General features: G+C 33.2%; 1 protein-coding gene and 1 long non-coding RNA gene across 7 annotated transcripts; one reads left to right on the top strand and one right to left on the bottom strand.

The window, feature by feature from the left end:
• Window positions 1-39,396: 39,396 nt before the first annotated feature.
• On the top strand, window positions 39,397-96,757 carry LOC123544948 (homeobox protein six1-like). Of its 6 annotated transcripts, none has more exons than XM_045331122.2 (3): window positions 39,397-39,596; window positions 89,656-90,316; window positions 95,021-96,757. In XM_045331122.2, the coding sequence occupies exons 1-3, from the start codon at window positions 39,575-39,577 to the stop codon at window positions 95,334-95,336; spliced, it is 999 nt and encodes a 332-aa protein (XP_045187057.1). In that variant the 5' UTR covers window positions 39,397-39,574; the 3' UTR covers window positions 95,337-96,757. The 6 variants fall into 6 exon arrangements, with proteins under 6 accessions (XP_045187057.1, XP_045187056.1, XP_045187055.1 ...); XM_045331121.2 differs by lacking the exon at window positions 39,397-39,596 and adding an exon at window positions 39,683-39,836; XM_045331120.2 differs by lacking the exon at window positions 39,397-39,596 and adding an exon at window positions 67,922-67,991.
• Window positions 83,797-88,937, bottom strand: LOC123544949 (uncharacterized). The gene is made up of 3 exons (XR_006685213.2): window positions 88,825-88,937; window positions 84,945-85,040; window positions 83,797-84,314 (listed from the first exon to the last, which is right to left on the bottom strand). It is a non-coding gene; the product is annotated as an uncharacterized LOC123544949 (long non-coding RNA).
• Window positions 96,758-108,237: the final 11,480 nt, after the last annotated feature.

Raw genomic sequence — 108,237 nt, 5'->3', positions numbered from 1 at the left:
GTTCAAGCAAATGGCTTCATATACTCCCTTTTGTATTAAGACATAACTTCAGAACTTATAAGCAGATTTTACTTTCTTATCAAAGACGCATGATTACAATAATATATCGACAACGTACCACAAACAAATCATTGTACCCCAAGTAAAACTATAGATGATACAAGACTTGAGCAAGGGTTCATTTCCGTTGACATTCTTTGAGTATAAAAAAGGACATGCACAGGTACGAATTAATGTATACACACGCACACAGGCTGAGCAAATGTGCATTAACTCAAATAAATGATTAAAACATAGAAGTGACATACAAACACAAACAAACATTAAATAAGAACAAAGCAAGGCACCGCCTTGGAACGGTCAATAGCCATCCAACGACTTTAGAGTTTAAACTTCACAGTTAGTTTACACTTAGCCTGGCCTGGTCCTGCATCGTCTGATCTGAACTGGCCAGATGAGCCCAATTTTCGACCGGGCCTGGGAACTTGCACCTTTGATCTTGAAAATTGTAAGGCCAGCTAATACTTATTAATAATTGAAATACTTTTAAAAACGACATAAACACACACGCACACACGCACGCACGCACACACACAAATAAAAATATCATTAATCGATTGATTTCATATTAGCCTTATAACGTATCCTCTGAACGTCATACTGGTCCTCGAGTTTCGTCACTGGGACAATACGACCACCCTCAGAGAAATAACAACGCCAGTACGAATCATTTCATTTATAACGATATGACATGTCTTACCAGATACAAAGAAAACTAAACAGAAAGTAAACTTGAAAAAGAGGCTCACATAGCGAGATTTTTGTACCCTGGGGACGGCTCACGTTGCCAAAACTTCAGTAGTAAATAAGAGTCACTTGTTATATTATGTACTTATGACCACTTTGAATACTTATATTATCTCGACTTTATTATAAAAATACTAATACAATATAACAACTTTACTGAAAGTAAATATCGTAATTGCTAATATGATCAAAGAAACTAAACCCATATAATACAAGCATTATAAAATTCAATCAGTATTATGTCTAAAAGATTGTAAAATGAAAAATGAAATGATTTAATTTATTGTATTTTTAACAAACTGTTCCTTACTGGCATTAACATAGTGTGTAAACGGTGTTATATTTTGACAATCACTTGCATCGACATCTTGTCCATGTTTTCTTTATTTTTTAGAGATGAAACCTGTATAAGTGTACATATAATCAAATTTTCAACCATCTGTCAATGTCTGAGAGCTTGTAAGAGGGTATGAACTACATACAAGAATAAACAATTTACGTTACACTTAATGGTGGTTGATGATGACCAGAAAACATATACACAAGATGGTATAAAATGGCAAAAAACTAAAAAAATGTAATGTTTTTCTCTCTCTCTTTACTTCTTGATGAATTTTATTTTCACGGATAATACAGTCCATGCTGCAATGTTTGTCACTTCTATCCAAGTGCTATAAACATTCATCTGAAAATAGAAAAATACGCCAAGAAGCTCTATCCAACTGACAGTAATCGTCTTAATTGCGGTGAGGACCAGGGTCTGTATTCATCCATTTTGTAAGAACGCAAATATTCAAGTAGCCGTTAGTTGGTTTATAGAATGTGTATATTGATAGAGTTCTTACGTTAGGTCTGTAGCTGCAAAAATGCATATTCATGCAGTTTATTAAAATTTGTGATAATTTAGCAATGATAGAGCAAAAACAAATTATTTTTTAAAGTGTTAGTCTAAGTTTCATACTTTAAAACACGGACCAAAGAGACTAAAAGAACTAAGAGAAAAATATTCTAATGGAAATTAAACAACATAAAGGTTCTAAGTAGAAATATTAATGACGACATTGTAGTAGGTACAGACGTTGTATCTGTACAAAGAATATCATTTTGCCATGCCACATATTTGCAGAGCATACAAATTTGTAACATAATGACATAGAACTGAGATGTTTCTTCAATGATGTCGGGGCGTTCGTTCACCCATAATATTGGTTCTTTGATACTTTATTCCCTTTTCTCACTAAGAACTCGTATCTCCTGTCTCGTCCCTACGTGACATAACGACTGAAATCGCTGAAATACCTTTCTACAAAATATGCGACCCTGTTCTTTTTTCATTAACTACAATCAAACAAATAATTCTTATGAATCAAATACCTAGACCGTGTGGCACGAGAAATATCTTATATTGATATCATATGATCAAAATATAAAGGTTCTTTTTTACATTTTGCAAAAATATTTCAGATAAAGATAATTAGAAATTCATTAACCAGTAAAATAGTATCTTATCCTTTTGTATGCACTTCTAGATATTAAATTGACATAATATTTCTACAAATTATTCACAGACGGTCATTAAGGTTCACTTAAATTTCTACCCATGGTTTATGAATTCTATCTGTTAGCTTCTAACAAGATAGGTAAGTGCAGCGTGTCACAGTTTATTGTCTTTCATTTGTAGATTCGCGCCTGATATTGAAAATCTAGCGTTTTTATATTCTTATCTACTTATACATACATTCATACGGTGTGCCTAATGTATTTTACGGGATATTTTATCATTATAATGACTTTTACTAGACTGATTGATTGCTCCCTTTGAATTTTCAACAAAGACATTTGCTTTAAATAAGAGTTCATGTTTTCATTGAGATCATAAAATGTCCAACATGCATTGCCCGACAATGACTAGAAAGGCGTACATGGAATTAATGTTACACTTATTCACGCCAATAAACGAAACCCTGACATTCGTAACAAGTTAAATAAAAAATCGTAGAGATTATTTATTGCGGAATATTAACGTTCACTATATGTTTTATATACAAAGGGGAAAACACGTTTATATTCTTATAAACAACATTGGTGAAGTAATATTATAGACACCCCGAGAGATTTTTTAAATAATCAATTTTAGTACTGAAAACATGCAATTATTTATTCACAACTGTTGCAAACACATCTTCTGTTACATAAAGGAAAAAAACACATAAATATAATACAGATTGCCAAACTATTATTTAACATAATGTTTCCTAAAACACACATTTTTGTAAACTTTTGAGAAACATGGAACATAGAACTGACGGCTGTGAGTAAACCAAAAAGAGTTAGGTTATGTTTTTAAACGACCCAGTGACTATCGTTTATCGATTGATAATACTGTCTCGATTTTTGAATTGATAATGAATCAATCGAACATAGCACATACAAACTCAATTTTCTTCCGTTCATTTTCATCCTGCAGTTCGTAGTCAGGGCGATTGGCGCACAAAATGCCAGCGTGTAGCACAAAGCTTGCATTTCACCCAGCGTGATGAGTGTTGATCATATTTGTTACAGGCCGGACAACTATCGAATTCCTCTTCAAAGTTATGACTATCCACATCGTGCACCAACGCGCTTTAATAAGTTTCATTTTCACTCTCTGAATCACTTTCTTCGTGTTTCCTTTTTCTCAGCATTTTCTTTTTATTTGGATCATTTGCTTGTTTCTGTTTTCTTGTTTTCTTTTTTTGCGATTCCTTTCGCTTCCTTGTCGGCCTCTTTTTGCATTTTCTTCTGTATATGGTCCATCAAAGGTTGCTATTTTCCCCCCAAGGTTTATTCAGAAGTTCAGGAAAATTATTCTTTCCTAGAGCCTCATCAAAATGCTCTGTCTGTCACGCTTTTACAGCCTGTTTCAACCCGTTTTCATAGGACTGAAAAATTCAACATCAAGAGGTTGCATAAGATGCGTTGCAGTACAGAACAAGTTGGTTATCACGACGAAACTCTGCTGCGGGAAGGCCCATATGGGTTTAGTGGCCGTCTACAAATAGAATTACAGGGAAATATATTCCCTTCGCAGTGGCAAATTCTACCAACTCAATCCAGTAAGCGAGAAATGAGTCGGTGTCCATCCATTCGCTTTTGCTTGTACGGTAAACGGCATCCTCGGACCCATTCAATCCTAATTTGTCAGCCCTTCGCCTGGAAAAAGAATCACAGATGATACAAAATCACCCACTGCATTGCACGCTGCCATACCTGTTATTTGTAACTTTGTTACAACCCGATAGACGTTTTACCTCTTTTTGAGGTATTTTACAGATAATGGGAACCCCGATTCATCTCCATTAGATACTCGTCACTGGTTTTAGGTCATAATGCCGTAAGCTGGGACCTCTTTCTCAAGAAAAGTTAGAAGACAGTTATACCAGCTTTGAATCAGTTCCGTTGTCACGTTTGCACTTTCCAATGTTGGGATGACGTTTAGCAAAGTTTGCAAACCATTTTTCTCCCGGCATATTGTCTTTAAAAGTGGTCTTACGCTCATCAGTGTCCAAAGTCCTTTTCACTTCGAGTAAGAGCTCAGGTTTGGTAAGCAGATATGCAATTTCTTGCATTAAGTTAGCATAATTGACCAAGGTTTTCTCTCTTCAGCACCATTAATAACTTGCTTAGGCCCACTCGATACAACTTCTGGTACCCTCCCAGCTAGCTTATCAAGCAATGTTGTGCGAGGTACATTGTATGTCTTGGCGGCCATATTCTGTTCTTCTTGCTGGACCTTATAGAGGCTATCGCCATAGCCATTTTCTCCTGTGCATATTGTAAGCGTTTCTTCACATTCACCTGCGATGACATGATCTGCAAGAGAAATGTATGTTTGACAAATAAGACATATACAGTACGATGTTGTCATTTATGCTGGGTGTCGATAACAATCGGTTTAAAGCAAGGGTGTTTATTATCTACAACTTTATTTAATCTGTACTTGAATGACCTGAGTGATATGCTAAGACAATCTGGCAAAGGAGTTCAGTTTGACAATGATTTTATAAACCACTTATTGTACGCAGACGATCTTGTCCTTCTGGCAGAATGGCAGAAAGCGAAAGTGACTTGCAGTTCTTGTTAGATCGGTTAACGGATTGGTGCACACAGAATAAAATGAACATAAACGTTAACAAAACAAAGACCATGCATTTTATAAATCAAGCTACTCCAAGAACAAACTTTGAATTCAAATGTGGCGAAGCAACCTTAGAGTGTGTTGATCAATACAGATACCTAGGGATGGTTTTAAACAAGACTCTTAACTATGCAGTGACAACCAAACATGTAGCACAATCAGCCACCCGTGCTCTAGGACTTTTGATTTCGAAATTTAAGGCTATTGGAGGAATGCATTATGACGTTTTACAAAACTCTACGATACAATGGTCTGGCCTATCATCAGTTATGGCTCGGCAATATGGGGATCCAAGGAATTCTCGTCGATAAATGCTGTTCATAATCGTGCTTGCCGATTCTTTCTTGGTGTCGGAAAATACACGCCTAATGCTGCGGTTAATGGCGACATGGGCTGGACCCCTCTAATTGATCGCCAATGGAAGAGTGTATTAAACCACTGGTTTCGATTGAATCAAATGGATGAGAAAAGACTGAATCACCGTGTATTTGAAGTAGCTGAAAAATTGAAATTTAGATATAAAAGCCATTACTATATCGTCTTTACAAAATTGAGAAATGATGTATCAACTGTGTATGATAAAAGTACTCAAAAGCAGATTATCGGAAATGTCCAAGGAAAGATTTTCTGTAATAACGTTACACATTGGAAAGAGACTATTACCTCAGTACATGGAACCAGGAGAACAATGGAAACAAATTTAAAACATATAAAAAATTCAAGCATGATTATGAGACTGACACATACGTTAAATGTAAAAGTATAAACAGATCTTGTCGAAGCGCCTTAGCTAAACTTCGAAGCGGTGTAGCTCCATTTAAGATAGAAACAGGTCGTTATCGGGGACTAGCTGTTAATTAACGTGTATGTTTCAATTGCCGAGAGAATGTTGAAGATGAATTCCATGTTTTGATGAATTGCCCTTTATATGATGACATAAGAAAAAAATTATTTGAAAAGGCTTAGCATATTGACTATCAATTTAGTACGTATAATGATGATGTAAAATTTGTGTTTTAACTTTCGAATGCTGAATCTGTTAAACATTGTGCCAAAGCTTGTCATGATATCTTAATTCATAGGCGAAATATTTCGTACAAATGATTTTAATATACTATTTAGTGTAAATATACTTTAAGATTATTAATTGAAATTTACTAGTCTTGTATGTTTAATATGTCTTAATTTTGAATATCTTATAGTCTTAATGCTAACAGTTGTTTTAAAAAGATTTATACTTGTCTCTCATAACTCAATGTTGAGTGGTTTTATGCATTTTATATCATATACTTCATATTGTTGTAAATTATATTATTATGTATGAAAGTGAGACGTTAATAAAATATCTGTCTGTCTGTCTGTCTGTCTGTCAGTAATAGGAATATTGTGTAAAGAACCTTTCCTGTTATCGACAAACCGAAGGCCGTTTACAGGGACAGTTGGAGATTTATAAACACATATGAAATGGCTAAAGTAGGTTAAAGCAGCCTGTAAAATAGATGTCAAATATTTTATTTTAATCATAATTATGTTTTCAAAATGCTGTTTACTACTGTTTGGCACTGAAATAATTCGTTTCTAATAAACAGAAGTAGAATTACTAATGTAACAATCGTAGGGGGTAAAATCCCGCTTAGCTTAGTAGGGAGAGTGTTGGTCTACGGATCGCGGGGTCGTGAGTTCGATCCCCGGGCGGGGCTATGTTCTCCGTGACGATTTGAAAAAAGACATTGTGTCGTGTCTGAAATCATTCGTCCTGCACCTCTGTTTCATGTGGGGAAGTTGGCAGTTACTTGCGGAGAACAGGTTTGTACTGATACAGAATCCAGGAACACTGGTTAGGTTAACTGCCCGCCGTTACATGACTGAAATACTGTTGAAAAACGGCGTTAAACCCAAAACAAACAAACAAATAAAAATTTTCAGTCAATCATATTTTATCGCAGATTCATATATAGGCTGTTTTCTATATGTTCAAAAAGCAATTAATGATGATCGTATTAGAATCATAATTCAAACGCCTAAAAGACCCATCTTTGTAACACCATACGGACTTCTTCAAAGTTTTATTGTTTGTAGTGAAATTTCTATTGATATTATAATCTTACATTAATGTCGTTTTATATGGTATCGTAAAGGTCATGTTGTTAACTGATATGCAGCGTCCGGAGGTTACATGATCCTTGCCACATGATCACAGTTAGTTTCTTCATATGTAATTACCTTCAATATAATTAATATTTGTTAGTGTTAAATATCCTCTCATTAATTACACTCATAGTTATTATGTATAAACATATGTGTGATTCATATCTAATTGTCTAATCAATGTGTTGTTTGTATAAGATATATAAATACACTTTTAGATTTTAGACTTATTGTCTATTGATGTCTTATCAGTATAGATAAATATATTGCAGTTAAAAGCAACCTTTGATAATATATACAAAATTACATTGCCTTTCCGTGAAGAGTTATAAGAGACAAAATGATAAGATAATATACTTAACATCATATAATAGACATAGAGCAGCAAAGACAAGTATGTTAAAAATATAACACCCCTGTTAGATTTCTAAGTTGGACTAAATAAATCTGATTAATGAAAGTGTTTCAAAGGCGAATTAAACGGACTTGCAGATAAATTGCAGATAAATTGGCAATAAATTACAGGATTATAAAAGCCTTTAAAGTGGGGAATGTTCTATTTAAGAATGACAGAAGAACTTCCACTTGCCAAAAGCATGATTATCACATGATTATATTGCATAGAACATCATTATTCAATAACCAACACAATGTACTTACAAATAAAAGTCATTGCAAATTATTTAACATTCTGTGACCAAAAACAAAGGATTGTTATATATCGCATCATGATTTCAACAACGACAATTCTTCAACCAACTCTGATAAAACTACACAAATACATGTACTAGTTTATTTGTACATCAAATTATTCGTAGCTTTTAAAGCTCATAAAGCAGGTTTTGGCAGTAATATTCAACATTATACTTGTTTGAAAGCAGAAAATTAAATTTCTTCTGGTTAAAATATGTATTTGAGCCGTGCCATGAGAAAACCAACATAGTGGGTGTGAGACCAGCATGGATCCAGACCAGCCTGCGCATCCGCGCAGTCTGGTCAGGATCCATGCTGTTTGCTTTCAAAGCCTATAGCAATTAGAGAAACTGTTAGCGAACAGCATGGATCCTGATCAGACTGCGCGGATGCGCAGGCTGGTCTGGATCCATGCTGGTCGCAAAGCCACTATGTTGGTTTTCTCATGGCGCGGCTCATTTCATTTTCAACTGACATTTTACATATTAGGCTGCTTTTCTTGAATATTTTCATACATTACAGTTTCTAACCTAAGGGAACGTAATCTGATTAATAATTGTCATGTTTGTAAAATCAATTCGGAGCTTCTTAGAAATTATCGTTGACTGTCGCAACGCAAAAAAATATTTAAAAATTCATTTTCAATAACGAAAGTATACAATTTCATACACAAAACTTTAAACATTAACCAGAAGCGAATAAATCAGAGGAATTATATTTAGTATCATTTCATGGATACAATCAAATTCAACTCTCTTGGAAGATAGTCAATACTTTCTGCCGCCCATTTGTAAAACCCATTATTGTTAGTCGAAATCTTATACTTAATTTCATTGTAAAATAATTATATCATTTCGAATTTGGATGAGCTATAGAATCATCGTAAATCAGGCGTAATTTTAATGTGTCGAACAGGGGCGGCCGAACGTTCCGGTTTCAAATTGATACTCGATTTTACATTTTCTAATGGCCTATAATCGGTTATTGTATCATTTGTGTAACGTATAGCCTTGTAATGGAGAGGACAATGTTTGCAAAGCCGTTTGAATTATTTATACACAGAGCTGATAGTGTCTGGCAGATACCGCTGGTTGACAATGTAAACACATTGTTGCAAGTTCCATAACTATTTCTGCTTAGAGGTAAAGTAGATATAAAATGTATGTAATGTCTATTTGAATATATATTTATTTCTTTTGTAAATAAATATAAAAATAACGGTTACACTTGTCTTGTACAACTCTTTTATTGTTTGACGCTATGCTTTTCTCTTTGTGTCTGATGGAACAGGTGGAGGACTTTGTGATAGCAGATCTTGCATCCTATCGGGGCTGAGCCGTTTTGATGTCTTTGGGCCCTTACTGGTGTTTCCCATATATAAATGCATTGAATACATGCATTTTGGTTCTTATGGTTTGCTTTTATGTACATTTACAAAAAAAATGTGTTTTACATGCTATGCCTTCTGCTGCCTTTTCTCGCAAATGTGTTTGTGTGTGTGCGTGTGCGTGTGCGTGTGCGTGTTTGTTGGTCATGTGAGCGTCCAAGAGTGCATTGCTGTGGATTGCAATTTGAGCAGGCTGTGTTCTTGGAACATGATATTTCCTGATAGATATCTTTCCTTGTTTAATACAATACTTTGTACAGGCATTGTCATGATTAAGGTCGTTCTGCACATTTGATAAACTGGAAGTTATGGCGTAACGTTATTTATCCGGATAACGTAGACTCGGTATACGGAAATGAAAACCGCTTATAAATTAAGGACAGTTCACGAGTCAATTTTAATTGCATCCCATGAGAAAATTTATTAAAACGGCAACGTTACTATCTTTCCAATGATAAAATATGATATTAAAACATTTAGCACATTCAATAATTCCAGATAATGTCTTAAAACCAGCGCGGAATACGTGGATCTCTTTAATCATGGCCAATTATCTCAAAAATAAGCACATCGGATTATACACGGGTGTGTATGGGGGGGGGGGGGGGGGGGGGGGGTGGAGGAGACAATCCAGTTCCCGCAAATGGGTTGCGCGACTTCAGATACTGGTGTTGCGCATCAGGATATACAATATTGAGGTAGGCGAGTTCTTGTTTTTGTTATTAGTGACACATTTACGAATGTTTCAGAAAAAAAGCAAAATGCTATTCGGCATGAATAAAGATCATATGTGTGACATATCTGTTTTGTACATAAAAATTGGCTCTGTTATCACAAAAACTTGGCTTGCATGAAACGTCATCATGAGAAATGCCTATTTCCTAACACGTGTGATTACTTTCTGGAATTGTAATACAGTCAAATTGGCAAACAAAATAATCGGGAAGGGGTTGAGCCCCGGGAATGAAGCTGCTTGTATATTATATAGTCAAATTGTCCTTTTTCAATCCAATTTTTCATTTTGGGCAAGAAAATTCATTTGTAGCCAGTGTCTTTAGCAGGTTAGGGCCAACGCTAGGATGGTGACGAAAAACAAGTTCCCTATGCCATGTTTATAACAAGATATAATCAACGGAGACACTACTTTGCTGTTGAAAGTACATGTAAGAGTTGCCTCTATGAATTTAACTTCAAATGGTTTTAATCGACATAAGACCAGGAAACATGTTGGCTTTTGGGGTTTAGCGCTGTTTTCAACGGTATTCCAGTTATGTTTGGTGGGCAGCTAGCCTAACAACAGATTCGGTACCCGTAGTAACCTGTTTTCCGTAAATGCCAACTTCTCCATATAAATCAGGGGTGAAAGACAAATGATCTTAGACACGGTGTCTTTCATCACAGCGGAGACAGTACGCCTCGCCCAAGGATCGAACTCACGACCCTGCGAGACGAAGATCTGAGCTCTCTGTCTCTCTCTCCCTCTCTCTCTCTCTCTCTCTCTCTCTCATAATTGCTTTTAAGTATACGCGCAACCTGTGTAGTAAATGTTCATCAAGAAGACATCTTGATTCTTGCAGCAACAATACTCCGACAAAGAGTGTTTTGAAATGCATAGAAACTTCACTAGCAGCACTCTGTAACCATGAAATATTCTAGAATTGCTAACGTTTTCACGTTTGTTTGTCTGCTAATTGTCTTATAATTACGCAAATGATAAGAGTCCACTTTAAAATGTAGGAATTATGCATATTTTCCTCGCGGCTGTTTTTGCACTATAATTACTATAACATTTCTGAGGTCCACTGTACCATTTGGTACGGGCAATGATACAATACATTTCAAATCATGGTCCCATTCTTCTCGAAATAATTTCGGTAATTATATCCATTGAAATAATACCTATGTATGCACAATTTGGTTTTGAAGTGACATAGAGACAGAAAAGTTTGACATTATAATATACACGAGCAACTCCATTCCGGGTGCGCAACCCCATTCCCGATGATGTTTAAGCAATTTTGTTCGGGCCCCATAAAGTATCACTACCATTTTAGGTTACATCCGGACTCGATGAAAAAGGATTTCAATTGCGGAGAAGTCGAGAGTGACAGGAAGGACAAGAGATACAAACAAGAGGGTCATGATGACCCTATATCGCTCACCTGTTAAACTTGGCATTGGAATCATCAAGATACATATTCTGACCAAGTTTCATGACGATATGGTCATAAATGTAGCCTCTACAGTATTAACAAAAATTTTTTTGATTTGAGTTGTGACCATGTTTTTTGACCCCAAATGACCCAGTTTCGAACTTGGCCTAGAAATCATTACGATAAACATTCCTACCAAGTTTCATGCAGATAGGGTCATAAATATGGCTTCTAGAGTGTTAACACGCCTTTCCTTTGATTTGAGCGGGAGACCTAGTTTTTGATTCCACATGACCTACTTTCGAAATTGACCTAAGAATCATCAAGATTAACATTCTGTGCAAGTTTATATCAAATCAAAGCATAAATGAAACCTCTATATGACTGAAAGAGCCAAAATAGAAAATTTTACCCCTTTCAGGGGCAGTAACTCTAGAACCCGTGATGGAATCTAGCCGGATTTCGAAAGGAACCGAGATCGTATTTTGGCTTAAGATGTTTGTTAGTGTGATTAAAATCGAATGTAAATGTCACTTCTATCGTGTTCACAAGGTAAAAATTAACAAATTTTGGCTCATTTAGTGGTCAATCAGGGGCCGTAACTCCGGAACCTATGATTGGATCTGACGGATTCATCATGGAATCCAAGATCTATTGTTGATAACGATGTTTTGCAAGTTTGTGTCAAATCAATGTATAAATGAAGTTGATGTGGCTGCAAAAGTAAAAATAGCAATGTTTACACTTTAAGGGTCATAACTCTCGAACCCATGATCGGATCTGGCCAGTTTCCGGAAGTAACCGAGATATTATGCCAATTCAAGTTGTGTGCAACTATGATTAGGCAACATCGATTGCAAAATGTGGTCTCTATCTTGTTCACGAGAAATGTGAACGGACGGCGGACGAAGGGCTTTCACTACCTGACATGTGAGCTAGAAAATGAAATGAAAGAATGTAAGCTCTTAAGTGGTGACTGTCCTAGTGAAAAATGTTGGACTGAAACGGCGGAAGCGGGCTAACATATCAGAAGAGTCCCCTTATATCAACAAGGAGATGCCAATTTACACTGTACACAGGCAACGATCCAGGTGTAAAAGCTATGACAAAAGTCCAATTCAAAAAAAGAACGCCAGTACAGAAAACAACAGGGCCGTGATTGCCCTATATCGCTCACCTGAGTACCATTGTTCAAAATGATATGATCAAGTTTTGACATAGAGCACATAGGCATACACATTAAATATCATCAGGATAAAAAATTTCTTGTAACAGTCCCTTTTGACCTAGTCAGGGCCAATTTCCATACCAAGTTTGAAGGCCCTAGGCTCAAATGCTGCATTTTTGTACTAACATGGCTATTCCTTACCCTGGAAGACTTAGATAACATTTAAAACCAATCTCATTAGATGCTGCTTATATATATTCGTTTACATAAAATAAGGGGATGTCATAAATTCAGTCAAAAGTTATCTACCCTGATTGTCCGAGTCCATCTGATGGCACAAATGACATTTTAAATCAGTATCTTCATTGGTTACTGAGATACGCCCATTTTAATTTGAAACAAGAGGGCCAAGATGGCCCTAGGTCGCCCACCTGAGAAACACACCATAACACACCATAACAGTGTAAATATGGTTGACCTAGTGATTTCATTAAAGATAAATATTCTGACCAATTATTATTAAAATTGGAGCAAAAATCTTGAGTATAAACAAGTATTTTCTTTGATTTGACCTAATGACCTAGTTTTTAACCCCAGATGACCCATATTCGAATTTGACCTAAATTTCATCAAGGCTATCATTCTTACCAAATTTCAGGGAGATCAATTGAAAAATACAGCCTCTATCGCATACACAAGGTTTTTCTTTGATTTGACCTAGTGACCTAGCTTTTTACCTCAGACTACCCATATTCGAACTTCCGCTAGATTTCATCAAGGCAACCAATCTGACCATATTTTATGAAAATCCAGTGTAAAATGCAGCCCTTATTGCATACACAAGGCTTTTCCTTGATTTGACCTATTGACCTTGTTTTGAACTCAGATGACCCATATTCAATCTTGACTTAGATTTCATCAAGGCTATCATTCTGACAAAATGTCATGAAGATCAATTGAAAAATACACCCTCTATCGCATACACGAGGTTTTTCTTTGATTTAACCTAGTGACCTACTTTTAGACCCTAGATGACCCATATTCCAATTCTATCTAGATTTCAGGTTTTTCTTTTATTTGACCTAGTGACCTACTTTTTGACCCTAGATGACCCATATCCCAATTCTATCTAGATTTCATCAAGGCGATCATTCAGACTTAATTTCATGATGATCAATTGAAAAATACAGTCTCTATCATGTACACAAGGTTTTTCTTTGATTTGACCTAGTGACCTATTTTTTTACCTCAGATAACCCATTTTCAAACTCGGCCTAGATTTCATCAAAGTTATCATTCTGATTTAATTTCATGAAGATCAATTGAAAAATACAGTCTCTATCGCATACACAAGGTTTTCCTTTGATTTGACTTAGTGACCTACTTTTTGACCCCAGATGACCATTATTCGAACTTAACCTAAAGTTCATCAAGGCAATCATTCTGACCAAAATTCATAAGGATTAATTGAAAAATAAACCCTCTATCACATACACAAGGTTTTTCTTTGGTTTGACCTAGTGACCTAATTTTTGACCAACGATGACCCATTTTCGAACTCGACCTAGATTTCATCAAGGTAAGCATTCTGACCAAATTTCATGAAGATTAATTGAAAAAATACAGCCTCTATCGCATACACAATGTTTTTCTTTGATTTGACCTAGTTTTTGACCCCAGATGATCCATTTTCGAACTCGGCCTAGATTTTATCAAGGTAATCATTCTGACCAAAATTCATGAAAACTAATTGAAAAATACAGCCTCTATGCATACACAAGGTTTTTCTTTGATCTGACCTAGTTTTTGACCCCATATGGCCCATTTTCAAACTCGGCCTAGATTTCATCAAGATAACCATTCTGACCAAATTTCATAAAGATTAGTTGAAAAATACAGCCTCTATCGCATACACAAGCTAAATGTTGACAGACGACAGACAGACAGATGACAGACAGACGCCGGACATCGAGCGATCACAAAAACTCACCTGAGCATTGCTCAGGTGAGCTAAAAAAAAACCTTATACAGAGGCAAACTACTACCTTTCATGTGTTTAAAACCTACGACATTACAAAGAACAGCGAAATATCAACACACTAAACTTTACACAATAACACATGAAGCGATACAGACAACCCCTATATGTAACATGCGGTTTGCCATAGCATCTAATGAACGTAATCACTATAGCACAAATAAATTTATTATGAATTGTGTTAATAAATTGCTAAATTTTACTACAGTATTTTAAATTTGTTATGAATAATTAACATTTATGATACGCATTGTTGCACGAATGTTTTCCTAATGGTCATATCCTTTTCCGCATATGGTACAGTAGTAACTTCTTGATAGGAAGGATGGCATACTGGTAATAGTTGGGTTTGACTCCATTTTTCAACAGTATTTCAGTTATATAACGGTGGACAGTTAACCTAACCAGTATTCCTGGATTCTGTAACAGTACAAACCTGTTCTCCGTAAGTAACTGCCAACTTCCCCACATGAATCAGAGGTGGAGGACGAATGATTTCAAACACAATGTCTTTCATCAAATCGTCACGGAGAACATACGCCCCGCCTGGGGATCGAACTCATGGCCCCGAGATCCGTAGATCTGCGCTCTCCCTATTGAGCTAAGCGGGCGGGCTGGCATATTTGTAATAATATCGTAATGGTCGTTATGATAGCAGAGATATATTTTCTAATCTGCCTCCGGCCCTGTGTAGATGATACCGTTGAAATGGTCAGTCGACACGACATGTATCTGGTATCGACAAAGAGCCCCTTGAAACTTCTTGATTTCCTCAATATCACAAGGTTCTGGGCACACAGGCTTTTTTGATGTAACTTTTCTGCCATTTACTTTTGTATGTCACGCCCAACACAAATACTATTCCATTTTTCGTGTTTATCTAACTTAGTTTTGACCGTTACAATGGCCCTCGCATAGCACAACTCATCATTGTTCTGGATACGTATGAAACAATGTTTTTCTTTCAGTGTATTTTTTAAGTTCACATAAGGTTGTCTTTTTCGGATTTCTCTATTTGACTTATCAACATGTATGACTTCAAACATTAAGGATTCATCGATGGTGAAATCTTCATTTCACTGTAATACCCTCTCCACTTCTCCCATAAAACGCTCATTCTGGCAGCCAGATCCGGATTTCATGGGGTGTTGTTTTCAAACTTCGTGGGTATTTTAGTCATTGTAAAAAAACGTACCTGGTTAAGTTATAAAACGTTTAAGACCCGACTGTTCTGAGACACATGACATGTTTGGTGTTCAACGCTTTTACAGGTAGATGTTACGCTTTCTACCTTGATTGTGTCTGAGAAACAGATGACGTACACCAGGATAGGCCCTGCCTCAGCTGCTTTGATCTCTGTCTTCTGGCTTGTTTCTAAAAAAGTGTTTTTATGCCTCTTTAGGTTAGTTTTTTACTTTTTTTCGGGTGGGGGTGGGGAGGTTAACTTCGCACCGACACAATTATAGGTTATATGGCGACTTTCCAGCATTGATGGTGGAGGAAGACCCCAGGTGCCTCTCCGTGCATTATTTCATCACGAGCGGGCACCTGGGTAGAACCACCGACCTTCCGTAAGCCAACGGGATGGCTTCCTCACATGAATTCAACACCCCGAGTGAGGCTCGAACCCACATCGATGAGGGGCAAGTTATTTGAAGTCAGCGACCTTAACCACTCGGCCATGAATGCCCCAGGTTTGTTTTTATATAAATCGAAAAGAACAAATTAGTCTTTTTCATACAATGCACTCTGTACCAACCCACTTAGGGAGAACGCAAATCTACGGATAGCGGGGACATGAATTCAATCCCCGGGAGAGGCGTATGTTCCCCATGACCATTTGATTAAAGGCATTGTGTCTGAAATCATTCGTCATCCGCCTCTGATTCATTTGGAGAAGCTGACAGTGACTTGCGGAGAACAGGTTTGTACTGGTACATAATACAGGAACACTGGTTAGGTTAACTGCCCGTCGTTACATAACTGAATTACTGTTGAAAACTGCATTAAACCCCCCCAAAAAAACATACCCTCTTTTATCATTTGTATTTATAAGGGTATAAGAGAATAACCTGGCTGATATTGTTTTATATACTGTTCTGTAACTTTGGAATATGATGAGGTTGGTACACCAAGGTAGTGCCGCATTGTGGTCCAATATTATTTCGTTTTGTCCTCGTTGTGTCGTACTTATTATTTTACTTGATTTATTTGGTACATATATTAATTATGCTTTCTGCTGTATGACTCTGTATTAAGGAAGCAGCATTCTTGGTACTTGGTTTTTCCTATTGTATCATTATCATTGGTTCTTACTTAAATATCATTACTCTATAATTTTTCATCAAGGAAAAGATTAACATGATGTAAATTTCGATAAAGGAGTGAATGGGCTAGTGGTTAATGGGCTAGACTGCTGCACCAGCAATCCAGGTTCGGTTTTTGGTCGTGGCCTGCAGCTGATATCCTAACTAGTGCTGGGTACTGGGTACTGTTTCCAGCAGTACCGTCCTAGACTGGATGCTGGAGAGGTAAATATGACACCGTTTTCCGTGAACTCGACTACCAATAAGTCCCATCAAGTTTACCTATAGTGTCACTTTATACATATACGCATATTGACAAAATATAAACACGAATTTGAAAATTTTAGAATCGTCATACGAAGATTTAGACAGCCTCTGTAGGAACAAGGATAATGTGTTCTTGTGGTAATTATGCTACTGGCTGCCACCATCCGACCTTCGACACGGTAACATTGGTATCCTACAGGTAAGCACATTGTCGCATTATGTCTGCGCATTTGTAATTACTACATTATCTTTTCAAAAGGTATTGCATTACATTTTAAAGAGCTTTTAATTATTACAAACATCCATAATAAGACATAAAAGAGGAAAATCTCATACATGAACAATTAAACATTTTAGAAATTATCTAACACACAACTTTGAGTGTAACTATAAAGCACCAGTAATTACGAAAGATCGAAGTCAATTAGTGTCTGTTATTTAATTGAGTGTAGAAAATTATGTCAAACACCGATTTCCTATAAACAAAGTCTAACAGGAGCAATGGACATAAAAATAAACTTCTTTATTTGTACAAAACAGCGTGCAATGATTTATCCCCTAAAAGAACATTTTTAAACAAAAATTGAAAATTGCATGATTATATTACGTGTACAAATGCGTGAATGTATTTTGTGTCTATTTAGTTATGAAAGACATTAAAGGGTGACAGGCTAATTGCGGCAATGGCATTATGGTTTCAGTTGTAAAAGCGATTGATGGTGTCAAGTTCTGCGATGAACATTTAATATCTCTATGTTTAATAGCGTCCAACACGAAATGAACCCATAAACGTATTGAATAACATATCGTATAGAGATACGATTTCATTAAAGCGTTACATAGAACTGGATCATTTGGTTTTGGTAACTTATTCTTTGATTTATTCCCGCCATTTTACAAATAGCTTTTAAAAGGGTGTCCTCTCTGTTGTATCATTAAGTTATCGTACACACTTGATCGCTGGCTCATGGAACATGAACTTAATATAAAAATTAACAGAACGGAAAAAGCAAATTTTATACAGCTATTAAATCGTATTTCAATAATTTCAACGTAATAACATATTTTGTTACTGAAATTATGAATTTGTACAATTGAAACAACGTTTGCTCGACCACATGTTTCGAAAATACTGCCTAAATGCATGTATATATACGCATGATGACATGCAAGTATTGCAAATTATAAAGTTTTTAGGTAAAAAAAAAGTTATCTAAACAACCAGTAAATTACATAGAACAAAATAAAAATGAATGTTTGAATCATATCAAAATGTCATAATCCCTGTTTATAGATGTATGAAAAACACCTAAAGTGCTCCTGTTTTAGTATGAACACATTAGATATATTTCTAGATTCAGTTTTTTCATAACTGAATTTATTCTGTACAGCATAACAATACTTTTAGATGAGGATTTTATCCGGGTTTGAATATTGAGATCTTTTAAGTCCTTTGGGTTAATAAAACTTATTGAAAAAGTTGTCGTAGCGAAGTTTTGGATACATGCAATACATTTCTAATTTAATTTGTACAGAAAACTCTTACCTCTTTTCTTGAGATCAGGAAAGGCTGAATAACTTTAAAGCAATGTACAAAGAAATAAAGGGGATTTTTGAGTGTTTTGAGTACATAATGATCTTTCTAAATTGAAATGGAAAACCCATATGTCTTTTATCTTGTCATAACCTTTCTAAAATTAGTCAGTTATCTGTTAATCTCCGTAAACCGTCCACTATCTTTTGAAACTAGATCCCCAATTGAAGTTCAAAGCACACAAAAATGTCTTGTTTGATTCTGTCATCTCTGTAAGGTAGTGCATTGAAACCTACTCCTAGCCCTTTACGGTGTTGAAATATTATTAATGATCAAACGTCATAAACTCTCATTAAGTCGCTGCCTGTGGAAAGGAACGCAGAGTACTGACTTTTCTTTTCTGTCTTGGGGCATGATATACCATTCTCTTTAAAGGTTTAAATGAATAATTAGGCGTAATTTTGCAAAAAGAGTCATGGCGTTGAAATTCTAAACTGTTTGGATAGAAAATACATTTAATGTTTTAGAAATTATAATTTTATAATGCATTACATTTATCACCTTTTGGATTTTTATACACGCAAAGTTGTAATATATTACAAGTAAAGTCTTACTTATATTTCTGTTTAGCAATTCTATCTTGTTGTACATATTAAGACATGATTTAAAAACATTGAAGATAAAAAGTGTAATGATATTCTGGCGTGTTATTAAACGTTTAATATAACTGTGAGATTTGCATTTCAAAAAAAAAAATAAGAACACCACTGCGGTAAGCAATATTTTCAAAAATTTACAGGGGTATTTTAATTACGAATAGTAGCTGTATCTATACACAGTTACAGTTATACACAAAGTTCGAATGTTTGAAAATATATATAAGATCGTACATATTAAAAAGTTTTATGACAGACTCAATCGTGCACCGTTTATGAAACAATCAACTACCCATATACGCTGTACAGGCGCTTTAGGTCATTTGTTTATCTAATAATCATTCTTTATACATATTTGAAAACGCATATATGTGTATGTCTGCCTTTAGATATAAAAGATAAAAGGTAAAGGTAAATAATATCATTTGTCACTATGATTCAGTCACATGTCTATATACATGTTTACTAGTACAAAATTGAGAACTCTACATTAAACAAGAGCTGTCGGAGGACAGCAACGCTCGACTATTTAACAGCCTTGTCGCTTGAATGAATAAGAAAGTCGAAAAAGGGGCATAATTTAGTAAAAAAGTAAAATAGGGTTATGGAACCTGCATAGTGCTTATCAGCTCATGACAGTGGACAAGTGTATGAAGTTTCAATCCATTCCCATTAGTGGGTACTGAGATACCAGCTTACATATAAGAATTTAACCCAAAAACTCCTAAGTTGAAAAAGGGGCATAATTTTGTAAAATGCAAAGTTGAGTTATTGACCCTTTGCACTGCACGTCATATCATGAAAGTGAACTAGTGTGTGAAGTTTCAATCCTTTCCCATTAGTGGATACTGAGATACCAGCTTACATACAAAAACTTAACCAAAAATTTCTATGTTGAAAAAGGGGCATAATTTTGTAAAAAATCAAAATAAAGTTATGGGACCTGCTTTGTGCATGTCAGATCATGACAGTGAACAAGTGTGTGAAGTTTCAATCCATTCCCATTAGTGAGTACTGAGATACCAGCTTACATACAAAACCTTAACCAAAAAATTCTAAGTCGAAAAAGGGGCATAATTTTGTAAAAAAGCAAAATAGAGTTATGGAACCTGTGCAGTGTAAGTCAGTTTATCACAGTAAATAAGTGTGTGAAGTTTCAATCCATTCCCACAAGTGGTTACTGAGATACAAGCTTACATACAAAACCTTAACCAAAAATTTCTAAGTCAAAAAAGGGGCATAATTTTGTAAAAAAGCAAAACAGAGTTATGGAACCTGTGCAATGTAAGTCAGTTTATCACAGTGAATAAGTGTGTGAAGTTTCAATCCATTCCCACAAGTGGTTGCTGAGATACCAGCTTACATACAAAAACTTAACCAAATCGGGACGCGGACGCGGACGCCGACGCCAACGCCGACGCGGACGCCGACGCATGGGCGAGTCCAATAGCTCTACTATTCTATGAATAGTCGAGCTAAAAATCTTAACAGTTGTTTATACTCATACATATAAAAGTCAGTTAATCGATGTCTATGTTTCATTTTGTCTATGTTTTTGGCTACGTGTTGTTCTTATGCTCGCCCATGGGTGCACTGATGTGTGTTGCGAGTTCGAGAAGCTGCGTCCTTGGAACACGTTGATATTTATCCCTGTCTACGATGTACTACTCAACTGTAATGTCAAAATCTTATTATTGTCCGTTAACATGACAGTTCGAAGGTGAAATAAATCTCATAAAGACAGAAAACATATACGAAAGGGTTCCTTGCTTTTTCTACATGAAGCTTTAAGCGTCATTTGACGTTTTGCTAGAAGAAATTGCAAAATCATATTGGATCATTCCTATTTACATCATCTTGTTTCAATGTAAGTAAAGGAATAGCAAGAAAGCACTGTTAAGACAGCCCAGGACAGTCAAAAACTTTTTAACAATTAAGTAAAAACGCAGTCTGTCCGGTATACTTTCGGTAACTGCACCGTTCCGAAGTTGTTGTTTGTATTTTTTTTTGTCGTATTTCTTCAGAAATTCTTGAAAAACGTCTATTTTCACAAATAAAAGTCAGTGACGATTTTCATAAATATTTGTTAATTTTAGAAAAGTTGTGCAATGTTGAAGAAAGGGTAATTCATGAATTTGCAATCGTCTTCAGCAGTTAGTTATATTTGTAAATACATATTACAGATTCTGTTTTTGCATGTACCGGGTATTACAGCACGTGTTCCACGTTCGAAGTGACAAAGGATATGCTTTGAATACCATATAACCACTATATAGATCAGATTTAATGAAACACAATAACTATCAAATTGAATGAAATATCTCCAAAAATGAATGTTGCGTTCTTACTGATATTGAGTGTATGCGCCCTCTTGTGAATTGGAAATATGTAAAGAATTCTTTGCAAGTATATTTATTTCTAAAAAATATAGTCAACCACATTTATTGTGTAATATTCATTGAATGTCGCTTACATTTGTCAACAGTTCTATTTACACCATAGCTGCTAGTTCGAACATGTATCGAATGAGATGATACTCTTATTTTAGTAAGAATTATTCTTAGATTACTTGGCAGTATATCAAGGTAACTTTCATATACAAATGGGTCTTTAACATGATTACTAGTATGTAAATTCAATACAGCACTGTTCTCCTATCATTATGCCATTTTTGTATGAAACAGGTTATAACTCTTTCCTTAAATATGTGTACAAAACTTTATTGTTCACAGATTCGGGATATTCCCACACATAATTAAAGCCGTAGTTACAAAGTAAACTTTTAATATTTGACAACCAGTATTTCTTTCCAAGACTACAATCAGCAAATGCAATTTTATAAACTACTTTTAAAATAACATCATCAGTCTCTTATAATTTGAACCAGTATTTAATGAATTTTACATAATCTTGATACATACAAAGGGTAAGGTGCAAGTTCCCAATATACAGCAGCACTATATGTTTTTTGTTTAACATTAAGTATCTTTTTGCAAAATTTGAGATGGACTTCCTATTTCTTTTATTACCCCATATTTCAACAGCATAGTTTAATATTGATCCAATAAACGAATCAAAAAGTTGATATGAGAGTTTTGACTTAAGTTGATATCTGTTGCAATTAACTAATAACACATTGAGAGCTTTGGTCACCTTTCAAATTAGTTATTTTTGATTTAAGGTGAAACGTACAGTATAAGTAAAACAAGGTATTTCAAATCTTTCACAACCTCGAGATTACCATCACATACGAATTGTTTATTTTTCTTCAAACCACTTCTTTTTCTAAACACAACAACTTTGGTTTTATTTACATTTACATCAAAACTCCACTTCTTACAATGTAAAACTCTTCATTCTTGCATAAAAAATCTTCTTTTTCATTGGATCCGCCCATGTATAAACGGGAGAAAAATCGTGTGCAAACAAGGCAGTTCACGTACAGTTAATGCACGATTTTTATTTTTGAAATGCTTTTCCAGTAACGGACATAATTACATCCCTACGCAGACGGAATCTAGTATCTGTGTCTTGTTTCTTCCACAATAACTTAGCATAAAAATTGCATTCTAATCCATAGCAAGTTTTGCCATTATCAGTTACCAACCCAAAACGCACTGCTTACAACAATATACGTACTCGCTTCTACCTCTGTTTACCCACTTTTTTTAACACTAGGTCTTTCAATTTTTGTCGATAACCGTGAATATATTGAATTGCGAGTAACTTGTGCGATTATTTGTCTTTAGGAATCATTTTCATGTTTTCGGGAAGGATCAGTCTGTATGTTTTTATCTAATTTCTCGCAGAATTCATATAAATCTTGAAAGCTATTCACTACGTTCGCACTGAAAATGTGTTCGTACTCAATATTACTCGAATGTAAAGTTATTATTCTTGAAATTGTGTTCATGTTTACCGAATTTTAAAGTAATATGCAAAATTATTGGTAATGTCATGTTTGTAATAACGGGAAATACAGAAAATCGTTTAAAAAACTTCAGTACATGCTTTTGGTTGCGTTGTTGATTTCTGGGCCCCGGTTATGGATATTTAAAACATGTTTACAGTTTCCAAGATCGACAGAATGGGAATTAAAAAAAGTTACGGAATCGTAGTCATCACATATGAAACACAATACATTTAGTCGCCTTGTCATTTTTTATGCAAGAGTAGTGACAATACACGTTTGTTTGTTTTTTGTATTAACGTCTGCAGAATCCCGCGAAAATGTTTGTGACCGAGACCGAAGGACGAGGTCCCGGGCGTTAATACACAAAAAAAAAACGTGTATTATCCCTCCATTAATTTCTGCTGGCGATTTCCTCAAAATTACCATATCATCAGCAAATAACAGATGTATAAGTACAATGTCATTTATAGTCAGACCACAATTAACCTTTTGTTGCGAAAACAGCTCAAAGTCATCAATAAAAAGAGAAAATAAGATTTGAGAAATTACCTCCCCTTGACATAGGCCCACAGCATATTCAAAGAAATCAGAATAGCTATTACATAATTTTCCACATGCTTTAAATTTGTTGTACATATCTTTCACAATACGGAGCAATTTGCATTTAATACCACACTTAAATAACTTGAGCCAGAGTGCATTTCTATATATATACAATCAAATGCTTCTTTAAAATCGACACAAGAACACAATATAAATGTTTATTATCATATTTGTTTAATATGAAAAATTTTATTTTACATCGAAATTATTTAATTCGGAATCTTAACTTCGCTCACATATGGGTTTATTTTAAAATGCATGTCTTACATAGATTATGTACTTACAAATCACGAATAAAACTTACATCGTTTTAATTACAGAGACAAAACAATATTATAGATGCTTCACCACTAACAGTTATTTTTCCAAAAATTTTACATAACTATATATTCGTACACATGCATTTTCTGTTTTATATTTTGTTTTACTGAATATTCTATTGGTCCTAAACCAATTAAAGCCAAATTACGAGTCATTAAAGATGTGAACCTCAATGCGACTTATCCTCAAACGATCTTAAAATATTCTCAAAAAGTTGTTCCCCTTTAAAATGAATACCATTTGTAAAGTAATAGAAATAAGCAATTGCTGAAAACTACGTCCACCCAGTTATGTGGAAGTTCAGAACTGGGACATTATTGCAAATGAATCAAAACGAACATATGTAACAGTTCTTTGGAAATGGTGAGTTTTTAAGGCGCTGAACTGTCCGAACGTGTGTCTTCTTTATCCAGTCCTTTTCCAGAATTCAAAGCATAAGTCAGTAAACTGACAACAACTGTTTTATAGAGTTAAATACTTTTTTATATGCTGTTCAATTTTCATGTAAAGCAAGCCTTTCTGTCTATGAGTTGGTGTTGTTTGAATGTTTTCTAAAAATGTAAGGCTGAGCATTAAATCGATTTGATTAAGAAGATATCTTTATTTTTTCTTCTGGTTCTCCTACATCTTGTTAAAGGGGTTTATTCAGTTTTCTTAAATGTTGAACAATCCTTGGTCAATTTTGCTAGAATTACCCAAAGGAAAGGATTTCCAAAACATGTGTCCACAAAAATCTTCACAATCATTTCTAGCCTTTATGACATTAAATTTTGGCACGTAATACCTTTTTCTGGATTTTTTGTGCAAGTATCCGCTACCGGCTGCATGTTTATGGGTTATTTCTGTATGAATTCTTTATCTATTACAAAGAATCCACACACAATAAAGAATCATCAGAAGATTTTATGTTCAAAAATACATTGCTTTGTAATTCATTCATACACGAGTCCAAAACCATGATTTTAATCTTGTAATGATAACAAACAAACGAGTGGTCGTTCCTGCTGGTTCTGCACAATAAGATGAACCCTTCAGGTGATTGACTGATTTTCCCGCAATTTCAAATGCAATGCAGTAACTATATTATGTGAATTTCCCGTTGGGAAGATGTGTCTCCTTTTAGAGAAGCTTCGGATTTCATATCTACAAACGTTGAATAACTTGACAAAAACTGAATATCAGAAATTTAAAAAAATTGTTAATATTTTAACATAGCTTACTAGTATTTCATTTAAAGACACTGGATCATTCTTATGCATCCCATCTTTTTGAATGAAACAAGAAAACAACGACAATTGTCCGTTATAAGACGGTGCCCTACAGTGTTCGTGGCTGCATTTGTTTTATCCATGTGGTCTAGTTGTTTATTTTGCTGTATATTTTATGTAGATGATTGATTCATTTTTGTTCTATTTTCTTGTCCGTTGTGATCATGGAGTCCATTCAATGTATATGTATAACAGAATGGTGTTACGGTAGGGGATCTGACTACACATTTCCCTCTGGCATAGGCTCAGTCAGAGCAAGTCTGGTACCAGTTAGCTTGATTTGCATCCTATACTTCCAAATGATCTTCTTTTAGCATTTTAACGATAAAGGCCTAATTATAGTAAAGGAACCAGCGTGTGAGCCATCTAGTCTAGTCGCGTAATGGCGGGCAGGTTTTTGAACACTAATTTTTCACTTGGCATGGCCGCAGAGGTCTAAATTAAAGCTGTTTTCTGTTTAAATTTCATTGTGCACAGAACTACAATATTGAATAAGCGCAATAGAAAATAGATAACATATCCTTGTACAACTTTATAACATGCTTAAAAGCCAGTGGACTAACACAAAAAATAGTGGTTTTCCGTGTAAAAATGGCAGGAGTGGCGCCTAAATTGTTTTGATTTTGTCGCCGAAAAGAATATTTAACCACTGATTGGAAATCAGTATTTCCCGCTACAGGAATCAAAGACTAGTAGTAAGATTTTACCTATTTTGCACATGAATCAGTAATTGATAGTCAATAGTTCCCGCTACTGGAATCATTGATTAGTAGACAGTTTTTACCGCTAAAGGATGCAAATACTGGTAGCCAGAATTTGTCCATTCTGTATGAAAATCATTCATTTGGTAGTCAGTATTTACCCATTTTGACCAAACTTACACTTACATTAATCATATAATTAGTAAGAATTGACTATAAACACGTTTCTGTCAGGAGCAATTATCAGTTTTGTCCACACATCTATCAAGTACAATATTTAACTAGTACCAGCTTGGCTACAAAAGCAATTATTTCTTCAGCAATCTAATATGCATCATCTTTCAATATTTAATTAAAGTAACATTAATAACGTATTTATTTAGTGTTAATATATGCATAATCTCAATAATTGCATTAATTTATAAACATATGCGCAGCTTGCAACTGAATAACCTGTTGTTTTGTTGTCTTTTTGAATTGCCAACTTTTTGCATTTTGTCTAAACAAAACACCTCTTCCATATTTACAAACGTCTTTGTCTTACCCTTTTGCTCGATTCTTGCTGTACAGACTCGCAATCCGAGCTGCAGATGCTAAAATCTGATTCACTCATAAAAATTATCATTAACCATAAAATTCAAACAGTATTTCAATCAGCGGAGTGATAGCAGCGGTCAGAGTTAACAAGAAATATACATCATCGGCTTCAACTTTTAACCTCTTATTTATAAATCAATGTTCGTTGATTGTCGTTTGATAGCTTGTTAAACCGTTTCAAGATAGGAAATAATGGTTGCACCAATTAATTCACCCTCTAAGTATCTTCTACCAGTTGTCGACGTGCTGGGCATCTTGCAGCGGTACCATTTTATGCACATATCACGTGACCTGTAAAGTAAATAGCAAAGAGTAACAGCCGATAAGTGGAAGGATTGGGGTTTTGTGTCTCAAATAAATAATTTAGTTTTAGTAAATATTCAAGCGCCGGTGCTTTTAGTATAGTTACTTTATCTGCTTGCTTTTACGTCGTACAAAAATACAAAATGTAAACGAAATGTAAATGAAAACGAAAACAAAATATATCCGGTGCAAAACTGTCGTCTGTATTTATTTCAAAACAATGGTAGATGCGTATATCTGGTCGATGTCCAATCATCAAAATAAAATGATTCCAACACCATGGCACAGGCTGTTCCTGTGTTTCAGAACAAAAACAAAGTTGTCATAAGGTTACACGGGACATTGTGTTGAATCAAGACAGACTGCAATTTTTACACCCAGACAACGGTTACAACATTCCAAAGCTGCAAATATGTGTTAACTTAAGATTGGCTATATCGATTAAGAAGATATTTTAGTCTTTATATTTAATATTTACCAGCCCGTTATAACTGTTTGGTTTCTAAGAGAGCGTCCTCCTCTGCCACGATAGAAGCATCCTGCTGATGTAATAATTTGCACTGATTATAAAGGCTGACTAAATGTTTTGATCATTTTGGGTGGTCTGCTCGAGGGGCGTGCTCGGAATAACGTTCATGGTCTACATGGAATTTTTGTTATGCAATCCGATGGAAGCTGTGTATCTTGCGGTTAATTGGAGGATATTATTCTCTCCAAGAAAATAATGATATTTCAGCTAAAGGTATTCTACACTGACACGTTCGGGTAATTGTGTGGCGCTAGACGCCTGGAATCATATTTAGATACCGTCTTTTAAGACATAATTGCATAAATGAACATTTAGATAAACTGAATACAAACTGATTGAAGTTAAATCCAACGACAATTAATTTGATAAGTACTGCATCAAAATTTAAATTGAATTGAAGTCAATCATTTAATCAGATTAATGTTATCAAATTAATTTTCTTTCTTTTTTTAAAATAAAATCTAGCAGTAGTTTCTGCCACAGTCTTGTCGTTGAATATTCTTAGATTCGAAACATATTTGAAGCATATTTCAGTTTCAGGTCTTATGCTTTCATCTGCATTGACTGAGCCCAGAACAAATAAGCAGTACAGTGAAGGTTGTATTTCTATTTAACACAAAAATGTAATATTATCATTTTTTCTTTGATTCCATTCCTTTTATTCAGGTTAGATCAAAGCTGAATGACATCATATAGAAGCCTGCTCTCAATCAATGTCAAATACGGTCTTTCTCACTTTTGTAATAAAATAGATTAAGACCGATCTCACTGGTAGTTTGAGAAAAAGGATTTTGAACAATTGGCTGCAAAATGTAGTAATTCAATACAACATAAACAAAGTATTAAAACCCCTTAATATAATCAGAGAATACCCTTAACCGGTATCGTATGTTAGTTTCTTTATACATATAATTTCTTGTAACAAAAACTTTGAAATTAAACCCGCAAATTTACGTTGATTATATATCTGTCAATTCTAAAATAAACTGTAGAATGTTGGCCTTAAATGCCCTTTGACAGATTTAAACACCAACGTCTCGCTGGGTTATACTTTGTAAATATGAAACTGACACCGGGGCGAATTTCTGACCTGAAACTGACATTTGAAAATATGTACTTTTCTACCTATAAAGCTCTTTGAAATGAAAATTTATTTTCAGCTATTTTTTGCTTTTCTCTTGATGTTACGCAAATTTCATTTTATGTAAAATGTACTTTAAATTTCCTGTTAAAATATGTTTGCATGCAAATTTTTAAATTTTCTTCAGTGATTTCACAACATCTTGCTTATCACTATTTCTATTTAATCGTACAGTCGCAATTGTTATTGTTTTTTGGGGGGTTTTTTTGGGTTTTTTTTTTTTGTTATTTTTTGTATGATAATGGTATCGATACAAATACACTAACAAGTCTTTTTTTTTGGCTAAAGTTGTAAATTGAATACTAAATCATTGTGTATTTATACATGGGTATCAAATGACTACATTCTACAGCAGTTTGATCTATGTTCTATCAAATCATCAATACATGCTTTTTCTAACACCTTCCGCTCACTTATTGACTTAAATTGCAATGATTGCTAAAACATTACTTTGACCACAGTGTGGTTTGTCAAAAATATGTTAAATAATGAATGTAACTTTGGCGTCGGATTATATAATATATATGCTGTCTAAGAGAATGATGTTGTGTTTTCTATATTTCCACAGAATGGTCATTTACTATGTAACATTAATTTTCATGGATGAGACTTCAGTACATGATATAATCTATCATAATTGTTTATAATGCTTGGAATGTTTTTGGGACAGAATGTATGTGAACTGTACAATTTTTGTTTTCGTAGCAAACAGTAATTGCAGCTTTCAGAGATATAAATTTAAATGTTCTGTTCAAAAAGGCTGATAAGCAGGGAAAATATTGCGTAATTAAATTGCAACAAAACATTTATTCTTTCCAATCCTTTGATTCTTTTCCAATTCTGTTTTAACATTTCTATCTATCTTAATTTATTCATGTATTCGCTTATTTATTATTTCGTTATGCAGATTTCATTGAAATTTGATAAAAACATTTTTTAAGTTTTGTTTTGTAGTTGTCAGGCAACAGCCTTTATCTATTGACAAACTAGTATGAAGTTATGTCATATAACTTGGTAAAATTTTGCTAATAAAATTTTGATACTAGAAATATTTCAAATTCCTAGTTATACGAGTATTACTTTTGCGGATACTGCTACTTAAATTTCACCTAAAATAAAAACATATTCGGACACACCACTCGAATCTAAACGAACCACCTGTTAGCTACTCCCCGTTGTGAGTTATTAGCCTTTAAAACTTTTGGTTAAATTAAGGACCGTTTAATGTTAACTAGGGAGCCACCGGATAGCCAGCTACTAGCTCTCCTGTGTCGGACCATTATCGTTTTACAACTTTTGGTGGTCACTGTTTGAAATAGCCTGCTGGGGACATTTATTACATGGTATCGTATGGTCAGTTCCCTTTAATTTAAAACTGTGTGGTCTCCTGTAAAACGCTGGCATACAGTCACGCTATATTGCTGGTTTGTATGTTGACTCTAGACTCGTACGTTAAATACGTTTTGTTGCATGTTTGTTTATGTTGATAATTAATAATTTTGTATATGTAAGAGGACATTATATCCTGTGCAGAATATTTTTTTATTTTTTCGAGTAAATAAATTCAGAAATTTAGTTCATAAATATTGCCGTTTTGTCTGATTTTAGTATTGTGTTTTATAGTATTTCAGTTAAATAACGACGGGCATGCAGTTATCCTAAACAGTGTTCATAGCTTCTGTACCTTGGCCACAAGTAATTGCCAACTTCTCCACATGAATCATAGGACAGATGATTTCAGACGTAATGTCAACTCAAAAACATCGTAACAAAGATTTGGCGAGCCTCATTTTCTCCTTGAAACAGTATGTGTGCATTTGATTCAAATTATATTTTATTTACATATTTGCATTTATTAACAGTAAAAACCTGAAACATGTAGAAATGTATATGTATAAAAATGTTTTTAAATAAGGATTTCAAAAATTGCTTACTTATTTGCTGGTGAGATGTGAACATTATCTGACCAGATAGAAATACCTTTGGTTTATTTCTCTTAAAGCAACATTTTTCAGGAATTCATTGGTATCAAAAATGATTTTTAAAAGTCGTTGGTTTTATTTATTTTTCGTTTTGATATTCTAATTTGTCTAGCAGGCAGCAGCCTAAATGTACATGAGAATTGCCCCCATCGCATATCTATCGTCATGATTTTTATTTGATTTCACGCACCTACAAGCACGTATCTAACACGGTTCCGGTAGAGCTAATATGCAGACGTATCGATATAATGATTTTAACAGTCACTCAGTCACGCCCTCCCACGTTTAAATTCACCAGTAAAACTTGAGTGATTTTTTGTGATCAATGAGTGTAACAGACGTTATTTATAGATTTATGTAAATATAACGCTGTCTGAAACTTTCCTGCAACATAATTATGTAAACCTAAGCACGAATATTTGTAAGAAAATGCACTACTAAATGCACGAAATACACAGCTAGAGATCTCTCTCCGCCTAATTTATGATAGAAGTTGCGGTTAAGTTGTCTGTGTTCAAATTTACCGTCTACAGTTTTTTTCCATATAAATATGCATTTTTCTGGGTATCTATAATGGTTTACAGTAATAATGTAATGTTTGAAATCTGAGTAGAAACGCTTTTTACTATTGTTTAAATCTGAGATCAAAATCACCCGGAAAATGACATAAAATGGGTGAAAACGTGCATGACTGGTCGTGTGACAGCTTTTTGAATTAATTTAATTATTTTGTAATAAGTCTTAATGTTCACTGTTTTTAATTTACTTACAAAACAAACATTTAGTTATGTTTATTTATCAAAACCATTTGTCTAAAAACAAACTCTAGTTACAAAATTTAAATTAATTTATATATGCCAAACAGATTTTGGGTGGCATATCATACCATCATTAGGTAATTGAGGTATTTTACTCGTTACATTATTTTGTTACTCTAGAGAATATTTCTGTAATACAATTCATATATTTGATTTCAATATTAAAACATTATACCCAAATCTTAACTGAACTCTTTTGCCTAATAACACCATTTTGTTCAAATTGTATTCTTATCGCAAGTTTCATCTTACTTTTGAGAAACAATATAGTAAGTTATGGGTTTAGCTGGGTAGAAAATCTGGGTTTACGTTTCAATTCTAATTGATCATTATCTTGTAAATGTACGTTCCGAGATCGCGTGCATAACGTTTCCTAATAGAGATCAATACAAAGCTATTTGAACAGCGAAATTGTATACTTATTTAGACTAAAGGAATAAATATCAAATGCAGAAGGCGTAACTGCCCATTGTCAAAATATATAAAAACAATTGCGGCATTTGTTTTGTAATACAATAGGCACTTGTAAGAATAAATGGACTAATGTTTGTAGAAAATACGTTTTTGTTTTAAGATAAGAATTCTCATGATTCCAATGACATAGGGAAGCTTTTTGTTTGTTTTCTAAAGTCAATAGTTGGGGTTAATTGGTATTTTATAAATAACAAGTTCTGTCTGTCGTACTCTATACTGTGCTCACTTTAAACCCTATATTCCTAACACGAAGATTTAACTAAATATTTTCTGTTTATATTATATCAGTTCATATATAGTTATATGGTTATGTGTCTTAATATTGCTTGCACTTCACTTATCACAGATTTCTGCTATTTCATGGTGTCCGGGCTTTAAAGTAAGACAAGAAATAGTTTTCTTACCAAATTTGAATAAGTTTAATCCTTTAAATATGTTTGGTAAGGAAACCTTCGGTAGAATAAAATGAATGTGTAAATTGATTTCATTTATATGTAAACGGTTGTAAAAGGCAAAGACATAGTAGCAATAGATATATTTCGAAAAACGCAACATCATACAGCAGTATATATATATATGGATGTGTAAGTGTTTGACAGTTACACAAAAGTACGTACACAGAGAAAATCAGCTAAATAACAAGGACAATTTACGTAGACAGAGTAAAACAAGTAAACAACAAGGACATTTTACGTAGACAGAGAAAAACAAGTAAACAACAAGGACATTTTACGTAGACAGAGTAAAACAAGTAAACACCAAGGACAACTTGCGTAGACAGAGTAAAACAAGTAAACAACAAGAACATTTTACGTAGACAGAGTAAAACAAGTAAACATCAAGGACAACTTGCGTAGACGGAGTATAACAAGTAAACAACAAGGACAATTTACGTAGACAGAGTAAAACAAGTTAACCACAAGGACAATTTACGTAGACAGAGAAAAACAAGTAAACAACAAGAACATTTTACGTAGACAGAGTAAAACAAGTAAACAACAAGGACATTTTACGTAGACAGAGTAAAACAAGTAAACAACAAGGACAACTTGCGTAGACAGAGTAAAACAAGTAATCAACAAGAACAACTTGCGTAGACAGAGTAAAACAAGTAAACAACAAGGACAATTTACGTAGACAGAGAAAAACAAGTAAACAACAAGAACAAGTTACGTAGACAAAGAAAAACAAATAAACAACAAGAACAATTTGCGTAGACAGAGTAAAACAAGTAAACACCAAGGACATTTTACGTAGACAGAGTAAAACAAGTAAACAACAAGGACAATTTGCGTAGACAGAGTAAAACAAGTAAACTCCAAGGACAATTTGCGTAGACAGAGTACAACCAGTAAACACCAAGGACATTTTACGTAGACAGAGTACAACAAGTAAACACCAAGAACAATTTACGTAGACAGAGTACAGCAAGTAAACACCAAGGACAATTTACATAGACAGAGTAAAACAAGTAAACACCAAGGACATTTTACGTAGACAGAGTAAAACAAGTAGACACCAAGGACAATTTACGTAGACAGAGTTAAACAAGTAAACACCAAGGACACTTTATTTTTTGTCATTGCTGTCTTACTGTTTTACTTGTCTAGCATTAGATCAGTTATCAAAGTCTCATCCATTTACATTTTATGCACATATACAAACATAAAATAGCACATAGCATACCAGTAAATGATCATTCTATGTTTTTGTATAAATGTCAATTATATTTACACATCCCTTCAAGCCCTGGATTTTGTTTTTGAGAGGCTATAGCTTATCCTGTTCGATCTTTGTCCTTGACCTTCGGCCACAAGCTCTGACAGCAAAGGCAAATGACACTGTTACAGCCAAACAAAAATACCTTCATACCTAGTAGATTCAAAACTTACATCACTGACTAGAAATGAAATATTTAAATTATATTCCCTGGTAAATGATAGCCTTAAGTAAATTACAGGCATTACAAGTCGCAATTACAAGAAAATTTATGTTTCTGATTTAAAAACGCAAAAATAAGACCCAAACCGTCGCGGAATGAAGAGAATGTTGAACAATTATTTTTATTTCAAGCATCGAATTTTGTCGAAATCTAATTATAATCCTCAAAAATTCCTTTTCTTAGACTCAGCGCAGACACAAAAATATATCATAACCAATAAAATGAAATTAGTTAAGATTTGGCGTCATATACCTAACAATGTAAACGAAGCTGGTATTTACACAATTCTAAGCAGACTCTTTAAGTATGGTGAATTAGTCTCTGGTTTGGTGTAAAATTGCTGCAGGGACGACAAAGGAATGGCTTATGCCAATAGAGCGAATGGTAAACCCCAAGCATTGATATCAAAAGTGACAGAGAAGAGTCCTAAATGAAACGTAGTCACTTCTGGGTATATGATTACTGTTGAAGAGAACCAGAACTGGTTGTTTCAGACAGAAAACACAATAAATATCGCAAGTTTTATGCTCCATAAATGCGCGATTACATGTTATTTCCAGCGTTTTCGATATTGGCAATTCAGACAATTAGACGATAAAATCCCCGCGGTCTATTAACAAACTCTTCATAAACAGACGATCAAACCTATCTTATGGTGTTTGCAAATGAATGGTGATTTTATATCTACTATCATATTTAGGAGCGACTCTTGTACATTTTAATGCATAATGAAAATAAATCGTAAATTATATTTGTAATATGCCATTTACATGTTCATTCTTAATGATAATATATATATTTATATATGGGTAAATTATTACATATTACTTGATATATAGTTAACATCTTTTGATACTTTCGCAACTAGTAGCAACAGCAAAGCAACTGATTCTATTCTGAGCTGTTTGGACAATTCACATGGTGTATTTTTTGCCCAGCCGCCGCGAAGAAATGTTGATAGATGTGATATCCTGTAAGTCTGTTAGCCACTTATTTACAAACGGACCGTAAAAGAAAAAATCCATTGGAATTCCTTCTGTCTCATTTTACTTTTGATATTAGAATTGATATCTATGTGGATTCAGACGGACCTTTCTTTTCTGGGTTCAATTTCTAACTCTGAAAGCAGGAAAATATACACTGATGATAGCTATACAGTTTGCTGAAACATGTTTTAGTAAGGAATGGAAAATAGATCAAATAGCTCGTTATTATACATTAAGAACATCAAAATCATAAAAACAGCGTTCAAATCGTGTTATAATGGTTCTAATATTTGTTTACTGCGGTAGAGCCAGTAAAGAATATGGAGGGAAAAATTCTTCAAAAACGTGAAATTTAGATTCTCTGACAAACGTGATAGCTCTTACATATGTCTAGGAAGTTATCTAGTGCATACAAAATACAAGTTCATTAGCGGAATAAGAGCGTTCTTGCCTGGAACTTTTGCAAGATTGCTGTATGCATCTCTTGGGTGTTAGCGGCGAGGTCTAGATAACATATCAAAACACACAGAAGGCTGCCTCTGACTCTTGGAACTGAATACAGGGCGATGAGATACGGCACGCTTCACAAAATCGTGTGGGGTTTCAATTTTTTCTCAAAGTTTTGCTTCGGGATAGTCTTTGATGCTTGGAAATAGATTGCAACTATTGATGAAAACGAAAACTGTATAATACATGCAAATTTTATTTCTCTGGAGTACCATTAAATGTTTCAACTGCACAATAAAACAGAACAAAACAAAAAATAAAAATTCATAACCTGATTTAGATGGCAAAATATACAGATCTCAAAATGCGTTGCATGTAACTAAGTACTGCAATGTTCACAGTATGTGAGAATACAAAACTGAACGTATCAGACTGTGATATATTAAACGTTGTCACATGTTTTCCGAAACATTTTGCAACTGCACAAGAGATTTACTACATATTTAGAGAAACTATTAATAATTAAATAAGATCAAACAATATACACATTAGATCTATATTTTCCAAACCTGAAATTAATATATATAGTTCGTAGTGATTTTATACTGACCATGTTACCATCTAACTCTGGTGAGGCACATAACACTGGTTAATTACATAACCGCATAATCTTAGGAAAAAGTGCTGTATAAAACAGAGGCAGTACACAACATTTACAATACACAATTTCGGACATTAAATTACAATTCAAATTTCAGTCATACATAATTTCAGAATGAAACAGGAACAATGTAAAACCGCAGAAATTATTTCTGCATTTAATATTTTGGAAAACTACTTGTTTTAAAGAAAACAAATCTAGAAATGTATCTTAGTGATTGATGTATTTTCATTTACATATACATGTTTCTTTTCACAAAGGGAAATGATAAATAAACAAAAATGGACATTCACATAAGAATCAATCTGTGGTAGAAAATTTATGTATATACTAACAATAATATTCTAAACTCAAATAGTAATCAAAATAAACAACATTGCCCATTTAAATACCATGACTATATCTAATTCATTGCATTTAAGATCGTTTATGCCATAGCCATTTTCATACAAATAAAATACATTTCCCCAAACTGTCGACTTCGAATACAATATTGAGTGACTTTAATCTTTGAACAGATAAGATAATAACATAGCATTATATTCTAATGCTTGATCTACCCGAATATCGCTGTTTGATCTAAGATGGCAGTACTGGTTATTCTCAGGAACGACGGTCCTACACATCGCACCAGACTTCTATTCACAAAGAGCTGTTCTCAGTTAGCCACATGCCTGTATCTAAAAGATTTCCCTCTCTCTTAGTTCTGGCGGCTTTCTCTGCCCCTACAGGTAAGTGTTTTTATGTATGATATACTTGCTAAGTGATCATGTGTATGCGTACATCATGCTAATTGTTATATGGGAACAATTTCCGAATTACCATACCTATGTAAAGATATCCTAGGGATGAAGTTAGGTTCTGATTAAAGAATTGTAACTGGTTGTTCAATCATGTTACATTTCGTGTATCGAAACGTTTAAGTTTTATCTACAGTCACCGATGTTTTCTCTCTAATAAAATATGTAAAGAGATCCTTTGGAAGCCTAGAATGCAACCAAGCAAAATGGTAGCAGGCTCGGTTTGACCGAATCTGTTCATGAGAGGTAATGGAAAGTGCAGCACCCCTCACGCCCCCTAGCACCGGCTTAAGCGGGATATTGAATGGACTCCATGATCCCAAAGCACCAGAAAATATAACGACACTGAATCTAAGTACTGTGAGGCTTTTCACGGCTACCGCACGACACTTAAAGACTGCTGTTGTGAGAGTTAATGACCTATCAAAACAATAGCAGACTCGGTATGATTGAGTCTGTTCATGAGAGGAAATGGAAAGTACAACACCCCTCACGCCCCTTTAGCACCAGCTTAAGCGGAATTCTATTGCAAAGATATTGAATGGACTCCATGATCCCTAAGGACAAGAAAATATAACAACACTGAGGAATCAAAGGAATATGTGTGCAACCGGTCAGTACAATAATGCTTGCAGCTTATTCAAGGTAAGATGGCTTCAACAAAGTCAACAGAATCTGTTCATAAATTGCAATTCCAACGATAACTCTTTGTTCCACGACACTGCAGTCCATTTCCAGATGAAAAACATTGAACTTGAGCCTGATTTTTTATCTTTACTGTTGCGGATGTTTACTTGCTTTCTGGGTTAAAATAAAGTTGACGCTTCGGTGCTATGTAAGAACGTTTAATTTTAAATAGCATATTAAAAAGACGTTTTTTCTTCGAAATATGTCGTAATGGTTAAACTGAAATATCAGAAGAAAGGATTTGAAAAAAAATGTAAATGTGTAATTTTCATCTGTATATAAATTTTGAATTTGCAGTCCGAAGGGATCTAAGTGAAAATGTCTGAGACAAAAAGTGTTCATATCTTCTTTCTTTGATTGTTTATATTTCTTCTCCCAATGTTTTGGACATTATCATACTCGAACTTAAAACGAATATCTAATTACCAAATTAAAGCATGTTATTTTCTATACATTTCGTCAATGAATCATTGATAATAGAAGACGTAGAAGATGGAAATAGTGTACAGGAATCCACTCGAACATCTACCGTGCAAGTAAAAATATAATAACATAAAATATATCAACTTTGAAAAATAAACAGGTCTGTAAATATTGGCTCTATGCCGTTTCTACAGTTTGAGACAAAATATCATTCATAGCAAACAAAGCTCAATGTTTGAATATGGCTCATGTGATGGATTTGTCTCTGGTGTTTTGTTTTTCGGCACAATGGTTACTTTAAGGATATTGCGACAAAAATACACCTAAAACTTTACTTTTCAATGCAATCATTTTGCAATAGAATGATAAATTATTTAATGAGTTTATTTAAATAAATTTGGTATGATATACATAATGCTGATGATGGCCTATCTACTGTTCTCATGTACATATCTTCTTCTTTGAATTTCCAATGCTAATCTTAACCACTCAAAATACTTAACATATCTAATGTAATGGACTGTTAAAAAATATTTGTTTAAAAATTAAAAAAAAAAACATCTAAGTGATCCGAAACCAAAATGTATACGTGACAATGTTCACAACTGTTCTTAGAAACCAGAAACAAACAATGCATTTTCCAGAATGTTACAAGAATATTACAATTTGGCATCCCCAGCAGATATACCATTAAACACCTTGAATAATGATTTTCTAATTTCTGGCACACGAAACCGACAACATTCGCTCCTTGTGAACAAAATTATCCTGCACCCATCAGTAAACCTCTAGTGTAAGGTTTCAAAGACTAGTGCAGAACAGAGTGCGGCTTGCCTGTCTTGTCTGTTAATCAACTTAACTACGTCCTGTTATATCTTATACTGAATCACTTGAAATGTATAACTACCAAAAGTCATTTCTATATCGACCACTTGGACCCAAATCGTTAGTTTCAGTCTTTCCGTGACGAAAAGTGCCATCCGAAACCGGCATCATTTGACGTTCATAAAGCAAAAGAAATGAAAACCGCAGTTCTTCATTGAAACTTGGCTAGCGGAAGGATCTGCTACTCTGAACTTGCTATTGATATGAAAACTGAGTCGACCCTTCTCCATACAGCAACCGAAATGTCAATTTACAGACCTTGTCCATTTCTTAATTACCATTACCAAACCGGGTTTCTGATGTCTAAATAGTATAAACTGATACCCAGCCAGGAGAAATAAGAAAGTCAGTGAACTAGTGAGCAAGTCCCATCAATAACAGACGCTAAATATTGTAAAGGCATGTTGTATATCCAATCAGCCAATGAGAAGCGCTCTCGGCTTCTGAAGTAGTTATCGGTTCGCCTGGATCTGCTAAGCGAGACGATCAGCTACACAGAAAACAAAGCGATTTACCGAAGTGGGTGGAGCGAAAGCTAATGTTATGAAAACTTATCCGTGAAACATTGAACTATCTATTATTGAGAAAACTTAAAACATTGGTATTATTTGTATTTTCTCCCCTTAGATCGGTTCAGACTTCACATAGAAGAAAATAGATCTTACCGGGATTAAGATCGAGTGACGCTGTCTAGGGTTTTAGGGCTCGCCGCGCCGAGGCACTTAGTTGACAAGATACTGGAAATTAACACCGACCGTGATGGATCCATACCACTATTCAGGTAAGTGAGATGGCCATATCTAAACTTATACAAATGTTTATGTAATACGTATTGTCATGTTTAACTTTTAGCTGTTTTATGATATTGTGTAAAAAGGTTATGTACCTTGCAACTTGTTTTAAGCGATCATCGCGAACGTATGTAAATTTTATAGGATTAGAACTTTATATGTTGCGTTTGTCTAACTGCATTAAAATATGATGACGGATTATTCAGGACTTCTCACCCTTCATAATACAGGTTTGACAGTTTTTTTTTTGCATTGAAATGTGCCTTCATAAACTGTATATTTAATGTGTGTCTAGTTCATACATCATCATTTTTCTTACTGCTTATGACGTCGAATCTGATTTCATTGTTCACTCAAAAAAAGTTTTAAGAAAAAAGCATTTATGTATCATTTAATTGAATTTTAGTGTAATGAAAATGGAGACACGATTTCTGCGCATCGAAGCATGGTGTTGTTTCATTCTAATTATTTCCAGACACCCATTTAGAGCAAATCAGACAGCCGTGTACAAGATTGTGGGAAAGGGCCCAATAGATAGTTAGCAATTTCCAAAATTAACATATACCCTTTGACTTTTATTATTATTTTAATATTCTTCCCAGCATAAATCTTAAAAAGGCCTACCGCAGTCTGGCGAAATAATGTCGGAAATAAAGCTATCATATGATTTTAAATATGAAAAACTAAATCAACTTTTACCAACATATTTTCAATGCGAATTGCGACCGTATCAGTTAAAGGCTCGTTAATTCCGATGTGATCTCGATAAAATATTATAAACAAATTATAAAAAATGTCACCGACCCGCCGATGAAGAATATTTATGTTGTATTTAACGATGTATTCGATTTTAATCGCATCGGGAACCTATTGTGTATGTAATATGGAGATCATATTAAAATAGCTGATATTTTCCGCCAACTTGTTAAGGTGACAAGAGGAAAGTTTTTCAATGATTTATTGATATTTAAAAAGTGGAAATACTGAAACACCATATAAATGTATTTAGAACAAAATGATATTATAAGGATGCATTAAAAAACCTAATTAGAATTTATTTAAGACCGTTTCAATAATAACTATACAAAATTACACCACTTAGAATTCTATACATGAAAAGTCACTTATACCTATTTTGAAGCTGCATAATTATGTTTGAAAGGCATTGAAACAACAAAAACATTTTTTCTCATAAATTGTCATTTATTTTACTTACTAGTTAGTGGTTTTCATTTCCATTTGCCCTTTTCAAATTGAGTAAATTGTATAAGAACAAGTGGTTGTAATATTTTATTTACGTTTGTCAAGTGACAATGTGCCTAATGAAAGTAATGTATATCGGTATCACATGTGGTTGTTTTCACTTTCTTTAATATTACTTTTTGTAATCTGTAACAATATACAAATGATATACCAGACAATTAAGTTTAGTGTCAATCATATTTTCTGTAAATTGTGAAAGTGTGGACACTTTAATCTATTTATGATTTATTCTTTAACTTGCAGTTACATATTCGATATAAACATTCGTACTTGCCTAATATCTATTTCAATCAATCTGATTGTGTCTGGGTTCAAATTAACTCGAACAATTAATTTTTATAAAACATAAGAAATTAAATTGAAAATTAGTAAAATTGTACCAGTATTATTTGCAAAGTTCCAGACTATAAAACTAATTTAACAAAGATAAATCATCATACAATATATTAATGCCATGACGTTCTGTCTAGACTAAGCATGGATCGGATATCTTTCTTCCTTATACTTATTTTATTAGATATATTTTAAAATACCTAAAAACTATACAAAATATAGCTAAATTAGAAAGAAATACCAGTTTTACCTCCTAATTTCTATCATATAGTGGAACATTTTCCATGGGAACATGAATCGTTACATCTTCTTCTCTAAAATCTTTCTTGTCATCCCCTCCTCCTTCTTATGACGGACTAACTAATGGTGAACCATTATCGCAAGCCTATAAATCAGTAACTGAATACTGCCTTGATGAGAACAACAATTACCAAGAACAGGAATTGAACTTAATTATAAAATCGAATTGTTATTCTGTCACAGAAAAAAAATAAATGAACAAATTGCTTATTATTCAGCTAGTATTGTTTGTCAAAATCACTACGAATGAGGTTAATCAATCAATGCTGTACAATGGTTTCAACCAAATCATCGTCAATAAACTGAAAAGGACACTTCATAACTGACTGAATGCTGAAATATTTATTAGAATATAATTGATATATTGAAAATTCAACATATATGTGTAGTTACTTGAAATATTATGACTTATGACTTATAATGAATGTAAAATGTGCATTTTTCACCAATCGCCTGGAACAGTTTTGGCAATATTTTGATTAACAAAATTTTAAAACGGCCAGTATCTACTAATGTTGGTAAACTACGACTTCAAAGAAAATTCTGATAACTTAGTTTTACGAAACCGATGCCTTTTCATTTGCATAACAGTTTTGCTACATGAAACTTTTACGAAGAAATATTTGTATCAATTTGCTCATACTTAGATATATTTTGTTTTGTCTGGTTTGTTTCGCATTTTCATGTTTTGATGCTACGATCACGGTATACCAATGACTTTACCATATAAATTTGCTGCGTGCGTTTCATCCTCATCAATCTCATTTGTTGTGTCTTTTCCTTGTTCTGTTGTTGTTTTTATTCAGTGAAGAAACAAAAAATTGTAGTTGGCTTTAAGCCCCTAAGTTTCTGTATTGTCAGGAAACTGGAAGTAAAGTTTGCTTTTACTTTAATTTGTCATGTTAGTTCGTCATTGTTTTGGCGGTCTATTGTTTTCAAAATTTAATATCGTGAGTTGGCGACTGTATTAATTTCCCTATCTACAGAAAATAAAATGTATGTAACATGTTGAATATAAATTGCGAGACGCTAGAAGATGTATCGGACTGCATGTATATTTTCTGTTTTATGTCTGCTCTAGTGAAAGTTTATAGTTGTGTATCTGTACAAAAGTTGTGATTTGCAATTCTATACTTTTTGTTATCATTATTGAATACTATGTATAGTTCAATTTCTTCGCAAGTCTGGAAGAAGCTTCATGCAAAGGAAAGCGATCTTTACAGTAAAGAAAGAAATATGCTGTTTCTAATAATTTATTTTAGCGTTTGGTTGATAAAGCTTTTTGTAATATACATTTCCTTTAAAAAGTGGTGATATCCTTTTTCGGTACTTAATGAAATATATGAAATACAACTGTTTCTTCGTTTTACTAATCCAAATTCATGCGAAACCAGTGTAACGAATGTACAATTTGATGATCTTATTAATGACTCCAAGCACTGTTGTTATCCAAATAAGGGGTCGAAGGAGAGTATTTGTCATGTTTTACCACCGTTTCACGGGTTACCCTGTCAGAGATTGCAGACAAATGACACTGTCTTGCCGTCGTCTCTAATATAACAAGGACTTCTGAAAATGCGTTTAGCTGGGTCCCATAATGAAGTTAGGCCTGTTTATTCTGTAATTACAATACGGAGTGCCAGTATAATTCTTTCGCGGATATTTTCTTTCTTGTGACGTTAATCTTGATACGAACCGACGTTTGGCAGTATCTTTATAGTATCAAGCAAGCAAAATATGCAATTACTAAAACAAATGAAACTATTATTGTAACAATCGGAATATTTGAAAGCCAGTAAAAGTCTAGGCGCGCAGTTTTTAAAGACTGGTTAGGAATAGTGCTGCTTTATTTGTACACATAAAGTTTGCTTTCAAGTAATCTATATCTAGCTTTAATATACCAACAAAATAATTGAAGTTAATTTAATATTAACCTCAAGGGAATCTCTAGGCTTTGTTTCTTTCGTGTAGATATATTTAATACATTATGAATTTTAGATTAATGAATACGTGTAAACATCAAAAAAGGAATTGGATCAATAAAAGGCGACAGTTTAGCAAAGAAATGAATTTTAAACCACTGGTAAACTCTGAAAGGCGATCAAAGAAATTTGCATAAGAATTTAAATTCGCGGCTCAAGTTACAAGTCTCAGGATATCTAAGGTGAAATGTTACCATCCATTTATTCTAGCCTATAATTTGCGATATTAAATACCCAAATCTATTAAAACTTCGCACGGGTCCGAATAGCAAACCGTAATTTTGTGAGATTAGGTCAACACATTTCTATAGCGACCTGTCCATGTTATAACAAATCTACCAAAAATAACAAAATATTTGTTCAGCTAAGTGACACCTGATTGTTTAAAAGAAATAATGAAATGTCAGGCAACTGCGAATCAAATTTCAAATATATCATACTCCTTAAACTTCAGACTTTTAACATTATTTTTAATGATCTATTTAATGAATACAAGTTTTATCCACTGCAGGCGCACTAACCACACCACAGAAAATGAATCTTACACATGATATTCTACACCGACAACAATGTTAAAACCGTATCAACAATTTATCTCTTGACTTTGTTAATTGGTAGGGCATCGAGATAAAATTATAAAACTATACATCACTATGAAAATAGAACTATATCTCAATAATTAATCAATTTGTAAATCAGTAGCAATGCCTTGTGTAGATTTGTATACAGCTGGTCTAACTAATGTATATCAACAGAGGATTATTTATGCCTTAAAATAATGTAGATAAGATTTATTATTTGATCAGATGATCACAACTATAACAAATTTGAAATATAGAAGTACGATTGCTGTTATTTTCGGTACATAGCTCGCAAAAATTTAAGAACGTTTTCTTTATGGTGTTGTGTGTCATATTTGCAAGTCAAAATGAAAATATTAAAATCGCTCTGAAACATACTCTGAAACAGTTTAAATGTAAATACAATGATTTTTGTTATATTGTATTATTTAGTTTATTACTTTTTCAGAAATAACGTTATGAAATGACCAGTTTGTGTCTGCATGAAGTTATAATCGTATTTCAAGGTTAAGAAATTTGCAGTATATTTCATATTAAGTTGAAAATACGCCACATTGATAGATGAAACTTAAACATTATTTGAACATGAGTCACTTATACCAGATAGCAAACCAATGTCACGAAAAAAACTTGAAGTTGTAAAAAAAATATTTTTCAAACATATCAAATAATCTGTAGATATTATCTTTCGCGTGTAGTTTAAAGATTTCTTAAATGAATAATCGATTACGCCACCTTAACCTCAATATGTATTTTTTTCAGTTTAAGCTGGAATAAAAGTTCTTAACAAGTATATGACCTTCGTAGTATTTTATCAGCAAAGTAGTTCCGAAGACTTCAAGCCAAACTAAATTGAGCGTGTTGAACAACTCAAACAACTCACTTATGCACTTTTTTAAATGACGTTGGTGGTCCATTATAAGTCTCTTTAAGTTTATTGTCCTTAAGTGACTGTTTATAACATGTTTTGAGCACATAACTGCGATATTATTTCCCTGTCGGTAGTTTTATTCTTCAAATATGATTATCAAATATTGACAGGGCTCTCTAAACACAAGTTAATACTGTTCTAACGCTCTTACTACTGCTTTAGCGGATTTTGATCTATATCCACAAGTTATGACAGAATTTAATAAACATTCACAGACAGACATTTGTTTTATTGTTTCACTAGACTCTGTTAAAACGGTATGTATTTTAATGATACAATTTACGCATTTGAAATGAAAAGGACGTGGCACAAAAAGGAACACTACTGAAAAGAATACGCAGACTATTGCTGTAAAGTTCTAGACAATTGTGATCGACTTTTATAGAAAAAAAAATGCTTTTCGAGATAATTGCCCTGAAAAAGTCTAAATGACATTAACTTTAATATAGGTTATTCTGATCCAGCTTTTTTGTGAAAAAAGGTCTTTTATGTTGTTTAGTTTATTTTATTACAATATTTAATAATAGAAATATTTGAAATAAGATATTATTGAAGTACGCTCTATTCACCACGGATCATTATCTGTGTCTGGTACTTTTATATCTTATAAATTGTTAAATACAGGTCTACATGTATTTAACTTTTATCACAAAGACCATTTTTGCTACGTATTTTCTTCTATAATCACTTTTTTATATTTCCATACCATATCAACTTATTCATGATTTTGAATGTATACTTTATGTCGTATTTGTACATTATTGTTTAGATAATGCCGAAATTCGTGGGAAAAAAAACAACTTGTAATAAGTCTGCAGTTTCTTTGTTACTGTTAAATTCATTTGTAAATTACCAAGACCATATTAGAGCAGGTCAACTAAGGATGCTGTCGATATATCAGTTAGAACTAAATTCAGAATTGGACACCTTTTCTTTTTTTGTTTTATTGACGTAGCTCTAATTCATAGTCAAGCACTGAAAAGTCGAGCGAGCTGTTTATTGTAATGGTCAATGTTGGTTTTATACATGAATGAGACAGCAAAGTTCTAGGTTGCCCGTTTTAATTGGTATATTGTTTCGAAACCACATGCAAAGTCATAAAATGTGTATGTTCTAGTCTCCTGTAAATCTTTATAGATTGGTCATGTATATGTTGTCTTAATGTTTTTTTTATATTGTAAATGTCAATGTTTGTTTTATACATGAATGAGACTTAAATAAACTAATAAACTAAACTAAACTCAAAAATCAGTTCAATACCTAAGGTAAAAACGTGTGTTTGTTACTGTTGTTTTTGTTCTGTTCTGTTCTGTTCTGTCGTTTTGTAAGTTCAAGTATTACAGCAAGAAGCAATAATTTATCTTAAACATCTGTCAGAATTTTCTCTGATATTGGCGTGTCCTCTTCAAAGGGAGGAAACTCATGTAATGAACAAAATATAATAAATTTTCTATAAATATTCTTTTCAACCACTATTTTAAATTTTGCTTTGACTTTTTAACTGTTTTAATTAATACTAAAGTGTTGAAATATAATTAAAATTCGTATGACAGTCAATTATTTTATGAAGTCATAAAATAGCCATAACCAATACGGGCTGTGAGACATATGAAATTCCGTGCAGCCGGTGTAAACATGATGATGTCATATGGACAATAATTGCATTGTTCCACCACTCAATTTTCATTCCGAAGCATCAAACGCAATTTTGATAAAAAACTAAAACTTACAACTAAAGATAGGTTACAAACATAAAATGTTACACCATTAAAACACAAGTCACTCTGGATAACATGAACTGTATATTCTCAAAAGCAATTTTGTTCAAAACGGTATGTTTGGTTGAGTAAATTGCATATTTTCTTACATTAATTTCCTTTAAGACTGCCTTACATGAAACAAAATTATGAAATGGCAATGTACATGTATAGTGTTCTGTGTAAAGTGCTAACTTTTTAACACACTATGTCAGGCATCGAACTCCATAATGTATATATGGGCATACAGAAAGCCGGTGCTTATGACCTTTTTTATGTTTAATTGCCTAGTCTGTAAACTGCGTATGAACCAAGACGTCATGTCTTTCTTTTTATATGTCTGTGTATATATCAAACAAAAACACGAGAAAACGCATATAAAAGATCTACCTTTATAAATCATATTCAATTTTAATGTATATATCAAAGACATAACATCAAAAACGTAACCACCCTCTCTGTTTAAATGTAGGATGTCATATGACAATGCACAACATAGTTTAAGCATCAAAAAGACAATCATGCTTAGTGTTTTCTGTAATTTGAAGCAACAATTTGTAACATTATATGTGTATGTGGTTTTATTGTGTATACGGATGATTTTATAAATGTTTATATTGCGTGAGATATTATACGGCCTGAGCTTGTTTATGTATAATGTTCTGGTGTTATGGCCTTTGTAAATAATACTACTACTGCCACAATAAAATGTCTTTAATACAGATGACAAGCGCAAATGATATTGAAACCCGGCACTAAAATTTAAATTCGAAACTATAGATTATTTATACCGAAAGCCTGAATTATTCAGTTGTTTTTTACTGCACAAGCGGCATCCCGCATACAGTATTACCTGGCAACTAGGATGCGAATCTAGATTCTACACAATTTCCGCGTGTTTATAAATCAATTTCTAACATTTGCTAGCTTTATTTTGCAATTTTAACATCGTTTACTCTGTTGACATGGTAATATATTGGTTTTATGTTTCACTTTCCTATTGACGTACTTTCATTATAAGCAAATTTTATCTTTATATAGTAAGTCAAATGTGTCTTGGGTACGAAAAGCTAGTATTTAGATTTAAATTATTTTTTTCCATCAAAGTTTACCTCAAAGGAATTCCATGTCCGCTGTCGCAATACACTTCTGCATTCTGTCATAGTTCTATTTGTTCTACGTCACAGTTCACCCTTACAAACTACAACAGTGTGCCCTTATTCTCTGTCACAATACATCTTTACAGTCTGCTGCAATGCAACCTATACTCCCTGTCACAGTACACCCTTTTAAACTGCCACAGAACAGCCTTTATTCTTTGTACCAGTACACCCTTGCATCCTATCACAGAACGCCCTTATTCTCTTCACATTTTATCATTGCAATCTGCCCTAGAATAGCACAGTACACCCTTTCACTTTGCCACAATACACCCTTTCACTCTGCCACAGTACACACTTTCACTCTGTCACAGCACACCCTTTCACGCACCCCGCAGTATACCATTTCCCTCTGACACAGTACACACTTTCACCCTTTCACAGCACACCCTTTCATTCTGCCACAGTGCACCTTTCGCCATATGACCTATAATTGTGTAAAAAAAACATTTTCACTTTCGCACAGTACACCTTTTCACTCTGCCACAGTACACCTTTTCACTGTGCCACAGCACACCTTTTCACTGTGCCACAGTACACCCTTTCTCTCTCACACAGTTCACCCTTGCAATATCCAACGGTACAGCCCATGTTCTATGTCTTAGTTCAGAACGTCCCTGTTTTAACCCCCTCCCTTTCTATAATCAGATCATGTCCACCTTCACCAACAGGGGTAGGTGTTATTACTGGATTTTTCTTTTTCCTTTGCTTTTTTTCTTTCAATTTCGGTTTGAAATGAATGCGTATATAAAAAGTGCATGCTACTTTGCAGTTCCAGATGCTGAAAACATACTTTATAGAACAAGTCCATATTTTGAAATGTTGACAAAATTTCTGAACCAAAGTTTCTCTGCAAGTAAATTCTATACAGAAAACAGGATACTAATTCCATGCACACCAGTACAGTGTACTTTTTGATATGCAGCTTTTGTCTTTATAAATCAATTTTAGATTGGAAAGTGAACGTTGTAATGGTAGAACAGCATCCTGGGTTTAGATAATGATTCATGCAAGGTTAATCACAATTGGTTTTGTTGTATCAAATTTTCTCACTTGAAATAAAATCTTCCGACCGAAAGCAAATCTTATTGAGTGTGTGAAGTTAAAAGGTAATAAAAATAAATAATATATAAGAAGAGTTGAATTTGGAATATCACGGTACATTTTTACACGAGTTGTGTGGAAACATAATGGTCCATATGCGATGAAATAAAATTTCTGTCTTTTGTTATCAGCTGGATCGTTCTGAAGTTTTAATATCTTTCCATTTTAGTTTTCTTTTTTTAATAATGTCGTTAAAATAAATATTGAATTTATTTTTTATATAAACTGCTTTAATGCCGTTATATTTAACCAACCAATTGCTTGAGTAGTTAATTTTTTATACATTTATTTATCTATTTTCAGTTTATAAAATTTCAGGTTCGTTACTGTAATAATACTTTTAATGTATGCAAGTGAGTGCTTTCATGGTATGTGTAAAAATTAAGTATCTATCGAATTTATTTTGAGAAGATTGGAAAGGAGATATGTGGGTTTACGTCTGTGTTTTTTTATTATTTTAATCACTTTTATTTCTGCATTTGTAATGTATACAGTTTGATACATATTTACAAAGGAACGCTCTAGAGTCGACAGCGTTCTTTGAATATGGCTTTCCCTGTTCGAATTTTTTTCTGAATTTATATGCAATTCAGTTATATTGTTTATTATGATTAAATAGGAAATACATCTACAAAGTTATGTATGTCTACAGATATGGCTGCATATAAATAAATATATGCGTATTATTTTATTACTATCCATATCTAATGATATAAATGACAGATAATTTAGTTTATTGCATTTACGGTATAATATGAAATGAGAACTTTCAATTCAACTTTGCTTGCGAAGTTAGAAATAAAAAGATATATAATTCATTAACCCTTACCCTGCTATATTTCTATAATGGACTGGTCCATCTTTCAATTTGGACAGTACCACTTATTACTCAAAGGGGTTTTCACTGAAAATTTACTGACTGAATAGCGAACAGTGCAGACCATGATCAGACTGCACGGATGTTCAGGCTGATCTTGGTCTGCACTGGTCGCAAAGGCAGAATCATCTGCCGCCAACAGGCTAAGGGTTAAGATTTATGTTTAGGACATTGAGATATTCTGAAAATTTCATTCACGGCATTAAACTCTTGAACACATTCAAGGAAGCAAATGAAACTGAAACAAATCTATGATGCATGTAATAAAAGCAAATTTATTAAATGTAAGTAACAATGACTTTCCTATAAAATCATGTGTCTTCTTTATTCGCCTATCACATGGTTATATATTTGGTTATGTTAAGGCTAATAATTTATCTAATTATTAATAATCAACATCTTTGCCATAGAAAGCAACAGTAAGTAACAATCTGGGTCTATCTGTCAGTTTGTTCAAATCAACAATTCAAAAATTTATATACACTGTTCCACACTGCAACAAAGCTCAAAATTGTTATTATGCATTAACATATAAATATAAAGTAAAATCAGGCTACAACAGGTATAATTATAATTAAGTTCATTTTTCACTTGCACAAGAAGTAATATATCCATGAGAAGTGGTTGATATTATACAGGAAAATATTTTCCAGTTTTGGTGTTTTGAAACGTTACACATTTTAGCAAATGCAGTTATGAACTTTTAATATTCATTTATAATTTACTGTTTGATAAAAACTTAAAATGTGGTTTTACCTGGTTTTACCATTGTATACAGGCTTTTTTCATGATCATGATTAATATAGCTGTATTTTTATTCATAGGAATGCACGGCTAATGGAATGTCTTCTTCAGATGCTCCAAGAACATTAACTTATTCAGAAGCATTATATCTAATGTATGATATATATTAAAGTAACAAATATTTCTCTAGGATTAGGTTTTTCATACCAAGACGTGACTGAAATCCATGACTCACCACAATGTGTGTACATTGTATTATGATTTAAAAGGTTGGATATTTAGTATTTCCAACTTTTCTTTAGGAATGACATTTTATGTGAAACAATATAACAAATGGTCACGTGGTTTGCTTATCATTAATAATGCATCAGAAAGTAATTCAATCAAACTTAATCAGATTTAAGCAGTCTGTAGAGAATTGGTTAAATAAAGAGTTGTGTTTTTGCTTGACCATCTTATTTTCTACGGGTAGCCAAGGGGGATGTTTAAAAGATAAGTTTTTCCAAACATCTCTTTTATGCCCCTGATACATGCAAGGAACATCTCCCATAACACTGAAGAGAAATTAAAGTAAAATTGTGAAAATTTTATGTGCCTTTTACCATGTCTAATAGGTGTAATATTGATTTGTAAACTTGTTGACGATTGGTTGTTGTGTTGAAAAATAATAATAAAGCGTCTGGTGAACTTTGATCAGCTGATCAAGACCTCACAGATGCATTTATTTAGTAAATTCAGATAAAGATAATAGTATCTTGTCAAACTGACTTCTCTAAAAGAGCTTGATCAATTTAAAGATATTTCGAATTATTGTTTTCTTGAAAGCAGTTTAGATGTATTTGCGATTTTTGAAGTTTAATCAAAGTTTGATAATCGATTGAGGCACACTGAGACAATCTTTATTTCACTCATTTTTCATTTTCTTGTATTACAATAACTTTCAGTTTCATTTTCTTGGTTTTATAGTAGGAAAAAAGTATGTGTAACGTTCTTTATGATTAAACCCATTTGCTTATCTCCACTTAATTAATATGACGAGAAAAATTTCTCTTTTCATATGCTAATACACTATGTAAAACATGATATTCATAAACAACATGGCGGAACATGTATTTGTTTGAAAACGATCTAAAAACAATTGCATCTTGTATATTAAAACTGACAATGTAGGGTAGTGCAGCTTCTAGCAGAGGCTTGAAGTCTCGTAGACATTATTGGCATAATTTGTCGTTCCTTTGAAGCACCAAATATCCCATCATACCAGCCACTTTGTTGCTAAAGCTTACTGAGACATTGCATGAAGGCACTATATTGCAGCCTAATTGATTCTAACAGGTTACGTTTATCTAAATAATCATTAAAGAGCAAATAATCATATAAGAGAAGCATCGGGTATCTATATAAACAAACCTCACAAGTACACAGGTACGCCAGTCCCTTTTAACGTTGCTATAAAATTTCATGGATTTTATTTGATCTCTTCGGGAAATCTCTGTTCAAATAAATACGCTATCAGTTAGGACAGGCGGCACATAACTGCCGCAATCATTGTATTATTTTACTCGACGCCAAACACTCATAGAAATTGTACATAAGAAAAAATAATAAACATTTATCCGCTCAGTATATCATTTTCACATAATATAATTAATTTAGCTACTAAATGGTTATTTGCGAGCTTACAATATACCAGATCCCCTTATGCTGTCTCTGTTTGCTTTTTACATGAGTTATAAACTTTTACTGGATACAATTGTATCAGATCCTCAGAATTCTGTTATTTTTATCTCTCATTAAATTTATAGATCGTACGTTAATTCATCCCCATCATAAGTCATATTTTCTTGATCATATCTTTGGCCACCCAAGTTGCCTGCATTCTGGGGCCATTGAAGGGTTTCAGGTGGGGTGTGTAATTAACATCTTCCATGTTTAATTTACTTTTTTGCTCTATAAACTTTAATGACCGTTTCTAAAGACATCGTGACATCGGTTCAGGTATTATTGGTTTGTTATCAAGAATTTAATCAATAAGGTAGCTAAATATTTCTTTGATGGCTTCTATTGGGAGATTTTAATTAACATTCTAAATATCCTGCATGCAGCCTCTCATGAATGTTGCAGGAAAAAGATCTACAGCAGCGCCAAATTACTCAAAAACGTCTTAATACTTTTCTTGCTATGTAGATATGACATCCCGCAGCGATTCCGTTCCAAAGAATCCGGCACTGCTGCTATCCTTCTAGTTTTCTACTTTAGTTTATAACTTTTATATGAGAATTCCCATTTTGACATCATATGAAACTATGCAGGAGGTAATGACTTGCCGAGCTCCTCATTTGTGTGATTTATGGCATTGAGACAGAAGTCTTGACGGCTATAGCCTCGACCGCCATGATTGATCCTGGACCGGAAGTGTTGACCTCATCATTTACTGCGGGACGTCAAGATGGCCGCACTCTGGAAGAAATGCCCGCCAGAAATATGTAAATTTAATACCGATGTGTTGTGTGTGGACGATGTTTTGATAAATTGTAGGAAGTACCGTCTACTGTCATACACACTTTATGAAATTCTTAAATAATCATTATGCCTTTGTTATTTGGGTAGGATAAAGCGTGCGATATAAAAGAATCATATGTCCAATTAGGCTTCCTACCTAACCATCAAACATGTTTCTTTCCGCATCACATAGTTCTTGTGTTACGCTTTACACATTAACAAAATTGGTTTGTTTTAAAAGTTAGTAATCGTGTTACATTATAGGGATTGGAGACATTTTACTACATGTACATCATACTTATTATAGTTTATTTACAATTGTTATATGACCACGAATTTCTTCTCCGCGAATCATTCTGAATTTTGTTTCATTATACGCCTTAATGCCTAAATCACGGAGTCATAATTCTGAAGAACAAATTTAATTTTTCATTATATGCCCTTGGAGAAATATGAAAAGTTTCTTCCGTTACTTCTATCTGCTGATCATCTGTCATTCCATCGTTAGTTGGAACTCGATCTCATCATGTATTAATCATTGCCTTGAGACAAGATTACATTTATTAATTAAACCGGTCTATAATTGTCTGTGAAACAGATATTTTTAACATGTAACCAGTCTTAGATATCACATCCTCGCGTTTTTTAGACAGAAATCTTATTCCTTAAATTAATTTTTGATTACCCTTCAAGTCGCAAATGCGGGCATGACACGTTGTACATTCAGTGAACTAATTAATTTAATTACACAGAATTTTCTTTTATATTGTTCGACTTCGTTACATTTTAGAAAAAAGGTATATATTACACTTACTTTTAGGTCGCGGTTAACATATCGTTTTTGAAAAAAATAAAAAGAAGCAGTAACACAGTTTAGTATTTCTATTTTTAAATGAACAACAAATGAAGTTTATTCTACATGACCAAACTGTCCCTAAATGCTCAGAGTACTACGCAATAGTGCACGGATTTGACTTCCATATAACAAAACTGTGCGTAAAATAACGATATGACACACTAAGTGAAAACTAGCGTGGTCCGTAACACCAACATAACCGTTAGTCCAACCCATTTTTTTCTCTAATTATTGTTATTGCAATCATATGCCTTATACTATTGATATATTAGCTGTAAAATGATATCAGATAATAGTTAAAAGTAGCCGGTCGACCATTCCTATATTACGTTGAATGGTAGTGAAATACTGTGTATAAAATAAGATATTTACACAGGTACTAAAAATAGCAGATTAAAAGATAAAAAGTAAAACAATTTATGGCCTTTTAGGCTGTACAATTAAATGTGATATACACCAAAAAATGTATATAGGCCTTAATTTTGGCGCAGATCATAGCATAGTAGACAACTTAAAAGTTCGTTCTCTTATATAGTTATATGTCAAAGACAGCTTCATGTTTTTCTTGCACATTCCTTTAGCTTAATAGGAAGAAAAAATATTGAGCTGACCAACATACATTGTATCTATAAATTTTGATCTTTTTAGTAGATACAATATTACAACAGAAAGTGATTTTAGAATTTCTCCACGTCTTAAATAAATGTATCATTTTGTGGGAGAGTTATTCGGTCAAAGATCCTTTATGTTTTAGTTCACTTTTAAGAATTTCAAAGTTGAACACCGCACTTTTTTTGCAAACATCGATTATTTTCCAAGAATTAAATTAGTCATTACACCATTAATTCATGAAAACAACATGCAGCAAAATTGAAAATATTCGTTTTAGTTGCTACAACAAGAGTTAAACACCCACTAAAAATCGAAAACGCTCATATAACTGTTGCAAGCAAGAACGTTTGCATAATACATAACTACATCCCATTTGTCCTTTTAATATCATTATTCGGGACATTATTAATCATTTCTGAGGAAATCAAGAAGATAATTGTTCTCCTATAGAACAGAACGGTATAGAATTACGAAATAAAACATGCTTTAGATCGTTATATTGAAACTCCATACTGTACATCTGTTGCATAGAGTCACTGCACACTCATGTATGTTTGGCATGAAGTAGAACGTCGCTTGTGTCACTGAAACATATATATCAATATATCATGAATAGAAAATACTACACACATATTTTAGTTGCATGACATACAATCATGTGCATAATACAACCCAGAAATGACACTTAATGCAATATTACCGATAAAAATAATTACTACATAAAAGTAGATATTCCCCGAGTTATATCACACTGCGGTTTTTATTTTTATATTTAAGCAAGAAATCTTGTATCGATTGGCAAAAGGCTGTTGCATGACATATACGTGTACAATTTGTATATGCCTGTAGCAACTGCTTGGCAAGAATTGTTCTGACAACAATATATATGAGATGATTATTTCATATGCTGGATAAAGCCATACACGTTTCTGTCAAGCCTCAGCCTCGTGTGAACTTGAACGCCATCAAAACTGATTACGCACACATCTGCTATATTTTACTCTTTATGGAGACATGAGAACGGCTATAAATAAAACTGAGCTGTCAGTTGTTTAACTGCAGATGCGGCGGTGCAAGCATTATCTTCTATCTATTTTATTTTCAAACGAAGACATTTCAAACTTTTATTGTCAGTGTGCAATTACTTGAAAACAAATACTGAATTAGATTTCTTTTCATGAAACTCTAGACAATAATAAAACGACTTGTAGAAATGACACTATCAAATTAAGATCTGTTCTATTGTTTCTTTATTTTCTAACTTTATTTAAAAGTAAGATAAATATATCCTTCACGTTATCGCTCTAACTCGCAGTTGAATGATTTCGGCACTGCAATTGAAAAGCAAGCCAGACACGGTTCGTAAATCGCCACACACAAAAACATAACCCCCATAATTTTCCCCCTTTTGTGTTTTTGTGTTCACTGTTCAAATTTTAAGTTAATTTTTGTGAGAAAATAAGATTAGTTTTTACTGAAGACTTCACATAATGTGTTCTATTTATACCTTAAAAACTGCTTGAATAAAAATTAACAGTGTTAATCAACCTACATTATCAAATAATCGTTATTATTTATATTATTTTCATTTAAAAATCACACTCATAAAACAGGATTTTTTGTGCAAATGCTAGGAGAAACAGAGACTTTAAAGGTCTTTGTGATTTTGAAACATTGGTTAATCTTAAAATATCTTGTGTAACATTAAACCCGCAAGTTACCTTCTTAAACGCTTCATTAGGAAACCAAAAACAAGACGTTAGTTAAGAAATAGTATATCTCAAATAGAGATTTTGTCGCGGAATAAAACAAAATAATATTTGGAGCTGAGATGCGAAGCAAGTATATCACGAGAGCGCAGAACGACAAAAATATTTTATTCAAGAGAAAGTCACTATTTGAGATATATCGTATCAATTCTAACGTAGACTAATATAAAATATTACTTTCTAAGTCTTTAACGAAAACTACCAAACACTTGTCAGTTTTGCGTCATATTCATTTTATAGCGCCGCTATGATAGTGTTATGATGCATTAATTGTGACGTAAAACACTCTAACCCTAACTTTTGCGACATAATAGCGTTTTTTGTTCAATGGTCGCATTAGAATAAATAATAAAACAATATAGTATCTCATATGTATATGAAATTATTTCTAAAACGGAGATTCACATGTTTTACATAACGGGGTGATCGCCTACGTTTGGGTAATTTTGCGTGTGTACATCGTTTTAGAATTTTCATGTTACAAATCAAATCTACTTTTTATATTTTACAGAAGGATTTTTACCATATTGTCATAGTTTTTCGATGTTTTCTTTTAAACATGACCATTATTGACCGTTTTATTCAATGCCGTTGCCTCTTTCTTTTTAGCAAAATTAATTAGAATTGATTCTAGGACGTAATCTATACGTTATTTCTCTAACAGACAGACAGGCGTATTATTTTTATCCATAAATGCATATATTGCATCTCTTTGTCCTGAAAAAAATCTAAAATATGTGAACCTTCGTGAAAACATTTTATTTAACGGTATTACTAGATTGAACACATGAACACATACTACATATAGCTTTTGTAAGAAAAACTGTCGACTGCTGCTGCACGACATTTTATTATAAATGTAGCTCTACATACACAATTAATGTATATATTTTAATAAGTAAAGTTAAATATATTTCATTAGGATTTCTATATATATAATGTTTTAGTGGAAGACAGACATTGGATATCTTTAAGTATTTTTAAAAGTGTGATTGTTATCGTTGTGATAACATTTTACGAAAAAAATATTGCAAAATATATTATGTATTGTGTTACAATTGAATTAATGTAATTAATGTGGATTTTCTCTTTCATTTGAGTTTGTTTTGGTTGATATGTTTAAAAGATTATTCAAGCGCGCTAATGTAAATATGTACTTTGTTTTGATATTATCTGAATGAAACAACATATTTAGTTACATTAATAAATTTTTGATCCGGCCATTTAATCAATTACTAGTCGAGATCACTTATATTTTCATTCACAAAGCTCTTTATAAATAGTAACCGTCGTAGTCGCTATATGACCTAAATTGTGTCGGTGTGACTCTCCAACAAACAAAAACAAAAACTTGGTTGTGATAGTAAGAATGTGAGTTTTCATAAAATAGTTAACAGTGATAAAATAATAAAAAAAGTTACATACTGGTTGTACAGTTGAGGTATGCAGCTGCACATTTCACTATACTGCCCATAGATATTTCTGTTGGCGGCATTTCGGCTGATACTTAAAGAACCACGCTATTGTAGAAACGATATCTCATTTAATTAATGAACTAAGTTGCTCTGAGCAATATGCAGTACTAGTGTAATTAAATAATCTACGGTTGATATATATACTTCAATGGAATTTCAAAATAGTCAATATTATGTATGAATTTCAACATTTGCATTGTGCTACTGAATTTACTGCAACTACAGATATGGACTAAGAAGCGCATGTTTTACAAGAGCAGCTAATATTTGCTTTTAAATCATGTGACTACGATATTTTTACAATAAGTTAGTATATAAAACATCAGTCTCACTTTAACACCTACAATCGGATATAACTTATGCTATTATGTTTCCTAAATCATACACACTAAACCGTTGATATTTGTAATAGAGCCAAGTAAACTCTTGTGCTTTCACTTTCAAATGATCGTGTACATTGAGGCATTGTAGCATCTAGTTTTATACACCATTTTGACCTTCATCATTTCTAGACCTTACAATTGGAGAAATGTCTGGTCTATCAAGTTAACAGTCAGTGGCTTGTCTGTAATAAGCTGTCTTTGCATCTTGGCAAAACAGAATCTACTTTATTTGGGTCCCTAAAAGGTTAATGTCCCATTCAAATCAGTTAAATATCTTGGTGCCACCCTTGATCAGTGTTTGTCCTTTGATTCTATGGCTAGATCTGTAATCAAGAAATCCAATGCTAAGTTTAAAAAAAAATTGTGGTAAAGGTAAATTTCTCACCCAACACACAAAACATCTACTAGTCTCTTCCCTTATACAGTGTCATTTTGACTATGCTTCATCTGTTTGGTTCAACAGTTTAACTCAAGAGTTAAAACACAAGTTACAGGTCACTCAAAATAAGCACATCAGATATTACGTTTACATCCTAGATCTCATATAGGCAAAGGGCATTTTTCAAATATTAGCTGGTTACCTGTTGCAGATAGTGTGAACCAAATTACTCATTATCATGTTTCAAAATTAATTCAAACCTTGATCCCTCATATATGAGTAATAGTTTTACCCTTGTCAGTTCTGTCCATAATAACTCTACTAAGTTCAGGGAAAAGGTTGGTTCCAGCTCTGATAGTCCTTGTGATATAGTGTCAGATAGCAAGAGATATGCTATTCCTATTGTCAAAGACTTTGGCAAAAAGTCTTTTGCTTATATGGGGTGCACCCTGTAGAACAGTTTGCCTCAATATATCAGGGATTCTAGAACTACCCCTTCTTTTAAATCCAGGGTCAAGGAACATTTTTTTAAACTCTATTTAACTTTTACAACATGTGCCATAAACATTTTTTTCTAGTTAGTTTCAATTTGTTCAGGTAGATAATCTAGTAATTTAAATGTTTAATTTTTCAACATGTGCGTTAGATATTTAATAAATTCTCAGTCTAGTCATTTTAATGTTTCATGACAACTCACATTGATATCTTCCTATGTCATACAGCACTACATCTCAAGGACCACAATGAAAATAAGAGTTTAAACTCTTTTTTGTTTTATCCTTGACATATAATGTTGATTGGCATGGTTATATTAATTCATACATTGTTTATTGTTTGTTGTATGTTTTGATATCATATTTGCCATGTAATTAGACATTTTATGTTGCAATAAATCTATTTATCAAGTTGAATTTAGGGCAAGTGTGAGGTCTTTTAGTATCAAATCGTCATCAGCAAGTATTTCACTCCTTTCTCAGCAACTGATCGCTTTTACTTTTCACTTGCAACTTGCTCATACCATATTATGTGGTTTGACGTCCCATATGTGTTGCATTTAAAATGTCCTTGTCAACGGATATACCAATGGTTTCATTCGCTATAACGAAATCAGCTATTTTTGTGTCAGTAAGGATAAGTTGGGGTTTTGTTTAGCGAATCCTGGGTTTTTTCTTTACATTGTATTTGTATCTAAATGATTTTTATGTTTACTTAATGCATAACTTAAAAGTTTTACAAATTCTATACTTTTCATGTAAACATTTTAGTACATGTCATCAACAGAGAAATATAATAACTGAATTTTTTAGATGGACTTTGGCATTTTGTATATTGGTTTGGTAATTATTACTATGCTTTTCCTGTGCTTTAAATGTATTTTCGTCATTATTGATTCACATATTATATTAAATGCCCTTTTATTGGAACAAATAAATGTTTCTCCTATTTCTTTCAAAACAAAAAACAATGTCATTTTTGCCTTTATGTTTGAATTATATTTATATAATGAAAACAAACATTATTACTTCCACAAAAAAAAAATCGTCAATCAATTCAGCCCATTTCTTTGTTAAAAAGATACGGAATTATTTTGTTTAAACGATCGTGTTTAAAACAAGTTGTATAACGTTATTTTATTTTAAACATATTTGTATTCTAATGCTTCAGTATGTACTATATATAGAAATCATCGATCGTCGCCTGGGAATAACTTTCATTGCCGATCCACGAAGATAAGTCCCAATGAACAAATAGTTCCAATTTATTATAAGAAAAGACATCTACCAGTCCATATTCCAACGTAACAACTTTTCTGGCCGAAACCACGAAATTAAATGATTTCACTGTCTGTTCTAGAATTGGAACAGTAAAACATTTTTCTACCGCATAATAAATATTTACAGATATTTTATTATATACATTTTATAGATCTACTAGTTAAATCAGCTTTTACAATTTACTGGACACCATTAAATAAACATTCAGTTTCAGGATAGCACAATATTCTAAGTCGGTTAACTATAGGTTCTAAGCTATTTCAGCAGCTTCTCACGAAATACTTTAGAATATTTCTAGAGTACATGGTATTTCTAACTATATACTATACTTACCATAGGATTTCTAGAAGCTGAAACCTTACCACTATAATTTACTCGCCGTCTGCGTAGGCTCTAGGTCTTGAGGATGGATGGATAAAAGACAGACACGACAAATTACGTTGGATATTTTTTATTTCACCCAGCACATATACATTTTCTCCAAGTGATAAGAAATTATGGTATCAAATGACAGATATGCCTTTGAAAGGTGATTATTTAACAGTCCTTTTCAAACATGGCGACCACCCATTCTTCTTCTTAATCGTTCATTACAGCAGGTAATAAAGGGTCGGTCATCCATATATGTCATTATTAAGGGCCAATTGGGTATCGTGTATCCTACAGACACTTCACCGTCTCCTTTTCTAAACGTAATTGAAAGCATTTTACTGACCAGTGTGTACTTTGTTGAATTTTGGTATTGTTGCCTGGACAAAGGACTGTAGAAAATGGTTGAAACTGATATCTAAAATCTTAACAAGAATTTGAAAAATTAGCCGCCAAATTGATTTCGGTTCATTGAAACCACGATAAATATAATGCTAATGGAGCTGACATCAACTTTTTCGCATACGTTTTTATTTTCTGTATCAAATATTTCATTTCATTTTATTTTATTTTATGTATTTTTGATTGCTCGCAATTACTAGTATTCAGTTTTCTAATTATTGTAATATATTGACGGATGTTATTTGTTAATTTTTATTTCCGTATATATGTGTGCATCTATATCATCTTTTCATTCGTTTAAGTAATGTGTTAATGTCAGTTATATATTATATTACATTGAAACATTTTGTAGTTTACGTATATTCACACCATGGTTTCAATATTATTTTATAATTATACTTTTTATGATTATTGTCATGTACAGGTCAATTTCATTTCAATGCAAAATAAAATTCATAAGCCAACCGTCTGTCAATAGATTCCTTGAGTCAGAATCCCCAGTAACAATGACAATTATTACATACTCGTTTCTATTCCCTGTTAAGTTACACTGGTACCGGAAACGTCAATATTTTTCCATACACTGACGCCTGAATTTCATATCGGGTGCGTGACGTAATGGGTTGTTGCACTATTTTTTTCTATTTAGTTCAGTATTGTCAGTTATATTCAGGCTATTTAACAAATTTATGATATTTACATTATATTTATACGTGTAGATGCGTATGTAATAAAAAGGTTATTAGCTTTGCATCGGGAAATATGCACTCGTTCTTCAGCGGAAGAATATTGCGCTCCTAAAGTCGCGCAATATTTCCAACGAAGAACTCGTGCATATTTCCCGATACAAAGCTAATAACCTATAAGTATACGTTTTGCTTCAAGCCAAGCATTAGATTTATTTATTACTGATCTTATTTGTACATGTATACAACACACTGATTGTGTATTTTATGGAACATTTTAAACTAATACTTGAAAAAGAGATATTACATAGTTCCTTTTGTCTATCTCGCATAAGAATACATAAATGTTAAATATGAAAATTTATTAAAATATCAAAATATAGCGACGCTGTCGGATATCGAGCCCACACCCATGAAATTTAGATATTATAATGCTCATATTTAACTGAACTATCATACATTTTTGTGTCGTTGAAATTAATTACTTTTCTACATGAATTGTATTGAAAGTACTGATTTGTAAACATTACTGAAACAACAGACCGAGACCAAAAATATCGCCAAACACGAAACTGATGTATAACACGGAATTTCATAGAGTTGAATTCTTTGATCTCGAGGAATGAAATTATTAAGGGGTGCACATATGAAATATTGGACGAAAAAATAAAATCCTTTTATTGTATAAAAAGTATTTTTCTTATTTTATTAACATGCGTAGTTACAAAAGACTATACTTTTCTTATTTTCACCTCCTGCATGTACAACGATTTTACTAAACAGACATACGTATGCCAGGTTAAGATATTAACTGTAAGGCACTATAAAATGCTCCTTTTTTATTGTTACTTATTTGTATCACAGACAATGTAAACATATGAGCCGGGCCATGAGAAAACCATCATAATGGCTTTGCGACCAGCATGGATCCAGACCAGACTGCAGGATCCATGCTGTTCGCTTTCAAAGCCTATAACAATGAGAGAAACCGTTAGCGAACAGCATCGATCCTGACCAGACTGCGCAAATGCGCAGGCTGGTCTAGATCCATGCTGGTCGCAAAGCCACTATGTTGGTTTTCTCATGGCGCGGCTTATATTTGAATTAGATGGTTAAAATACGGATTGGACATTTTATCATATGTTTTCGCATCTTCATTTACAGCCATATAACAACATTTAATTCAGTAAATTAGACTCGTTCTGTTCCCTGTTTTTATGAGTAAATTGAACAAAAAGATCTTGGATCTTTTATTTGAAAAAAAAAGAATATCCCTAAAGTATGAGGTGTTTATTGGTTTAAACAATATTTATTTTCAAATGTGCATTACATACAAACATATATTAATGTCATAAGTTGAAGAGTAAGCTATAAGCTTGTATTAAAACCTCTTTCCTGTAGATTGAAAATAATACATATTTAACAACAAAATTTTCAAATTAATTGTTGATTTATTTAACAAGTATATTACAAATAATACACTTATAATGCAACAAGGATAAATAAATATTTAAACATTTGACCATAGTTTTACTAATCTTGCATTTAAATACATAGGTGGGCTTCTGGATCCTTCAAATTATAGATTTATTACTTTCTTGGGCCTTTAAGAAAAAGTTTTTTTATTGCTCTTTTGATTAAACATTTGCAGAAATTTGTTCCCTGACATGACTTGATAAATAAGTATTTTTCAGGCTTTCCGGAAAGTATTCTCTATAACAGATAATATGTTTGTTTTGAAAATATTGATAAATAAGAAATACTATAAAGATTTTTTGTTTGTTTGTTTGACGACTTATTTTTTATTCCTTTTCTGTTATTTATTAATTAATCAATTAGTTAATTAATTAATTAAAGTATTTATTTAATTATTTATTTATTTATTTATTTTTGTATGTTTTTGTTGATACATGTAAATATATCCTCGTTCTTGATGGGTTAAGAGTCAAAATAACAGAATGTAGGTCATATGGTGACTTTCAGCGTTTGATGGTTTGAGGAAGACCACAGTCGTCCGTCAGGGCATTGGAGCAGGCATGGATAGAACCGCCGACTTTCCTTGAGCCAGATATTGGCTTTCTCGCATGGAGACTTCTATACCCTAGCGAGATACCGAGCTGACATCGGTGATGAGCAAGTGATACAAATTCAGATAACTTGACCAGTCTTATTAAATATGTCAAAACGTAAACTTTTAGTCCATTCAATAGGTCGACGAAATATATAAGATTTTTTTATCAGAAGAAATGTTTCTTTTTAAAGCATTAAACATATAATTTACCAAATAACAATCAGTACATTGTCCCATACAGAAGCTAAGGTATTGATATACAAATACAATATTTCTTGTAAAACTGTAAAACATGTCTTATTAAATGGTTGTGAAATTTGGGTATACTTAAGCTTACAAATAAAACAGTGTGTCCAACAATTTTCTGATGTTACTAAAAGGGTAATTTAACTTATTGGAGGACAAATGAAATAAAAGTTGTCTTGTAATAGTTATGTGTGCCGTGCCATGGGAAAACCAACATAGTGGGTGTGCGACCAGCATGGATCCAGACCAGCCTGCGCATCCGCGCAGTCTGGTCAGGATCCATGCTGTTCGCTAACAGTTTCTCCAATTCCAATAGGCTTTAAAAGCGAACAGCATGGAGCCTGACCAGACTGCGCGGATGCGCAGGCTGGTCTGGATCCATGCTGGTCGCACACCCACTATATTGGTTTTCCCATGGCACGGCTCATGTAATTTTGCTCATTCTACTCAAACACATTCCAGTGGGTTGCAAGTCTTAAAAATATCGTTGTTGCCTATATGGAGACGTAAGATATTCCAAGGATAAAATGGCTTATTGTAATATTTGTTTGTTAATGAATGATATTCATCTTTATAAAAGCTTCAACTAGTTTTAGTTTGGAATCTGGTAGTTCAAAAGACTACCCTTTAGATCTCATTTTAAAGCTTGTACAGCGAGTATAAGTACTTCGAGTTTGGGTGATGAGTTACACTATCTATTAGAGAATGCCTTACAATTGTTGATGAGAATAAAGATAATGATTATTATATTAAACCAATATTTTGTAGATTTCAAATAGTTTACACTACAAATATGTTATAAATGTGAACTGCATACCTTAGACTAAAGAAAATATGCATCTTTGTTAATAGATGTCATTCAGAAGTTTAAGCAAAATATTTTAAAAATTGTTTTGATGTTGCTTACTTCTATCTAAAGTTTCTTTATATCATTGTAAAACTGTATTCTTCCGCTTGTTCGGGAAAAGTCACTTCTAAATTGTGTTGCTACCATTTTGGAACGTAACAAGAGGTTCAATGTACATCATGTCACTTCAATAATTACTTATACGTATCACTTTGTTGAATTTAACGCTTGCTTCACGAGAACAATTCTTAGCTGGAAATTTGTATATAGCAACAGCACATGCGATATTAAAGTTGTGACGGCGTCATATTGCTGAGAAAGAAAATTCACTTTTCAAGATTCATTTAAGCAACATTTTTTTCAGTTCGATATTGCAGGTGATTCTGAACGACATGTTAGCCAAAACTAGCGACATTAATTAATCGTGAATTAATCATTTAAGTAGAACACCAAGAACTTTTTATAAGTATCTCAATGTTTATTCATATTGAAACATGTTTTGGAACATTTGTACTTTTAGTGTGCCTTGATCATAGTTGGTTTAACATTTGTGAATAGTAAATACGACTTGCCCATAAATGAATGTTTTTAAATAAATGTAGACACAGTGGCTAAATGAATATTTGACACAACATGGTACAACGAGGTCTGGTACCTTTTTGTAATAGCATTCACTACGTTTTTTGGACAGTCACCGTGCAAGACGCTGTAGACATGCCTTTTAATAAGTTCAAGAAATACGTGCATGTTTCCTGTATCACATGAAAATCTATAAATGCAAAAACGTTTGTCTGATAGGTTTGATTATACAGCTGGTGTATTCCGTGTGTGTCAGTTTGTGTAAGCGAGCTGAAGCTACATGTGTTTTACTTTTTTATTTTTCTTCTTCTGGCAGTCTGTAAATTTGTCTTTTAAGCTAAACTGCTGAATCTTTCTTGTATCTTGTCAAATGTTCACGATTGCAGTTTAAAAATTACTTTTATTTGCAATCAGGTTACATAATAGTAACATGATTAAATAAATTCTTCAGACTGTGGGCATGTATTAAAACAAATATATAATATTCAAACAATATTTCGGAGGTTACTGTGGTGTTCTTTTTGGCTCATCTACATAAAGAAAAAATAACTAAACTATTGATAAAAAGTAATAACTTACATGTTATATGTGTATTAATTTTTATTTTTATTTTTATTGAATATAGAATATTTTATTATAGTTGTGCACACTAGATCGTAAATATAATGATATGTGCATATACACACATACATCAATAGTAAAAACCCTGATTTTAAACTTGTCCAACTTGTAAATTACGACGTAACATGTAAACTTAAGGCAGCTTACTCATAATGACGGGAATTTTAGGATAATTACGTATAACAGTTCGACATATCTTCGGCCGTTGCTCTTACGAGCACATGTCTTTCAGTAACAACCGGAGATGGTCAAAGTCGTATGCGCAGAGTATGGAAACTGTCGACTTTCATTTCCGGTCCACTACCTTAACAAAGTAAGGATCCGATCATGTCTAATGCATACTTTTACTGGTCACTGTGTGTGTAAATTTACAAAAACACTCCTTTCTATATGTTGGCTCACTTACTGTTCTCAGGGATGGAGCTAATGCTCCCTCTCCAAGCTCTTTGTGTGGCATGTTTTCGATTCCTTCTCAATGGAAAACAGAAGTATCCTGCAAATAATCTCTGTGAAATTCGGTAAACAGGTGGCGAATGTACATATGTAATTTATAAAAATATCTCACGTTTTATGATCCCCTAAATCACAAACTTATTTGAGTGGCAAATCTTATTGGTCATTTAAATGAAGTAACATACTGGGACAGTATAGCGCTGTTAATTAATTATCCCAAATACTGTCAGTGCTATTCTAGATTTTAACACCTAAAAAGGTAGATATTTATATTCAAATTTGAATTTTAATTGGTTAAACGTCGAGTGTATTATGGAGTTGATGAATGGTTCGCGCGCATACAAGAAATATTACACCCACCTATCAAAATATTCTTATCATCCAACGGGCTTATCTGTAATATATCTTACAATTTTGTGGTACTTATATATCTAAACAGATGTTTCCCCTTTCTCATGGATATCTCAAATTTACATTTTTGCAAAAAGAAACTGTGTACCGCATGATGGATTAATACCGACGTAAATGTACCACATGTGTTTCCTTCCAACGGACACCTGTGCCAGTGGGTTTGGTTAAATCATTAGACACAGCCCGAAGACGTATGTCATGAAAATGTAACTGATACTAAGCCCATCCATCCAATAAATAGTTTGTCATTAATATGCTATTTTCGAATTAAAGCCTTCTTTATGAAATCAATGTCAGTACCCGTAACTCCATTCAGCAATCTAACATCATTAAAAACGTCCCATTAAAGTCACAACATAAAATGATTATCTTACGTGACTGTGTGTAGTATAATTAAATTTGGGTAAATTTTGTAATCTGAACTTGATTCTTTTTTGTTTGTTTTCATCTTCAATACATGCTTGAAGTGTTCACGATATAGAGGTATTTTGATGTAGGAATTTTCTCAACATCTGGAGCGATAAAATTTCAATGTTTTGAAAAAGAATCCCTTAATGTACATTTATATACCGATAGAATTCTACATATACATAAATGCGCAGATCGGTAGCATATTTGTAATTTCATTAAACAATGAAGTGGGAATATTAAAACGTACTTTGATAATAAGAAGAGAAGTTTGAAAGGACAATTTTAATCATTTTTGCAAACAGTATGAGTTTATGATCCATCGATTCAAAAACGTCTTTTTATATTTGTTTTATATCAAGTATCTCTTTAATGCATTTGGTTAAGAGATGAAAGATGCGATTATTTACCCTGACACTCGAGGTTTAGTCTACAAGACGGGAGAAGGTACAATATGCCACTGTTAGGTTTTGACATTAACCACGTGTCGGGTTTGTGGAGAAGAACAGGTACCTAAATATACAAAGTAAAACAATATAATTATTATATTCTCACATAACTCATCGTAAAATGTATCAGAATTCCAAACAAAACACGATTTACAGACATTCCATGCAAACTGCATCAAAATGTACTGTCGATGACTCATTGCGCATAGTGATATCTTTAACAATTTATAGTTTCTTTTACGTAGTATGTAAACGTAATTCGGTTGAAGTTACTAATTACACTGATCTAAAACCTGAAAGATATTGACCTAATGATTTAATCAGCCTGGTAATCTCTAGATAAACAGATAATTTACGCCAAAGGCATATTCGTTACAGCAAGTGTTTATAATTCCGGACAGTAGCCAGTGTTCGGACACCAGACGCTTTACTACTAATTAATCAGTTTACTCTATGGATCATTTGATACCCTTCTGTAACCATTTGCACATCTAAAGCTTGTTTGGAGTTGCTTTCAGTTAGAAAATCCAAACTATTTTAGTACATACCTGAAGATAAGAGGAATGCTAGGAAATGTTTTTCTGAATGCATAGTGCGTTTTTAACACTAGAATAATTCATTAAAATGGATTTTGAGACATTTGGTATGTATGGAATTTCTTTTGTTTCTTTTGCTTCTCATTTTATTTTTGGTTTCTAACATTTATTAAATCCCAATGAAAAATGTTGACGTTTTTCAGTAATTTGAATAATTTACTTCATTTTCTATTAATCGCTTATGCTGCCCGATATTCACTTAACAAGTCTAAATATTTCTAAAAAATATTTCAGTATTTACTTTGCTTGGACATATGGCCACTGATACCCACTGCCGCAATAAGACTGTCATGTTGGCTTGGTACTTGATTATTTGACTCATAGACCTTTGAATAAGGTGACCCTCAAACCTAAAAGTCACGAAAAACTGTTCCCATTGTAAATTAAGTAAATTTAATTAAGTTAGTTTTATTATATATGAACATTTGGTTACCTTGAGGAAACAGCTAAAACACCATTGTAAACAATTATTCTCTTCAGACGCAAAGTTGAGTTGTTGTTGTTGTTGTTGTTGTTTGTGAGGGTTTGTTTTGTTTCGTTCCAAAACATCCGACTGCATACCATTTCAATGTAACCGTTGGCCACTTGTTATGATGCATATCTAACGAATAACGTATTATTTCTGCAGAGTATCACTGCAAAGTTCAATAAAGCCTGCAAATATTAAGTAAGTGGCATCATCTAAAATTAAAAGGATGTTAGTTTTTGGACGATATCCATTACAATTTGCAATGTTTTTTAAAAGGCATGCTGTCCAAATAGATCATGGTTAAAAACACGGATCTCATAATTGCAAATGAACTTATAAAACCAAAGTCGTAAAGGGAGGTAATCAGACTGAATGAGTTCAATAATACTTCCGACTATGTTAATCAAATACATTGTATTCAAACTTTGACAAATATATGAAAAGCATATTATCAAATTCAGAATTTATCAAGGTTAATACTACATTTTTTTTGTTCAGGACAAAAATTTAAAGATAAGAATGAAAATAAAGAAACAGCGTAAACGTGAATGCTATTGTTTGGGCATTTTTTTCTTTTTTGTGCGTGTCAACCGCTACTGATAGAATATAATAATAAGCAGAAAAAAAAGTTTCCATTTGGAGAAGTGCTGTTTTTGAAAATATCATTATTATTTTTTGTCGTTTAGTCTGAAAGCAGATTTAATTCAAAATTCATAAATATTTTGACATTCAACTAAAGGCCACATGTTTGTTTTTGTGCACAAGCACAATCTCCAGAGAGTAAACAACTTAGAAAACAAGCAATTCAAGTTTTTGCTGATTGTTTCTAATTATAAAAAAACAAACATATTGCAATCTCAAGATGGGCTGAAAAATAAAAGGAAACTCAATAAATGTGTTTCACTGGGACTATAATATCTTGAAAAGAAATAGTAATATATATTTTTATCGAAATAGTTTATGCCAATGGGACACCGGATGCAATATTTTGGCAATCTGATGTTCAGGAGTCAACAAATACTTCGAATTCACACGTATGTTAAAGGTATATTTTATCCAAATTTCATATTTTAAACGTGTAATTTACTTCATATGGTGTATGTATGTATGCATGAAATTAGTTTATTTGTATTTACAGTACTTTATGCATTTTGTTTGAAATAGACGTGGTATAAATATGTACTACCATTAAAAACTGGCTGTTTTTTAACAATCAACTATTACTGCATGACATTTTATTATGAATGTAGCTCTATATGCAAACTTAATTTACACAGCTTCTATTCAGTAAAGTTAAATACCTTTGATGAGGATTTTATACATTCGAGATAAAATATTTTAGTGAAAGATGGCCACTGGATATCTTTAAACACACTAATGTTATTTTTTTACGTCTTTGCACTGTTTTTAACCAACATTAATCATACCCGCGCTGTCGTAACCATTACGTCACATACAACATAATGACGTCATTTTCTTAGGGAAAAATGTTATATGGAATTTGTATATCTATATTTTGGTCCATGTCAAAAATTATATACACCGTTGCCTTTAACATGCAAGAATTCAGAATTATTTACAATAGATATAATCACGCGTTCAGTAGTAGTTTATTACAAGTGAATTAAATCATTAGATATTTCAGTTATGCAATACCTGTTGATGTCCATTTGTTTTACTGTTTATAAGTGACACTGATATTTTACAATCTGATTCTTCATTGATTAGACAGAGGGCATGTCATGCTTTTTATTTCCTTAAATTTTCTTTTCTTTTCTTGAAGAGTGAGTATCAGACGACATCTTGTTAACAAGATACCAAATAAATTGTCCCGCTAGGGGGCAGTAAATCACTAACTTCCGGAGTTCATTAGTTTACTCCAAACCGAACCATACGCTTCTAGTACAAGCTTTAGTGGAACGTCTGCAGACTTTGTTTTCATATCGACATTACACGCTAAATTTACTATTATAACATAATACTGGTGAACAGAATCCATAAATTTAGGGTCGCCAAGGATCACTATTATAAACGCGGTTGAAACTTTATACTGACAAATTGCCTCATGTAACGTTGTTCCAATTATACTTAATGCAATTCACCATCATTTAGTCTTCTCTGAAAAAAAATCTTTCTTAAAATGCCTTGTTAAGCCCCGTTGTACATGCAATTAAGTTTCCGATAATCCAATTTTTCAATGCGTTTCAGAGAGTCATTACTTCACTCCATGAAATTTTATAGTCCTTTTGCCGCGGTATTGAAATGTCGCGATGCTCAAATCACGTGACCGGATGTCGTTTTAAATGTTGTAGATTTTTTTCTGATGCTGTTTTGTGTAAGTCAGCTGTTCAGTGAAACAATATATTTATTGCGCTATCGGAAGCAAACCTCATATAATGCTTGTATTCAGGCATTATTGCGAAAAAACATTATAATAAGGAGTAAATATCTGATCAACAATGGTTGCAATTGTCCATTTTCTAGATCATCCTCCCTGGACTGGTAGGAATTAAATTCTGTAAGTCTGAAACCCGTCTGCGAACCCCGCTAAACAGTCGAATGACATATTACATGTAGTCTGCATCTTGTATTAATCAGTAATAATGTACAAATCGAAATTTCAACTTAATTAGATATGTTGTATATTTAGATATTGCGTGCATGTCTAATTGAGACATGCAAGCTTCTTTAATTATATACTCGAAATCAACGCTCGGAAAGATGTCTTATCAAATCGCAAATTCTAGAGCAGATGAATGATCTGTGTAGACATCGAAACAATTCTCAATGTGAAAAAATCAGGTTGACAGTTATGACGACTTAACGTGGTGTAGTTGGTGAAGGAATGTTATACAGGCGACATTGCCTCAATGCTTCATGATTGTCGTTCCATGCTTTCCGTTTGGTTGGAAATGCCTGTCTGTTATGATTGGAGCTTCCGTGTATGTGAACATATGTCGCTTTTTGAAACGATTTATGTCGCTTTTTGAAAATATTTAAAAATTTCGAAAGCTTTTCTAAGTATGTTATCTGTGCATGGACTGGTTTAAAACTGGCATTGAGATCAGATCAAACAAACAAGTTGTTGATCGGTTTACACCATCTACATTTTGAATACTGACGACTCATTTTTAAGTAGTTTGCGTGAAAGAAAAGTGCTTCATTAAAATACTAGTACCGGCATACTGCTTGGAGAACTGGCATACTGCTTGGAGAACTGGCATACTGCTTGGAGTTCCGGCATACTGCTTGGAGAACTGGCATACTGCTTGGAGTTCCGGCATACTGCTTGGAGAACTGGCATACTGCTTGAAATTCCGGCATACTGCTTGGAGTTCCGACATACTGCTTGGATAATACATTTTAAAATCACTATTTATAATAATAATTCACTATTTACATTATACCAAATAAATTTAAAGGTGAATTAAATTTGATTTTATTACTTATATTAACTGTGGTGAAAAGTGTACTCTGTACTTTAACTATAAGCCATATACAAACGGGCAGGTCAATATTATACAAGTATGGACATCTTTAAATAATGTATACTTGTATTGTAACCATGTAGTTACATGTATTATTTGCAATAAAATATGTTAAAACTAAACTATGGACATCAGCTGTGTAATATGATGTGATATGGAACAGAAAAAATATTGACTTAAGCAATAAGTAAATTTGGAATAAACATTTAGTAGTTACTGTATTATGTTACAATTTATATCAATGTCAGTAGTATTCAAATGGAATCAAGAGTTTATTACATCTCGGCCCCTAAGTACTGATACCGCACACATGCTAAAATTTCCAGACTGTTCCGTGCATCTACTGCGTGCAATATCACTTGCAAATTGTCCAGTATCATCTAACATTCAATACTGTTGGGCTATAATGTTCAATAACAATGTGAATATTTATAGTTTGTATCATAAAATATTTTTATAGTAATACATCTATTTTAAGAAAATGTTTCATCAAAATAACTCCGTTTTATTTCCTTTTACCTAAAAAATTAATATTTGAAATTGATGGTTGCTTTTTTCTGACATTTCTGTTGTGGTTTGCAGTTTTAAAAAATAACTGTTACAAGAATCACTACCATGTCAAAAACATATTACCTTGTCCGTCTGACGTGTAAAGATGTGAACTTTATTCATCTTCCAGAGAGATTGTAAGATGATGGTTTTCATTTTCTTCTTGTAACCGAAGCACAAGCCAAAAATGAGTGATTTGTTTCCAGTCAAAATATGAGTAGGAATTATTCGATACACTTGCGATAATTGGGATCTCATACGCATTCATACAGCGGTGATCTATGGTCCAGTATCGTAACGTCGAAAATTTGTCAGAAACTCGCCGGCAGTAGATGATGAATATCCCCGGTTTGGAATTTTCTGGGGGCTCTTCCTTTATCCGTCATATTTGATTACTATTTCTTTCTCATATGATATTTATTACACTTGAGATAGAAATCTTAATAAGACCCCATTTTAGGTGATCTTAATATGATCAGCCGGCGCTTTTGCTGAGATGAATAACAAAAATATTGGGGTCACACTGCTTTCTGCCATTAATATATCTTTCTCTGACCAAGGAAAAGATAATATTGCAAAAAACTGCAATGTCCATAATTGCTTTCTGTGAATCTCAATTTTCTTCCGAGTGATAAGAAGACTGATTTTGGAAAAAATATAGCGTCTTGGTCACACTGAGTTGCAAGCTTGTCTCAGAGTCTGATTGCAAATATTAAGCGTCTGACGTGCATCGATTAAATGTAATTATCGTTTGATTTATTATTTTTGTCTGAAAATAAGGAAATTAATCCGAATTTTGATACTGTATAGATATTTGCGTTATATTTTGTCAGTGGCAAAATGAATCATAATATTCCTAGTAAAATGAAAAAAAATGTATATACATATTTATGTCTGTGTTAATTTTATGGGTGAAATTTCATCCAGCATTTCCATTATGGAAAAAAAAGTTTTAGTTTCGTTTAAAAGAGATTATGAACATGTATGGTAACATATGTAGCAAATTTGAGATAATTATATGGATAAATCAATAACATTATTATATACTAGTATCTAGACCACACACGAATACACGATCAACAAGGCTAATAAGTAATCACATTTTGAAATTAAAATATTAATCTACCATGTAGCTGGTACAAATGTTGTCTCTCAGATATTGAAATATTTTTAATGTGGCAAAAAGCTTTGCTAAATGAAAGATCTTTATCTATCTAATGCTATTGTAAGTAATTGATCTAAACTGATGTTTAACAAAACCCGCGCTGTTGTAGATACATGAAACAACAAGATCAACAACATCTAATGATGGCGGGTATTTTTACATTTTTTATCATTATATTTTAATAATGTTACTGTTGTTGCTACCGTTGTTGTTATTGTTACAGATGATGATGCATTTGCTATAGTCCCCTCTTCTTTTGTTACCCTATAGGACTGAGACCTTATATCGTTACATTTTTACTACTGCTTCTTTTTAACGGAAGGAATACAATACTGTCGAAAATGGTGTTCGGTGTTAAAACATATTGTATGACAGAAAATACCGTGAATTTCATGGCAACAAACCACGAAGGTTATCTCTAGGATTCAAGAACTCTTATATTTCAAGTGACAATATCAGACTTTCGTTTCTGTGAGAAGTGAATTGTGTCAAGTTTATGTGCGAATGTTCCAATACTCACAATAAAATGTGTATCCTGATCCATTAGACTGTCGTGATCTACTCTAAACCAGGAATTATTACTGCTTTGTAATGTGATCTTGAGTATTGTTTTACTGAATTGATTCTTGTGTAACCTTCTTACTATTTCAGTTTGCTATTTCATTCTTGAAATGAAATCCTTACGACACATTTTACAACTTGATCTACTGTCTGTATTATGAGATCCGTTCTAAACAATTTAAAACTTGATCTACTGTCTGCATTATGAGATCCGTACTACACATTATACAACTTGATCTACTGTCTGTATTATGAGATCCGTTCTAAACAATTTAAAACTTGATCTACTGTCTGCATTATGAGATCCGTACTACACATTATACAACTTGATCTACTGTCTGTATTATGAGATCCATACTACCTTTTGTCTCTATCATGAAATCCGGACTACATATTTTACAACTTGATCTACTGTCTGTATCAAGAAATCCTTACTACACATTATACAACTTGATCTACAGTCTGTATCAAGAAATCCTTACACCGCATTATACAACTTGATCTACAGTCTGTATCAAAAAATCCTTACACCACATTATACAACTTGATCTATAGTTTGTATCAAGAAATCCTTACACCACTTTATTCAACTTGATCTACAGTCTGTATCAAGAAGTCCGGACTACACATTATACAACTTGATCTACAGTCTGTATCAAGAAGTCCGGACTACACATTATACAACTTGATCTACAGTCTGTATCATGAAGTCCGGACTACACATTATACAACTTGATCTACAGTCTGTATCAAGAAACCCTTACTACACATTATACAACTTGATCTACAGTCTGTATCAAGAAATCCTTACTATACATTATACAATTTGATCTACAGTCTGTATCAAGAAATCCTTACTACACATTATACAACTTGATCTGCTGTCTGAATCATGAAGTCAATTATACATATAACTTGATCTACTGTCTCATGAAGTCCATTCTACACATTTTACAACTTGATCTGCTGTCTGTATCGTGAAGTCTGTACTACACATTTTACAACTTGATCTGCTGTATATATCGTGAAGTCTGTACTACACATTTTGCAACTTGGTCTATTGCCTGTATCATGAAGTCCATTCTACACATTATACAGTTTGATCTACTGTCTGTATCATGAAGTCCATTCTACACATTATACAACTTGATCTACTGTCTGTATCATGAAGTCCATTCTACACATTATACAACTTGATCTTCTGTCTGTATCATGAAGTCCGTACTACACATTATACAACTTGATCTTTTGTCTTTATCATGTATTCCATTCTACACATTATACAACTTGATCTACCGTCTCATGAAGTCCATTCTACACATTATACAACTTGATCTGCTGTCTGTGTCGTGAAGTCTATACTACACATTTTTCAACTTGATCTACTGTCTGTATCATGAAATCCATTCTACACATTATACAACCTGATCTACTGTCTGTATCGTGATGTCTGTACTACATATTTTACAACTTGATCTACTGTCTCATGAAGTTCATTCTACACATTATACAACTTGATCTGCTGTCTGTGTCGTGAAGTCTATACTACACATTTTTCAACTTGATCTACTGTCTGTATCACGAAATCCATTCTACACATTATACAACCTGATCTATTGTCTGTATCGTGATGTCTGTACTACACATTTTACAACTTGATCTACTGTCTGTATCGTGAAGTCTGTACTACACATTTTGCAACTTGATCAACTATCTGTATCAAGAAATCCATTCTACACATTATACAACTTGATCTACTGTCTGTATCATGAAGTCCATTCTACACATTTTTCAACTTGATCTACTGTCTGTATCATGAAGTCCATTCTACACATTATACAACTTGATCTACTGTCTATATCGTGAAGACTGTACTACACATTTTGCAACTTGATCTACTGTCTGTATCAAGAAATCCATTCTACACATTATACAACTTGATCTACTGTCTGTATCATGAAGTCCATTCTACACATTATACAACTTGATCTTCTGTCTGTATCATGAAGTCCGTACTACACATTATACAACTTGATCTACCGTCTCATGAAGTCCATTCTACACATTATACAACTTGATCTGCTGTCTGTGTCGTGAAGTCTATACTACACATTTTTCAACTTGATCTACTGTCTGTATCATGAAATCCATTCTACACATTATACAACCTGATCTACTGTCTGTATCGTGATGTCTGTACTACACATTTTACAACTTGATCTACTGTCTGTATCGTGAAGTCTGTACTACACATTTTGCAACTTGATCTACTATCTGTATCAAGAAATCCATTCTGCACATTATACAACTTGATCTACTGTCTGTATCATGAAGTCCATTCTACACATTTTTCAACTTGATCTACTGTCTGTATCATGAAGTCCATTCTACACATTATACAACTTGATCTACCGTCTATATCGTGAAGTCTGTACTACACATTTTGCAACTTGATCTACTGTCTGTATCAAGAAATCCATTCTACACATTATACAACTTGATCTACTGTCTGTATCAAGAAATCCATTCTACACATTATACAACTTGATCTACTGTCTCTGTCAAGAAATCTTTACTACACATTATACAACCTTACTTCACATAATACAACTTGATCTACTGTCTGTATCGTGATGTCTGTACTACACATTTTACAACTTCGTGAAGTCTATACTACACATTATACAACTTGATCTTCTGTCTGTATCATGAAGTCCATTTTACACATTTTACAACTTGATCTACTGTCTGTATCATGAATTCCATTCTACACATTATACAACTTGATCTACTGTCTGTATCGTGAAGTCTGTACTACACATTTTTCAACTTGATCTACTGTCTGTTTCATGAAATCCGAACTACAAATTTTACAACTTGATCTGCTTTGTATATCATCGTAAAATCATACTACACATTTTACAACCTGATCTTATGTCTGTATAATGAAATCCGTACTACACATTTAACAACCTGATCTACTACCTTTATTGTGAATTCCGTACTACACATTTTACAACTTTATCTACAGTCTGTATCATGAAATCCGTATTATACATTTTACAACTTGAGCTTATGTCTGTATTGCAGGTGTTTTAACTTAGTTTCTTCGGCTTTTTAAATGCGTTTCTGCGAATTCTTTTGACTCGTGAGTTGGTAACATTTCCTTTATTTTAATCCAAAAAAATGCATAATTGTTTTCAAAATGAAATATTTGTGTCTGTGAATTTTAATTATATTCAAAACTTAAAACATTGTTTTGCTCAATTTAGAAAATTAGAAAATCTCCACATTTTCTTACAATTTGAAGTTTGATAAAGTACTGGATTAAAACATACCTTGTATCTTGATTTTATTATTAACTATTAAATGAAATCTACGGATAGTATTTCTTATCATTCTCACAAAAAAAATCGCTAATGATATGAAATGTGGGAATATGTTAATATCTTTTGTAAAAATTGATCACAGTGTATTGAAAATATTGAGTATGCGTGTTGCGAAACATAACAGTTACAGTTCACTTTTTGTTTTCATCGACGGAGGGTTGATTTATCGGAATGTCTTTGATTAATTCGATAACTACCGGTTAACCTATTTATCCAAGGTATCCGTTACAACTACGTGACCTTATTTGATCTTCGGCACTCATCAAATGTTAACCAAGTGTCACCCAAGACCAATTAATCAACCCTGTTTGTTCACCCGTCGGTCCTATTCATTTGATCTTTCTTAACAAAAACTGAACTTTTTATATGCCTTTGTCCAAAATATTCCTGAGGTAGGGATCAATTTTCCCTAATAACCACTTTTCGTCGTATTTCTTCAAACAAAATTAAAATTAGACCAAATAAGGTGTTTAACTATATAAAACTAAATTTACTGTAAACAGTTCCCCATTGCTTTAATACCAGAGAATTGGGGATTGAGTTACCCGGTTTAAGTGACTGTCATTTTCTTTAAAGAACAGTTTATATGAAAAAAAATACAAAGACAGCAATCACAATGTTTGTTCTCACGGGCTATTTACTAGTGTAGACACCGCTGTCAGAGTATAACTTACTCCATGTTAGGACAGTAAAGCTCAGTTGGTGCAAGGAGCTAATTAGTTTTGGTTTTTGTAAAATTGACGGCCGTAAAATAGGGATCATTTATATCTCAGTAGCCCAAATGCGGGTATTTGGCCACATAAAGGGTCACGCGTCTCTGTGAATATTAACTGGGTAACTGGATATTAATTTGGACATCGCACATACGCGAATAAATGAGTGAGTGTTGTTCAAATTTTAATGTTCTTTTATAGTTTAAACATTATTATTATTATTATTATTATTCGTTCTTACTGGCCTCTTCTTGCTGTTGTTGCATTTTAATGTTGTTGATGTTGCCCAATGAATATAACAACATTATTTCTGTTTTGTTTTGTTTTCTTTTTGCTAGGTTTAACGTCACACCGACACAATTACAAATGTACAGGTTAGGTCTTAGTGCGACTTTCAAGAGTTTGGTGGTGAAAGAACATCCCAGGTGCTCTTCAGGCTAGTATTACAGGCACGAACGGGCACCTGGGTAGAACCACCGACCTTCCAAGCACACTTTTACGCGACAAACCACTAACAGCACGGTTGGAAATTTATTTTCAGACACTTATTTTTCATAGAACTTATGAAACTGAAAAATAAAGAGTATACTGCTCTATTCAAAAAGTTTAAAAGGGTAAAAATAATTGTGTAGATGCGTCTATACTCAGTCATATTTATATTTAAGCCCGACTTTTCTTATAAATTTATATAGAATGGGAGAATACTAGTACCTCTTTGTGTGTTGATTCTTTTGGGAAAAATTATTTTCTGTTGTCTGATTCAATATTCAAACCAGGCGTCGCCAGTTAATCTTTCATGAAATTTCTAGAAAATATTTTACCTACAGTTCAATTACATGTATACATGAGCTATTCCGTAACAAGATTTTCAATGAATTCTCAGTGTTATTTATATTAAACATGACTATAAAAAAAACTGCAAAGGTGGTTAATACGTTAATCTTTTCTCGATATGGTGATTTAAGTCATTTTTGATACCAAAGAAGTTTCAAGATTTAAATTTTTCACTATATGTTGACAGATTATTATACAAAAATCTTTCAAGGATATCTTAGATAGTGTAGAAGCAACATTTCCATATAAAATTTCGAGTAGTTCATGAACTAGAATTTTGCACAGGAAAATATCGTTTCGGTCATAAAATTGATATAATTGTTGATACCTTAAATAGTCCTACTACCACCCCTAGACCACACCTTGAGACCTTTACAATGATGTATATAACTTATATAATAAAATTATGCACTTCGCCAAATAAAGCCTCAATTCACTATGCCGATATTCCAACGAGTCGTCACTGGTGTAATTTCAACTCAGGATTTCTCCGTTTAAACTAATGGTGCTTCTTATATATTTGTTTCAACTGCTTCAAAATATTTGCATAAAAATGAAATTATTGCACTAAGAAATACAAGCAGAGAACATTCGTGCTTCTTGTCCGCCAGAACGCGACAGGTTTATTATTTCTCATTTAGCGGTCATTCTTTATTCGACACCCATAAATTTTCTCCTATAGTTGTTGCATCTCGGCACGATAATTTCGGTGGTCATAGAAATGCTGGCTGGTTTTATGAGCTCTCAATTTATCAAAACCTACGCTGATCAATAAATGCGCTCCTCTGCCAAGGGAAACAATCACAGCGAGACTAAAGTTTTGCAGGCGCCCGATTCATTCAGTAGTTGTCGAACTTAGACAAATGCTTCCGGATACATGTGCTTGCTGTATTTATTATATTGTAGAGTTAACAACATTCTCAATTCATGCGCAATTACAGTGTTGAGATACCAGCACCCGACAATAAACACCAGACCTCAGATGTTTGGGTGCATTCTCGCAAACACTTGAGAAAGACTTTTTTCGTAAAACAATCGTTTCCAGTTTACAACCTTACATGTGCTAAGATATGACTGTTTTACGAAGTATAAAGTGTTTGTAGTTAATTAGTGGCTTAATCAAAATCTCAATCTTTACCACAGAGATGCTTATTAACTAAACAATATTCCACTAGTGATCTCTCGCGTAGGCTATAAATCATACACGGACCTACAGCGAAGTTTTACGAATAAAAAATTAAAAAGACATTTTGCATGGTCGGGTACGTAGCGATAAAATTGACAGCAAGTTAAAGTATCTTCATATAAAACCTTGATGAAAAAGATGTTGAAATTTTGAGAGGGATCTGCCACCATGTGATCGCTTCTGATTCGCAAATACTGCCGCCATCATTTGAGTGATAGACAGAACTGTATGATGGATGCCTGATAAGCCCAGGGTTGGTAATTTCGAACAATCTGCTCATATTTAATAATACTTATTGAAAGAAGCATTTGGGTGGATGATTTTGACGTTTACGTGTTTACCACACAACTAGTTTGCTGTGTGTGGGAAAATACTATACGTTTCGATAAATGTTTTTAAATGTTATATTCTGTCAGTCAGAGACGCTGAAAAAATATTTTGATTACAAAACCAAAGGAGAATTTGTTATAATGATACGCGAAATGAGAAACAGCGCGAATATTTTGTAAATCGACGTAATGGAAAAAGTAGCGCTCGGTGCAAAAATCTGGAAAAAGCGATAAAACTTTAGAACCGATTTCGCTTAAACACTCAGACAGCAACTGAAGGGAAAAATAATGAAAAACTGCCGTGTGACACATACAGGGATTACCATTTTTGAAATTTGAGTTCGTTGTGACACGGACGTTTGATATTTTGTAAAGTGTTAATACATACACTTAAGAGAGATTTAGACGATATACTTTGTCCTTAATGATAATTTAACTACTGGGTACAAACCAGCTACTTAATAATAGACGTGAATAATTTGAAAGTTACGTTTTTTTAAAAATGTTATCTTAAAATCACGATTTCATTTGTTCATTTAGAAAGTGTCGTGTATTTAAGAACAATTTTGTGTATAATTAAAGATCACCTAACGCCTCTGTGAAGGACAAAAAGTTTGAGATATAAACAAACAATAAACAAAGGCGAAATGACACTTATGAAGAGAAAAAAAAAATGAAATCCGATTTTCAAAACAAATCAGTGTTTTGGACTGATGAACTTTTTCTCAAAAGTTGCGCCTAATCTGAGGTCTGACAGACGCTTCTAAACCAAACATTGCGCCCAACCACCGGCTAAGATCAAATTTCTGCGGAACTGTCGGAATTAATCAAGCGCCCACAGGATTTAGATGTTATCGTCTGCATCAAAAGGAGGGCATATCAGTTTGACATGAAAATACTTCTTTCTTATATTGCAACGTTCATATCGTTGTTACTGACAAAAAATTCAAACTCAAAGACGATGCATGGAAGTATATTTTTGAAAGACATGTGTACATATATACTGGAAATACAGTGACAAATATCTTGTTGAACATTTACAGAGATTTTCAAGAATTGTTGAGAAAACTAAATATTCGAGGAAAGAACAAAACCGGTAGTTGAATGTTTATAGAACATAGAAATAGTGTTGAATTAATGCCGTAAAGTAGTTTTGAACAAACAAAGTGTTGGTATCTCTTAAGAGTTAGAAAGGAATGACCATATAAATGTCCGACATGATTTTTGGACAAGAACGATTCATTGCGCAGGCGTACTCGGACATGACGGAGTTCTATCAAGGTGGGTCTCTCTAAACCACGACGAAAATTTTTGCGGATATTATCAATTCAGATAATACACAATCGCTATTTCTGTCGTCGTCATCGTCATTATTAATATTATTATTTATATTAATTATTATCATTATAAGCATCACACTTATTATTGTAAGTTCTCTTAATGTGATTTCTTATAATATTTCATTGTTAGTTTTATTATTTTTATTTCATATGAACTTACATATAGTTTATTTATCAGCATCTCAACCTGGACGTATTTCGATTTATTTTTTAATTGTTTTCTTCCAACGATTATACATCGTGTGGCTGTCTTTCCGCACAGTGGATAATTTACCAAATCTTATATTACATAAAATAATTTTATTAGGCATTTTTTTTAAATGAAGATATTTATAGGAACTAAATACTAACAAACGACTCAGCCCTTCTGTAGTACAAATATTAATATATCATAAATAAATTGTAAAACTTTAACATTTGAATGCATTTCATTAGAGTTGTGATGACCCATGTTTAGTGTATTTTTCTGTCTGTCCATTGTTCATATATTTTCATACATATGAACACAATGTGTTAAGTTACGTATTTGTCAGCATTTCTAACTGAACAAAAACAATCATAAAATTAAACTAAGCCCTTCCAGTCCGTTTTTGATATATATTATTATATGCAATGTTATGCCATATGGCTAATGCCTGCTATTTAATAAATTAAAAAATATATAATACATAAAAAGACCATTTAATGAAGTTCTGTTCTGTTTAAGGCGAATACAAGAATCATCTAACAAAGAACAGAAAATGACCCCGGCTGTAGTATCTACTGTTTTCACTTTGAAAAATCCCATTTAGAATAAATATGTCGAAACAATTCCATTTAGTATAAATACATAGAACAAATAATAATGTATAAATACTAAATGGGATTTTTCCGAGAAACTAATGTGGACACTACAGCCGGGCCATTTTCTGTTTTTCTTCTAAACTTGTTCCTGCGTTTTAAGAAGATAAATCTTGTATTCGCCTTACGCAGAACTGAACTTCATTAAAAAAGAGGCTTTCTTTTCTTTTCTTCCGGTGATATTTGTTTTCCTTACTGATTTTCTCGTAATTTCATGACAAGATTTTCCTGGATGTCTGTGAACCTCACAATTATCATATAAAAGTTATATTTCACTGACGGAACAAATTATGAGAATAGAAAAGTTATTTGTTTTATGACCGAAAATGTTTACGAAAATGGAATTAATGCTAACAAATAAATGTATTCAAAAACTAGCGCTATTTGAGAGAAAATTGATACATGATCAAAACTGGTAGACATGTCCCCATTTAAAACGCTGTGTTTTATACAAAATGAAAAAAAGCCTTTATCAATGAAGTACATGTACAATTTGTAAATTGATTAAATCCATTTTTGTTTGTTTTTTTTTTTTATAAACTGGTTTTAAAAATACTTTACTGTCAAATGCTGACACAATCTATGTTGTTGTTTTTTCATAATTGTATTGAGATTTATTCATTTGCCACGATATAATCTTTGGAATTCAACTAAGCACTGACTGATTTGTACCTGAAAAAAAAAATGGAAATAAAGTCGCAAGCTACACCACCGAGTCTACAGGTGACACGTAAAGACTGCGATATTTGCGTGCTATAGATAACGAAATAAATTTGTTCCGAAAAATTCTTCTAGTATTGATTTTCAATAAATGTTCCATACGTTTTATCTAGAAAATATGTCATTCTTTGTCAATGTGCTGATGAAATATGCTCGTTAAAGAAGTTCAAATGTTGGTGTAATTCTCTTCATTTCAGACTCAGCCTGTAAAACACGTAGAAGTTAAAGATTTTAAAACAATAGATTTCCCTTTCTGTTAATTTATTTCATAAACTGCCTCGTTATTAAAGGAAAATAGAAAAGAAGAGACAATTTGCCACTATGTTATAGCCTGCATAATAATAACTGACAAGTCGGGGAGGTTATCAGCTCAGATAAGCTGAAAATATTACGCAAAACTAATAAATTCTTGACACGAAAAATTGATGGACAAATAATGGCACAGATAATGGGATTGTTTCTATCTATCTATCATCATTCTGACGGAAAGAAAACACAACGCATAATTGGTAGATAATGCATCAAGCCAAAATGCCCTCAGCTCAAATATTTATGTGCATCAAAATTGCCTCCCTTTAGCAAATTATCGTTTCAGCTACATTTCAGTTTTATTTGACTTTTCTCTCTGTTTCACTGTCATTTAAAGTGTCTACAATATCTTAAAACATCATACACATATTATTAGAAAATTTCAAAGCTATTGATTCTTTAAATAGCATCAAACATCTAGCATGGATTTTTTTCATATTCTCTATTCTTGTCTTACATGTGATAAATCATATTTGTAATTCAGTGAATTTTCATTCTATGTAGAGCGTAATTTAGATGCATTACCTCGTAAAAACGACATTACAAGAGAACTTCATTTTCTTCCGATGCTCAGGTGATTCTTGAAACATCTCAGTAACATCTGCTTCGAAACTAAGCTCTCTTAAATTAAAACCAAAGATCGGTATTAACAAAATATATTTCAAAACAGTTTATCGATAATAAATCACAGAATATTTCTTGTTATCATAACTAAGTTTGCTCAGAAATTATCCGGAACATGCTGAAAATCAACATTGAAATAATTGAGAACAACAGAGAATGTAGCACGTCAGTGATATAATGTGCATTAAGGGCTAGGATAATAGCCGTCTGAGGACGGTAAAGTATTTGATCACTTATCTCTATTACGTAAATTTGAACATTATAACTTCAAAATGTGCATATTACAATCAAAAAGAGTTGTTAGAAAAATGCATCAGAGATTTACAGCATAGACAAAATTTACTACTCCCTAAATATGAAACCTCATTTCCTTTGAAAATACACGAGGAATTATCCGCGAGATTTTTCAAGAAATGGGTATTATATTCCCATTACGTATGCATGAGAAATAACTTCATTCCCTTTTTACGCTGATTTATTTGAATGTTCTCACCATGTTTTATTAATATCTTTATTTCTTTAATACTCCTTTCCGTTTTTCTTTCTTTTAGCCGCAGAGTGCCTCAATACGTTTAGAATCATATTTAATTGCTAATTATTTGGTACATTGTATTTAATTTATCTTCTATGATATGGAACCTCTACGAACTAACATTAAATGTCGCATACATTAATGATTTTCTGATCTACAGTCAGATACAGATGTTTTTTCATATATGGTATTTCAATTTTCGGTTATTTTCAATGTGTACATTGGGGTAACATATTTGAGCCGTGCCATGAGAAAACCAACATAATGGCTTTGCGACCAGCATGGATCCAGACCAGCCTGCGCATCCGCGCAGTCTGGTCAGGATCCATGCTGTTCGCTTTTAAAGTCTATTGGAATTGGTGAAACTGTTAGCGAACAGCATGGATCCTGACCAGACTGCGCGGATGCGCAGGCTGGTCTGGATCCATGCTGGTCGCAAAGCCACTATGTTGATTTTCCCGTGGCACGGCTCATTTCACATTTGCATCTTACTCATTAACATGGTTTAAACTCTTATTGTTAAACTTTTAACGATGAAAATTTGACTTTGTCTAACATAAAGTATCTAATTAAAATCGAAAGAGGAAATGCTACAAGTCTCATAAATGATTTCTTGAATATGTCAATATGTCATAAAACGTAAAATCTGTTAGGATATCAAATTCATTATTTTTGTATCTAACAACCTCTTTGTCTCAATTGATAACTACCTTCAGCATCTTATCTGATATTGTATGATGTAAGTATTATTTGTTGCCTTGTACATTTAAACGTTAAAGACATCCAGTGCCGATATTTCACTAACATATTTTCTTTACATATTTACTTGAATTGTTGAAAATCATCATCAAATGTATTTAATTTTACTAAGTATACAACTTGATTGGTTATATCAAGCTACATTCATAATTTAATGCCATGCAGTAACAGTTGATTATTTTAAAAAAAACTTCCAGGTTTTTTGTGGTACTACACATTTATACTGCGTTAAGCTTCATGTCTACAAGTGCGTACTATTCTAAACCTAATAAATTGTACAGTAAACACACATAAACCTGTTCATTTTGTGTTTACATAAACTATATCTTATAACTGTTCATATTCAAAACTATGAAATTTCGGTCTAGAATACTGTAACAAGTTTTGAGTAAATGAATATTCTGTTCTGTTAAAAACATATCATCGCTTGTATAATAAGAAAAATGTACTATATATATATTAATAGTGTATTTTCCGTTTAACTAGGTGTCAACTTTCAATAAACATGATTATATCAAAACAAATACACACCATCCTTTTGACACCCCCTTACGATAAACCCCTGCTCCACGTGGTGTCACAATCGATACTTGCATATTCCGGTTGGGATAATTTGGCCCCTGGCACGCGTAACTGCAGTCAATGGATGGTGAAAATAACGCAATGTACATCTTTCTAAATAAATATTTATTTACATTTCACAATGCAAATTGCTCTATTTTCTCTATCACTGTCAAAGAATGCCTATCACTAAATGATCTTGTTGGGTCTTCATTTGATTATGAAGTCCATTAACTACAATTGGTTCAATTGAAGACATTTGATACCCTATTTAGATTAATTGGACGCGGTATCAAATTCCATGGATTTTATTTGATACAAGGAATAAATAATTTATAAGTGTGTATATAGAGTGTTTTCTTACAGGTAAAAATTTACAAATCATTTCTGTTTATTTTTTTGAGATTATGTAAGTAAAGAGAAACACTTCATGTCATATAATATGTTTTAAATATACATAAAGTAACGTTTTATTATACTATATAAGAGAGATATAAAGTGATATATTCACAGGAACAGTGAAAATATTCCGTAGAAATTACAACTAATTAATTATTTATTTTTATTAAAATGATTACTATTAATTATTTAAATAAAATTTCTTTAGCACAACGTCGAAATGAAAAAATAAAATTCAGTATTATATTTTGTATCTGATTAGCTATTTCATTTAGAGAGAAGTTAGTTTGTCACTGCAGTTGCTGTTATTGTTTTTAGATATTTTAAAATTAAACTTTTCAGTTATAAACTCTTGAGTGAAGTTTTCAACATGATTTTGCAGGTTTCAAGATTTTTCTTAAAAACAGAAAGGTTATAAATAAATATTCAGTTTTTTGTATAATCAAGGTAATATGCCATGATGATTTCGCATAGAATTAATGCACTAACATATTCTGTTAACATTGACTTTTTCAGTCATAGAATACATACACATTCTTTATCAAGGTAGATATCAACGAAACTATTAATATAAATTTATAAATTCTTTATGCCTGCTGGTGCTTGAATTTGTAAATAGTCAGCTGATATGCGATCACGGACAGGCTTTGGTTTCGTGGATTTAAAATGAATGGTCTGCTTCTATAATAACTGCAATATCAAAAATATTTTATTTATGTAGGTGACAGCTATTTGGATTCGTTTTTCTTAAAATTATACTTGCGTTTTATCCCGTTATTTCCTTAGAACCATGCGAATTAGTCATTCACACAAAAACAGTTAGTTCGGAATATCTCAGGACTATGGCAGGTGCCAAGACTGACCCCTGTTGCGGCGCTCTTGATTAAAGTCCGCATGTGGTCAGCTTGCTGCTTCTAATCTTCAGACGGTTTTGGACCGCCCTGGTTCAAGTTTAACTTCTCCAGTTTTTTCGCTAGTTTTTACAGTTATTCTCTGTACACCGGCGGGACATGCTCGAGATTACTTGGAGAAAAGTAAATGATGGACAAATATTTTCTCTGTAAACATGTCACTCGCTTGCACCTCAAATGAACTTCCGTTCTACACTGGCGTGTATTTACATTCTGATCTCGAGTAAAACGAGAATCACATTCTTTAATTGAATCAATCTGGTGTCAATTAAATCATAAAACTTGTTTAAAATGTACATTTTTCAAATTTATCGACATGGACAACATTCTAAAGACCTTAACAAAACCATTAAGTCTATGTAATTTAAAGGTAATTTCTCTTTAACTTTTTTTATTTAAATACTAATGGTTATTTATTTTGTTAAAAAGACATCAGTTCAGTAGTATGAGCAATTACTGATTTTACATTGAATGGACATGAACTAACCTAATTACACAACAACTTAAGAAATGAAACTGATATGGCATATTGAATTTCTAACAAAATCTCCCAGAATAGTGTGAACGGATTTTTCTTGTTAATTTGCCTATAATCTGTTTACAACGGATAAATATTTACCTAACATTTCAAGAGACTTTCCGTTGAAACTCTATATCCCTTCCGTTTTCAGAAATTAAACAAATCGTGTGTTTGTGAAGCCAATTAACAAACACCGTGAATAAATCTAGTATTAATTCATAAACATGTTTGATGACTGCGTTTTTCAGTAACTTACAATATTTACATAGGAATATTAGCTCAATATTTAACTAGTTTAAGTCTTCCCAGAGCGTGTTTTTGTATACTGTTCAACAGACATTCAAACAAGTGTTTAATTTTTACAAAACCTTCCTTTTAATGTCGCATCACGATCGGTCGCCTGGTCATTGTAAATACAGTATTGTCAAACGCTATTCTCTACCATTTGTTTGGTATAATTAGATCTGATTTTTTGTACTTTATTATTGGCTTTAATTCAGTTTTTCAAATGAATAACAGCGATTTTATGGGTCCTTTGCAGTACATTTTGTTAAAGTTTGCACTACTTTAAAATCTAATAAAATGCAGGCAAGGTTAATTTTATACACAGTTGCCTTTTTGTGTTGGTTTTGAGTCAAAATATTAAAATTAGTCTGGTGTTTGGTAATAGGATACGTGCTTTCGTTCTAATCGATAGCCCCCGAGCTCCGCCTCTCCACGGATCCGGTTTCTGTGATTGACATTGTTGCTATGGTGACTAATTTCTTTGGCGCTGAATGAATAACGATAATAGCATGAGGTCGCCAGAATCAGCCAATGAATGAGGTGTAATCATCCATTTACAAGATAATACTTTGGTAGGAACAAAATACGGGATATTCAGTTCAAACGTTCATACTGCCTAACAGTATTGTGTTACTTTATTTACAGTGCATTTCCGACCGGGAAACGGGCCGACACTGGGACCGTTTGGAGATATACCGCCGATGTTACATGAACAACCTACGCCGACGACTGTCGGGAGTCCTAACCCGGCGATGCTGCCGTCGTTTGGATTCACACAAGAGCAGGTAGCATGTGTTTGTGAAGTTTTACAGCAAGGTGGAAATATTGACAGACTGGCACGATTCTTGTGGTCACTTCCGGCTTGTGAACATTTACATAAAAATGAAAGTGTGTTGAAAGCAAAAGCAGTCGTTGCTTTTCACCGCGGAAACTTTAAGGAATTGTATAAAATTTTGGAAAGTAATAATTTTTCACCACACAGCCATCCGAAATTGCAAGCTTTGTGGTTAAAAGCTCATTATATAGAAGCTGAAAAGTTGCGAGGTCGACCACTTGGTGCCGTCGGCAAGTACCGTGTCCGACGAAAGTTTCCTTTACCGAGAACAATTTGGGATGGAGAAGAAACGAGCTATTGTTTCAAAGAAAAATCACGAACTGTTTTACGGGAGTGGTATGCACATAACCCTTATCCGTCCCCGAGAGAAAAACGGGAATTATCTGAAGGCACCGGATTGACGACGACACAGGTTAGCAACTGGTTTAAGAACCGACGACAGAGAGACCGAGCGGCAGAAGCAAAGGACAGGTGGGTAATCATTGGTACTGTATAGATAAACAAATAATACGTCCGCCATCTTGGTTCTGTGTACATACATGCAGGTCAGAAATCCCCGGAGGATAATTCTAATTTTCAAGAGTTTTAAAGCAATCTTAAATCAATTAATATATCAAACATAGGAAGTTCAAAGGGATTCAAAGTAATTGAAGGGTAAAACATGCTTGTTTTCCTTTGAGAACAGTTTTGTGCTTGCAAAGACATAACACATTCTTTAGGTGCGCTTCGAGGTCATGTATTTTTGGAAATAAAGCGCGTGGCACCCATTGATGATTCAAGTTTCTTTGTAATAAAGTCTATTGAAATTATCAAATATTTAACTATCTCTGTATAATCTTTTGTGGGGGAACTCGAATGACATTCTCGACTAAAGTACACATAATATACCTTGACCTGAGAATTGCTGCGATATCGTATACATGTTGCGCCACATGTGTACTTAGGTAAAACAATACAACATGGCGGCCATATGTTTACAAGATAGAATAACACAACAGTGCAATCTAGGTTTGGCGCCAAAAAATCAGAAAGAAGTGGCACTTTGTATCATAAATTATAAGGCAAGGTGACATTTTAATACTAACATTTGATAAATTCTAATTAGTTACTTGGTATACATTTTATTTCCCAAATTCAGTTTTTTATATTGTAATTGTTATATGTGTTTTACACTGACCAGTTAATTGCATATTTTGTGGTATATTATTTTCATATTTGGTATTTGATAATACGAGAGTATTACAAGGAAAGTAAGCATATTATAAAATCCGCTCTAAGGGTATAACTTTTATTACATTATATATTTTAGCATCTTGTCAGATTAAATTTCATAATGTAAGCAGGTATTAAAACTGAAAATTGAATTTAATATCAAATATTGTGACACAAAAATAACAAAAGAATTCTATATCATGAATATATTTATAACTTTATTTCCCATATTTTTCTGAATACATAATGAATAAAATATCAGCAGTCAGTACACCCAGTACAACCCAAAAAAATCTAGATACTTTTAATGTGCAACTTAATACATGGATGCATGCTCAAAATCAATTAATATGTAGGGGAAAATAGGTCAGACAGCTAATATTGATTAGAAATTCGCATTTAGGAAAATATCACTTCGAATTGACTTCATGGCTTTTCCAGTTCTTGTTTCAAAATACAAAAATAGAAATTATGTAGATTCTGTATTTTTCAAATGGGTCACGGTCCTGGCAATACTATTAATAATAGGAGTGACTTGTAAATTTTTATTGAAATTAAATTAAAACTTAACAAACATAACTTAGATAAAAGCACATGTACATTTAAAGCAGATTTATATTAAATACATACTAAATAAACATTCATTATAGATAACAAAACTCTCATTATTAACAAAAATAACATTAGGAGACCAGAAATAAAAAAAAAAAGAATTTAAGGCTGATATATATTTTTTCTTAGTTACAATTTTGAAGCAGTTTTGCACTGTTTTCTTTTTATTAAGCCGCCGAAAAAATAAAAATAACGCCAATGCTGTACACCCCTCCAACCCCCAACCGCCTTTGGCTAGTGCTACGTCCCTCTGGTGGTGTTTTTTTTTACATGACGTTCGAGGCACATACTGGTACCAGATTATAACAAACTATCGCAGTAGTGGCAATGAAAGGATAATATTTCACCAAGTGAACTAATAAGCACCTATTCTGGTAAAATAGAGTGGAGACATCTTCATTGATTAGTCTTAATTTACAAATTACACCCTTCATCTTATAATGAGTACTAAGACAATTTCCTCATTAATACAATGGACCATCGTTCAAACATCCTTGATGAATTTAATTGCCCTTGGGAGAGAAATCTAAACTGGCAGGGCATCATTTATTTCTTTAAACTGGGAGACCATGTGATATTTGGTCGTATTCTCATATGGTTGGTTATAATATGTGTTCAAAGGGTATATTTTGGGACCGGTGCAAATACAAAACAAAAATGCACATATTAAAGTCTGCAGGTTATGCAAATTCGATTGAAAACCTCATGCTAATAACTGTTTTGTCAAAAATGATCTGCACACAATCTTTCTTCTCTAGACGTGTTTGTCGTCGTCACTAATCGGTCAGAACATTGTACCCTTTTACATACAACAACCGAGATACATAAGGTTATCCTCAGTTTATTTCGGTGGTATTGGTGGTACCACATTTGAAGACAGCAAACTGCGTGTAATCTTCAACAATAAGGAGTATTCAGTCAAGACGGCTTCAAGTATCTCACTCAAGGTTGACAAATCTTTACAAAGTGGTTCAAATCTAGTTTGTATGGCTTTCGGTAATTTTCACGATCGTTTTAGCTGGCGACTGATTGTTAAATTGTCATTAAAGTAAACGTGTTATTTCAATATTTGAAAAAGAGGGTCCAAATGAAATAAATGAACAAACAGCGGCCATACGCGACGCTATTGTAACATAGTTCATTCAGCAATAAATAGACGTTAGGCGAATTGTACTTGGGGGTTTGTTTATGAAACTATATACATGTGTACAGCAAAGGAGTTTTATCTGGGTTTACCTTTACACAATATCTTTATTATACGAAATATCTATGAACGTTTAACTATTAAAACTTCGATGCCTTACAAAAAACTTCCAAGTTTCAACTACACATGTATATGTGCATTGGCATTGACGGCAAACGATTTTTATCCGGTCATTAACAAACTGTGATAGGAAGAATGGCAATAGGCTTGTACATCACTATTGGTGAATTTCCTGCCAAACATATTTTGTCCAAATTTTATTCCTTTGGCAGCCTTTGCTAGAGCTCCAAGAAGATGACTGCCCTTTGTGAGTTCTAAAACTGAAGATATATTCCATATAGCAATGGAACATGGAAATATTTCAGTATTGGTTTGTTATATCTTAAAGTGTACAATATAAACTTCATAATGACGTTAACCTATGATTTATGGTTTTCACATTAATACATACCATCTTTTTATTGACTGGACCTTTGGTTTTCCTTTGTCATTCTGACCAGATAATGTTATCTTCATGTCTGGAAATAATTCAAGAACATGAAACTTAAGTAAATGGGATATCTTTTACATAAAAATTTGACTTTGCAGGTGCGCTAAATACGCAATTATCAAAATAAGTTGGCTTTGTTTAAGAACAGACATTGATTGTGTGTATTATCATTAACCCGAATGAATCATCGTTCACAAACGTGACCATACATTTCATGTGCAATCACGTAGTTGAAAATTCTTTAAAATGCAGTCAAAACATGGGTGTGTGTGTAATCTGTTGGTCTTTGGTTTAATTCTCCTAACATACAATTCCTTTAGTGTTTTTTTTTCACATGTCATGTCTGTGGTTTATTTAAAGGGGTTACAGGTCTAAAAAGAGTCTTTGCCAATCGTGCGGTTATGTTAAGCCACAGGCTTTTTTTAAAACGAAAATGGTAGCAACTAAAAAGAAAAGAAGACCCGTGTTTGTGGCATGGTGTAGACCCGGAAATACTGCAATAGGTAGAAATAATCGCACCGAAACTGGGCGTTTAACAAAATCTCAAATATTGACAAAAGTGCAATAATACACAATAATACACAATAGTTTCGAATTTCTACCTCTCGTCTGCTTCATGTAAATCATATAAGCAAATAAACTGTTCGTATATCCGGAGGTCTTGTTATATATAAATTTACGTGTGTTGCTTTAACCTGGTTTTATATGGCTCATATAATTTAACGCACCTAAAACCCAGCATAAAAAGCATATTTTAGATTAGAGTGAGATAATCATTCAATATCAGAAATATACACTTGATCAATTTGTCTTGCTTGAAAGAATCGCAAAATATTATAAATATTGATAGCTAATTAATATAAAAGCAACGTAAATTTTAATAAAAGATAACATTTTCATCAATGAGGATACCCAGAGCTACCAACTAAAATATAAAAACACAACGAGTATCGCTCTCTATATTTTAGCAGGAAAATTTCTATTTTATTCAGTCTTCTTAACTGTGATAATGCACTGTCCTTCCAGCAACATTATCTTTCCTGTTTTATAAATATCTAAATTTGTAAAGATTGTCACCACAATTTAGTGCAACATTATAAATATATATATATATGAAAATCCTAAGTATTCTGAAACTCAGACGCATATTTCTTTCATAGGAATTGCAGAAGGATGTTGTTTTACAAATAAGCAAACTAGTCGATATATTCTTTCTCGTTTAGTGTTGACGGACTACCTTGTATTTGTTGTGATTTTAACCATAACCCTGCTAAATTTCTATAATGAACTGGTCCATCTTTCAGTTTGAACAGTACCATTAACTGTTAAAAGGGGTGCTCACCAAAAAGATACTGGCTGGATGGCGAACAGTGCAGATCTTGATCAGACTGCATGGATGTGCAGGCTGATAAGATCTACACTGGTCGCAAAGGCAGAATCAGTTGGGTCCAGCATGATGAGGGTTAAGTAATATTTTAATAATGTAGAGATTATTACATAAAAACATGTTATATAATGATGAGCTATTTGTTAGATAATATAAACATCTGAAGCGTATTTGAAGCATTTTTATGTCTATGTTCTTTACATCTTCTATCTGTTTCATTATTGTGAAGTCGTAAATGGCTATATCTGAGTATTATTTGCTTTTTTCCAGAGAAGGGATAGACAAAGGTCACCATGGCTTGAATCTTAGCTCTCCTATGTCAAGTGAGAAGAGCGGAGATAGTAACGATGGTATGAATGGTGAAATAAAACAAGAGCCCGACCTTCAGTCACCGCAATCTGTTTATACTGACCTTCAGAAAGCACTTCCGGGTGGGACAATCATGCCGGGCATTGATATGCAAAATAGCAATAACACCCATAATTCCCATCCACAACATCCGGTTGTATCAATGAACAATGGTTCCTCGCATCAGCATCATGGACACGATATGGGACAAATTTTACAGGAGTACCAGACATTATGAGATTATTAATATTTTTACGATGGTGACCGAATGTTACCAAACGCTCTGAGAAGATTTAATACCAAAGATTATGATGTGATGAAATGCGTTTGACTGAACTGAGTGCAAGGTAAACTTGGATTTCGTCTCCATGGTTTCTAACACTTGACGAGTGCCATATCCATAGAAGATGACTTCATCAAATTGTTTGATGTCATCAAAGTTTAAGGACAATCAGATTTCGCGCGCTGCCATGACCATATCTATTTATATCTAAGGAACGTTTTTGACCTCGTGACGCTAGATTAGTGCTTTTCCCCCTTTTTACGTCTTCTTGTCCTTATTATTCACATTTGCGAAGAATTCCAGAGATAGATCTGTGCCATATCCATTAGACATCACTGTAAAACTCATTACAGAATGAGTGTTCATGAGAAATTTGTCTTGTGGTTCCATTCGTGCCACTGGTGGCAATACTGAGACAAAAGACTTACTGTGCTCAGTGATTTGTCATTCATGGATTATAAAGAGACAGAGTTAGAGCCAAACAGGTAAAACATTGTCTAACAGAGGTTTTGAGATTCCAATAACAAATGCAGATTTCACGGGATTTCTAATACCTCAAACAGTATCATTTTTGACATTTGTAGTTTCTTAAAATCAAGATAATAATGGAGATTTTTTTTAAAGAAATCTTTAAATATCAATTAAAAGAGCATCTTATGTTCGCAGTTAATTACTAAATTAACCCTCGATTCGTCTGATTACACAGAATTTTAATATTAAAAATATGAATTTTAAAAATATACGCACTGAAGCCGGTCAATACTTGACAAAAATCAGAAGTCTAAATTTCACTTAATTAGGCTTTATGTAAAACCAATTGTTATTTTGTTTACACCAAGAGTACAGAACTAATTCATTTGACAGCAGTATTGATGTTATATTGTGGGTAATTTTGTTGCATGTTAAAAGACATTTTATTTGTAAGAATGTGTTTTCTAGGCTGTGTGAGTTTTCGGGTTTTACGAGTAGCAAATTCATAGCTTTAATGATATACACATTTAATTTTACTGTACCAGTTTGCTATAAAGTTTTTCTACCTCTTGTCAAAAAAAGTTTTACCATGAAAAGAATGAAATGTAATTTTATCAGATCAGAAAATGTAGTCCTTTAAGGTATGAATTCCTTTGGACTGGTGTTTCTATACAACATATCAAATGATCAGAATAGCACCATTTATATTCAACATTGCAAAATGATCAAACTTGTATTAGAATAAGTTGATAGCAAATGGGTACAGAAGCTTTTTATGTTACCGGTCATTTTGAATGGCCAGGAAACTTGCATTGCACGATGACCGATTTAGAATGACAAAATAGTTCATACATAGATTATTCTAAATTATGACATCTTTACATATGAATAAAATTTGTTATGTTTATAGTATTCATGTTTTATTTATCAGCCATCAGTCAGAAGGTCCACTATATATTTTATCCGAACCTTGTCAGATCCGAGTTTGATAATGAGTGCAATATTTAAGTATAAGATCCGTATGACAAAGTGAAATAAAAACACATGCTATGTATAGACACATACATGAGAATTTTAATCGTAAGATAAAGAAATGCACAGACTTACTTCCAGCATTTGGATAAATATTTTATTTCTAGAAGCTCGGTAAATGAACGTGAATTGGGTTCGTATCCTTTGATAATTTGTGTCTCTTGAATTTTACGGTATGGAAAAATGACGAAACGGCTTCTTATGGCATATCATTTGTCGTTGTCTGTTTGTTAAGTATTGCAGTCTTTTCTTCACTTCTAAAACAATGTTCTCACATCTTCAGTAAGAATTAACATTGTGATGTTTATTCAAACTATGACATTCCTCTTAGTAACTGTATACGTTACACATCTATAGGTTAGTGTTACCCTTGCTTTATTTAGTGACTTAGTAAAATATGACATCAGGGTACCAATACTTACAACAACTACACCCTGTATTTGTATGTTCTTCTGTGACAATGACCCTGTTTTAACTGTGACACTGTCTCAGATTTCAGAAAACCACATTTTAACAATTTAAGCTGAAACAATAATAACACATATAAGCGACACACCTTCACAAAATGTTCCGTGTACATATAACAAAATGTTGGGACATGATCAGTCCCAGTTTGTCACCTGACATTTTCGGTCACAACCCAGTATAAGTAGTCTTGGCATCGTTCTGATAAATAAACCGGAATACATCTATGTAAAGTTTGTATCAAGGATACTCTCTCTTTAAAAGTGGCCATTCTTGTATTGGTTATGTCACGGATATGTTCGAAACTATGTATACCCACTAAGCAGTTTATACATGTTAGATGTCATCTTGATGTATTTTGGTATTTTTAACGTTTGAAATTCTTCAAACATTTACTTTAAAAGTTAGGTCCATGTTTTGAAAAAAAGAATCCAACATCACCAAATCATAGAAGGTGGGAGTTGTTTTACATGAAAAATAAACAGGATATAAAACCCAAATATAAGTCTACAAAAGCTTCTTCAATTTGCTCACATATTTATTGAATTCTGGAAAGGGACTGTATGAAGGGGCCATACTTTTGGACAGTTCAACGCCTCTAAACAATCACCATTTCTAAAGAACTGTTACATGTTTTTGTTTCGATGCAATTGCAATAATGTCCCAGTGCTTAAACTTCACATAACTGGTTAAACATCGATTTGAACAATTGTTTACTTTTATTTCTTTACAAATGGCATTCTTTTATAAAGGGCGACAACTTTTGAGAATATTTTAAGTATCCAGTGGTACAGGACAGTAAGGTAAAACATGTATTAGAGAGGTAGATTGTTGGTAAAAAATGTTGTTCTTTTAACAAACATTTCTGTGATTTGGTGATATACTACTAAACCTTAAAGTAGGCTATCAACGACAGAAAAGTATGGATGGACATTTGTGTTCCGGCAATATAATGTACAATGTATATAAAAAGTGAAAAATGTCATAAAATATTGCTGAAATTCTGACAATGTATGCAGTATGCGCAAACTTTTATAATGATTCATAAGCACTGACTTTTTTTAACATGCTAATCTCGATCTCTCAAAAATGCTTTAAAGCTTCCAAAATCCCCACGCACTTTGCTGTCTTTCATAGGAAAAAAATCCGTGAACACGTGGTAGATAAACTTTCCGTTTGTATAGATGTATAACGATAAGTTGGGAAGAAATTGGCTGAAGGGTGATGGACTTCAATCATGGCCTAGTTATCTGATAACATACCGTACAATTCCAACAGGGCTTGCAAGATGTTTTTGTTTAAATTGAAGTGAAACAGATTATGAGATGATATTAGATGGGTAAATGGAAATTTGGATATAAAGTAATCATTCAAACCATGTCGTCTTTAGCTTGGAAATGTGAAATAATTTGTAGAGAAGATTGTGCCTTGTAAGTTTTAGCATAACTAAAAGATAGTTCGTTCTTTTAAAATAAACAGATAAGAATTTCATTGATATACCTTAACTAAAAATGTGGCTTTGGGAGTGATTGTGATACAAGATTTAATAAAACGTACTGTTCTGCTTTGATATACAAAAGGAAAAAGAACATTTTCGTATAAGCTCGTCATTTCGAATCAAAGCAAATGCTATTACAGGTTAATAGCGTTATTCTTTATTATATAGACACACTTAAAAGTTCCATTAAGTAATTTATATTGTTAATTTCAACATTTTGTGTGTCCAAATGATTTTGTAAGCGCGTGAATATAATAGAGGATTCTTACAATCTCAGTTCCACCAGACGACTCCACTATCAGAGCTGTGAAACAGACATGAATTTCTACACGTGTAGATTATATTTCCAAGAAACAGCTGTCAGTAATATCGTGTTACCTCTGATGTTTGTACTACACGTGAAATTTCCCGGGAAAACACACGATACTCCTTACATCTCTAGAATGGCGGGAAAACAATGTAAACATTACTCAGACGAGATTTTCTCTGTTCTGCCGCGAACAGATTAAAATTAATCTTGATAGAAACACAAAGGTTAAAAGTATGACTAAAAGACAACATTTTTACCATAAAATGTAATTTATAAATATGAATATGGTGTAGCAAACATCATCTAATACAACAACGAATGTTGGCAAATGATCGCATATTTTTCAAGATACAGAAAAAAAACACGCGTCAAAATGTACTGCCGCCGTCTATGTATTTTTTATCACACACATCCTCTTAACAAGAACAACAGCCAGATACCATCAAACAGATCTGTGTGAAAGTGAAAATCAAAATCACGATATTTGCTCTCTTAAATCCGTTTTTGCATGTCTGTTGTAATATTGTCGTAATGAAATGTCTTTCCATTTTAAGCAAATACAATAAACTTCGACGCGAACAAGATGCCAACCACCTCTATGTGGAGAAATTAACTGCAGACCTGGGATCAGACGACAACGTGATAGGTATTGTCACGAAATACCTTCTGTTACGCGAACCGAAAGTAAAATTCCCCAGATTATAAGCGGCAGTAAATGCGTTTTTATGTAATTGCATGAAAGATGAGTTGAAGCATGAAATGTACGAGTTCATTCCAAACACAGAAGATCAGTGCCAGTATATCAACTCCTACAACATATTATATGACAGTGTTTTAATCTATTACACGACACATGTCATAAATCTCTGGCCCATATAGATCTATAGTTTGTTTTAAATCACTAGTCTATATCCAACATGTGTACTTTTTTTAACATTCAACTAATCTTTACCAAACCAACAAACTCGTTTGAACATGCAAATAAATTATTCCCGTTCCTTTATTTCAAGTTATTTTATCCAGACATTGTCTTAAATTCTCACCTGAAGACAGGGGATTAGACGCAGCCGACTCCCTTTTACATGGGCCAGAATATACGCGAGTCATGCCATAATATTCGGTATAAACGTTGAAAAAGTTTAATGAAACACTGTTTTTAGATGTTTTTATTTCGTATCGCGTGTTTGACCAAAACGGGATATTCGAGGGGATATGAACTCTTGGATTTCAATTTTTGAACAAAAATTGGAAAAAGTGGAAATGTTACTTGTTCACCGAGACTGAATTTCGTTGGTTTCTCATTCACGAAATCCACGAAAATGAGAGCTCCACGAAACTTAATGATTTTATAGTAAGCAACTTTATGTATACATCACACAATGTGGGTCACAAATTAATCACTGACCTGAAATGTCTGAAAATTACACTCATTTGAACAATTGTTGCCACATCAAGTTTGACATAATCATCGATAAGTCTGCAAAAGTTAACTTTATTCTGCATTCAAAGTTTGTATTTTGTATTCTGAGTACAAAGGAACATCGTTATGAATTAGTAAATTAGAAATATAGGACAGCTTTGTACTATGTCAATATTGTCAGCCATATTGTTTTTTGCCAGACGGCAGTTTTGAAGTACGCCATTGTAATTTTAGTTCAATACCGCAGTAACGTGTAACTTGATCCCTATTATTTTCTTGAAATTAATCGAGTTTGGCCTGAATAACAGCGAGGTCCGTACTCGTGGTCACGGGAAAAAAAACAAAAACAAAGAAATACATGGACACTTGTGACTTAGACCTGTCGTATTGAAAATGTTCGAGCTCAGTCCAGCCATTACGTATTTTATATATTAATCTTATTAATTAGACACGAGGCTTTTGAAATGACTTATTTAAATGATTTATTCAGGAGCAACAAAAACAATAACTTTCATTGAAGAACAGACATGAAGAAAACTCGAACGACTTCAGTTTTTGAAGTTCGCGAAATATTAAGAACGCACATGAGAGGTAATAGTTTTTCCGATTATTTCAAACTTTTCTACTTCCAAGTGCATACAAATGTGCCGTTCCACGACAAAACCTGTATTAATGGCAAAAACAACAACAACAACAACAACAAATCAAACTAGACATCACAAAATATTTATGACGAACGTAATTATATATTTATTTTATATATAATTATATTTTATTTAAACTTCCGGAAGGCCTTAAATTTTATATAATACAAGGGTTAAAAATGTCTACTTTTTATTCTGCACGTGAACTATTACAGATAGAAATATGAAGGGAGGTAATGAAAAACAATGGTTTCAATAAAACTTCCTCCAATAATAATTAATAATCAAACCTTTGACAAGTATTCAAGAAAACAAGAACTGGAAATTTGATTTGCTAAGAAATTAATATAATTTTATGTTCAAAACAAAAAAATGTGGCATCTACATTTTAAACAAAGGCATTATGAGTCTTTAATGTATGGATAGTTCCTCTGTAGCGATTGTAGCGAACATTTCACAATTCAGTGACTTAATTATTCAATTTAATTTTGCTCGTTTTTGCGATTTTCTGTTGTTTTTTCTGATCTCATTGTGATCGTTAGGAACAGAAGCGGGGCCTCATTCTGTCACATCTATGTAAAGATGGCGAGAGAGGCAGTTAATCATGTGTTACAATGTTTTTAAGACAATTGTGAAATATGATATCCATTGCCATGGTGACGAAACACTGAGCGTCGCCGTAAATATAGAACTATTGTCGTAAAATGTAGAAATTGTCGAGACTTGTAAAATATGTGATCCTGGATAAAGTTTTCTTTACGTTCTTTTTTTTTTTGCTGCATCCTTTCTGTATTGAATTGTCACCAGATTGATACTGGGGACAGAGGAAATATGACATGGTAATTTATGACGTTTGTGACGCCGCAAAATCAAACCTCACTACCATTTGACGTTGCAAGTTCACGTTGGTGTTTACACACATACCAGCCAGTGCCACAGTCATCAACTTGTATGTAAGAAAAGAACAAAAGGGAAGAACGCAGCAACCTATACTGCACTTCACATGAAATTGTATACACGTGCACGAAATTCTACAGATTTTGACTCAACCGGGACCACTATATAAGGACTTCACGTAGGACTACAATGTTTAAGGTAGTCAATCACATTCAAGCAATATATTACTTCTTGTATATTCTATTAAATGTTTATTTAAGAAACACCAAGACCCATACAGCTAGATACGCACTGGAAATATATATATGTATTTAAACACTTCGAAACCAGTATTGTGTCAAATGAAATCTATTTATTGAATCTAGTATCTCGTAGTAACGAGATAACTTCCTCTTAATCACCTAGTAATAACGAGAAAATCCCGAAATAACGAGATATAGTCTCGTAATTACGAGAAAATGTAAATCACCCCTATTGTTTAAGTCATTAAGTCGAAAGTCAAGGTTACATAGACCTGAACATTGAAAACGGTTTCCAGTCAGTAACTTGAGAAATATTTTAATAGAACCTTCATACTTTATTTGTAAGAGAATGACCCTAATGATTTTGGAGCCAGTAGGTCAAAGGTGATGAACACAGAAGTCTGAACTTTGAAAATAATTTCCCATTAATGACTGGACAACTTTTTCTCTAGAACCTTCGCACTTCATAGAGGCATAATATCTTGGTCAGTAAATGACTCATTTTGATTTTGGATTCAATAGTCACAGGGGCATGGACTTACACTAGAGCCATTGACCCAAGAACTTCATGTATTTGTAGAAGACTGCCATTATTATTTTTGGGTTAAATAGATCAAAGGTCAAGGTCACTGGGGCCTGAACGTAGAGGACAAATTCCAATAAATAACTTGAGAACCATTTGATCTACCACTTTTAAACCGTATAGGGTAAATGGGCTAAGGAGTAGATTATCTCTATTGTTTTTGAAGTCAACAGGTCAAAGATCCAAGTCACAAATCCTAAAATTCTTACGCCGCCATTTTCATACAGCACGGGAGAGGTGCTACTTCGAATTTTTACTAAAACACAGAAGGGTAAAAGAAACACGATGCTATTGACAAAGATCATGACCAAGGAAAGGAAGATATACTAGGACGTTTTACATTTGGACCACCCATGGCATAGACCTGTATAGTCTTATATTGGATATGGTAAACATAGCAGGAAGAGGCGATGTCAAAAACGCGCATAAAGTTAAAACAATATTTGTTTGTTTTTTTTTCAGAAATTTTATCAGTTCTTTTAATGCGTACAAAAAAGAAAGCTCTGGTTGTGATTTGATTAATTTTGTATTTCGTTTAAATTCGGAATTGCAGAATTTACCTTCCACCTGATTAAGAAATTTGCAAAGTTCATTTTAGAGCAAATTAACATAATCTAATTCCTTGAACACGCCTACAAACCAGTGACTTTAATCTGTAACGAAAGCGATTTTGCAAGATAATTTGGCTCACAAATGTATACACAGTCACACATAATTGAGGGAAGACTTTTTTCTCTGTATGTACAGAATGGCATTAATTTCTAGATCTTCCTTTTCTTGGAACAGCTGTTTTCTCACTTCAGTGTTCTCAAATGTTTATAAACACCATAAACCGTGTAAAATCGTGACACTTTATGTACTTGTAAATTGATTTATGAAATCTGAAAGCATGGAATTGTGGGCTTCAAATGATTTTGTTATCAGTGTGCAGAGAGCAGTTCGCTGTCGGTGGAAACATGATACATTCCTTCTTGCTTTGAGAAACAATAATTCATGTCCAATTAGAGAACAGTTATAGAGCTCCCATGTTCTCAATTATCTAAAGTCTCTTTCTTTGATTGTTGCAACAGTTATTTTCGATGTAATCTCCCGCTAAAATGCAAAACATTCATAAATCCAGAAAGTTCTTGTATAAAAGTACTCATCCAGTGACATACAGTGTTGGGTTTGTGATATACAGTGACCAGTATGTGACATACAGCGGCGAACATGTAATATACAGTGTCGTGCGTGTGATATACATTGTGGAGCATGTAACATGTGACATTCAATGATGAGCATGTAATAAACAGTTATATAACGATGGACGTGTGATATACAAGTAACGGGCACGTGGTACTATTGATTTGTATATGGTGTACAATAATGAGCATTTGATATATAGTAATGAGCATAATCATACAATGTGTCGAGGGTGAGACATGCAGTGTTGAGCTTCTAATATACAGTATCATCATAGTGTCGAGCATGTGACATACAATGTCGAGCATGTTAGATGCAGTGTCAAGTATGTGAGATGCAGTGTCGGACATATGACATACAATGTCGAGCATGTGAGATACAGTGTCGAGCATGTGAGATACAGTGTCGAACATGTGAGATTCAGTGTCGAGCATGTGACATACAGTGTCGAGCATGTGAGATGCAGTGTCGAACATGTGGTATACAGTGTCGAGGATGTGACATGCAGTGTCAAACATGTGGCATACAATGTCGAACATGTGACATACAGTGTCGAGCATGTGAGATTCAGTGTCGAGAATGTGATATGTAGTTTCGAACACGTAATATGTAATGTCAAGCATATGTCATGCAGTGTACAGCACGTGGTATATAGTTTGGAACATGTAATATATAGAATCAATCTGCAATACCGTATATTAATGATATTTATCCAGGGAAATGGTATTCAAAACTTCAGGTCTTCCGCGGTACAAGTTCCAGCTCGAGGCTGCATGACTGTTAATCATTAACGAGTTGCGGTATAACTCTGTAAGCTGATAGCCCAGTTGTAAGTAATTATGCACCACTAGCGGTGTAGGGTTCATTAAAGTGTAATTTGATATTCCCACCGAGTACACAGGACGAGTAACCACCTTAATTTAAGCTCAATCAACGTACTTGCAGTTCCCGGTCACCAAGGTTGATTTTGCAAATCACTATCGAAGATATTTACACTCCAGCGTTCCACATTTGCAGTTTGAAGAAAATTAGATTTTAATTATCATGATCGTTTATTTACTTATTTATTATTATTTATTTATTTGTTTACTTCTCTTTAGTACTAGTTTTGTTGTTGTTGTTGATGTTATTGTTGTTTTTGTAGTCGTTGCTGTATTATTGTTATTGTTGCTGTTATCATTAATATTATTTTTACTACTGCTACTATTATTATTATTATTATTATTATTATTATTATTATTATTATTATTATGATATAGCACTCTTTACATGTATATATATACGTTCAAAAATGCTGTACAGAAAACATTGTGAAATACAGATGCATGCTTACAAAAAAAAAATACAAAAAGAGTTACAAAACACAAAAAGGACGTGTATGATGAAAAGAAATACTGTATTTATAGTGTAGAAATAAAACGGTCAGTGAACGTAATATTGAACTTGGAGATATTTTAACAGACCTTATAAGCAGCTAGCGCATGAGCTTCTCTAGTCTTGACGGGAAGTTCCAAAGTCTGGTAGTTGCAAAGTCTGGTGAAGTTTAGGGTACGCAAAGCTGTGATTGTCATATATTACGGTTCTATATATGGCACAACTAATGCAACAGAGTCTACAGCTCTGTCCTGTCTCATAACAAGCTGGAGTATGATCATGTAGTGTATTACAATTGTAACTTTATACCTCATATTTATTTCAAAGGCAAGACTCTCGTCTGTGTCAGTCTTACTGTTGTTCACTTTTTAGCAAAAGGTACTGTTTGCACATTTCACACGCAATTTGAAAACAGAACAGCTTTGACAAAATGGAACTACATGTAGTTGTTGTTTTTTTTCGGAAAGAGTATCTCAGTTACATCACGATCTGAACTGTTCGTCATTCAGTCAGTATCTTTTTGGTAACCACCCCTTTTAACAGTTAAATGCACTGTCAAAATTGAAAGATGGACAATTTCATTACATAAATTTAGCAGGGTAAAGGCTGATTTATGGAATTTGCGCATTATTTTATCTTTCTTGTTTTTTTGGTATTATAAAACAAATATCTCACTGCATTTCGTGGGGCCCGCCCGCTTAGATCAGTAGGGAGAGCGTTGGTCTAGGGATAGCGGGGTCGCGAGTTCGATCCCCGGGCGGGGCGTATGTACTCCGTGACGATCTGATAAAAGACATTGTGTCTGAAATCATTCGTCCTCCTTTTATTGATAATTCATTTGGGGAAGTTGGCAGTTAATTGCGGAGAACAGGTTTGTATTGGTACAGAATCCAGGAACACTGGTTAGGTTAACTGCCCACCGTTACATGACTAAAATACTGTCGAAAAAGGGCGTTAAACCCAAAAAACAAAGCATTTCGTGGGGCAGTAATATTTTCAACATTAGGAACATTAAGTACTATCAGTCTCAGCTCCACCAGGCTGATCATGATCTTCACTGGTCGCGAAGGCAGAATCTGTCGTGTCCAGCATAAGGTCTAATAGTATTCCCCACATGTTGACAATATTTACTGTTTTCACTCAGAGTAATGCGGTATTTATATGTTTTAGTACGTGTGTCATATGACTGTGGCGGGACATCTTAATGATAATGCGAGCTGCGATGTTCCGGATACGTTGTAACGTGTTCAACGTGGTGTTTTGAATAGCACTGGCAAGAGCCAGAACAAGATAAAGCCAGAAAATGAATTTAATTTTACAAGGGAAGTATGTCATGGTTGCCAAACTAAAAGACCAATAGGTGTGATGCTGATTCAGTATAATTACTGTCTAGTACTTTCTAAAACGACAGGGTTTGGTTTGTCATTATAAATCCTCTGAATACAACAATAAAATGTGTAAGTGGATATACCGGAAGCATCGTACACCAACTGAACACCGCAAGCAGACACGCCTCTAGTCTACGCTTGAAACCGCTGTAATAGTATGGATGGAATCAAAACTGCATGAAATTTTCGGGATTTTGTAATAAACGCCACATCCATTATACTTTGCAATATAATATATGTCAGAATCATGTCCCATTCCCTTGTCGAATTATAACTAATACTTTTTTTCGAATTCTTCATAGAAAATAGTTCATTAAAATATGAGCAACCACACAAAGTGATAAATAATGCACGAGAAGGGTATCAATTTCTTACACCGGGTAATTGTACTTCGTATCCGTGTCAGAATGTCACATGACAACGACAATCGGAGCTTTCAACAATATGCCATACCCATACTATCAACATATCCTAATACAACATGAAAATTTAATTTCTTTATTACTACACTAATTGCCCCAGATCATTTGCACAAGGTAAATGATTTCAGTACAATGCCATATTGAGCTGTCACTTCTGGAAATGTATTTTATTATGAGATGAAATGATTATCTTGGACTGTACTTTAATCCACGAATAGTCTCTATTTATAGCATTCATAAAACGAAATTGAAAAAAAAAGTTATTTTTGACATCTATTTCTTTCTTATACATTCTTATAAAAGAGCGTAAAACGTGTGGATTTAAATGTAAAATAGATACAACTTTTCTTCAAGTTGGCTCTTACTAATCGGTTGGTTAGTGCAAAACATATACAAATTTTAACTGTTAAGTCCAAAGACATTAACTGAGAATCTCTGATAAACCGAACAGTTCCTATGACGGTGCTGGTGTAATGGTGAGTTTTATTAATAAACTTGATGACTTTATTTTTTTTCAATGTGTTACTTGGCCGGTACACGTATCTGGTTGATTTTGGTAACAATGTGTTATGAATTTAAACATAAATATAACAGAATTAGATATGTTTCAGCGAAACATTTTGTTGAATATTTTTGTTGAATTGAAATCGGCCCAATACAAACCTAGGGTATTTATGTAATATGTTTTAGGAGCCGCCGTTCTGCACTTTGAAATGAGATGTCAACACGACACGCGTCAACTAAATAACCTGTTCTCAATATACCCCACTCTGTATCATGGTACAAGTTCGCACAATATAAATCTATTCACGATGTAATAATATCCATGTCCTTTTTATATTTCAGTAATAAATTCATCGCAACCATTTCATACATTATCAAACCGACCTCCCAATGTTAGAGCATAAACATCTTGCCGTGAAACTTC

The sequence above is a fragment of the Mercenaria mercenaria genome, chromosome 1, assembly GCF_021730395.1.
Source record: "Mercenaria mercenaria strain notata chromosome 1, MADL_Memer_1, whole genome shotgun sequence".
NCBI classification, from domain to species: Eukaryota; Metazoa; Mollusca; class Bivalvia; order Venerida; family Veneridae; genus Mercenaria; species Mercenaria mercenaria.
Note: the sequence above shows the minus strand (reverse complement) of the source record. Positions and strands in the feature narration are given on the sequence as shown.

Coding starts and splice junctions, on each gene's coding strand:
- LOC123544948 (XM_045331119.2), top strand. CDS start 82,419: ATGTCCGACATGATTTTTGGACAAGAACGATTCATTGCGCAGGCGTAC. Junction 82,492..89,655: donor CATGACGGAGTTCTATCAAG/GTGGGTCTCTCT, acceptor CTTTATTTACAG/TGCATTTCCGACCGGGAAAC. Junction 90,317..95,020: donor GCGGCAGAAGCAAAGGACAG/GTGGGTAATCAT, acceptor GCTTTTTTCCAG/AGAAGGGATAGACAAAGGTC.